The sequence below is a fragment of the Thalassophryne amazonica genome, chromosome 19 (assembly GCF_902500255.1).
Source record: "Thalassophryne amazonica chromosome 19, fThaAma1.1, whole genome shotgun sequence".
Taxonomy (NCBI): domain Eukaryota; kingdom Metazoa; phylum Chordata; class Actinopteri; order Batrachoidiformes; family Batrachoididae; genus Thalassophryne; species Thalassophryne amazonica.
The window spans coordinates 27,423,030-27,561,306 of NC_047121.1; the positions used below are offsets into that span (position 1 = coordinate 27,423,030).

The 138,277-nt window shown below is 43.2% G+C and overlaps 1 protein-coding gene across 2 annotated transcripts; it reads right to left on the reverse strand.

Moving 5' to 3' along the window:
* Nucleotides 1-4,306: 4,306 nt before the first annotated feature.
* ism2a (isthmin 2a) lies at nt 4,307-108,611 on the reverse strand. 2 transcript variants are annotated; one of them, XM_034159641.1, is made up of 6 exons: nt 108,244-108,611; nt 76,600-76,848; nt 50,897-51,194; nt 27,712-27,846; nt 9,899-9,967; nt 4,307-5,715 (listed from the first exon to the last, which is right to left on the reverse strand). In XM_034159641.1, exons 1-6 carry the CDS (start codon nt 108,346-108,348, stop codon nt 5,198-5,200), a joined length of 1,374 nt encoding a protein of 457 aa, XP_034015532.1. In that variant the 5' UTR covers nt 108,349-108,611; the 3' UTR covers nt 4,307-5,197. The 2 variants fall into 2 exon arrangements, with proteins under 2 accessions (XP_034015532.1, XP_034015533.1); XM_034159642.1 differs by lacking the exon at nt 27,712-27,846.
* Between the last annotated feature and the right edge of the window lie 29,666 nt (nt 108,612-138,277).

Genomic DNA, 138,277 nt, shown 5'->3' on the forward strand with positions numbered 1-138,277 from the left:
TGTTGTTTCCTACAGAGTGATCATCTGGTAGGCCTGCTGGGGGCAGTTCTTCGCCTCTAATTCTTCTTCAGGCTCGTCCACGTGCTTGTCTACGAGTTCTGTCTCAACCACCAGTCCTTGAGCTCCACCTGCTCCTCTTACAGGCAGATTCTGATCAACTCACTTTGGGCATTAAATATCTGTCAAAAGGCTTCAAAATCAGTAAATCTTGCTATTGTAGGTCTATTAGCCTCAATTCACTGTGCGATATTACAATATAGTTATGAGAAGTGGAAAAAACATCAAAGCCTATAAAGTTAAAAAGCATACATATCTTTTTTGTGGTCATAAATGACCCCACATGGCTTTCCGTTATCCTTGCAACACCAATGGGCCAATTCCTATTAAAGAAAAAAAAAACTATGAAAAGGTGTAAGAGAAGCAGGTTGACAAATTCAGGGTTGAAAACATTTTTAAAGACGTAATAATGGCACATAGAAATATATGGCTGGGGTCATATATAACCCCACTTGAAGGTTAATCCAGTCTGAAAGTATCTGTATTGACGCCTCTCGCGCGTTATCCTGTTCTCGCTGCGGAGGATGAGATTTTGTTGTCAGTGTAAACAAGACCCTGCAGTGGGTATGTAATCAAGCGTTTCTGCAGCACGGCTTTGCTTTGAACCTTGAACCAATGAAGCAGTGCTTCGATCTTTGATCTGCTGCTTCGTTGGTTCTTTGTTTTATTTCACTTTATCTTCATTTTTCCCCGCTAAAACCCTAAAGAGCATATGTCTGTGAGTAACATTTACCTTTTATATGTTAAACTGGCCTGTTATGGTCTTCTGAAACAGTTGATACATGTATTTTATAAACTTAAAAAACGGGACCGATGCTAACGCGTTAGCATGTCTATGGCATTTTCAATGTTAAACTTAGCATTAAGCTGAGCCATTATCAAGCCTCTCACTATCAAGCCGCAAAGGATTCTGGGCTACTCTAAAACCGTCAATAGTGATGTGCCAACTACAAACCTTTTACCACCAGCTTTCAAGTTTACACATGATACATATTTGATGAAACCTTCAAAACGTAACGGAGGTTAGGTTCACAACATGAACAAATTAAATTTCATTCAAAATCTTAGATTTGCAAAGCTGTACATTTTACGTTTGCCATAAAATATCAACAATAAATTTGCACCAAAAACATACACAACTGGATTTCAGTAACTGGCAATGGAGTCCGCCCTAAGGTCTATAGTTCTTCAAAACTAAGGCATCAGTGTCTCTCTGTAACTCAGTCATGTACTTTATTTCTCTACAGTTAAATGAAATAAGACCTGTTCATTACATAAAATGTACAATAACAGAACACATAAAAGAATATTTCCTTTATTGATCATTGCTGCAGTCAGTGAGATTGGACATTACAGTCTGCATTGGTTTCACAGACACACAGTCCAGTTACGTCTTCTAAGTGAGCATCTTATTGATGGGTAATTGATTTTACACACACATCTGATAAACTCAACAACAGCCTGAGGTACAGCTAGAAAAAGATTCCTGTGTTTGTCCCTGAAAAACATATAATTAATATAATTAAGTTTGCAGTTTACTTAGATTCCAAAATACACCTAATTATCTTATGGCAGCCATTCTGAAACCTCACAATGGCAGCCCTGTATTAATATCTCCAAATGTAAACACTAATGCATATTCAGATGCTCTACTTTACAGCAATGTATCTACAGTGCATCCGGAAAGTATTCACAGCGCTTCACTTGCCCACATTTTTTAAGTTACAGCCTCATTCCAAAATGTATGATATTCATTTTTTCCCTTCAAATGTCTACACACAATACCCCATAATGACAACATGAAAAAAGTTTTTATTTTATTTATTTATTAGATTTTTGCTCATTTATTACATTTATTAAAAACAAAAAAATAAGAAATCACACGTACATAAGTATTCACAGCCTTTGCCGTGAAGCTCAGAATTGAGCTCAGGTTCCTCCTGTTTCCACTGATCATCATTGACATATTTCTATGGCTTAATTGAAGTCCACCTGGTGTAAATTCAGATGATTGGACATGATTTGGAAAAGTACACACCTGCCTACATATAAGGTTCCACAGTGGACAATCAGAGCACAAACCAAGCATGAAGTCAAAGGAATTGTCTGTAGAGCTCCGAGACAGGATTGTCTCGAGGCACAAATCTAGGGAAGGGTACAGAAACATTTCTGCTGCTTTGAAGATCCCAGTGAGCACAGTGGCCTCAATCATCTGTAAATGGAAGAAGTTCGGATCCACCAGGACTCTTCCTAGAGCTGGCCACCCGTCTAAACTGAGCAATCGGGGAAGAAGTGCCTTAGTCAGGGAGGTGACCAGGAACACGTTGGTCAGTCTGTCAGAGCTCCATCATTCCTTAGTGGAGACAGGACAACCTTCCAGAAGGACAACCATCTGAGACAGAAGCCACTCCTTAGTAACAGGCACATGACAGCCCACCTGGAGTTTAACAAAAGGCATCTGAAGGACTCTCAGATTATGAGAAACAAAAGTCTAAGGTCTGATGAGACAAAGATTGAACTCTTTGGTGTGAATGCCAGGTCCCTTGTTTGTAGGAAACCAGGCACCATCCCTAGAGTGAAGCACGGTGGTGGCAGCATCACCACCTGTTCTAGAGCGCTCTTCACCTCAGACTGGGCGATGGTTCGTCTTTCAGCAGGACAATGATCCTTAGCACACAGCCAAAATATCAAAGGAGTGGCATCAGGACAACCCTGTGAATGCTGTTGAGGCTACAAACTCAAAGCTATTATGTTCAAACTGCTTTTTTAACAATCCTGTGAATCACTAAACTAGTATTTAGTTGTATAACCACAGTTTTTCATGAGTTCTTCACATCTGCGAGGCATTAATTTTGTTGGTTTGGAACCAAGATTTTGCTTGTTTACTTAGTGTGCTTGGGGTCATTGTCTTGTTGAAACACCTATTTCAAGGGCATGTCCTCTTCAGCATAAGGCAACATGACCTCTTCAAGTATTTTGACATATCCAAACTGATCCATGATACCTGGTATGCGATATATAGGCCCAACACCATAGTAGGAGAAACATGCCCATATCATGATGCTTGCACCACCATGCTTCACTGTCTTCACTGTGAACTGTGGCTTGAATTCAGAGTTTGGGGGTCGTCTCACAAACTGTCTGCGGCCCTTGGACCCAAAAAGAACAATTTTACTCTCATCAGTCCACAAAATATTCCTCCATTTCTCTTTAGGCCAGTTGATGTGTTCTTTGGCAAATTGTAACCTCTTCTGCATGTCTTTTATTTAACAGAGGGACCATGCGGGGGATTCTTGCAAATAAATTAGATTCACACAGGCGTCTTCTAACTGTCACAGCACTTACAGGTAACTCCAGACTGTCTTTGATCATCCTGAAGCTGATCAATTGGTGAGCCTTTGCCCTTCTGGTTATTCTTCTATCCATTTTGATGGTTGTTTTCCGTTTTCTTCCACGCGTCTCTGTTTTTTTTTTTTTTTTGTCCATTTTAAAGCATTGGAGATCATTGTAGATGAACAGCCTATAATTTTTGCACCTGCATATACGTTTTCCCCTCTCCAATCAACTTCTTAATCAAACTTTGCTGTTCTTCTGAACAATGTCTTGAACGTGCCATTTTCCTCAGGCTTTCAAAGAGAAAAGCATGTTCAACAGGTGCTGGCTTCATCCTTAAATAGGGGACACCTGATTCACACCTGTTTGTTCCACAAAATTGACAAACTCACTGACTGAATGCCACACTACTATTATTGTGAGCACCCCCTTTTCTACTTTTTTTTTTACTAATAGCGCAATTTCATAGCCTTAAGAGTGTGCATATCGTGAATGCTTGGTCATGTTGGATTTGTGCGAATCTATTGAATCTACTGGTACCTTGTTTCTCATGTAACAATAAGAAATATACTCAAAACCTGGATGAATCTTTTTAGTCACATAGCACTACTATTATTCTGAACACTACTGTAGGTGCACCAAGTGTGTGGCATCATATTCAAGAAGACTTGAGGCTGTAATTGCTACCAAAGGTGCATCAACAATGTACTGCGTAAATGGTGTGAATACTTATGTACATGCAATTCCATAGTTTTTTTATTTTTTAGTAAAAGTGCAATAATAATAATAATTATAAAAAAATCATGCTGTCATTATGGGGGTGTTGTGAGTAGAACTTTGAGGGGAAAAAAATAATTTACTCCATTTTGGAATAAGGCTGTAACATAACAAAATGTTGAAAAAGTGAAGCTCTGTCTGGATGCACTGTATGTCATAATCTAACAAAATGCTTGAAAATTCATTGTGAAAGTAACTGTGGGAAGTCACTTTCACACCTAAGTAATCACATTTTGAGGCAAAACTGTTGTTGACTAAAAGTCAATAGGTGAGGGGTTGGGCAGCCCCTTCGTGTCATTTCATGACAGGCGTGAAAACGCTAAACCTAACCGTTTCCCCACACTTTACAAAATGATGCGAAGCAGCTACCTAACTTATCACATAGTGATGGAAAGGGGCACAGAACAAACGCAAATATGTGAGAATGTGTGGATTGAGGGGGCAAAACAGGCTGATGTGGCAGCAGGCACTGTGTCGAAAATACCCAAAAGAAAGAAAACTCTTTGTTGGACTGGCATCATTATGGTGAACATGAATAACTGGAAAAGATTTGAATTTATTCCAACACTGAATTTGATTAGGGGCCATGAGTGCAATAAATAAGCTCCTCCTCTAAACACAGACACACACACACAACTCAGCACATGCATTCATTAGCAGCAACATACAGGAACAGGATGATCTAAGCGGTCCAAACAGAACATCATGAAGATTCTGCAAATTCCAACCCTTTGTGTTTCATACCTTTTTACACCAGTGTCATTTCATTTAGTTGGTTTGCACGTACAGTTCATACATGAATGTAAGATAGCGGTCCACGTCTTCCATTCATAGTTGCATTTTTTTAAAAGTTGTTTCAATCATGTCTTTTAATTCATTAATTTTGTTTACCAATGGACAAAACCATACAAAAAAAAAAAAGTTCTCCTGGAACTGTAGAGCTGAATTTCCGAAAATATGGCTGACAGCAGAAATTAAGATTTCAACTGGCTTTCTGTCATCGTCCATCAAATCTGGACTTGGAAAAGCTTCAGTACTCCTTCGCCTCTTTAAGTTCCATCTGAAACACTTGCTCGGGGGGGTTATCTGCACAGACCAACCCGTTGTTTGGCGGCCTCACCGAGTGAAACCGACTCCAGTCTCCCTTGCACAGAATCCAAGGCAGCACATCCACCTTGTAGTGCAGCTCGGGCGAGAACTCAGTACTGATCAAATTTGGTGCCGCTGCACCTTTCCCCCGCGTTATCAGTCTCATCTGTTCATCGTAGCAGCAGTGCTGCGCCGCTAAAGTCGTGCTGTCATACGACAGCATGGAGCGAATGCAGAATCGTGCTGAAGGCTTGTAGATGTCCAGGCGCTCTTTGGGTCCGCTGGCGTCCCTCCAGCGGTAGGTTTTGCAAAGCCTGGGGTCCCGGATGTTGACAGCACTGTAAACTGCCTCCGAGGGGTAGGAGCAGGGGCAGCTGGGGAGCTCGGTGAGCACTTGATGGAGGTATTTCTGCAGGAAGTCGTTCTTGCAGCTCAGCCACTTCTCACAGCTGTCTACGTCTGGATGTAAGGATGGAAAATTGAAAGAGGAAAACATCGTCACAAATTGTCCATTTCAAGCCTTAAAAACCTTCTATTAGATTCTTTAAATGAGTGATACACAGTTGACTTTCTTTGGAAATTGGCAGAGATAATGTAAAGGTAAACCATCTCACGTTTTAAACTCAAGATGATTTTGTAGGCTTTTCAAATTGTGGCCTAAAGTTAAGGTCCCTGCGTACTTTGTCACCTTGCACAAGACTTCACCCTCATATGATCTTAAGTCCCGGTCACACGGCACTAACGAAGGACCACAAAGCCCAAACGAAACAAGAAAACTGGATTTACGTTGACTTTTGGAGACAACGCTTAACCGTCGTCCAGCTTCGTTCCTGCAGCTGGCGCTTCATCAGAATTTTCAAACTGTTGAAAAATGTGAACGAATTCCGATGACAGCCTCAATTCATCTGTATTCTGTTTTGCTTTCTGTCTTGCCAGTTCCTTATCGTTTACGCTGTTTCCGTGACATCAGCGTTCCGTTTGACTGTCGTCCAACCTCCCAAGTCTGATGTCTTGCATGAACATTGATGATATCTGAGATATCTGATATGTTAAGTTCTGCTCAGACGAGCTGAACGTAACATCCTTGTATTAAAACAATAGTGTTGTTGTGAGGACAAACAACATCTCTTGCCTGTTGTCAAGACAACCAAATCCCACCCCTGCAAGCAGTGCAGACAGGACAGGACTGGCAGCGCTCGGTCTCATACCCGCTGTTGGTCACGTCATTGTGAATGTTTCGTTTTGATTTTGTTTACAGTGCTGAGGTCATTTTTTCCTTCGCTAGTTTCGGTTTTGTTTCATTCCTTTTTGCGCTCTTGATTCGCAGGCTTTTTTTCGATGATGGAAAAGGTGCAGGATCATTCCTCCACCTTTTCTCGATGATTTGTGACTTTTTGACTTTTTAATCCTTCGTTGACACTTCACCGTGTGCCGTGTGACCGGGTCGTTAGTCCCACTGTTACGTTATACAATGTCAGAAAGAACCTAAAAATGCAGGCAGCAACCAAACAGTAGGTAAGCTGAATGACATGATTTAATGTTCAAACACATGAAATAAGTCCTGCAAACACAGTGAGATCCACAGGGTGCAAAATGGGAGTCCAACAAAATCCAATCTAACATGCAGGGAAAAATACAGAGGAACAAATGATAAAATCACAATAGGCAAAGATAAACACACCACTAATAATCCAATTACAGGGAAGAACCAACAAGAAAGAAACAGCAACTAAACAGAAAGCAGGGCAGGTTTAAATATCCAACGGAAATAATGACAAATGAGCGGCAGGTGTGCGAATAAGGGGAGACCAGGTCGAAACACACCTGCTATACTTGACAAACAAAAGGTGACTCAAGAGAAACCCGGGGGTGTGTGTAGAACCAAAAACATAATGAGAACAATAATCAAACTACAAAGGGAACCGCAAAATAAGACACGGACAGGGGACAGATCACAAGAACAATGAACCTACAGACCACAGACACGGACAGGGGACAGACCACAAAGACAATGAACCGACAGACACGGACAGGGGACAGACCACAAGGACAATGAACCGACAGACCACAGACACGGACAGGGGACAGACCACAAAGACAATGAACCGACAGACACGGACAGGGGACAGACCACAAAGACAATGAACCGACAGACACGGACAGGGGACAGACCACAAGGACAATGAACCGACAGACCACAAAGACAATGAACCGACAGACACGGACAGGGGACAGACCACAAGGACAAACAAGGATGACTGACTTAGACAAGGGACAGAACACAGAGAATACTAACACAGACGGAACACCATGACTAACAACACCAGGACACCAACAAATGACAGACCACAGACACAGACAGGAGATGGAGCACAACACCTACACTAAATCTGTGGGTTAAGATGTTCTCATCTTTATGATGCTTTTTGAAAATGACACCCAGATCTGACAGACATGTTTCTTTCAAACCCCTGCTTTTGTAGGTGATGTGGAAAACATCACATACTAACAAACAATAAGTAATGGCTGCTAAAGGCCATCATACAACTAATGACCACTCACTACCAACGCCATCACTTTCAAAATGGTGCATGTTAATGATCAACATTCAAGCAGGATTAATTACCAACACAAATATCCGATATATAAAATGGCTGGTGTGTGCTACAGTCGTCCTCAGTGGCGCACGGCGCTTCGTGTCTCTGGCATGCACAGAAGCCAGCCTTTGATTCCTAGTGACCTCCTATTTGTATCTGAGAGAGGCTGATGCCCCCCAGCTGCCCCCCCCCCACCACTGAGCCCATGCAAAAGCCCACATGCACACACACACACATGCACTGCAAAAGAATAAAATGATTCATTAGTTTTTGTTGATTGTCAAATTAACACATATATAACTTTAGTTTTTTCTTCCTTATAGTACTGGCCAGTACTGCCAGTAGATGGCAGTACTAGCCAGTTGCTGCAGTCTAAACAGCACAGAGAATCCACATGACGACAACTGTAAATGAATATTATACAACCAAAATGTACATTTTTATGCTTTTCATCACGTTAATAAGAGGCTGCAGCAACTCTCTGGCGCGCAAAGGATTATGCCTGTTGATGACTTGAGTGATATGCTGGCGAGTCATTGTGGTATAAAGAGAAATTGTCTTTATTTTTACTCCTCCTCCTCCATCACTAGGTCTCTTTTGCTGAGAGAAAGCTAATCTGACACAGAAGCGCTGGCTCGTTGTTGTGTCAGTAGCTGCTAGTGTACTGAAATCAATACTGAAAGTTATCGGTTTAGCTTTTATCTGTAACTTCCGCTATATTTTTTAGGGGTTTGTCGGTTTTGCTTTATAAAAGATAACTTTTCAGTTAGTGGATTAACTGTTATCGAAGCTAACTTTTTGGTTAGCTGAGCACACCACTGTGTAATATGCACGTTCAGTTTTGATAACCTTACAGCAGACAAAACCCTGTGACAAGCCTATGAACTTTGGGGAACCCGTGGGGGGATTTTTTTTCTTAAGCTCCACATGAATGAAAAGAAGGCATGGCAGTATGTGGGTAGTGACAGTTACACAGCTTGAAATGCAGATAGATTTAACTCCGTAAATGGAGCATAAACGAATGTCGACACTTAATGTAATCCCAACACCATAAACCAGCCTTCAGTGATATATACGACTTCTAAAACGGGTTACAAAAACCCCTTAACCCCTAGAGCCTATTTCACCAAAATCACATACACATACATGATGATTTATTTCTCAGCTTGTACAAGGTCAAAAATGCAAAAGTTTGGATCAAGTAAAAGACGGGTCCTAGGGGATGTTGTGGATGCAAAAAAATTGAAAGTAAATAAGTAAATGAGGTTTTTTCCCAAAAAATGAATTCCGATTTATGTCTTTATTTCCTTGGTGTTTCAGCTGTGGTTAGTTGATATGTGAATGAAGAGGATACTTTTGTAGAGGAGACTTCACTTGACATTTTGATGTATAAGAAGTGTATGTTGGTGTCAGCATTTGTTAGTTATGAGTGTTCAAATGTTCCAACACAGGGAAAGTCCCCAAATTTGGGGACTCTAGGGTTTAAGAGGTTTCTAACTTAGATGAAAAGCACCTGCCTGAAATGTTTTTCATCTTCAAACATAAAAGAATGATGCAGAGAGATACTTATAAAGAAAAAAAAAGAATTTGGCACACAACATGTTTTTGGCTGTGGACAAATTCAGGCGGATTCTCTTTATTTACCTTCTGTAATGGATGTGGGTTTGTGAGAAGTGGGAGAAATGTCTGACACTATATCATGTTCTCCTTTCCTGGTGTACTATTTGTTATGTTTGCAGGGCGAAAAGAACTACTGCGTTCACCGGCTGGTGTGTCGCGGCAGGAGAGCAATAAAATGAAAAGTAAAAAAGTGATTCAAACATTTCTGGGAGGCAGCATCAGTGTTTCATCGTGTCTTTGACAGCTTCAGTGGAGCAGTTCTCAGCATGCCGGGAAGGCGCACTTCTAAATCTCTAAACCAGGTCCACACAGCACCGGTGACTGAATCTGTACCCGGCCGCACACATGGACTCGCACCCTGATAGAGTGTGACCTGTGGACTGCTGACATGTGGCTGTGAGTGTCCACACTGTCTGTCTACATACCCGTGTCCAGGCTGTCACTGCTGTTGGTCGTCTGAATGGGGAGAAGCTCTGTCACTGCATTCACACCATCTAGAAACAAACAGAGAAAGAAAGGCACAAATTCATAAAAAAGCATATGCACAGAAAATTCTCTAGTGTTAATTATACAGACATCATTTTAAAATTAACACTGCTACTGAGGACACATTTCATGTTAAAGATACAATTTCCCATCACTGCAACCCAACTGATATAGATTTTCTTGGGACAGATACCAATATGAAGGAGCCAAAAATTTACGATATCAATATATCTGCCGATATATGCAAAAAAAAATGGCAATGATCCCAAACATTTCTTTATCAAAAAATGTACATGTAAGTTTTTATATAACACCTGAATAAATCCTTGTCATCTGATTGGTGGTTTGTAAGTCATATGATATACAGTAGATTATTCATACCAATTGCCATTGTGTTCCCTTTAAGATGTAATTTTGGTTGTATGTTAGTGTGCAATTTGGTTTGGTGCGCTCACACTAGCGGCGACGGCACTTAGCTTAAAAACAAACAGCGGCCCAACACAGTGCCCAGACTCCCTGGGTAACACAAGACAGGAAGGCTCAATGCTCTGAGGGGGCTGAGGAGCAAATTGGGGGGTCCTGAGAAAGCAGTGTTTGCCGAAGGCATTCGCGCAGAACGGGTTGGCTCCGCCGCAACTCGGAACTTGTCAGGAGGCCACTGGAGCACAGCAGGCTCCGTCAGATGACACCTGGGTAAAACGGGGCCTCTTGGTCTCGCTATCGCACTTTGACCAACACTGTAGGACCGGGAAGGGCTTAAGTCCTTTTTCATTTGTTTGCAAATTATTAAAATATCAAATGACAAGGATCTATTTTAGGAGTTATATAAAACAAATCATGAATGTGTTTTCATTCGGTGATAGATGGAATGTTGCATTCAACTTGGCTGTCCCTCGTTGAATGGAACATTCCATCTTTCACCTCATGAAATATTTGTACCATTGCACTCAAAAGCATTCATTATTTGTATAATATTGTGTTTGTAAGAGTACCACAAACAAAGGGCACTGAGGGCAGAAAAGGAGACAAAGAGGTATTTATTGGAGGAATCTGCAAGCAGGTGATAATATCTGTGGTCTAGTGGAAGAAAGGATTTATCCCTCCCATAAAACGAAATGATAAAGGTCCAGATTGCAGTGGCATTATACTATTCTCTAAGCCAAGCAAGGTACTTGCAAGAAGAAGAAGCAAGTAGTTTGCAGGTCCTGAGGACCATCAGGGCGGTATGAGCGTACAAATAAGGATCTACAGCTCCCCCTGAGCAAGATACCAGTCCATTCTAGGTTATTTCACCAGCTAAGGACCGTACCAAAGATACTGGAGCTATAGAAAGTCACCCTCTCTTGCCAAAAGTGAGGTGCAGCACCACCATTTGCCAAGCAAACTGGACACTACTTAGTAAGAGCAGAGCCAGAATCTTCAAGGTATGGTAGGGGATCTTTCTGAAGTATTTTGTGGTATATTACTTAAAACCCTTTTAAAACCTGATAGCAACCAATTAATTTAAGGCTTTGACATCAAAATGCAAAAATAAACATCAGCTGTAGAAGCCAAAGGGCTGTAAAAAGCTCAACCAATCAAGACAAATCATTGACCAATTGGATTGTCTGTCAAACTCTCTTCTTGCCCTGCGTGTGCCAGACAGTTTCATGCACTCTTTGTACTTGTCCACATCATAGCTCTGTTCAAGCAAGCCAGTAGTTACTCTTGTAGAGGATCCCATAGAAGTATGGCATACTGGAACCACTGCATCTGGTCTCTATGACCCTTGTCACAAATCCTGTTCATGGAGTGTCTCCAGTTTGGTGACCTCAGAATTACATCTGTTTTTGTTGTGTGGGCCACCAGAAGAGGAGGTACTGCTTGCCCACCACCAGAGGGCGCCCTGCCTGAAGTGTGGGTTTCAGGCACGAGAGGGCGCTGCCACCTCACAGGAACAGCCGAGGTGACAGCTGTCACTCATCAACTATGACAGCTGTCACCAATCATCTGCACTTCACCCCGGATAAAAGCAGGATGACACCTCCACCACGTCGCCGAGATATCGTTCTTCTACGGAGGTAACACTCTCAGCCTGAATATTCCGATATTGATTCCAGTAGATACATTGTTGCAGCTGTCTCCCCGGAGGACCGGCGTGGGCTGCGACTGCTTCGCTCTGCTTTCCGCCAGATAAGTGAATAGACAGACGCTGCACGAGTGTGTGTTAGAGGTGGAGGTGGAATTCCCACCGTTGTTGTTACTGGGTGTACACACACCCACACTTGACTGTTTTTGCTCTTCGCCAGCAGTACCGGATCCGACACGCGGAGACGGTGGCCACCTGAGGGACTCGGGACCTGGCGGCTCCAGTATCCTTCGGGTTCGGTGGCGGAGGAAATCGTGTGGTTCCGGTTCTTCTCTAGACGGACGTCTCCTATCGTCGAGCCTGCCCACACGACACCTTTATCCATTGACTTTGTATTTATTCTATAATCTGCTGTGTGTGGTTGTGGCATTCACAACAGTAAAGTGTTCAATTTAACTCCTTCTATTGTCCGTTCATTTACGCCCCCTGTTGTGGGTCTGTGTCACTACACTTTCACAACAGGATATCTCGGCCAACGTCATGGACTCCGAGGGGCGTCACCCAGCGATTGAACGGCCAATGGGAGAGCAGGGTGCACAGGCGTCTGCAGGAGGCGTGATTGGTGAGTTGCAGCACATCCTCACCGCCTTTACGGCTCGGTTGGATCAGATGACCGAGCAAAACATCCTCCTGAACCGCAGGGTGGAGGCTCTCTCTGCACAGGTGGCAGCGAGCGCTCAGGGCGCTGCTGCAGCTCCTCCTCCTGCCGACCCTGTGCAAGATATAAATGTTCCAGTGGTCGTTCAACAACCCCTCCCACCATCCCCTGAAGCATACATAAGCCCCCCAGAGCCGTACGGAGGTTGTGTGGAGATGTGCGCGGACTTTCTTATGCAGTGTTCGCTCGTCTTTGCACAACGTCCCGTCATGTACGCGTCTGATGCTAGTAAAGTAGCTTATGTGATTAATCTGCTTCGAGGAGAGGCACGCGCTTGGGCTACGGTGCTTTGGGAGCAAAATTCACGGCTCCTTCATACGTACACTGGGTTTGTGAGGGAGTTTAAAACCGTGTTTGATCACCCTAACAGGGGAGAGACCGCTTCAAATGTGCTGCTGTCAATGAGACAGGGACGCCGGAGCGCAGCCGCTTATGCAGTCGACTTCCGCACTGCGACTGCGAGGTCCGGCTGGAATAACGCTGCGCTCCGCGCCGCCTTCGTAAACGGACTGTCGTCGGTCCTGAAGGAGCACCTGGTGGCCAAGGACGAACCGCGGGAATTAGATGGGCTTATCGACCTTGTTATACGGTTAGACAATCGGTTGGAGGAACGCCGTTGGGAACGAGACGAGGGGAGTGGCCGGGCATGCACCGTCCCTCTTCCTTCCGGGTCCGAAAAAGGTCTGCCCTTCCCACGCTCCATGGCCTCTACGCCCCGTGTGGCTACAGCTCCCCCTGCTGACGAAGCTATGGACACGAGCAGGGCCACATTCAGACCACCGAATAGACAGAGGAGGCTTCCCCGCGGGGCGTGTTTTGTTTGCGGCTCAACTGAGCACCAATTGAGAACGGTTAAACACCAACGCCCGCCCCTAGAAACTGGGCTTAGGGTGGGCCAAGAAATTCACATGGGACACACACATATTTCCACACGGCTCCCAGTTACAATCCTTAGCGAGGATTTAACCCTTCAGGCCCCAGCACTGGTAGACACAGGGTCAGAAGGGAATCTGCTAGACAGCAGATGGGCCAGGGAGGTAGGGCTCCCTCTGGTGGCGCTTCCTTCGCCATTGCAGGTGCAAGCAATAGATGGCACCCTACTCCCTTTAATCACACACAGGACACTACCAGTAACTCTGGCGGTGTCAGGGAATCATCGGGAGGAGATAGAGTTTTTTGTGACTCCCTCTACCTCCCGTGTGATTCTGGGGTTCCCATGGATGCTAAAACACAATCCCCGGATTGATTGGTCGTCCGGGGTGGTGGTACAGTGGAGCGAGACCTGCCATCGGGTGTGTTTAGGATCCTCGGTCCCTCCCGGTTCCCAGGCTAAGGAGCAGGTCAAAGTCCCTCCCAATCTGTCGGCGGTGCCGGTTGAGTACCACGATCTTGCTGACGTTTTCAGCAAGGATCGGGCACTCACCCTTCCCCCGCACCGTCCGTACGATTGCGCCATCGATTTGATTCCAGGTGTGGAGTTCCCGTCCAGCAGGCTGTATAACCTCTCACGACCTGAGCGCGAATCGATGGAGACCTACATCCGGGACTCCTTAGCTGCTGGGCTGATCCGGAACTCCACCTCCCCAATGGGAGCAGGTTTCTTTTTTGTGGGCAAGAAAGATGGCGGTCTTCGTCCATGCATTGATTATCGGGGGCTGAACGAGATCACGGTTCGCAACCGATACCCGTTGCCTTTGTTGGATTCGGTGTTCACCCCCCCTGCATGGAGCCAAAATATTCACAAAGCTGGATCTTAGGAATGCATATCACCTAGTTCGGGTCCGGAAGGGAGACGAGTGGAAGACGGCATTCAACACCCTGTTAGGTCATTTTGAGTACCTGGTCATGCCGTTCGGCCTCACTAACGCCCCCGCAACGTTCCAAGCTTTGGTAAATGACGTCTTGCGGGACTTCCTGCACCGATTCGTCTTCATGTATCTGGACGATATACTCATTTTTTATCCGGACCCTGAGACTCATGTACGGCATGTACGTCAGGTCCTGCAGCGGTTGTTGGAGAACCAGCTGTTTGTGAAGGGTGAGAAGTGTGAGTTTCATCGCACCTCTTTGTCCTTCCTGGGATTTATCATCTCCTCCAACTCCGTCGCCCCGGATCCGGCCAAGGTCGCGGCGGTGAGAGACTGGCCCCAACCTACGAGCCGTAGGAAGCTGCAACAGTTCCTCAGCTTCGCAAATTTTTACAGGAGGTTCATTAAGGGGTATAGTCAGGTAGTTAGCCCCCTGACAGCCCTGACCTCACCAAAAGTTCCCTTCACCTGGTCGGATCGGTGCGATGCCACGTTCAGGGAGTTGAAACAGCGCTTCTCGACTGCACCCATCTTGGTGCAGCCCGATCCCAGTCGCCAGTTTGTGGTTGAAGTGGACGCCTCTGACTCAGGGATAGGAGCCGTGCTATCCCAGAGCGGAGAGACCGATAAGGTTCTTCACCTGTGTGCCTATTTCTCCCGCAGGTTGACCCCAGCAGAACGGAACTATGATGTGGGCAATCGAGAACTCCTAGCGGTGAAAGAGGCTCTTGAGGAGTGGAGACACCTGTTGGAGGGAGCGTCAGTGCCATTCACGGTTTTTACTGACCACCAGAACCTGGAGTATATCAGGACCGCCAGGCGGCTGAACCCCAGGCAAGCCCGCTGGTCACTGTTCTTCGGCCGTTTTGACTTCCGGATTACCTTCCGCCCCGGGACCAAGAACCAGAGGTCGGATGCCTCGTCCCGGGTGCATGAACATGAAGTCAAAACCGAGCTGTCGGATCCACCGGAACCCATCGTACCGGAGTCCACTATTGTGGCCACCCTTACCTGGGACGTGGAGAAGACCATCCGGGAGGCCCTGGCACGGAGCCCGGATCCCGGAACAGGGCCAAAGAACAGACTATACGTCCCATCAGAGGCCAGGGCTGCCGTCCTGGACTTCTGTCACGGGTCCAAGCTCTCCTGCCACCCAGGGGTGCGTAGGACCGTGGCAGTGGTCCGGCAGCACTTCTGGTGGGCGTCCCTGGAGGCTGACGTCCGGGCATACATCCAGGCCTGCACCACCTGCGCCAGGGGCAAGGCGGACCACCAAAAGGCACAGGGACTCCTTCAGCCGCTTCCTGTGCCTCATCGCCCCTGGTCCCACATTGGTCTGGATTTCGTCACGGGCCTCCCGCCGTCCCGGGGGCACACCACCATCCTCACGATAGTGGACCGGTTCTCCAAGGCGGCCCACTTCGTGGCCCTCCCGAAGCTCCCGTCGGCCCAGGAGACAGCGGATCTCCTGGTCCACCATGTCGTACGTCTGCATGGGATACCAACAGACATCGTCTCAGATCGTGGTCCCCAGTTTTCCTTGCAGGTTTGGAGAAGTTTCTGCCGGGAGCTGGGGGCCACCGTGAGCCTCTCGTCTGGGTATCACCCTCAGACCAACGGACAGGCTGAACGGGCTAACCAAGAGCTGGAGCAGGCCCTGCGATGTACCACATCTGCACACCCGACGGCTTGGAGTGAACACCTGGCCTGGATCGAGTATGCGCATAACAGCCAAGTGTCCTCTGCCACCGGCCTCTCCCTGTTCGAGGTGTGTCTGGGGTACCAGCCCCCTTTGTTTCCTGTGGTGGAGGGAGAGGTCGGTGTACCCTCGGTCCAGGCCCACCTGCGGAGATGCCGTCGGGTGTGGCGCACCGCCCGTTCAGCCTTGTTGAGGGTCCGGACGAGGGCAAAGACCCATGCAGAGCGTCGACGATCCCCGGCCCCCGCATATCGGTCCGGGCAGGAGGTGTGGCTATCCACAAGGGACATCATCCTCCAGGTGGATTCCCCCAAACTGAAGGACCGGTACATAGGGCCCTACAAGATCCTCAAGGTCCTCAGTCCCGCCGCAGTGAGGCTCCAACTCCCGGCCTCACTGCGGATCCATCCAGTATTCCACGTTTCAAGATTGAAACCACATCACACCTCACCCCTCTGTACACCCGGTCCGGCGCCGCCTCCTGCCCGTATCATCGACGGGGAGCCAGCTTGGACAGTGCGCCGGCTCCTGGACGTCCGTCGATTGGGCCGGGGTTTCCAATATTTGGTGGACTGGGAGGGGTATGGACCCGAAGAACGCTCCTGGGTGAAGAGGAGCTTCATCCTGGACCCGGCCCTCCTGGCCGATTTTTACCGTCGCCACCCGGACAAGCCTGGTCGGGCGCCAGGAGGCGCCCGTTGGGGGGGGGGGGTCCTGTTGTGTGGGCCGCCAGAAGAGGAGGTACTGCTGGCCCACCACCAGAGGGCGCCCTGCCTGAAGTGTGGGTTTCAGGCACGAGAGGGCGCTGCCACCTCACAGGAACAGCCGAGGTGACAGCTGTCACTCATCAACTATGACAGCTGTCACCAATCATCTGCACTTCACCCCGGATAAAAGCAGGATGACACCTCCACCACGTCACCGAGATATCGTTCTTCTACGGAGGTAACACCCTCAGCCTGAATATTCCGATATTGATTCCAGTAGATACATTGTTGCAGCTGTCTCCCCGGAGGACCGGCGTGGGCTGCGACTGCTTCGCTCTGCTTTCCGCCAGATAAGTGAATAGACAGACGCTGCACGAGTGTGTGTTAGAGGTGGAGGTGGAATTCCCACCGTTGTTGTTACTGGGTGTACACACACCCACACTTGACTGTTTCGCCAGCAGTACCGGATCCGACACGCGGAGACGGTGGCCACCTGAGGGACTCGGGACCTGGCGGCTCCAGTATCCTTCGGGTTCGGTGGCGGAGGAAATCGTGTGGTTCCGGTTCTTCTCTAGACGGACGTCTCCTATCGTCGAGCCTGCCCACACAACACCTTTATCCATTGACTTTGTATTTATTCTATAATCTGCTGTGTGTGGTTGTGGTATTCACAACAGTAAAGTGTTCAATTTAACTCCTTCTATTGTCCGTTCATTTACGCCCCCTGTTGTGGGTCCGTGTCACTACACTTTCACAACAGTTTTTTGCTGATGATATGTTTCTGTTGGCTTTAGACAATGAGATGTGCACTGGCAGGTTTGATGCCAAATATGAAATGACTGGGATGAGGATCAGCACCTCCAAAACGTTGATGTCCTCTGTTGAAAATGGGTCGACTGTCCCTTCTGGGTCAGGCAAGAGTTATTACCCCAAGTATCTCAGGGTCTCTTGCTCACAAGTGGGAGTAGGTTGGAGCATGAGATTGACAGACTCATTGGGGCTGGAACTGATGTTCTGCAGTTACTCCACCTGACCATCGTGTTGAAGAAAGGACTGAGCCAGAAGGTGAGACTCTCGATTTATTAGTCGATTTGTGATCCTGTCCTCACATGTGGTCATGAACTTTGAGTAATGACTGAAAGAACAAGGCTGCAAATACATGCAGCAAAAATGAGATTCCTCCGCTGGGTATCTGGGCTTAAGCCCAGGTTACACATAAACCGTTTTGTCGGCGGGTAGTACGTAGACCGAAGTTTGCGGTAGTTCCGGCTGTTTTTGCGGTGGAAAGGGGCGGAGCATTTCGCCGGCATTTTGAGTGCCATACTAGCCGCAAATATGCGGATGAAACGCTGCTAAATCCGCCGAATAAAGCTGAGTTTTGACGCCGTAGCATCCGGCACACGTCAGGCAACGGGGGTTAATACCCAGTTCTATCCATTACAATTGCAGGTTAAGACGCGCGTGAGAACGGCGGTGTTCTGCTGCCGCTGATAATGCCCTGTGTACCGCTGGATTTAGCCAGGCAAATCCTGCGTTACTCCAGGAACTTTTGCATCTAGGCACCGCCCCCAGAGTATAATAGGCTGAAGCAGCTGTCAGTGCAGGGGGAGGGAGCTCATCTCTCAGCCTTTTCTTCTCCTTCCTTTTCCCCTCCTCAACGTGTTGCTCCGTCTCCACCACAGGGCTACCCTCTGCTTCTGAACCAGACCTCTTGGTAAGTCCTTGAGGCTGCCAATTTTATTTTAGGAGGCATACTGGAGCTTCTCTGCAAAAATATCTGGAACTGGCCATGAGTGAGAGACCTGCATGCAGCGCACTAGCGTTTTTATACTGACCGCCGCCTATCGGTGGCGTTTAGAACAGCGTACTGTCCGCTAGCACTGCCGTTTTGTTTGCCTCTGTCGCCGGTTAAAACGCCTTTGAGGACGCCGATGTGGGCTCTATCGCCGTTTTACACGCCGTTGGTTAGGGATACAACGCCGGCAATTGGTGGTGGAAACTGCGGCACTACAGGAAGGGGCGGGATGACACGGCAATTGAAAAGTATCAAACGCCGTTGTTCGCCTTGTCTCCGTCATCAGGCCACTTCTCCGGGAGCGCTCCCGGAATTATTCGACATGTTGAATAATTTTTTCGACGATTCCCGGTGAAGCTGGAACCAAACCACGCCCCCGTGCGCCGGTGTTAACTATGGCGTTTGATCCCTAAAACGGCCCGGAGGGGGCAAAACCTCTGCCGGGACGCTTCCGGGAGAGTTTACCGTCTATGTGTAAACGGGGCTTTACACTCAGGGACAGGGTGAGAAGCTCAACTATCCAGGAGAGACTTGGAGTAAAGCCGCTGCTTCTTCACCTTGAAAGGAGCCAGCTGAGTGGGGTGGGGCATCTGGTAAGGATGCCCCCTGGTCATCTTCCTCGGGAGGTCTTCCAGGCATGTCCAACTGGGAGGAGGCAAGGGGAAGACCCAGGACATGCTGGAGGGTTTCTATCTCCCAGCTGGCTTGGAAACACCTCAGGATCTCACACAGCAATTGGGCGAACCAGGCTGCTGTCGGGGTGCCATTTTTTTTATGACACGTGGGGCGGCACGAGCACTTAAAAAAAAATTTCTATTAATCATATCATTGTGTGGGAAATTGGCAAATTTGCATCCCCTGCAGCTGCAGCCCCTCAAGCTTGCTGAGAAGGTGCACAGAAGCAGTGTGAGAACACGAAAGGGAAGGGGCGCGTGGGGGCAGAGTCCCTTATACAGAGAGTAGTGACATGATAAGCCAAAAAAAAGAAAAGGCCACGTGACTCATGGTGCATTCTTGAGGCGTTCGCTGTTAAGCTATGTGCATATATATCCAGTTTAGTTATTTATTTATTCACTGAAAATGCCAGTTTGTTGTGTATTCGGATGCAAAAATAGACATAAGGGCTTCAAGATGTACAGATTACCTTCAGATCCCAACAGAAGAAACATTTGGGAAAATAAAGTCAGCTATGTGGGAGGGAAGCCAACTTCATCTGCAAAGCTTTGAGAGGAAGGTAAATTTAACTGATAAAACATGTTGAAAACAGAAAAGGCTTTCTGGATACTGTGTGCATCAACCAATAATAGCCTGTATGTGTGAATGTATTTACTATCCTATGCATGTGCATGTGTGTCTTAATGTCTTATGTTTGTATGTATGAGGTTATTGCCTCTGAAAACACATTAAATTTACTTTTTAAATAAAAAACAAAAGTGTATTTTTAAAGCCCCTCCTATCTCATTAATCAAAGCAGTTAAATCATTTTAAGTTACAATCCCTACTTTGTTACATGCAGTATGTTCAAATTCTCTCCAGGCATCATGACGTAACCCAAATTATATGTATTCACAATCATCAATCTTCTCACTTCTTATATGCTGCTCAGTTTTTCAAATAAACTAATATCCCTTTACAAGCAATCTGAAATTGGAGTTTATACTCATAGACCTACCTCTCCATACAATTTCAATAAACAAACCAAAACAAAAAACATCATTCAAAACCACTATTGATAAAGACAGATAATTCCAAATAGGATTTAGTTCCAAGAAATGATTGCAGTATTTCAAAAAAATATTTATAATCTGACGGTCGTCCATGTTTCAAATACAACCCCAATTCCAATGAAGTTGGGACGCTGTGTAAAATGTAAATAAAAACAGAATACAATGATTTGAAAATCCTTTTCACCCAATATTCAACTGAATACACCACAAAGACAAGATATTTAATGTTCAAACTGATAGACTTTGTTGTTTTTGTGCAAATATTTGCTCATTTTGAAATGGATGCCTGCGACACATTTCAAAAAAGTTGGGACAGAGCAACAAAATACAGGAAAAGTTGAATGCTCAAAGAACACCTAATTGGAAACAAGTGAGTGTCATGTTTGGATATAAAAGGAGCATCACCAAAGGTCTCACCCATTCACAAGCAAAGATGGGGCGAGGATCACCACTTTGTGAACAACTGCATGAAAAAATAGTCCAACAGTTTAAGAACAATGTTTCTCAACGTTCAATTGCAAGGACTTTAGGGATTCCATCATCTACAGTCCATAATATAATCAGAAGATTCAGAGAATCTGGAGAACTTTCTACACGTAAGCGGCAAGGCCGAAAACCTACATTGAATGCCTGTGACCTTTGATCACGGGCATTGGTCTGATGACCTTTGAACACTTCAGAAAAACATTGTCAGTTAGCACAGTTCGTCGATACACCTACAAGTGCAAGTTAAAACTCTACTATGCAAAGCCAAAGCCATACATTAACAAGATTCAGAAATGCTGCTGCCTTCTCTGGGCCTGAGCTCATTTGAAATGAACAGATGCAAAGTGGAAAAGTGTGCTGTGGTCTGATGAGTCCACATTTCAAATTGTTTTTGGAAATCATGGACGTAGTGTCCTCTGGACAAAAGAGGAAAAAGACCATCCAGGTTGTTACCACTGCAAAGTTCAAAAGCCAGCATCTGTGATGGTATGGGGGTGTGTTAGTGCCCATGGCATGGGCAACTTACTTATCTGTGATAGCACCATCAATGCCTTTGAAAGGTACATCCAGGTTTTGGAGCAACACATGCTGCCATCCAAGCAACGTCTTTTTCAGGGACGTCCCTGCTTATTTCAGCAAGACAATGCCAAGGCACATTCTGCACGTGTTACAACAGCGTGGCTTCGTAGTAAAAGAGTGCAGGTACTAGACTGGCCTGACTGCAGTCCAGAGCTGTCGCCCATTGAAAATGTGTGGCGCATTATGAAGCACAAAATACGATAACAGAGACCCCGGACCATTGAACAACTGAAGTCGTACATCAAGCAAGAACGGGAAAGAATTCCACCTACAAAGTTTCAACAATTGGTGTCCTCAGTTCCCAAATGCTTATTGAGTGCTGTCAGAAGGAAAGGTGATGTAACACAGTGGTAACCATACCACTGTCCCAGCTTTTTTGAAATGTGTTACATGCATCCATTTCAAAATGAGCAAATATTTGCACAAAAACAATAAAGTTTATCAGTTTGAACATTAAATATCTTGCATTTGTGGTGTATTCAATTGAATATAGGTTGAAGAGGATTTGTAAATCGTATTCTACACAATGTCCCAACTTCATTGGAATTGGGGTTGTAAATAATTACTTCCACACTGTGGAAATTAAATTAATTTAATTTGGTGTTTCTAGCAGTAATTTCCATCCTCAAATATTAGCGTATGTCTATTTTACAAATTATATGAAGTTTTCAATACTTTAGCACAGTGACTGAAGTGCAAAGTTTTCAGCTGTGGATGGAATTCAATTTATTTAATTTCAATTTATTTCATTTATACAGCGCCAAATCACAACAAAGCTGCCTCACGGTGCTTTACACAAGTAAGGTCTAACCTTATCAACCCCCCACAGTAAGCACACAGCTGACAGTGGTAAGAAAAAACTCCCTCTGATTATGTAGAGGAAGAAACCTCAAGCAGACCAGACTCAGAGGGGAGACCCTCTGCTTAGGCCATTCTAACAGTTACAAGGTTTTTCAAAGTTTTTACAAAGCTGAAGAAACAGGAAACAGAAGTACGGAAACTATCCCTGACGTGGTTGTAAGCGTCAGATGGAATCATCTTGGACTCTAATCTGTCCTTCAAAAAAACATGTTAAAAAAGTTGTCAACACTGTAAAATTTGACCTTCAAAACTTTAAACAAATCAGGCTTTGTATTTTGACTGATGTCGCTAGATCGTACCTTCATTGTATGATCCTGTCTCATATTGAATGACCATGCACAACATGGTCATCTGCTGGTATGACAGTACTAAAACCTTTAGCGCAAGTTTATAAAAAAGCCATCAAAGTGTTTGCTAAAAAGCCATATTCCACTCATTACTGTGAAATTCTGGAGAAATACCATCTTTTACGTTTTAACAACTTTATAATGTTTAAACATGCTTGTCTCATCTATAAAACTCTCCATGGCCTAGCCCCACCTCCTCTGGAGGAATTTATTAGACACAGAGATCCTAACCTCAGGACTCGGTCTGCTTCTAGAGGGGACTGTAAGGTGCCCCTCAGACGAACTGCCACAGGACAAAACACCATCTCTGTGAAGGGTTGTACAAACTGGAACAGCCTTCCAACAAGGATACGAGACAGTCCCACCCTAATTGCTTTTAAAAATGAGCTTAAAAATGGCTTAAAAACAATCAAACCTGTCAACAAGGGTGAGATGTATTGTACATAATCTCATGTTTTGTTTTAATTTATTTATTGTAATTGTTTGTTGTGTGTCTGAGGTCTACAGATGGAAAGTAACTTTTAGCTAAATCTGGCATATTTACACAAGGCATGAAAATGTACAAAGTGTTCATTAATGTGCATTGTCCTCATCAAATAAACAATAAATAAATAAATAAACACATTCATTGGTGACATGCTGACCTTAGGTGTTTCTTTTATTTTTATCAAAGGATCAACATTAAAAAAGCACTATGTGGCACTATGACGAGTGCTAAATTACATGGCCGTTCTAAACATTTGCTTGTTGGGTTGGTGAACGTTGTGCAGTATATTAGTGCATATAACAGCGAGTGGTACCATGATGTGGACAGCAGCGTGTAAATGAGGATTTTGCGTGTGATAATGACCGTAAGCAAAAAATGAAATTCAACCAGCCATGCGTAGCTATGCACAACAGAACACAAACACACATACTTTGGGAGGTGCCCAGTGTTTGGTCCAAATTCAGCACCGCTCACATTAAACTGTTGGTTTAAATTACTGATACTTTGGCTTCCTTGGGAAAGGTGATGATCAGAGCCAGAGCTGTCTTCTTTTTATAAAACACAAAATCCTAAAACCCTGCTAAATCAGCTCAGTAAGGCAGTGATTACCCTTCTCAGAGAGAATATAGTCAGAAAAGGCAGGTTAACGCCAGTAACTAAATACACTCTCTGAAGAGAACCCTGTACATTTCACAGAAGTTTAGTGAATGACTGATGCTTTTTATAGCTGATTTAAGATCAAACTCTGGCCATAACCTGCACCAGATCAGATCAAATTTACAGAACAAGTTATCACAGTGATTTGATGGACCATAGTAGGGGTTGACCGAAACAGATTTTTAAGGGCCGATACTGATTATCAACAAGGTTTCGAGGCTGATACCAATATTTGAGGCTGATATTTGCCTGCAGAAAAAGTGTCAAAAAGGTGTCAAAATTGAGTATAACACTTTTAATACAAATCTTTCTTTAAATGTTTTGCAACATATGCTTAATTAGCCTTTCAACATGACCTTCTCACATAAAGTGCAAGAAGCTACAAATGATATTATTATGAAGTTGAACAAATTAACAATTAAATAAACACAGTTAGCGCAGCTCCAGTCTGCACACTGCTAGGCTGACAACCGGCCCTGAATTGGGCCAGATACTGGTCTCTCTCTCTCCTCACCTGTGATTGGTTCATGGCCGAGACACTGACATCAGCCTCACTTTGATGTGGCGTGAGCACTGCTCTCCTATTGGTCGTTTAGGAGTGGGAATTCCCACTCTAAAATGGAGGCCGGTATCTGGACCAATTCAGGGCCGGTTGTCGGGCTAGCACATTGCTACCTTTTCCTATGCCAGTCTGTGGGACAGCAGCCTTCATCACTGACAGGCTGAAATCGTGACATCTAACAAATCAAATACTGCTGTGGGAGGGACTTTGCTCTAAACCAGAAAGCAGGTATTCATATCTGTAAAAAGTAGTATGGGCTAATAGCCCCTCAGTGCTTGAAGTCAGGGCCCACTGGCTCAAAATAATGAGCAGAATAAATGAAAGTAATTCAAGATTTGCAATGTTTTGTAATCTACTGCAAAAGACACAACGTGAGGCTATTTAGCATATGATGCATATTTCATATTTCTGTGATATTTCATGTCATTTTATGTTATGTGTAGGTCATAAATAAGGTTTAAAAAGTTAAAAACACATTAATATTTGACAGGCATAGCATTTGTTCTCTTATTCAAAAATGGCAAACAGTAACTTTAATCCAGTGAGGCAGGGAGTTGTGCCATCTTGACAGTTTTTTTTTCAACATTTTTGAGTGTGATTGCATTGCTTTTTCTTTTTTTTAACAATAAAACCCCTTTCATAATTGTCTTATCTGAACAAGAGCTGAACCTGGACTGATTTCATTGTACAGGATAAAACCTTGATGAAAAACGTTCTGAATAGTTTTTCACACTTTGCTCTTTCACTAAGTGAGGCTGTGCACTGAAGATGATCGTTTAAGATCGTTAAGACAAGATAAGGTAAGATAAGATAAGTTAAATTTTATTGATCCCACAGCGGGGAAAATCACTTGCTACAGCAGCAAGAATTGTATAGTAATAAAGAAAAAGATATATATATATACAACCTGTTGTGTGGGCCGCCAGAAGAGGAGGTACTGCTGGCCCACCACCAGAGGGCGCCCTGCCTGAAGTGCGGGTTTCAGGCACGAGAGGGCGCTGCCGCCTCACAGGAACAGCCGAGGTGACAGCTGTCACTCATCAACTATGACAGCTGTCACCGATCATCTGCACTTCACCCCGGATAAAAGCAGGATGACACCTCCACCACGTCGCCGAGATATCGTTCTTCTACGGAGGTAACACTCTCAGCCTGAATATTCCGATATTGATTCCAGTAGATACATTGTTGCAGCTGTCTCCCCGGAGGACCGGCGTGGGCTGTGACTGCTTCGCTCTGCTTTCCGCCAGATAAGTGAATAGACAGACGCTGCACGAGTGTGTGTTAGAGGTGGAGGTGGAATTCCCACCATTGTTGTTACTGGGTGTACACACACCCACACTTGACTGTTTTTGCTCTTCGCCAGCACTACCAGATCCGACACGCGGAGACGGTGGCCACCTGAGGGACTCGGGACCTGGCGGCTCCAGTATCCTTCGGGTTCGGTGGCGGAGGAAATCGTGTGGTTCCGGTTCTTCTCTAGACGGACATCTCCTATCGTCGAGCCTGCCCACACGACACCTTTATCCATTGACTTTGTATTTATTCTATAATCTGCTGTGTGTGGTTGTGGTATTCACAACAGTAAAGTGTTCAAATTTAACTCCTTCTATTGTCCGTTCATTTACGCCCCCTGTTGTGGGTCCGTGTGACTACACTTTCACAACACAACCCCTGGCAAAAATTATGGAATCACCGGCCTCGGAGGATGTTCATTCAGTTGTTTAATTTTGTGGAAAAAAAGCAGATCACAGACATGACACAAAACTAAAGTCATTTCAAATGGCAACTTTCTGCCTTTAAGAAACACTATAAGAAATCAAGAAAAAAAGATTGTTTCAACTGTCCTTTGTTTCAACTGACATCTCTCGTGTTGGAGCCATGATTCATGTCAGTCCACTTGGTGCAACAGCTCTCCAAGGTGTGATCACTCCTTTTTAGATGCAGACTAATGAGCAGATCTCATATGATGCAGGCGTTAGTTTTGGGAATGAAAATTTACAGGGTGATTCCATAATTTCTTCCTCAGAATTGAGTGATTCCATATTTTTTTCCTCTGCTTGGTCTAAAAAAGTAACCGTTACTGACTGCCACAATCTTTTTTTCTTGATTTCTTATAGTGTTTCTTAAAGCCAGAAAGTTGCCATTTGAAATGACTTTAGTTTTGTGTCATGTGTGTGATCTGCTTTTTTTCTACAAAATTAAACAACTGAATGAACATCCTCCGAGGCCGGTGATTCCATAATTTTTGCCAGGGGTTGTATATATATATATATATATATATATATATGCTCTGTGTAGCGGGATCTGGTTAGTACTTGGATAGGAGACCTCTTTGGAACACCACCGGCTCTGTGTGTTTCTCCGGGTAAAACTGGAGTTGCGTCAGGAAGGGCATTCGGCGTAAAACTTGTGCCAATTACCAATGCGAATCTGGCTGTATCCGCTGTGGCGACCCCGAACAAAACCGGGAGCAGCCAAATGAACAACAACAACATATATAATGTGTATATATACATACATTAAAGAAAGGTGACTAAAGTATATTGTGATGTTTACTGGTGGATGCAGAAATACTGATGTGAACAGATTATGTGAAAAATAGAATACGTATATTCTGTAATAGAATATGTATGCATACATACACACAGTGAGGGAAATAAGTATTTGATCCACTGTCGATTTTGCACGTTTTCCCACTTACAAAGAATGGAGAGGTCTGTAATTTTTATCACTTCAACTGTGAGACACAGAATCTAAAAAAAAAAAAAAAATCAGAAAATCTGCATTGTATGATTTCTAAATAATTAATTTGCTTTTTATTGCATTAAAAATGTACTTTGCATACTTGCACGCAGCTGTGCACAGTCTCTGGCACGCCAGATTGTGTGCCACTGCAGGGATAAAATATGTGCAAGTGTCAAAGTGGCTAAAGAAAGGCTTTCCATTCATCTGTTTTGAGCCCACCTAATGGCACCACAAAGACATGTCTGTTGTGTATTAAAGGCTTTTGGCCTCTGTTATTTTATTTTATTTTTTTGCCATTGGAGGTATTTGGAGTTGGCTCCTGTGAAGGTTTTTGTGAATAATTAGTGCTTCCATTTTTAAACACATAGGTGTCTTATTTGAAAGTTCAAGAAATAAAAACTTTTAATGTTGCCATTGCTGTTAAAATACTGTAACGTCAAAGTGCCCACCTGGTACTGAAGGCAGATTGCACCATTGTGACACATTACGATAATGCTGCTTACCGTCGCAGCTTTCCATGTCACATGTGCGTGACTCAGTTGCTGTGCATGCGTAGCCGCAGGAACGGGTTCGTTTCTGGGTGCCGTTGCCACAGGTGACGCTGCATGGAGCCCAGTCGCTCCACTCCTCCTCATATTCTAAGAAACAGGAGGTGAAAAGATGGATGAAGGGGAGACGCCACAGAAGGAGGAGTAGCAGAACTACAGAATAATATATGAAGGCCGAACTTTGAAGTTAATCTCATGAATTCCTCACCCAGCTGGTGCATTTGTGTTACGCAATTAAGGCGCGACTGCAAAGAGGCGGGTAACTGTAGCGTGGGACCTCGGAGACCCCACTCCTCTGCTTTAAAAACAGTTAGCAGGAAGGGAGAGGAGGAGGGAGTACATCAAAGAAGGAGGAGAATGAGGAGAGGAAAGAAGCGAGCAGCAGGGAAAGTCTCGCAGTGAGCGCCATGGCGGCTGCATGCTGGAAAAGCTCATCGCACAGATCTCAGAGCGGTTAAGTTAAATTTGGCAAATTAAGTTTTGCCATTTAGGACAAATTTGAAAGTATGAGCCAAACTAAACTCTAATAATAAAATAATAAATGCCCATCATAAAAGAACACTGGAACAATGCACAAAAGTCAAATTAAAGAGCTGATTAAATAAAAAAAAATCAAACAGGCTCATGTTTTTATTGTAGTGTGGGCCAGCAATCTGTGTACATTTGATTATTACATTTGTCCAGACAGCATTAAACAACATCCAACATGTTGTCAAATGTGTCATGGTTCTGCCCCATCACGGCTCATGTTTTGGTTATGTCCCCTTTCTTTGATCCACTCACTGTCTGCACCGACCTTTGTTTAGCTGTTGTTTTGCTTTAGTCACTGTTTTTAATTTTCTGTTTCTCATACGTTTTCCATGTGTTGAGTTCCGTTCTAGTTTCTGTTTCAGCCTTTATTGTCTTGATGTTCGCTTTTCAGTTTTTTCCTTTGTTCTTTTTGTATAGATGTTTTATTTGACTTTTGGTCTTGCTATCCATGTTTTGGTTATATCCCCTTTCTTTGATCCACTGTCTGCCCCGATCTTTGTTTAGCTGTTGTTTTACTTTAATCACTCACTGATTTTATTTTCTGTTTCTCATACGTTTTCCATGTGTTGAGTTCCATTCTAGTTTCTGTTTCAGCCTTTATTGTCTTGATGTTCGCTTTTCAGTTTTTTCCTTTGTTCTTTTCATATACGAGGGCTGTCTGTAAAGTATAGGTCCTTTTTATTTTTTTCAAAAACTATATGGATTTCATTCATATGTTTTTACGTCAGACATGCTTGCACCCTCGTGCGCATGCGTGAGTTTTTCCATGCCTGTCGGTTACGTCATTCGCCTGTGAGCACTCCTTGTGGGAGGAGTCGTCCAACCCCTCGTCGGAATTCCTTTGTCTGAGAAGTTGCTGAGAGACTGGCGCTTTGTTTGATCAAAATTTTTTCTAAACCTGTGAGACACATCGAAGTGGACATGGTTCGAAAAATTAAGCTGGTTTTCAGTGAAAATTTTAACAGCTGATGAGAGATTTTGAGGTGATTCTGTCGCTTTAAGGACTTTTCACGGTGCGAGACGTCGCGCTGCGCTCTCAGGCAGCGTCATCAGCCTGTTTCAAGCTTAAAACCTCCACATTTCAGGCTCTATTGATCCAGGACGAAGTTTCAGAAGAAGTCGGTTTCAGCATTTTATCCGGATATTCCACTGTTAAAGGAGATTTTTTAATGAAAGACGTGCGGACGGGTCCGCGCGTCGGGACGCAGCCGACGCGGTGCGGCGGCACAGGAAAAACACCTCCGTGTTGATAACCATTTGTAAAATCCAGGCGGCGTTTGATGGCTTTCAGTGGAGTGAGTATATGAGAACTTGTTTATCAGCTGGAGATGTTCCAACTTGTCCTCAAGGCTTCCAACAGAGGTGTTTTTCCTGTGGCGGAGCGTCGCGGCGGCTGCGAGCCGACGCTGCAATCCGCCTGCACGTCTTTCATTAAAAAAATCTCCTTTAACAGTGGAATATCCGGATAAAATGCTGAAACCGACTTCTTCTGAAACTTCTCTGTTCTCTCACGACGTCCTGGATCAATAGAGCCTGAAATGTGGAGGTTTTAAGCTTGAAACAGGCTGATGACGCTGCCTGAGAGCGCAGCGCGACGTCTCGCACCATGAAAAGTCCTTAAAGCGACAGAATCACCTCAAAATCTCTCATCAGCTGTTAAAATTTTCACTGAAGACCAGCTTAATTTTTCGAACCATGTCCACTTCGATGTGTCTCACAGGTTTAGAAAAATTTTGATCAAACGAAGCGCCAGTCTCTCAGCAACTTCTCAGACAAAGGAATTCCGACGAGGGGCTGGACGACTCCTCCCACAAGGAGTGCTCACAGGCGAATGACGTCACCTACAGGCGTGGAAAAACTCACGCATGCGCACGAGGGTTCAAGCATGTCTGACGTAAAAACATATGAATGAAATCCATATAGTTTTAGAAAAAAATAAAAAGGACCTATACTTTACGGACAGCCCTCGTAGATGTTTTATTTGACTTTTGGTCTTGCTATCCATGTTTTTGGTATGTTTCATTTATTGTTGGTTTTAGGTAACGTCGCCGTCACACCCGTTTTGTCACTGTACGCTCTTGTCCCTCACCAGTCTTTCCTCATCTCTGTTTCATTCATCCACACCCCCGTTTTTGTTAGTGTCATTTTCACACCCCATTTGTCGAACTGCACTCTCTTACACCAGTCTACCCTCATCTGTTTCATTTGACCATGCCCCCTTCCTGAAGGCTCTCCACACCTGTGTCTCATTTCCCTTGATCACTACCTTTCTTATTTAAGCCTTGTGTGTTTTGTCAGTCTTTGCCAGTTCATTGATTCTTTAATCCTCATTCCATCCTTTTTGTCATTGCTCTGTTTTGCCTTGCTGTGTTTTGATCATGTTCCGTTTTTTGACCATACTCTTGCCTCAGCCCATGAGCCTTGTCTCTCTGTGTATTGAACTGTGCTTGGTTATTGACCACGCCTCTGCTTGACACTTGTCTGTACCTCCGCCTCTCCGACTGTCAAACTGTGTACCAAACTCCATTCCCAGATAAAGCATTTTATTACTCCTACGCCATTGTCTGTGAGTTTTGCATATGCGTCCATCTACCTTCTGTGCCATACCTCCTCGAAACATGACATAATGCGTGTTTATTTGTCCATCTTGGTTTAATGCGTGTTTATTTGTCCATCTTGGTTTTTTTGGAATGTAACAGTGCTTAAGGTACACACCACAAGCTGGGTGCTTCCTGCATAAATCCACTATTCACTTCTCCGTGTCACTTTGGGACAAAATTCCATGTGCATCTGACTTTTTTTTTTGTCCAAACAGCTTCAACTGGTAAAAGGTGGTACAAATTTTTGGTTGAGCTAATAGGATTAATAAATGGAATAGTTTTCACTGTGTTGAATGCTTGGTTTGCAAAGTACATGTCAAACAATGTCGACATCCATTGGATTGTACGGCATGTGACATATGTTACCCTGTAATGTGACAACTGAGCATGACACATGGTGCAAACTATTCCTTTTTAAAACCCTATTAACTCAACCAATAAATACATCACATTTTACAAATATTAGAGCAACTTTAACTTTTGACCCCTGTACAAACTGAAACTGACCTTTGTCACCATTCTTGCTGTTTTTACCCCATAACTCCATAACATTCAGTCATAGATAGTCCAAACTATACCTTTTTGGAATCTTTGTGATCAGACACATAATGTGATATAGCTTTCAATATGATTGGAGAATTTTAAAATTTTGACCCCTGTGTAATTCTTCATTGATCCCTACCTGGCCGCCATATTGGATTTTCAGGTGGCACGCACTTTTTTCTCAAACACTGATTTATGAAGAACATTCATTCCAAATCTGATGCTTGTATCACCAAGTCAACAATTCTGGCCAAAAATCAAACTTATCTTCTCCATTACAGGAGAAGATGTTCAAAAAGTGAGACCACATACAAAAAAAAAACAGGTGACTCATACTCTGGTGCTACTTATAGTCATGCCATAGGTATTAAAGGCACTGCGCTGCGGTGGTTTGAATCATATTTGTCTAATAGATTACAATTTGTTCATGTAAATGGGGAATCTTCTTCACAGACTAAAGTTAATTATGGAGTTCCACAAGGTTCTGTGCTAGGACCAATTTTATTCACTTTAGACATGCTTCCCTTAGGCAGTATTATTAGACGGTATTGCTTAAATTTTCATTGTTACGCAGATGATACCCAGCTTTATCTATCCATGAAGCCAGAGGACACACACCAATTAGCTAAACTGCAGGATTGTCTTACAGACATAAAGACATGGATGACCTCTAATTTCATGCTTTTAAACTCAGATAAAACTGAAGTTATTGTACTTGGCCCCACAAATCTTAGAAACATGGTGTCTAACCAGATCCTTACTCTGGATGGCATTACCCTGACCTCTAGTAATACTGTGAGAAATCTTGGAGTCATTTTTGATCAGGATATGTCATTCAAAGCGCATATTAAACAAATATGTAGGACTGCTTTTTTGCATTTACGCAATATCTCTAAAATCAGAAAGGTCTTGTCTCAGAGTGATGCTGAAAAACTAATTCATGCATTTATTTCCTCTAGGCTGGACTACTGTAATTCATTATTATCAGGTTGTCCTAAAAGTTCCCTAAAAAGCCTTCAGTTAATTCAAAATGCTGCAGCTAGAGTACTGACGGGGACTAGAAGGAGAGAGCATATCTCACCCATATTGGCCTCTCTTCATTGGCTTCCTGTTAATTCTAGAATAGAATTTAAAATTCTTCTTCTTACTTATAAGGTTTTGAATAATCAGGTCCCATCTTATCTTAGGGACCTCGTAGTACCATATCACCCCAATAGAGCGCTTCGCTCTCAGACTGCAGGCTTACTTGTAGTTCCTAGGGTTTGTAAGAGTAGAATGGGAGGCAGAGCCTTCAGCTTTCAGGCTCCTCTCCTGTGGAACCAGCTCCCAATTCAGATCAGGGAGACAGACACCCTCTCTACTTTTAAGATTAGGCTTAAAACTTTCCTTTTTGCTAAAGCTTATAGTTAGGGCTGGATCAGGTGACCCTGAACCATCCCTTAGTTATGCTGCTACAGACTTAGACTGCTGGGGGGTTCCCATGATGCACTGAGTGTTTCTTTCTCTTTTTGCTCTGTATGCACCACTCTGCATTTAATCATTAGTGATCGATCTCTGCTCCCCTCCACAGCATGTCTTTTTCCTGGTTCTCTCCCTCAGCCCCAACCAGTCCCAGCAGAAGACTGCCCCTCCCTGAGCCTGGTTCTGCTGGAGGTTTCTTCCTGTTAAAAGGGAGTTTTTCCTTCCCACTGTAGCCAAGTGCTTGCTCACAGGGGGTCGTTTTGACCGATGGGGTTTTACATAATTATTGTATGGCCTTGCCTTACAATATAAAGCGCCTTGGGGCAACTGTTTGTTGTGATTTGGCGCTATATAAAAAAATTGATTGATTGATTGATTTTGTTGCTTCTTCATAATGCAGTTTTTTTGACAGATGTGACTTGTATTCAACAGAAATGTATTTTGCTCCCCACAATATGATATGTTATTTCTGAGGACCCTTCGAATTTATTCTGATTTAAATATCTCAAAACCAATTAAAGTTGCTTTTATCTTGTGACAAAGAGGTAATGCAGATTAAATAGATTTTAAACTGATGCCCACCAAGGAGATACTGGTCTACCATGTTTAAAGCCATTTGAAGTGAGTAGATTTGAGAATATGGTTTGGAATTGTCGAGGGGGGTGTATGTATGTGTGTGTGTGTGTGTTGGGTCTTTCTGTTCAACTTTTCTCATGTCTTTTGGGGTCAACCTTTCTGATGGACTTTCTCCTGACAGTCCAGTCCTGCTTCTTGTCCTTCAACTCATCCTTTACTCTGTCTATCCTCCTCCCCTTGTGTAATTCTCTTCCCCTGCACTTCATTCTCATCGCTCTGACAGATATAGTCATCATCTCATCTCGTCACACATCCTATTTCCTGTACTTTCTTAGATATCTGTCCGACTTTTGTGGTTCATCTGAAGCTCTCATTTTTTTTCTCCAGCCTTGCAATGCCACACATCCATCTCAGCATCCTGCACTCCCTTCACTGTTCGTGTCTCAGCCTCCTACATCATTGTTGGTGTTACCTGCCTCAGAAACTTCACGTTTATCCCTTGCCTTTATTCTTCAGTCAATTTTGTGATTCCTCTCAGTTCTTGGATTATTTTTACACATAAGATCTTCAGCCAGTTCTGATCCTGCACTTTTAAAATGATTCTCTATGTTCACGCTGTCTCTGTGTAAGTAGGTAACAGAGAGAACGTGAGTGCCCTGGAACACTTTGATGGACTTTTTTAAAAAACATTTCTGCCAGACGTCAAAAAGAATAAACAGATTAGCCGGCAATGAAAACAACCGTGATTTATTGCCGTAGGTGTTGGGAACATGGCATGCATCAATGAGATCAGTGATTTTTTTTTTTTTTAACCTCTTCTGACCTGATCGCTGGGCTGCAGAAGCACATGCCAACAGATTTACTGCAGCCTCAAAGATGTGGAACGGTTCCACTCAGTCCTGCTTGCACACAGAAGTTAATGATGCACTGCAACTAAACTAATATTGCATACTTTTCTGGAAAGTCATAACGGTCTTAACAATCAGGCAGGAAGCACGGCCAGCTGGCGTTTGTGCATGAGAAAACAGTGAGGCACACGGTGAGCACATGGAACTGTGTATGTGCCATCACAGTGGCCCACTGTAAGACGAAGGAGAATACAAACACAGACTAACAACAGTGACTTTATTCCTCTTCTGTCGCTGTAACACATTCCTCCATCATACACACATTTAGCCACATATTAAAAAAAATATTTGCACATTTAAATTCTTTCAGGGATGAAATCTTTGGCTTCTCAGACTAAAAGGTCATATATTTTCATTCCTCAGGTGGTTAAATTCACGTGGTAGTTTTGAATGAGAACATGTGGCACTGAAATAATCAAACGATACCACAACTGGAAAGCACACATCTTAATGTCCTTTTAATTTATCTACTATACTGTGACCAGATAAGAATAATCACTTTTACAACTCCAGATCAAAAAAGTTGAGACAGTATGTAAAATGCAAAAAACAACAACAACAACAACAACAAAAAACCCTGAAGTAATTCTTACATTTACTTTGACGTCTGTTTCATTGCAGACAGTATGAACCAACATTATTTCCTGTTTTGTGTGGTTAACTTCATTTCATCCATTCCTGCATTTAAGGTCTGCAACACATTCCAAAACAGTTTGGATGGGACAATTTAGGGTGAGCAATATTGTTGAAAGAAATAAATACAAAATTCTGACATTATTTCAAACAGGTGACGTCAACAGGTGATTGTGATTCGGTACAAAAGCACCATCCACAAAAGGCTGAGTGTTTGAGGAGCAAAGATGGGCAGAGGATCTCGAGTTTGTCAACAAATGCATGAGAAAATTATTGAAATGCCTAAAGTCAGTGTTCCACAAAGACAGACTGGAAGGGATGTGTATATTTCTCCCTCTACACTGCGTAATATCACTACATGACTCAAGGAATCTGGAGGAATTCCAGTGCATAAAGACTAATGGCACAAGCGTAAGCTTGATGGCACCGCATTAAGAACAATCATTCATCAATGGCTGATATATAGTGCATCCGGAAAGTATTCACAGTGCTTCACTTTTTCCACATTTGTTATTTTACAGCTTTATTCCAAATAAATATTGGAGTAAATACATTATTTTCCCTCAAAATTCTACTCACAACACCCCATAATGACAACATGAAAAAGGTATTTTAAATTTTTGCAAATTTGTTTTAAAAAAGTAAGAAATCACATGTACATAAGAAGAAGAAACTTTATTGTCATTGTATAAGTAAAACAGTGGTCCCTCATTTATCGCGGGAGTTACGTTCTATGCAATAAGCGAAATCTGCGAAGTAGTCAGCACTATTTTTTGCAATTATTATAGATGTTTTAAGGCTGTAAAACCCCTCACTACACACTTTATACACTTTTCTCAAACAGGCATTAACATTTTCTCACTTTTCTCTCCCGTGTAAACACTCTTTTTTCTTCTGGGCGAGAAGGTTATAAACAGACACACGCAGAACACAATGCGCGTGCTCTCCCTTTGCTCACTGCCTCCAGGGGTATGGATGCGGGACCCGCAAAGAATCCAAGTCCTCTCTCGGTGGCCACGGAGCTCTGCGGCTGCGGTCAACATTCGCATCAAAACAGCGAAGGTAATCTCTGGACCTGTTGCCAGATTTGGCGCAGTTCCGCACAGCAGACGGGGGGGCAGTGTAAGTGGCCCGCTGCCACGTTTACTGAGCCCGCAGACTCAGTAAGCGCATCGGAGGCAGTGAGAGCAATCACGGTGATGCTGACTGGTGCCGCGAATGGCCCGCCTGATAAGGACGCAGAACACAATGTGCTGTTAAAAAAAAGCATGCAAAATTGCACCAAAAAAATCTGCGAAACTGCGAGGCTGCGAAAGGTGAACCGCGTTATAGCGAGGGACCACTGTACAACAAAATTTCATTTGGTAGCATCAGTTTTTAACAGCTACAATGCCACAGGTATATAGAAGAAAAGAGGGAAAGAAAAAAAATAAATTTAAAAGGTAACATAAGAATATGTTATATATAAACAGTCTGTATTAAACTACTGCAAAAAAAAGTTCTGTACAATAGTCCATTTATTGGACTGGTAGGTAGTAGTAGGTGTGTGTACATGTGTGTGTTGGGGGGTCCTAGTTCCTGCAGCAGTCTCTTCACAGCCATGGGAAAAGAAGCTGTGTTTGAGTCTGCTGGTACAGGCTTGCATGACCCTGAGCCTGACAGAGGGAAGGCTGGTGAAAAGAGTGTCCTGGGTAGGTGAGGTCGTCCTGGATCTTGTCACCTGTCGGAGGAGACAGCTCGGGTAGATCTTCTCTATATGTGGGAGTGGAAAGCCAATGATCCACTGTGCAGTCTTGATGACCCACTGCAGTTGTTTCTTCTTGGATGCAGTCCAGCTGGCATTACCACCTGCTGGGCCTTTTTAATAATCTGGGTGGTTCTCATCCCTTCTTCCACATTGATGCACAGACCTGAGTGCTGTGTGGTCCTCGACTTCCGGTATTCACGCCCTTTGCTCAGTACTTTGTTGATGCAGCAATTACAGCCTCAGGTCTTCTTGAATATGATGCCACACACTTGGTGCACCTATCTTTGGGCAGTTTTGTCCATTCCTCTTTGTAGCACCTCTCAAGCTCCATCAGGTTGGATGGGGAGGGTTGGTGCACAGCCATTTTCAGATCTCTCCAGAGATGTTCAACCGGATTCAGGTCTGGGCTCTGGCTGGGCCACTCAAGGACATTCACAGAGTTGTCCTGAAGCCACTCCTTTGATACCTGAGCTGTGTGCTTAGAGTCATTGTCCTGCTGAAAGATGAACAGTCGCCCCAGTCTGTGGTCAAGAGCACTCTGGAGCAGGTTATCATCCAGGATGTCTCTGTACATTGCTGCATTCATCTTTCCATCAATCCTGTCTAGTGTCCCAGTTCCTGCTGCTACAAAACATCCCCACAGCATGATGCTGCCACCATCATGCTTTAATGTACGGATGGTGCCTGGTTTCCTCCAAACACGATGCCTGACATTCACACCCAAGAGTTCAATCTTTGTCTCATCAGACCAGAGAATTTTGTTTCTCATGGTCTGAGAGTCCTTCAGATGCCTTTTGGCAAACTCCAGGTGGGCTGTCAGTGATAAGATTCACTCGACACTATTCTCCAGGCCTTAAATCCAGGAACAGATGTATATTAACAAATAAAATGAAGATGGCCACATAAAACAGGAAATATCTTGGGTTCATACTGTCAATGAAATAAAAGAAAATGTAAGAATCACTTCTTTTTTTAAAGTTACCTTTTGATACTGTCCCAGCTTTTTTGGATTTGTGGTTGTACAAACAAACCACTAGCAATTTGTGATTAACAGCAAGGCTTCATAAACATCTTGCTGGATGCGTCTGTTTTTATTTTATGTTGCAGATATTGTTGATGTTCAAAGATGCTGACTTGGCCCAAAATAGGAGGTTCACTGGTTGTCACATATTTCTATCACAACCTGTAATGAATATTTTGGAGATAATTTTTTTTCCCAATTTGCTGGCTTTGGATATCAATGTTTCTCTGTTCTGCTGATCCCGATATCCTGATTTGACACCTCAAACACTTATGGGTGGGTCATGAAGCTTTATTTTGTTTTGTTTTTTTTTTGGGGGGGGGGGGGGGGGAAGCATCATTTATGCCAAATCACAAAGTAAAGCAAAAACGTAAAGCACTTTTCCACATTTTGTTAGGTTACACCCTTATTCCAAAATGGATTAAATTCATTTTTTTTCCTCAAAATTCTTCTTTTCTTGTTCCTCAGAGGGACCAAGCTGGAAAGTTAAACACAATAAAATAAAAATGGACTGCATTTCTGTACCACTTTTACATCTACAGCATATGCTCAAAACAATTTATAATGATAGCTCACATTCACCCATTCAGACTCAGACACATGTCAGCATGGGTGACAAGCTGCTCAGCAGGCCACAACTTGAGGATGAACGACCCTGCCCAAGAGCCCTTATTCTGAAAGGGATTTGAACTGAAGATCCAGTGGCGTCAAGCCCACCTCAACCTCTAGACCATCACTTCCTCTGAAGGAGGAATGGAAATGTGCTGAAAAAGTGAATAAAATGTACTGAGAAGGTGGAGAGAGTATCTGAGAAGCTGATGAATGACGGAATTGAGAGGGAGAGGAGGCTGGATGATGACAAACAAACTTAGGATGTGCAACAGATTAGTAAGGATGAAGTGAGGACATCTATGAAAAGGATGAAGAGTGGAAAGGCAGTTGGTCCAGATGACATACCAGTTGAGGTATGGAAATGTTTAGGAGAGATGGCAGAGGACGTTTTAACCAGATTGTGTAATAAAGTGAGAAAGTGAGAGGATGCCTAAGGAGCACACAAGAAGTGTACTGATCTGATTTTTAAGAAAAAGGGTTTTGTTCAGAGCTACAGAGGCTAAACTGTGAAGTTATGGGAAAGTAGTGGAAACTACGCTGAGAGAAGAGGTGATCTAAGGGTATCTGCAAGAGTTACAGGGAAAGTTTCCAAAACAGCAGTGAAACCAGCTCTGTTGTGTGGCTTTGAGGTGGTGGTAACAAAAACACAGGAGGCAGAACTGGAGATAGCAGTGCTGAAGATGCTGAGATTTTCTTTGGGAGTGAGAAGGATGGAGGAGATTAGGAATGAATATATCAGAGGGACAGTACAAGTAGGATGGTTTGGAGACAAAGTCAGAGAGACAAGATTTAGAGGGTCTGTACAAGTACAGAGGAGGGAACCGGGGTATATAGGGAGAAGGATGCTGAGGATAGAGACATAAACAGGAGATGAAGAGAGAGGACAAAGAGGAGGTTTATGGCTGTGCTGAGGGAGGACATGCAGGTGGTTGGTGTGACAGAGAAAGATGCAGAAGACAGGATGAGATGGAAACAAATGATCTGCTGTGGCGACTCCTAACAGTGCAAGTGAAGCAGACAGTTCTGTGTGTTCTCAGACAGAAATGATGCTGCTGTCAATAAAACATGTTTCCCCACACGTCACTAAATGACACAAAGCTGGTACCGAACTCATGAGTTTGGTACACGAAGAAGCACTGAACAAGCATAAATATGTGATAAGTTGTAAGTGAGTATATGTAGCAAAAGCACAGTCGGATGGCACAGATGGCTATCTCCTGTTAGGTATTCTTGTTAATAATCAAAAGTGTCTTTTATATGTGTGTGTGTGTGTGTGTGTGTGTGTGTGTGTGTGTGTGTGTGTGTGTGTGTGTGTGTGTGTGTGTGTGTGTGTGTGTGTGTGTGTGTGTGTGTGTGTGTGTGTGTGTGTGTGTGTGTGTGTGTGTGTGTGTGTGTGTGTGTCTTTAACCGTATACCAATATATCTAAGGTGTGAACACAATCAAACATGTTTCTTGTGGGTCAATGATAGAAAAATCACAATACTATCAGATTATTGTCTGAAGAAACTACCACTGTTTGTTTTGTCTGCAAAATGAGGAGGGAGCAGTAAGGTGTGTGTGTGTGGTGTTTGACATGTTTATGTAGTGGACCTCGAAGGAACTGAACTGACCATAAATCATGTCTTGCTGGTCACAGGCTGTGTGTGTGTGTGTGTGTGTGTGTGTGTGTGTGTGTGTGTGTGTGTGTGTGTGTGTGTGTGTGTGTGTGTGTGTGTGTGTGTGTGTGTGTGTGTGTGTGTGTGTGTGTGTGTGTGTGTGTGTGTGTACATCCGGCCCACTCAGACAGGCAAGTCAACAGACAAAAAAAGAAGTTTGCAGACAGTCCGCATGCTGTGAACGATGTGACCCCGACGCTCTCCACTGCGTACACACACTGCAGTGATAACAGCATCCAAACAACCGCCTCCTGTACAAGCTGAAAGCTTTCACCCAGAAACATTATCGCTAGCTGTTGTCATGGTGGGGGGGGGGGGGGGGGGGGGGGGGGGGAGTGGCTCGGGATGGCTGGCTCCAAACTCTGAATCATTTTCAAGATTTTCTTTTGTAAGCAGTAGACAAGTAAAATTATAGGTGTTTAAAGTTACCTCTCCTCACTGTACAAGGTATAAAATAGTCTCCCACTGTTTGATTATAATGTCACTTTAGAGCGGTGCATTAGTTTTAGACCTGACCAGCCACATGGGAACCAAATCTACTTAGCCATGCCTACTCGCGCATATTTCATTGTGTATTCAGAATTTGTAGGTAGATTCTAGCATATTTTGCTGACCAGCAAAAACGCTGTAGCTCTAGCTGTAGTAGAGTCTGACTAGATTAAATTGTAGAATCAGAAGCAGCTTGAACAGTTATTATGTGAATCAAACATTGACTGTTTTGGGATATCTTAAACTTGGTTAAAACAAACTTCAGCAGATGCACTGGTGACAATGCCAGGCTATAAAGTGTTTAGGAAAGATAGGGAGAAAGGTAAGGGTGGGGGCGTGTTGCTTTACATTAAAGATACAATGAAATGTAAACAGCTGTATTTTCCTACTAACATTTCTTTTGATTGTGTTCGTGTTGAAGTAGCTTTATCTAATGAAATGTCCTTCCTGCTGATTTGCTTATATGGACAGCCTAGAGCGAAAGGGAAGTTTTATGACCAGTTAAAAAAGGTTTGCTCAAATCATATGACCAAATTAAACACTCACAGAAATATTTAACTCTAACTTTAAGATTTATGTAATTTTATTACATGACAAATTCCCTTTTACTTTTTTAGATCATTTTAATACAAACCTACCAAATAAACCTTACATGATGCACATTCATTATTGTAATAAATCTTATTTATTTGAAATGCATAATCCTCAGCTTTATGTATTTAGTATTAATAAAATATAATTACTCTAAATCAATAATAATGACAGTATTTATTTAAAATACATAAAGTATATTGTTTGAACTGCATAATAATTATGTTACCTATGCCATTTATCTTGTATAGGTAACATAATTATTATTAGAAAATATGCCTAATCTGAGTAATGCTAAATCCTATCTATTGATAAGAAATAAAATTATGAACAATAAAAATATCAGGTTTAAATTTGAAGAAGTCAGTATAAACAAGGTAAAGGAATATTTGAAATCTGTAAAGACAAGCCCCCGGGTGTTGACGGTCTTGACAGTAGGCTTCTCAGACTAGCAGCCGATTGTATTGCTCCTGTTCTTGCTCATATAATAAACCTCAGTTTTGCTTACAATACATGTCAGCATGCGTGGAAAAAGGCTAAAATTATTCCACTACTGAAAAATAAGAAAATTCCGTTCTCGACTTTAAACAGGAAAAATCATGCCGTCTATTGTATATGAGCAAATCAGTAACTATTTTTTATCTAATAATTTAATCACTGACTTCCAGCATGCATATATAAACAGTCACTCCACCGCCATGGCATTGACTCAGATGTCTGATGATTGGCTCAGAGAGGTTGTTAAGAAGAATATAGTTGGCACTGTATTTCTTGATTTCTCTGCTGCTTTTGATATCACTGACCATGAATTGTTATTGGAAAGACTTGCTGGTTATGGTTTTGAGCTATCAGCTCTGACTTGGTTTTATAGGACTCAAGACAGTGCTTTTTAATGGCAGCTTCTCTGGCACCAGGAGTGTAGTATGTGGAGTGCCACAAGGCAGTTGCCTCGGTCCACTACTATTTACAATTTTCATGAATGACTTACCATATAGCTTTGATAAAGTTAGTATAGTAATGTATGCTGATGATGTAACCATTTATACATCAGCACGCTCACACAATGACTTGGGAGTGGTTTTAAATATGAATTGCACAAGGTAGCTGACTGGGTAACATCCAATAAGTTAGTGTTAAATACAGTAAAGACTAACTGCATGATTATTGGTTCTAATCGTGTTATTATGAAAAATCTCATATTAAAAATTAAAATTAATAATATGAGAATAAATCAAGTAGATGAGACTAAGCTGCTGGGTGTAATGGTAGACTCAAAATTATAATGGAAAAAACTTATAAATAATATTTCTGTAAAGATGGGCAGAGGTTTATTGATTATGAGAAGACATGCAAGGTTTTTAAGTTGTACAACTTTGAATTATCCTATTAAAGCATTATTGTTAGTATACTTGGATTATTACCCAACAGTTTGGTCAAATGCCTCTGGGGAAATGATAAATGAATTACAGATTATTCAAAATAAGGCTGCTCGTATAGCACTCAACTGCAGTTATAGGACAAATACTATTACAATGCATAAAAATTTAAAATGGATGTTAGTGAAAGATAGACTTTTATATTCACCGATCATTTTTACTAAAAAGATTATTGTCACCAAGTTACCGTGTATTTTGTTTAGGAATTTCTCTTTCTGCTCAGAAAATCATGCATATATAACCAGACATGCTGTGGTGGGAAACTTTATGCTACCTGTAGCCAGGGCTAATGCCATAAAAAACACTGTCATATTTAGGGGTATGAAGAATGGAATTCATTACCAGAACGCATCAAACTCATTTCACATGAATGTTCTTTTAAGGTATTCCTAAAATGATATTTGTGGACATAATAAGCAATCTGGGTTTGGCTTTTGATCATTTATAGAAGGGTTTTTTGTGTATGTGAACTGACGAGATGTGATGATTGATTTGACTGGAACTTGATTGTTTTATTGTTTTGTTTTTCCTTTTTTATTATTTCTCATTTTATATATTTTTGAATGCTTTTTTTAATTTCTATATATTGTTTGTTGACTTACGTATGAGGACCCCAGGAAGAATAGCTGCAGCTCAGGTGCATCTAATGGGGATCCAAATAAGTAAACATAAACATAAACTTTCTACACGTAATCGGCAAGGACAAAAAACAACATTGAATGCCCGTGACCTTCGATCCCTCAGGTGGCACTCCATTAAAAAACAACATCATTGTGTAAAGCATCTTACCGCATGGGCTCGGGAACACTTCAGGAAACCATTGTCTGTTAATATAGTTCATCACTACATCTACAAGTGCAAGTTAAAACTCTACCATGCAAAGCAAAAGTCATCCAGAAACACAGCTGCCTTCTCTGGGCCCGAGCTCATTTGAAATGGATAGATGCAAAGTGGAAACGTGTGCTGTGGTCTGATGAGTCCACATTTCAAATTGTTTTTGGAAATCATGGACGTCGTGTCCTCTGGACAAAAGAGGAAAAAGACAGTCCAGATTGTTACCAGCACAACGTTCAACACATGTTGTCATCATGCAATGTCTTTTTCAGGGACGTCCCTGCTTATTTCAGCAAGACAATGCCAAGCCACATTCTGCACGTGTTACAACAGCGTGGCTTCATAGTAAAAGAGTGCGGGTAGACTGGCCTGCCTGCAGTCCAGACCTGTCACCCATTGAAAATCATTGTATTCTGTTTATAGTTACATTTTTCACAATGTCCCAATTTCATTGGAATTGGGGTTGTATATCGGTGGCAGAGGTAGCTAAAATTTTGTCTGGTCTTAAAAACTCAACCTGGTCTCACGGCAAGCTGTGATTCAGCAGCACGAAATATACATTAATCTATTGTGTGGTGGTATTGTGGCAAAAAGCGCCTCATTTTTGTCACAACAGCACAAATTCATTCTAACTCATTCCGTGATGGCTGCACGAAATTAAAAGTAAAGTGGGGATCAGGGTGGTTAAGGTTAGGGTGGGGGGAAGGAGTAGGGTTAGGAATAGTGAGTTAAAAAAAACCCTCTCACAAAAATTTGACTCATTTTGTGATGGTAGCACGAAAAAAAAAACGAGACTGGTCTGTAAAAACTCCAAAGCCAGGGATGTGCATGGACTTGATACCAGCTTTTTAAAAATGCATGGTGAGGCACTGGCTCAACCTGTTACTCTCTTGGTCAATCAATCAATCAATCAATCAATCAATCAAAAAGCAGTTCCATCTTCCTGGAAGGAGGCCATTATAACACCAGTTTTCAAGTCAGGATGTAAAACCCAAATTAGAAATTATCGACCAATGAGCATATTACCAAAAGTGTCTAAAGTTATGGAGAAGTGGGTAGCGAATCAATTAATGAAGCATCTACGTAGATAACGGACCCACTCCACTACATAGAATGCAATTTGGTTTCCGTCCAAGTCACTCCACTGAGACTGCGAGCTGTTTTTTTCATTGAAAAAATTTAATTATTACTTGACAAAAAACCCTGTGTCAGCGCTGTGTTTTTAGATCTCAAGAAAGCCTTCAGCACAGTTAATCATCACATTCTTTTTAATAAACATAAACATTTTAACTTTTCTGCAGATTCATTAGCATGGTTTCATTCATACTTGTCAAATTGTTCACAGTGTGTTGCAATAAACAGAGTATGATCCCAGTGCCTCAGCAGTGATGTAGGAGTACCAGAGGGTTCTGTGCTTGGGCAGTTGTTATTCTCCTTATACATCAATGACCTGCCAGATATATGCCCTGAGCTTAATATATTGATGTATGCAGATGATGATGTGCTGTTCACCCAGGGTGTGGATGCTAGGGCAATTGCTGCTGATCTCACCAATGGCTTGAACAAGGTGCATGACTGGCTTAAACAGAACTGTCGTATGCTCAATCCAAAAAAGACAGTATGCATGTTGTTCAGCAAAAGAAAAATGTAAAAAAGATATCAACGCAAAGTAGATAATTTGCTTTTTTGGATGGTGAAGAGTTGGAGTTGGTAACCCAGTTCAAACATCTTGGGGTTGTTTTTTTGGGGGGGGATTCCAACCTCACTTTCAAAAAACACATTAAAAAGGTCTCAAACACAATAAAATTTAATTTACAAAATTATAAACAAATTAGACCATTCACAACTGCGGCGGCAAAGTCCTACCTCCACTGTATGATATTTTCTCATACTGAATACTGCTTCACTACATGGTCCTTCACAAGTGTCACTGCACAAAAGCCAATCAAACAGCTGTACAAAAAAGCTATTAACATACTTGATTGAAAGCCTCAGTCTTATCACACTTGTGCACTATTTGAGAAATATAATTTTTTTTAATTTTGAAACATTTTAAAAACTTCAAAAATAATTGTCTGGTGTGCCGGGCACTGAATGGGCTTGCCCCACCATGTCTTAATGAATTTATTAAAAAAAGTAATAGTGAGACTAGTACTCGGTCCACAGTTTGGGGGGATTGTTTGGTACAGTTTTGACAGTCCACATCTGCACAAATTGTGCTTTCTCTCAAGGGTTGTTCCAGTTGGAACGCCCTACCAATTATAGTTAGAGAAAGCAACACATATGTTTTATTTAAGAGGGGACTTAAAGAATGGCTCCTTGGTCAGCAAAACTGTGAATACATAAAGAAGAGGGTACAGAGGAGTGTGTAAAATATATATTTTTTTTTTTGTTTATGATCAGCACTTTAACATTTAGGCACTTTAGCAATAGTGTTGATTTTGTGTTATCTCGTTTGTATTGTCATGTTAATTTCTTTATTGTAGTGTTTGTCTCATAATGTGTTATGTTGTATTTTATTGTATTCCTTTGTATGTGCCATGTATGTTTTGTGTTGGTGGTATTTTTACCCCATGGGACTGCGGATGGAAAATAGCCTTGAGCTAAATCCGGCATATTTACAGTCCTTGTTTTCTGTTCATTAATATGCATTGTCCTATTCAAATGAATAAATAAATGAAAGAGCAGAGATAAAGACACCACTAATCATGCACAAAAGCAACTTCCAAAGCAAAGTTTTAAACCACGTTTGCAAAATCTGAACAAAGAGCCATAATATCGTATAAGGCGCCGAAGAGATGTGCAGACTGCAGCTTTTAGTTCAATGCTTGATACAAGAAATATGTTTTCATATCTTAACATGATGTGATCGACATAACAAAAGCTTCAGATTTAGTGCCCCAAATGACCCAAAATCCGTTGTAAAACTCCATGCAAGAAAAATCGTGTTGACCAGTGTTAATTATTTGCTTCCTGCTTTTTTTGTTATTACAGTTGCAACTTTTCTTTGTTCCAGTAATTTTACAGCCAAAAAATAAACAAACAACATAGGAAAAAAGTGCCTAAAAACTACTGCAACTTGCATTCTAACTTTTTAAAAAGCTGCCACAAATAAAACTGGCGAAATCCTGGAGGGATTGAAAAAAGCAAAACAAAACTGCTATTTATATTTATTTGGTGTATAAAGTTAACCAAACTGTCCTTGTATAATCTTCTAATATGGAGACAAACAACATGATAGCAAAGTTGAAGCTTCGGGTGGTGGGAGGTTTTCACACACTCTTCACAGTGCGCATCTGGGTGTTTGATTTTGTCAGAAAATGTTGGAAAATGATAAAAGCTGCATATGGACCAATTTTTCATTAACGTCCAGATATACTGTATCTAAGGGTCCCTTCACACATAGTGCGAATTTGGTCGAACTGCCCATGAAGTGCGCATGAAGCAGGAATCATATGCAAAACGTGTAAATTCGTAGCTGCCTCTAACGCCTCGTACACCTGTTGCTACAACTATTTGCGCACACCAGCGGCCGAAAGACAGAGTGTGCGCTGTGAGAGCCCATCGAATCCTCTTGTGGCAGGTGTCAGCCAAATTCCAGGTGGCATGCATGAATATCTAACACCGTTCACATGGCACTTAGAAAATCTGTGGCCATTCGCACTGTTAACATGACAACAGTCAGCAGACGATCACTGTCGAGCTGGATGTGAAATTTGAAGTGAAGTGCCCCACGAGAGTGGCTTTGCAAACAGACACATGAACGTTGGTGTGTACGCTAAACTGACAGGGGGTGTGGCCGCCGACAGGAGCAGCTGTGGAGATCTGTGGTTCTGGATGTCCCAGCTGGAGAACACATGCTGTGTTTGGACGGACATGAACTAACAAGTGCCCACTGTGATGCGCGTGTGTCTGCTTGCTGTCCTCACGTGGACACACATACAAACATATTGCTGTTGCAATGGGCTACAGTGAGCGTACACATGGCATGCACATTGACAGGCTACCCCAGGTGATCTGGACCACTGGATCATTACACGCAGCGGTGTGTCCAGCCGGCCCTGCCGCTGGACACACCGACAGCAGATGTAGACATAATAAGAGTGCCTTGCTTCTTATTCATGTCATTTCATGACTGTACGTCTGTGACCATGGGTCAGGAGAACAGATGGTTCATACTTGTATTGTCCCCTTGATAAGAGAGAGATTCAATAAAATGCAGTGTTTTTATATGGTGTGTGGTTTTATTTTTATTTTTTTAAATACGTCAGTGTCCTTCTTGATATCAGGCATTTTCCCGCACCTTTCACAGGATATACGATGCTAACTGGTAAAGTTTATGATTGGCAATCAGACCTTTTGGAAAGTGCAGGTTCGAATTCCGTGGGTGGCAAGAATTCTAAATGAATTCTCAATTCTAATCTTTATGGCTCCACGACATGTGGACATGAATATTATCTCATTCAAAGTTGTAACCATCCAAAAAGGAATCACTAAAAGCTACGCTGTTGTGTAGCAAGAATATGTGCTCCTGAAGAAGCTACAAGTCTGCATGATATCAACCTCATTTTAACAAATATATGTTTTAATCATCCCTGTGACAGGCTGGCATCCTTTCCAGGGCGTATCCCACCCAGGGATGGGTATCAAAAACTGGTTCCTGTTAAGAATCGATAAGAAATTTGTTGGGTATTTTCTCCTCCAAACATTTTTAAACCTTTAACAAGACAAACAGAGTCAAGAAACACCAGTGAGACAGAAAGTCAAATATTACGCGCGGAGTGCGGCCAGGCTGTACACCAAGGCTACACTAAAGTCTGGCCTGCTTTTCCGCTCTTTTTATTAAGAGACGCCCTCATCACATAAACAAGAAACTTGTCCTAAGGGTGGGGGTGATGACGCAAGACAAGTTTCTTCCCATAACATAAACGCATACGTCAAGTGCAGCTGTAAGGAAGAACACTTCAGGTCAGCACATCTCGTTCGTCTGTTGCAGTTATCAGCTGTTTTGCATCTGCCTGGAACACTAAGCATCACAATCAGTCAAAATTCAACCTTCAGTTCTTTTACTCCCAGTCGTTAGCGGCTACGAAAACAAAGTTATGTTATAACAATAAGTACATCCAGTCCTTCATTCCCAGTTCAGATTGACCCCAGAGTGCTAAAACAAAATTGAATTCTCAGGATTGCATTAAGACAGGTGCAAAACAGCACAACACCGTTCTCATGAGAAAGAAGACAAAGCTACAAATGTTTAACAGTGATAACATATATATATATATATATATATAAAATCCTTAACAAAATTATTCGATCCACCGACATCAATTGCCTTTTTGCCTAAAGATTCCCTTATCGGTTCACATTATGCTGGAGAAGCCATTGTTTTTAGGATGTGTATCAGGAAAATCATATCTTGTTGATTAAAGACCCGCTGTTTCTGAGAAGCTGCAAAGCAAAGCAGTGGGTCGTAGTGCAAGGTGCAAAGCAGCGAAGTGCTTTGAAGCGCGTTTTACTGCTGCAGTGAAGCAATGGGTCCACAATATCTTCATTAAACCCCCTGCACCCCCCCTTCAAAGCCATTTAACGATGCCAATCGTGAGTTACCTTTGTGCTGATTAAAGTCTCTAACTGAGGCTCTTGTCTTGTCGCAAGCAAGAAACGAAAATCATCCTCCGTTCCGTTCCTCTGTTTTGTGGGACTAACTTCGCGGCTCTCTACCGAGTCAAGTTTTAAAGATAGATTTATTGCCATTTTAAAACAAATGATACCTCTTTCCAAATGTTGTAATACAACCAAAAAACTACAACTGACTAAAACTGTTTTTTGTCCCCCCCCCTCCAAATTGAGACGTCTCCCTTTCTTTATGAATTTGCAGCGCAGCCGGCGGCAAGACCACAGCTTAGAGGCTGTGGACTTAAATTTGTCTCATTAATACCTGAATGGAAATGCTTTTGACAAAAACTACAGATGTACAGATTTTATTTTTGTTTGTCCAGAGATCTAGAATCCAGTGATGATGTACAGATTTATTTATTTTTTTATATTTATGTCCAGAAATGGATACAGTCGCTAATTTCATATTTATTTACTTTAAGACTCCATAAAATGTTGTTAACATAGAAAACCTGTAAAGCCTATTTTTAGTACACAGAAAATTCACAGGAGGTATCAATAAGGGAATCGATAAGGAATCAGATCGATAAGCAGAATCAATAATGGCATCGATATCGATTAAAATTTTATCGATACCCATCCCTAATCCCACCTCACGACCTATGACTGCTGGGATAGGCTCCAGCCCCCCCGTGACCCTTAATTGGAGTAAGTGGTTTAAGATGAGTGTGAGTGATGGTTTATTCACAATGACACATAAAAGAACTACACTACCCACAATCCTAAATTAAAATGGTGCCGTCTCTGATTGCTGGATGCTGCTATTCGGTTGTTAAGCGCTGATGTAACGCATCATGTGTTAAATTTGTTTCCGGGTCCAAAGACCTCCAAGTTTACAACTAAAGTTACATCTGTTTGATTCTTTTAAGGATTTACAGTTTAAGTTTAGATTGTGTTTACATTGTGCGCAAACCTCCGTCCCTCCCTTCTCCGCCTCCGTTAACTGCATTTGTCTGGTTTTTTGGTCAGAACACTTAATAAAACTTTTTTTTTCTTTTACTTTACATATTTTATTATGTGCAGGTAAAATATACATGTCTGTTTGTTAATAAAAAAAATTGTTTATTAAAATAAACAGAACGTTAAAGTGCAAACTTCACTTTCTCCCAAACAACATGAACAGGAAGCGATCGCAGCAACTCCCATTGAAAATAACGGAGAAACAACCTGAGCGCCATTTTTACATTTTTACATAAAACAAACGCAGTAACAAAATTTGATGCAGCAAAGCTCCAAATCATTCAGACATTTATTCACAATAAAAATCCGACGAGAGGGGTGGACCACTGCTCACACAAAGCCTGCTCACAGGCGAATGACGCAACCGACAGGCGTGAAAAAACTCACGCATGCGCACGAAGGTTCAAGCTTGGCTGATGCAATAACACGTGATTCAAATCCATATGGTTTTTGCAAAAAATAAAAAGGTCCGATACTTTTTGGACAGACCTTGTAAATTCAGGTAGAGAACAAGAGCTTCATTATTTAATGTAGGTAGTCAACGAAACCACTTTACCAGCAGCTTATTTTCGAGAAGGACCAAAAGCACGTGTCACTCATTGCTCCCCAGCACATCTGTTCAAGATGCCAGTTGAGAGCTCAGCTGCAATCGGGAAGCGAACCCAGATCGCTAACATTCCAGTCCAGCATGAAAACCATTACACAACCATCTCCCTTATTCTGCATTTCTGCTTTTCTTGGCTTTATGTGCATTTGGCAGGTTAAAAGTTCAGTGTTTTAAGAAACATAGCAAGAATATACCAATTTTTTTTTTAAATGATATGTGCCACAGTAAATTGTATGATGAACCATTTTAACATGCTTACCATAGCTGTCTTTGGCTTCCCATTCCTTGTTCCAGCGACCACTCCAGTCTCCTCCCACTCCACTGAGCACATGCTCCTCCAGGTCATAGTTGTAGTCAACACGCTCCTCTGGACTGGCTCGACCCAACCCATTCTCCGGTTGTCCCGGGTATTCCCAGAACAGTGGCCAGAACAGTTTCTTGTGACTGCTGGCCCACTCTGAGGAAGACACCGACCAGTCGTTACGCTGTCCCTCTTTAGCCAAGTCCATTTCCACCTCAGTCTCAGTCTGCGCATTGTCCACCACCTCAATGGTCACCTGAAAGATGCACATAACAGAGAAGATATGATTTATGTTTTATTTCATTTATATAGCATCAAATCACAACAAAGTTTCCTCAAGGCGCTTCATACAAGTAAGGTCTAACCTTACCAACCCCCAGCGCAAACACACAGGCGACAGTGGTAAGGAAAAACTCCCTCTGAGGAAGAAACCTCAAGCAGACCAGACTCAAAGGGGTGACCCTCTGCTTGGTCCATGCTAAGACACAAATTAGAAAACAATTCACAAAACAAACATACAGGAAATGTTGCCGGTGCACGGGACAGGAGGGTTACAGAAACAAACACCACACCCATCTCTGGATGGAGCCACACCTCAAACAGAGAGAAACAAAACAGAATCAGGCATCAGAAAGACAACAAATACAATATAATTTGTCAGCATTAAGCAACAAGAAGAAGGGGGTAAACTGAGTGATGGTAATGCGATAACCCAACCAAATCTGAAAATTAAGGACATGTACCAAGAGATAGGGCCACAACAGGTGCATGTTCTTTAATGTAAGTACACAATGTTATGTGATGTACATACATACATATAGGGGCAAAACCTTCCCTAGTTAGTGTGTAGTACAAAACAATGCAAGGCGACCTTGGTAACAAGAGCTTTAATACATTTGAATGAACAAATATAAGTACATGCAACTAGTACATCTTGTTACATCATGTAACAGTAATGTGTAAATACACATTTGTAACAAGAATGTGTTCTGACTATATGTACCAACAATTGCTTAGTACACATTTGTAACAATACTCTTTTATTACATTATGTACCTACAAAACACTAGTACATATTATTCCATTATGGATGTACAACTGAGTACAAGTAATTACAGATTATTACATAGACTAATACATTGTACTAAGTGTGGTAGGTACTATGTATTAAAGGTACTGTAAAATAAAGTGTTACAAAGCTGGTGGAGAACGGAAAAAATGGTGAATGTTCTTTACAGTGCAATAACTGACTACTGAAGAAAACATCGATGAGGCGAGATAGGCACAAGATGATGACCTGAAAGGCCCAAAAGACAAAGAAGAAGAGAATGTCTCCACTGTGGACAAAGTTGTGGAGAAAATACAGAACCTGAAGAGTAAAGTTGTGGATTTGCCACATTATCACAGAAGCTGGATAGAGCAACTTCATAGACTGCTGGAGAACAGAGAGGATGTCCTCCAGAAGGGAAATGGTAACATGTTGCAGTTCTGGGTTGCAAAGAAAGTTCCCAGAGATGCTGGATTTGGTAGCTTGGCTCGGTGGAGGATGTGTGTGTTCAACTGGAAACTGGTGCAACACTCACAGTTCCACATTTGGAAAATCTCCTGAGAACTGAGAGCATCAAAACCAACTTTTGGCCATGGATCCAGCAGGAGAAGAAGGAATGAAAGGTCTCTGACTTTGTTGAGAGATGTAATCAACATGGAGAAAATTTATTAAAAGGGACATTATCATCAGGGTCAGGTGGATATAAACCTATTAACCATGGAAACCTTGGGGAATCTATGTGCAAGCATTCTGGGGTGTGCCATGAATCATATGAATGCAGTGTGTGCACACAATTAAAATGAAATTGTCATTTCAGCACTAGAAATACATTCACGAGTGCACAAATTAGCCATAATTGGATGCTTAAATTAATCAGGAAGGAGTTTCATAAAGAAGGCCATATTTATAACATAAAGTAGATATCAATACCTACAAAATGGAATCAGTTTGAAGAGTTTTATTTACTGGCCACATGAGCTTTTCTTCAAATAAAATTCAACCACAAAATGTTTTTTCACATTTCAGAGGTTTCTCCCACAATAACTGTTTACCACAGATATGCCAAATTTACATATTTCATAGCCAGTATAGCTGACATTAAGGAGCCAAGAAATGGAAAGGGTTCTTTGAGTGTAATGGTATGCTTCAGTGTCGCAAACATGGCTGCTCGCAACAGTCAATGTAATATTTTCCATAGTTTGAGCATACCTAAACTTCACAGTTTAGTGTCAATGTCTGTTGTTTGAATATAGTCCAAGTCTGGGTGTCCATGATAACTGCCACAGAATATTTCAGGCCTCTAAGTCCATTATTTGCTGAGATATTCTACCTTGAACATGGCTACAGAAATGACAGCCATAATTTGTGCCTAAAAAATGGCAGACCCCATGCACACTAAATTGGCTATATCTCAGAAACTACTTGGCCTACAGGCCTCAAACGTCAGATTTGTTGTTCTGAATAGTCTGGGAATATTTGATTAAAATGTGAAGAAAATCTGAGACAAAGTGCATGAGGCCCTCATTGAATTGATATGGACTGACCCATCAGCAAACAAAACATTTGAGGACTTCATGGTAACCAACAGAAAACCTTACACAGTTAAAAATGTTTTGTATTCTTCGGTATGAAATGAAACAACAATTACCCTTAAATAAGCCCTTATAGAGGCCACCATTACTCCTCCAGCAGACACTTCATTCTTAGGATCTCAAGGGCGGCTGTGACATTGTCTCAGCTGACTGTCCATTGATTGTTCATGTAAGAAAGGACAAAAACCTGCTTACTGATTCTCAATTGTAAAATGCTACATTTCATTGTGAATGGGTTAGTTTTGGGAATCTGAGCTGTTCTTCTCGCTTTAGTGCTCGGCAGCTTATTCCAGTTAATGCACCTGACAGTTTGGAAATAGCATAAAATATCATCTTTCATGTCATATCGTGACGGACGCAATGTCCGACACCAATAACTAATATAATTCTATAATTGGGCAGCGCGGTCTCGTTTGAGGGCGGGCACTAAAGGGGTAAAATATGACGTAATTTCTCTACTTCCGGGGACAGAAACACGGCACTTTCTCTGAGTTTTTTTGGCAAATTACACGCAAACAAAGTGAAAATGCAAAGAAAAAGTGATGACACAGTGAAAAGTGGACATGTGTTGCAGTTTGTTTATGACCCGGAGCTCAAATGTGCCGCGGCGGTTGTGCATGCGAGAGAACACAGCTACTCTGGTTACCTATGTAGGTTAACACTTACTGACACGACCGCTTCTATTTGCCTCATCTTCCCTTCTCCTATGGAAACTGAAAAAAAAAAACCTGCACTTTCGCGACTGCTTCGGTGATTGCAGTCGAAAACAAAACATTGAATATCTCTATTCAGGATGTCCTGACTATCCACAGTACAAAGACACATATATTGATGGTGAGAGGAAACTACACACCGGGAGCAACTAGGGGATTAAGGGCCTTCCCCAAAGGCCCTTAGTGATTTTCCAGTCAGGCAGGGATTTGAACCGAGGATCTTCTGATCTCAAGCCCAACACCTTAACCACTAGACCATCACCTCCCTTAAGTATTAGTCACATGGAGGAAAAAAGATATATAAGTCACACTGATCTATGAGTCACACTTATTCTTGAAATGTGGTGCTATGGTGACGGTAATTTCACCAGCGGTCTATATTGTTGATGTAACCGATGTGAACACACGAGGGAAGATGTTATGTTGTTGTTGAGTGAAATGTGAAAATACAGAAAAACAAAGAAAACATGAAATAGAGTTGTTTTCATGTTTGTTTGATTTTTTAAAGCTGAAAATGGGAAAATAATCCATTACAAAATTTTTGAAAAAAAAAACTAATTTCTTCATTTTCCACATTGTATGTAATAGTTGACCAACACATCAGTTCGCTGGCTGTAGCAAATAAGTCACGTTGGAGCAGTTCTAAATAAATGAAATGTACATTTGAATTAAAAAAAGGATTTCTTCTTCCAAATGTAATTAATCCTTCAAATGTTGGAAGAAGCTCTCAGTGATGTCACTACTTGCAGGTATGTTCAGACTGATAAATATCCGGCTTCTTTTTTTTAAAGATGAAATCGAGAGGTTGCATGAAAGAATCTCATTGTGCAGCAAAGAAACAGACAGAAATCTGATGAGATGAACTGATAAGCATCTGTCTGACACAGACTCACATATTGTGTGTACACACGTCGGGACAAACCCCAGACTGTTTATGTTGCCAACTGAAATTGTTTATAAGAACAAGTCTGTAGCTAAGGTTCAAAAAGCTTTTAGTGACGCCACCGGAGACCTACACTCAACAAGCAGGTACACTGGGCTTAGAGATGTGAAGAAGTGGTTAGGATAGGTCAGAGGTCAACGACAAATTGCCCACGCTAACACATTTGTGTAAGCATAGGCTTAATGCAGTCAGCCAGTCAGTGAGTCGGTAGGTGTAGCCACAAAACTACCATCGATATTCCATAAATACTACTGAAGATTCAGCTCTCTAATTTTAGGTTGTGATAGATGCAGCCGAGGATCAGTGAACCTCTTTTTTGAACCATGTTATTCTTTTCTATAGTAGTTTTATAGTAAATTGGCACAGTGGGACATGTCTAGACTTGTTTAAAACTGAACGTTTGTCTCTATGCAATTTAGAAAGGCTTGTTGCTCATCGCTATGTCCTGGTGGCCAATCAGGTAACTGTTACTTGTAGAAAAATGGACAATTTAAGGGATATCTGTGTCCTTTCACTGCGGTACTTATATCTTGTACGCTTTATGGTTGCAAATACAAACTAATCGTTTTTTTAATAATAGAGAGAAGTGGGGTACTATTAGCTAAACTTAGCTGCTAACATTAGCTTATCGAGCCAGCTGCAGCATCGTCTGTCATAGCTAAGAACATAGCTGGTTCTGTTTGTTAATTTAACGTTAATAGACAATTTTTTACATTTTTTATTATATGTATTGGTTGTTACGATCGTTATTGTAGTGTGTAGCAACACTACTGTGCTTAATACTCTAGTTATCAGCTTTATTTAGCTTTTTTGGTTAGCAAGGTGTGCTAGGCTAGTTATAGGCTAAATTACGGTAGCTCTTCTGGCTATAGTTAGCCAACTTTTACATGATGTAGATTTTTAATGGTTCTTCAGTTTAAACGGTTCTTTAATAGATATCAATAGATAGTATCTAAGTTTGGGGTTTCCATTAGAGAGCATGTCAAGTACAGAATCTGTCATTCTTTAACTACCCATAACTTAGCTAACAGGGTGAACTTTAGATAGGACTCTAATACATATTATATCATAGCTTTTGTTTCTATAATAACATAACCAGATTTATATCGTAGCCTACTAGCCATAACTTTGATTACAAGTTTACGGACTAGGTACATGTATATTTCAATCTTTTTCTGTAGGAACATTTAAGTTTCAGGTACTAACTCCTATAATATTATGTAGTTATATTTCTTGTATATGTTGTTTACTGCCCTGTTTGTGTAAATGTCACTTACATATTGGATGTCCTGTTGTGAAAGTGTGGGAACACGGACCCACAACAGGGGGCGCAAATGAACGGACAATGGAGGAGTCGAATAACACTGCTTTTACTGTTGTGAAACAGGCACAACAAATACAACCGATTACAATATTGAAATGGTGTCCAATTACAACGGTGTCGTGTGGGCAGGCTCGACGATAGGAGACGTCTGTCCAAGTCGAACCGGAACCAACCCGATTTCCTCTGCCACCGAACCCCGGGAATACTGGAGCCGCCAAGTCCCGAATTCCCAGGTGGCCACTGCCTCCGCTCGTCGGATCCGGTACTGCTGGCAAGAAACAGAAACAGTCAGGTGTGGATGCGGCTGCACCCAGCAACACCGAGGGTGGAGAGTCCACCTCCACCTCTCGTCAACAACAATGTAGGAAGGTGAGTACTTATCCGAATGTTGTCTAGTAGTCAGCTGTCCTACAGATAATCAAACGAGAATACAATTAAAGTCACACGTGTGTGCAGGCTGAGATGGTTACCTCTTTGGTAAGGCGATATCTCGGCAAATGAGGTGGAGATGCCGTCCTGTTGATATACCTCCTTGTTAATTGGGATCAGCTGTCTCCAGTGATGGGTGGCAGCTGTCATCCTGGCTGCTCCTGTAAGGCGGCAGCGCCCTCCGGTGCCTGGAGCCCGCACTCCAGGCAGGGCGCCCTCTAGTGGCGGTGGGCCAGCAGTACCTCCTCTTCAGCGGCCCACACAACAGGACCCCCCCCTCAACGGGCGCCTCCTGGCGCACGACCGGGCTTGTCAGGGTGGCGACGGTAGAAGTCGGCCAGGAGGGCCGGGTCCAGGATGAAGCCCTTCTTCACCCAGGAGCGTTCTTCGGGGCCGTACCCCTCCCAGTCCACCAGATACTGAAAACCCCGGCCCATCCGTCGGACGTCGAGGAGCCGGCGCACGGTCCAAGCCGGCTCTCCGTCGATGATCCGGGCAGGAGGTGGCGCCGGACCCGGAGTGCAGAGGGGTGAGGTGTGATGAGGCTTAATCCTAGAGACATGGAACACTGGGTGAATCCGCAGTGAGGCCGGAAGCTGGAGCCTCACTGCGGCGGAATTGATGACCTTAAGTATCTTATACGGACCGATGTATCGTTCTTGCAGTTTTGGGGAGTCCACTTGTAGGGGAATGTCCTTGGTGGACAACTACACTTCCTGCCCGGGACGATACGTGGGGGCCGGGGCCCGCCGCCGGTCTGCATGGTTCTTCGCCCTCGTCCGGGCCCTTAACAAAGCAGAACGGGCGGCACGCCACACCCGACGGCACTTCCGTAGGTGGGCCTGGACCGAGGGCACACCGACCTCCCCCTCAACCACCGGAAACAACGGGGTTGATACCCCAAGCACACCTCGAAAGGGGAGAGGCCGGTGGCTGACGACACTTGACTGTTGTGGGCGTACTCGATCCAGGCCAGGTGGGTACTCCAGGCCGTCGGGTGCGCGGCTGTCACGCAGCGTAGGGTCTGCTCCATCTCCTGGTTGGCCCGTTCTGCTTGTCCGTTGGTCTGGGGGTGATACCCGGACGAGAGACTGACCGTGGCCCCCAGTTCCCGGCAAAAGCTCCTCCAAACATGCGAGGAGAACTGGGGACCGCGATCGGAGACGATGTCTGATGGTATCCCATGCAGACGGACGACGTGGTGGACTAGGAGGTCCGCTGTCTCCTGGGCCGTTGGTAGCTTCGGGAGGGCCACGAAGTGGGCCGCCTTGGAGAATCGGTCCACTATCGTGAGGATTACGGTGTTTCCCTGGGACGGCGGGAGGCCCGTGACAAAATCCAGGCCGATGTGAGACCAGGGGCGATGAGGCACGGGCAGCGGCTGTAGCAAACCCGATGTCTTGCGGTGGTCGGCCTTGCCCCTGGCGCAGGTGGTACAGGCCTGGATGTAACCCCGGACGTCGGCCTCCAGGGACGCCCACCAGAAGCACTGCCGGACGACTGCCACGGTTCTTCGCACCCCAGGATGACAGGAGAGCTTAGAACCGTGACAGAAGTCCAGGACCGCAGCCCTAGCCTCTGGTGGGACGTAGAGTCTGTTCTTCGGTCCGGTTCCGGGGTCCGGGTCTCGTGTCAGGGCCTCCCGGACGGTCTTCTCCACGTCCCAGGTAAGGGCGGCCACAATAGCGAACTCCGGGATGATGGGATCCGGGGGATCCGATGACTCCGTTTTGACCTCATCTTCATGTACCCGGGACAAGGCATCCGATCTTTGATTTTTGGTCCCGGGACGGTAGGTGATCCGGAAGTCAAAACGGCCGAAGAACAGTGACCAGCGGGCTTGCCTGGGATTCAGCCGCTTGGCGGTCCTGATATACTCCAGGTTCCGGTGGTCAGTGAAAACCGTGAACGGCACTGACGTTCCCTCCAACAGATGTCTCCACTCCTCAAGAGCCTCTTTCACAGCAAGGAGCTCTCGATTGCCGACGTCATAGTTCCGTTCGGCTGGGGTCAACCTGCGGGAAAAATAGGCACACGGGTGAAGGACCTTATCGGTCTTCCCGCTCTGGGATAGCACGGCTCCTATCCCTGAGTCCGAGGCGTCCACTTCAACCACTAACTGGCGACTAGGATCGGGCTGCACCAGAACAGGTGCAGACGAGAAGCGCCGTTTCAACTCCTTGAACGCGGCATCGCAACGATCCGACCAGGTGAAGGGGACTTTTGGAGAGGTCAGGGCTGTCAGGGGGCTAACTACCTGACTGTAGCCCTTAATGAACCTCCTGTAGAAATTGGCAAAGCCTAGGAACTGTTGCAACTTCCTACGGCTTGTGGGTTGGGGCCAGTCTCTCACCACCGCGACCTTGGCCGGATCAGGAGCGACGGAGTTGGAGGAGATAATGAACCCCAAGAAGGACAAAGACGTGCGGTGGAACTCACACTTCTCGCCCTTCACAAACAGCCGGTTCTCCAACAACCGCTGCAGGACCTGACGTACATGCAGGACATGGGTCTCAGGATCCGGAGAAAAGATGAGAATATCGTCCAGATATACGAAGACGAACCGGTGCAGGAAATCCCGCAAGACATCGTTAACCAACGCTTGGAAAGTCGCGGGAGCGTTTGTGAGACCGAACGGCATGACCAGGTACTCAAAGTGCCCCAAGGGGGTGTTAAATGCTGTCTTCCACTCGTCTCTCTTCCGGATCCGAACCAGGTGATACGCATTTCTAAGATCGAGCTTAGTGAATATTTGGGCTCCATGCAGGGGCGTGAACACTGAATCCAACAGGGGCAACGGGTATCGATTGCGAACCGTGATCTCGTTCAGCCCCCTATAATCAATGCATGGACGAAGACCGCCGTCTTTTTTACCCACAAAAAAGAAACCTGCACCCATCGGGGAGGTGGAATCCCGGATCAACCCGGCAGCTAACGAGTCCTGGATGTAGGTCTCCATTGATTCGCGCTCAGGCCGTGAGAGGTTGTACAGCCTGCTGGACGGGATCTCACTGCCCGGAACCAAATCAATGGCACAATCATAAGGACGGTGGGGAGGAAGAGTGAGCGCCAGATCCTTGCTGAACACGTCGACAAGGTCATGGTACTCCACCGGCACCGCCCCCAGATTGGGCGGGACTCTGACCTCCTCCTTAGCTCGGGAGCCGGGAGGAACCGAGGAACCTAGACACACCCGATGGCAGGTCTCGCTCCACTGAACCACTACCCCGGACGGCCAATCAATCCGGGGATTGTGCTTCAACATCCAGGGAAATCCTAAAACCACACGGGAGGTGGCCTGAGTCACAAAAAACTCGATCACCTCCCGGTGATTCCCTGACACCACCAGTGCTGGGGCCTTCAGGGTTGAGTCCTCATACAGGATCGTGACTGGGAGTCGTGTAGCAATGTGGGTGTGTCCCACGTGAATGTCTCGACCCACCCCTAGCCCAGTCTCTAGGAGCGGGCGTTTGGAGTTTGACCGCTCGGGGCAGTCTCTTACGTGGTGCTCTGTCGAGCCACAAACAAAACAAGCTCCGTGGGCCTGCCTCCTCTGTGCATCTGGTGCCCTAAATGTTGCCCTACTCGTGTCTTTAGCTTCGTCAGCAGGGGGAGCCGTGGCCCCACGGAGCGCAGGGGCCGTGGAGCGTGGGGAAGGCGGAGCGCGGTCGGATCCGGAAGGGAGAGGGACGGCGCGTGCCCGGCCACGCCCTTCGTCTCGTTCCCGCCGACGTTCTTCTAACCGGTTGTCCAACCGTATGACAAGATCGATGAGCCCGTCTAAATCCCGCGGTTCGTCCTTAGCCACCAGGTGCTCCTTGAGAACCAACGACAGTCCGTTTACAAAGGCGGCGCGGAGGGCAGTGCTATTCCAGCCGGACCTCGCAGCCGCGATGCGGAAGTCGACTGCATAGGCAGCTGCGAGCCGACGCCCCTGTCTCATCAACAGTAGCACGGTTGAAGCGGTTTCTCCTCTATTGGGGTGATCGAACACGGTTCTGAACTCCCTCACAAACCCATCATATGTCTGAAGGAGCCGTGACTTTTGCTCCCAGAGCGCTGTAGCCCAAGCGCGTGCCTCGCCGCGAAGCAGGTTTATTACATAAGCTACCTTGCTAGCATCGGTCGCGTACATGACTGGATGCTGTGTGAAGACGAGCGAACACTGCATAAGAAAATCCGCGCACGTCTCCACACAGCCTCCGTACGGCTCTGGGGGGCTTATGTATGCTTCCGGGGAAGGTGGGAGGGGTCGTTGAACGACCAGTGGAACGTCAATGTTACGCACAGGGTCTACGGGAGGGAGAGCCGCAGCGGCGCCCGGAGGGCGCGCTTCCACCTGCGCGGCGAGAGCCTCCACCCTGCGGTTCAGGAGGACGTTCTGCTCGGTCATCAAATCTAACCGAGTCGTGAAAGCGGAGAGGATCCGCTGCAACTCACCGATTACCCCTCCTGCGGACGCCTGCGCATCCTGTTCTTCCATTGGCCGTTCAACAGCCGGTTGACGCCCCTCTGGATCCATGACGCTGGCCGAGATATCCTGTTGTGAAAGTGTGGGAACACGGACCCACAACAGGGGGCGCAAATGAACGGACAATGGAGGAGTCGAATAACACTGCTTTTACTGTTGTGAAACAGGCACAACAAATACAACCGATTACAATATTGAAATGGAGTCCAATTACAACGGTGTCGTGTGGGCAGGCTCGACGATAGGAGATGTCTGTCCAGTCGAACCGGAACCAACCCGATTTCCTCTGCCACCGAACCCCGGGAATACTGGAGCCGCCAAGTCCCGAATTCCCAGGTGGCCACTGCCTCCGCTCGTCGGATCCGGTACTGCTGGCAAGAAACAGAAACAGTTAGGTGTGGATGCGGCTGCACCCAGCAACACGGAGGGTGGAGAGTCCACCTCCACCTCTCGTCAACAACAATGTAGGAAGGTGAGTACTTATCCAAATGTTGTCTAGTAGTCAGCTGTCCTACAGATAATCAAACGAGAATACAATTAAAGTCACACGTGTGTGCAGGCTGAGATGGTTACCTCTTTGGTAAGGCGATATCTCGGCAAATGAGGTGGAGATGCCGTCCTGTTGATATACCTCCTTGTTAATTGGGATCAGCTGTCTCCAGTGATGGGTGGCAGCTGTCATCCTGGCTGCTCCTGTAAGGCGGCAGCGCCCTCCGGTGCCTGGAGCCCGCACTCCAGGCAGGGCGCCCTCTAGTGGCGGTGGGCCAGCAGTACCTCCTCTTCAGCGGCCCACACAACATGTCCTTATTCTTGAGCTGCTTGGGTGAGTAGGGAGAGTTCCCTTGGGATAAAAAAAAGCTTTTAAACCTACCATCCCTGGTTCACAAGACCAGGCACCTAGGTGTCTGTATCCCTTCTTCTTTTTTCCCCATTCTCTTTCATATATATATATCTATATATATATATATATATATATATATATATATATATATATATATATATATATATATATATATATATATATATATATATATATACACACATATATACATATACATACATATATATACATACATATACATATTTAGGAGTACCTTAGTACAGTTCCACCTTAGATTTGGAATGTAGATATACCTTACTGAATTTTCATATACATTTACATGCCTGATAGTATGAAATGTCAGTGTTCCAACTTTGTGTTCATTGAACATTTGAGTTTTTTCTAATTATTTTATTTTTATTTATTGTTTCATAAGATATCTGAAGAGTTTATTTCCAAAATGTGATAAATGCCAAATTCAAACATTTAAAAAACTGAGCGTGTGTGGAACAGGTGATCAAAGCAGTGTGCGAGTATGTGGCTGAAATGTGTGTGTATATGTGTTCATAAACACTGTACCAGCCATTCCGCGTACACACGTGGGGCGCACATGTCCAGCTGGATTCCTAACTGCTGCTGATTTGTGCTGGTGGTGAGCCAACTTCCCACATGTGCGCAACTTTCAGACGGAGATAGCGGACCTTCCCTTTTTTTTAAGTCTTTTTTGGTGTCATTTGACTTGATACGCATCTTAACACAACTGCAGTTGGATTATCGGTGTGGGATGGCGCTTCACATGGGATTTAATTAAACCAGAGGTGGATAATGCTTTTGTCATCTGATCAACAGCACACAGTGCAGCGGGGTGAAAGGGACCAGCTGTCTGCGCTGTGCAACTCGGGTTATCGGAGGCGAGTTACATGTTTATTTATGTCATCATGTGCTAGGCAAACATTTACACATCATACCTGCTGCAGACTTGGGAGCTGAACGTGTAAATAATATGTGCGTAACGTGTAATAATATGTGCATTATAGCGGTGACATCCCAGTTCACCTGCGTTGCTGGGCATCACACCGAGCCTCTGACGTGTGCACAGTGCCATATACATGTTATTACATGACCAACATTTCCTTCGCCCTCCCTGGCCGGGGTCCAGTGGAGGTGGGCAAACGTGTAACAACATGTCGGAAGGCTTTGCTGTGACCGATCAATCCCAGAGCTCAATCAACCACGATCAGATTGTTTCAAATGCTGTTTTGATGCCGTCAGAATATGTAAATTGCAGTCAGATCATCGTCAGATTACACCTGGATCACTGTTGGATTGGTGTCTCGTCTCAACGGCGCACGGATAATTATGAACATGTGCGTCACACTCGGGGCCATCGGACGATTTTGACAAACTGTGTCGACTTCCTCAGAACGTTTTGGAAATTAAATCTGACACCTTTCGGATGTGCGCCAATTCATAAGTCTGATGCCAGACTGCGTGATTCCAGCTATGTGTGACGGGGTATAACATATCCTTTAGACCCAAAGTTCTCAGAGTGTGCTACGGCTCCCTCAGGAGGTACGATGAGTCAACCAAACAAACTCATTTTTTATAGTACAATTAAGTCAGCTGCTTTATTCCAAATAATGTTAAAGCTAACTCAACAACTTTTCATTAAATCAATACAAACATAAGGATCACATATTCATAATGAAGAATTTAACGGCTTTACGGCTTTGACACTTAAACAAAACTGACCTGACACCGCTCTCTGCTTAAAGCGAAGCGAAATGAAGCGATGCTTCATATGAGTCAGAATCGGCTCGGCAAACGAAGTGAAATGAAGCGATAAGAATAAGAAAGAACTTTATTAATCCCGAACAAAGCAAAATGAAGCAATGCTTCATAAGAGTCGGGCTCTGCTAATACACGCTTGAGATATCGAGCTGTAAATCAGTTTCTGCTATAACAGACAAGCGTGACGGAGAACAATTGTAAATTGATGAAAATCTCTCAGGCGTAGGCTTATTATGTTACATGTAACAGTTCTGTCATTGTTAATACATGTAGGTGCACGTCAATTAATTATTGTCAACCTTTTACAACACGCTTCGTTTATTCAATTTCCACAATAAGGATTTAAATTATTTCCAGATATCGTCTTCCAAAGCAACGGTGTGTTACGTGGACAAAACTTTCTGTCAGGATGTGATGATGAATCCATTTGAAGGGATGCAACAGTCAGAATAAGACTTTTTTTTACTCTGTGTGCTGCTTCACATGATGCAAACGTAATGCCAACTGCCGCACATCAGCATTCTGCTCACGACAAATATAAATCATATTAATGACCCACCAAGACAAAAAAAAGTATGTTAAATTACATTCTTAACAACATTAACATCATTAATTATGAGCAGCTGAGGTTACAGAGGCAGGCCTATGACATTATTTCACAAACGTTCTGTGTGTTTAGTGTCTTTGTACTGACGTGACAAATGCTACCCAACCTGAGTATCATTTCGAAATATCTGTCCAAACCCAAACCGTCGGGCTCCGATCAGGTATCCACACTCTAATTTGCAGTAGAATTATTATTTGCAGTATATCATTGCTGCATTCCAGATCATGTGATATGTCACAAAATCCTAGTGGAAAATATCTACTTCTTACTTGAGCTTTTTTGTTTCTTGGTGGGGGGTACTTTTGAGTGATAAATTGCACTGGTGTACTTCAATGGTTGGAGGTTAGCAGGTCTAGAAATTGAAGGATGCTCTCCTCATAAGCCCACTTCTCTATCCTCTAATCTAGACCATCACCTCCGACAAAAAGTTTTTTTACAGTAATCACAGGTGTATCTTTAAACAATTCCTTGTAGTAGCCCTTTTAAATATCTGCGATACAGTGCATACTGTAAGCATAGGGCTTGCGATTTTGACTTTTGACTTTTAAAATTATATTTCCTAAACACAATTTCCTAATTTTATCTGCTCACATCGGATAAAATGTCCCATCCGATCGCAATGCGTTTCCATTGAAAAACCCTTCGCATGTGGGACCGGAGTAATTTCCATGATTAAAAGCCTGGCCGTTTATTTTTTTCCACACCGGTGGAAAAAAAACAGGTGCACATCTGATTTAACAGATCAGACACAGCAAAAGGCTGTGATTTGACACTTTTCTGCTTTCACTCTTTCCTCTCATATTTTTATAGTTTTTGCAGTGTGCATGAAGGAGAAAAATGAAGGCGACGATCATCGACTTCCAGAGGTCATGGCCTGAGCACCCTCCCGTCAGCATCAGCACCCGCATAGTGGAGATAGTGGAGAACATCAAGTTCCTCAGAGTGGACCTGACCTGGGACTAGAACACTTTAGGGATCAGGACATGAGCACAACAGAAACTGCACTTTCTGAGGAAGCTGTAAGGAACCTCTCTCCCTACTAGCATCCTCGGGACCTTTTACAGAGCTGTCGTCGAGAGCATTCTGACATACTGTATCTGAACATGATTCTCCAGTTGCAGTATGTCAGACAAAAAAGCCCTGCAGCCCTGGATAGTTATGGGAGCTGAGAGGGTCATCTGAGTTACCCTCTGCCCAGGAACTCTTCTTGAGCCGCTGCAGGAGAAGGGCACTGACCATTGTTAAGGACCCCTCACACCCTCTCCACAACCACTCTGAATTGCTGCCATCAGGCAAATGCTTCAGTAGCATCAACAAGCTGCTACTTGGACACTTAACAGACAATTCCATTTTCATTTCATTTCATTTTCAGTCTGACGTCTCAGGGATATGTGTGTGTGCCTGTATGAGTATGTGAGGGGTTGGGGTGGCGTGAGTGGGGAGATTGGTGTTAGGATGTGTGTTTTATAAATGTGTGTTTCATTGTAAAAAATTTCTTTGGATCCCCTACGAGAACACCATTTCATTGTGCCTGCGTTATTAACTGTATGTACAGCTAAATGACAATAAAGGTTTAGATTTTTTTTGGTCAGGCTTTAAATTAATTAATTACATAAATCATCTTAACTTGTAAATTCATGTACATTTGATAGTTTCAATATTTTTATACATATTTTGATAGTACCTGTACTGGATGTGTTGCTGTATGTGGGAAACTGATTAAAAAAAAGTTGAAAAATAAAGTTCATTCAGTAGTTCAGCACAATTGGCCCCAAATGGCACCATGTTCTCAGTTGACCACTACTCTCTGAATAAAGGGAAGCTAGCACACAGGACTACAGTGCAAGTTAACACTCTACCATGCAAAGCGAAAGCCATACATCAACAACATCCAGAAACGCCGCCGCACTTCTCTGGGCCCGAGCTCATTTGAAATGGACAGATGCAAAGTGGAAAGTGTGCTGTGGTCTGATGAGTCCACCATTTCAAATTGTTTTGGAAATCATGGATGTCGTGTCCTCTGGACAAAAGAGGAAAAAGACCATCCAGACTGTTACCAGTGCAAAGTTCAAAAGCCAGCATCTGTGATAGTATGGGGGTGTGTTACTGCCCATGGCATGGGCAACTTACACATCTGTGATGGCACCATCAATGCTGAAAGGCACATAGAAGTTTTGGAGCAACGCATGTTGTCATCCAAGCAACATCTTTTTCGGGGACGACCCTGCTTATTTCAGCAAGACAATGCCAAGCCACATTCTGCATCTGTTACAACAGCATGGCTTCGTAGTAAAAGAGTGCAGGTACTAGACTGCCCTTCCTGCAGTCCAGACCTGTCGCCCACTGAAAATGTGTGATGAATTATGAAGCGCAAAATATGACAACGGAGACCCCGGACTGTTGAACAACTGAAGTCGTACATCAAGCAAGAATGGGAAAGAATTCCACCTACAAAGCTTCAACAATTATTGTCGTCAGTTCCCAAACGCTTATTGAGTGTTGTTAGAAGGAAAGGTGATGTAACACAGTGGTAAATATACCACTGTCCCAGTTATTTTGAAACGTGTTGCAGGCATCCATTTCAAAATGAGCAAATATTTACACAAAAACGATAAAGTTTATCAGTTTGAACATTAAATATCTTGTCTTTGTGGTGTATTCAGTTGAATATAAGTTGAAGAGGATTTGAAAATCATTGTATTCTGTTTTTATTTACATTTTTCACAACATCCCAACTTCACTGGAATTGGGGTTCAACTAGTAGGTGTCTAGTAGCTTACCACCACCAACGTGTGAATGTGTGAGTGAATGAATAATGCAACTTGTAAAGCATTTTTGGTGTCTTGAAAAGCGCTCTATGAATTCAAGTCATTAATATTATTATTATGATTAGATAATAATGAGTAGTACCTCATATGGAAAGACAAGCAAAACTTGCATGGCCATGCAACACACAGAGTTCTTGAGATAGAGTCTATATTCTCTGTACCGGTATCATATATATATATATATATATAACTGTGGGAAGGTAAAAATTTGTGGATGGAACTAGCGTTGGTGGAGGTTTGCGCTCTACGAGCAGTACTGTAGTTATTATATTTTTTTAAGTTATTAATATTTTATTATTTATTTTATTTTATTTTGCCATTGTTGGGAACAAGGGGGGGAATTTCCACAGTCAATTCACATGGATGATGGCAGGATAATAAGAGCCGAACACTTTATGTGCAAACATGTCATTCATCTTACAGCTGAGAGCGGCCACTTCAGTGAGATACCAACTGCGACACTGTTGCTCGTTTGTGTGTTTGGTCTCTAATTCGCATCTCCCAACTGCTTCTCCATGAGACAGGACCCTTACTCTTCAAACTTGCTGATCACACACAAAATTATTTGCCCAGGACAACACTACTGAGTCAAAAAATGTTGAATTTAGCACATGTTTTCCCATTGACCATGTTTACACGTGTATTCCCTTTGAAATAACAAAGGAATGAAATCAGATTATTAAATCACAACAAACAGTGCCCCAAGGCGCTCCATATTGTAAGGCAAGGCCATACAATAATTATGAAAAACCCCAACGGTCAAAACGACCCCCTATGAGCAAGCACTTGGCCACAGTGGGAAGGAAAAACTCCCTTTTAACAGGAAGAAACCTCCAGCAGAACCAGGCTCAGGGAGGGGCAGTCTTCTGCTGAGACTGGTGGGGCTGAGGGAAAAAACCAGGAAAAAGACATGCCGTGAAGGGGGCAGAGATCAATCACTAATGATTTAAATGCAGAGTGATGCATACGGAGCAAAAAGAGAAAGAAACAGTGCATCATGGAACCCCCCCACAATCTACGTCTAAAGCAGCATAACCAAGGGATGGTCCAGGGTCACCCGATCCAGCCCTAACTATAAGCCTTAGCGAAAAGGAAAGTTTTAAGCCTAATCTTAAAAGTAGAGAGGGTATCTGTCTCCCTGATCTGACTTGGGAGCTGGTTCCACAGGAGAGGAGCCTGAAAGCTGAAGGCTCTGCCTCCCATTCTACTCTTACAAACCCTAGGAACTACAAGTAAGCCCGCAGTCTGAGAGCGAATGCGCTCTAATGGGGTAATATGTACTACGAGGTCCCTAAGATAAGATGGGACCTGATTATTCAAAACCTTATAAGTAAGAAGAAGAATTTTAAATTCTATTCTAGAATTAACAGGAAGCCAATGAAGAGAGGCCAACACGGGTGAGATATGCTCTCTCCTGCTAGTCCCCGTCAGTACTCTAGCTGCAGCATTCTGAACCAACTGAAGGCTTTTTAGGGAACTTTTAGGACAACCTGATAATAATGAATTACAATAGTCCAGCCTAGAGGAAATAAATGCATGAATTAGTTTTTCAGCATCACTCTGAGACAAGACCTTTCTGATTTAGAGATATTGCGTAAATGCAAAAGGCAGTCCTACCTATTTGTTTAATATGCGCTTTGAATGACATATCCTGATCAAAAATGACTCCAAGATTCTCACAGTATTACTAGAGATCAGGGAAATGCCATCCAGAGTAACGATCTGGTTAGACACCATGCTTCTAAGATTTGTGGGGCCAAGTACAATAACTTCAGTTTTATCTGAGTTTAAAAGCAGGAAATTAGAGGTCATCCATGTCTTTATGTCTGTAAGACAATCCTGCAGTTTAGCTAATTGGTGTGTATCCTGTTATATGGCTGGGGGGGCCTGGCTGCCGGTTTGTTTGTCTTTTTGTTTTCCTCCCAGGTGGCGTGCATTTGGGACTGAGTGGCTGTGTTGCTGAGGCTGTCAGGACCTCACCCTGATCACCTGCGACTCGTCAGGACTCACAGCTGAGGTGCATCTGGATGGATTGGAGCATGTTGGCATTTAAGACTGGAGTGCACAGTGTGTATTTGCCAGAGACTCGACCTTGTGACCAGACGGGTGAGATCGTCGTCTTGGGAGCCATCTCATCAGCAGCGGACGCTGAGATGTCCAGGTTTGATGCACGGTCTGTGAAAGAGGAGGGGGTGAGGTCTCACGCTCGTCAGCACACTTCCTGAGGTACGTTGGATTTGTGACTAACAGTTATACAGTCAGTAAATGTGGTGTCCCTCACACCTTATTGTATTGAGCTGTATGTTAGTCATGTATCAGCTTCCACTGCGGTGGAGTTTTGTGAACGGGATGTTCCATGCCTGCAGGTTGGGAAGCTGATCAGTAATCAAGCCAGGAAGTGTTTGCTGTTTGTAAACCTTTAAGTGTTCTGTGTGTAGAGTGTGGACTCACATAATGGTTCCTTCTTTCACAGACTCGGTTGTTGCGGCCACCTGGGGGGTGTCGGCGGGGTCCTTGGGTCCGAAACAGCTTCTGGCTCCGGACCGTTAGCGCTGCTGGGAGCGCACCACGCCAGGCCGCACCTTTCTGTTATTACATTTTCACTGTTATGTATTAAATTCAGTTAGCCTTTGTACCGTGCTCTGCTTATTTCATACTGGGTCCTTCAAACGCTGGTCGGTTCTCCGAGCTGCGTCCGACACATAACAGTAGTCTCTGGCCAAACATCACGGAGCCAGCGGTAGCAGAGACGGTAACGCGCCGGGAAGGCGGCAGCAGACGTCAGTGGTTATCCGGATCAGTTGCGGGGCTCTCCGCCCGGAAGGTGCGTGTTTGAAACCCATTGCTGGATACTAATTTGTGCTCTCTTGCAGCCGTGTTCCTGTGTTGTGCCTTATCCGTGGGTCGTGGTGGAGTGTGACTGGCGACGGCTTCGCGTCACACTCCGACCGGATAAGAGGTGTAAACGGGAGCTGCAAGAGTGCGTTTGTAATGGGTTCACGCGCACGGCGGAGCTCTGTTAGCACGGGTCGCTGGGCTTCCTGTGTTACAGTCATAGCCCCGTTTCCCCGGAGAAAGGTAACTACTGCGTCTGTTGTATCAGCTCCGGCGTTATTTAGTTGAGCACATTTTGGTTGTGTGTTGCACTCAGCTGCGCACACAAAAGCAGCTCGTTTGTTTTTTTCTGTCGCCCAAGGGGTTTTTTCATTTTTAGCACTCTGGTTCCCCCTTGTGGTGACTGAATCACGTTACCGTCAAGCTCTTGAGTAGGAACAGGTGTGTTCCATTTGGTTGAGCTTGACGGTATAACTCACTGATTCGTTTTGTGTTAGTTCATTTTGTGTGGGTGTTTTTTGAGTTGGTTTTTGTGTGGGCTTTTCTTTTTTGTTGTCCACTATTTGTCTGGGGGTGTGACCCTGTAGCCTTTGCAAAAAACAAAAAAAACACAAAGAGAACAGGGACCCAAACAACTGTGTGTTGGTCTGTTTTTTTTTTTGTTTTTTTTTTCCTTTGTTTCTTTTTGTTTCACATCCCCAGGGTTGGATGGTACGGTCCCCTGGGGGGTGATGGGGTGTCTTTGGGTTGTTTTTTCTCTTTGTTTTTTGTTATGCCCTCTCTTCTCCTCTGACTCCAGCCGGGTGTGCCGTAGTGTCGGCATTGCTGGAGGGGTGCAGTTAGGTTGTGCTGGGCATTTCCCAGGTGGCCTCTGCACCCGGGAGGGGAGGGGGGGGGGGGTTTGGGGTTTTTTTTTGTTTTCCCTCCCCCAGTTTCCGCCCTCAGGGTTTGACTGTGGTGTCCTCTGGGGGGGAACGGGCGTTGGGTCCATCTAGCCGTGGACGGCCGGGGCTGGGTCCATTAGTCATGCGGGGAGGCGTCTCCTGGGGTTGACGAGTGGTCCTCTGGGGGGCGCTGGTGGTCCCCGTGGGTGACGTTGGATCCCAGAGGGACCTCGGCCGTGGTTATTACTCCTGGAGCTGGCGGGTGGCCCTCTGGGGGGTGTTGGTCCCTACGTGTCGTTTGGGGGGGAGGAGGGGGGGGGTATTTGGCATTTGTTTGTGAGCTTAAATTTGGATTGTTTTTCTTTTCTCCCCTTCCCTGGGGTTTGATGGAACGGTCCTCTGGGGGGGGGGGGTGTTTTAGTGTTTTTGTTTGTGGGCTTGGGTTGGGTTGTTTTTCCTTTCTCCCCTTCCCTGGGGTTTGATGGGACGGTCCCCTGGGGCGGGGGGGATGTTTTGGTTGTTTTGTTTTCTGACTAATCACACATGTTTGGTTAAAGGCTGACCGCACAGGTGTAGGAACTCCTGGCCACACCTGTGCTGAGACTGTCAAACAAGGGCAAAGATGCAGCCAGTTCAACCAGTCTGTTGGAGGACGAACGCAGACGCGGTTTCCAGCCATGGTCCCTAGAGGGGGGTGTTTCTCCTGGGCCAGGTGTGTGTGGTCGCCGGGAGGCTTCCCGTGAGGGTGGGGTACTGTATATGGCTGGGGGGGCCTGGCTGCCGGTTGTTTGTCTTTTTGTTTCCTCCCAGGTGGCGTGCATTGGGACTGAGTGGCTGTGTTGCTGAGGCTGTCAGGACCTCACCCTGATCACCTGCGACTCGTCAGGACTCACAGCTGAGGTGCATCTGGATGGATTGGAGCATGTTGGCATTTAAGACTGGAGTGCACAGTGTGTATTTGCCAGAGACTCGACCTTGTGACCAGACGGGTGAGATCGTCGTCTTGGGAGCCATCTCATCAGCAGCGGACGCTGAGAATGTCCAGGTTTGATGCACGGTCTGTGAAAGAGGAGGGGTGAGGTCTCACGCTCGTCAGCACACTTCCTGAGGTACGTTGGATTTTGTGACTAACAGTTATACAGTCAGTAAATGTGGTGTCCCTCACACCTTATTGTATTGAGCTGTATGTTAGTCATGTATCAGCTTCCACTGCGGTGGAGTTTTGTGAACGGGATGTTCCATGCCTGCAGGTTGGGAAGCTGATCAGTAATCAAGCCAGGAAGTGTTTGCTGTTTGTACACCTTTAAGTGTTCTGTGTGTAGAGTGTGGACTCACATAATGGTTCCTTCTTTCACAGACTCGGTTGTTGCGGCCACCTGGGGGGTGTCGGCGGGGTCCTTGGGTCCGAAACAGCTTCTGGCTCCGGACCGTTAGCGCTGCTGGGAGCGCACCACGCCAGGCCGCACCTTTCTGTTATTACATTTTCACTGTTATGTATTAATTCAGTTAGCCTTTGTACCGTGCTCTGCTTATTTCATACTGGGTCCTTCAACGCTGGTCGGTTCTCCGAGCTGCGTCCGACACATAACATACCTCTGGCTTCATGGATAGATAAAGCTGGGTATCATCTGCGTAACAATGAAAATTTAAGCAATACCGTCTAATATACTGCCTAAGGGAAGCATGTATAAAGTGAATAAATTGTCCTAGCACAGAACCTTGGTGAACTCCATAATTAACTCTTAGTCTGTGAAGAAGATTCCCCATTTTACATGAACAAACTGTAACTCTATTAGACAAATATGATTCAAACCATCGCAGCGCAGTGCCTTTAATACCTATGACATGCTCTAATCTCTGTAATAAAATTTTATGGTCAACAGTATCAAAAGCAGCACTGAGGTCCAACAGAACAAGCACAGAGATAAGTCCACTGTCCGAAGCCATAAGAGTTTCTGTACTATGATGAATTCTAAAACCTGACTGAAACTCTTCAATAGACCATTCCTCTGCAGGTGATCAGGAAGGTTGGAGATTGGCCTATAATTAGCTAAGATAGCTGGGTCAAGTGATGGCTTCTTTTAAGCAATGGTTTAATTACTGCCACCTTAAAGGCTGTGGTACATAACCAACTAACAAAGATAGATTGATCATATTTAAGATTGAAGCATTAAATAATGGTAGGACTTCCTTGAGCAGCCTGGCAGGAATGGGGTCTAATAAACATGTTGATGGTTTTGGATAAAGTAACTAATGAAAATAACTCAGACAGAACAATCGGAGAGAAAGAGTCTAACCAAATACCGGCATCACTGAAAGCAGCCAAGATAACGATACATCTTTGGGATGGTTATGAGTAATTTTTTCTCTAATAGTCAAAATTTTGTTAGCAAAGAAAGTCATGAAGTCATTACTAGTTAAGTTAATGGAATACTCAGCTCAATAGAGCTCTGACTCTTTGTCAGCCTGGCTACAGTGCTGAAAAGAAACCTGGGGTTATTCTTATTTTCTTCAATTAGTGATGAGTAGAAAGATGTCCTAGCTTTACAGAGGGCTTTTTTATAGAGCAACAAACTCTTTTTCCAGGCTAAGTGAAGATCTTCTAAATTAGTGAGACGCCCTTTCCTCTCCAACTTACGGGTTATCTGCTTTAAGCTACGGAGTTTGTGCGTTATACCACGGAGTCAGACACTTCTGATTTAAAGCTCTCTTTTTCAGAGGAGCTACAGCATCAAAGTTGTCTTCAAAGAGGATGTAAAACTATTGACGGACGATACTCTAACTCCCTTACAGAGTTTAGGTAGCTACTCTGCTCTGTGTTGGTATATGACATTAGAGAACATAAAGAAGGAATCATATCCTTAAACCTAGTTACAGCGCTTTCTGAAAGACTTCTAGTGTAATGAAACTTATTCCCCCCTGCAGGGTAGTCCATCAGGGTAAATGTAAATGTTATTAAAAATGATCAGACAGAAGGCGTTTCAGGAATACTGTTAAGTCTTCTATTTCCATACCATAAGTCAGAACAAGATCTAAGATATGATTAAAGTGGTGGGTGGACTCATTTACTTTTGAGCAAAGCCGATAGAGTCTAATAATAGATTAAATGCAGTGTTGAGGCTGTCCTTCTCAGCATCTGTGTGGATTGTTAAAATCGCCCACTATAATTATCTTATCTGAGCTAAGCCACTAAGTCAGACAAAAGGTCTGAAAATTCACAGAGAAACTCACAGTAACGACCAGGTGGACTGATAGATAATAACAAATAAAACTGGTTTTTTGGGACTTCCAATTTGGAATGGACAAGACTAAGAGACAAGCTTTCAAATGAATTAAAGCTCTGTCTAGGTTTTGATTAATTAATAAGCTGGAATGGAAGATTGCTGCTAATCCTCCGCCACGGCCCGTGCTACGAGCATTCTGACAGTTAGAGTGACTCGGGGGTGTTGACTCATTTAAACTAACATATTCATCCTGCTGTAACCAGGTTTTTGTTAGGCAGAATAAATCAATACGTTGATCAATTATTATATCATTTACCAACAGGGACTTAGAAGTTATATGGATTTAGTTTTCATATTACATTTTGGGGGGGGGGACCCGCATGAAAAAATAACTGCAAAAAAGACCTTTTGACCTTTCACATTTGGCTGTTGTACAATTTCAATTTCCACATTTCCCTGCTTCATTTTTATTTATTTTTGCAAACCCTGTGAGGAGATTCAAGCACCCCGCTGTTCCAAACGTCCTGCACATGGTAACTCTATACTCTGCCCTTACTCAAACCAGCTGTACATAAGGACAGGGCGTATGGCGAGAGATAGATGATGAAAAGGAGAGGAACTGAGGTGAATGTGTGGAAGAGGACTCGGACACCCCCACCCAACCCGGCTCCCTGCGATCGCCCACTTAATGCGGAACACCTGCTTGTCAGCGATGATATGAACCCTCCGTGCTAAAAGAAAGTGAGCTGAGCCTATATATGATGGAAACCAACACTGTTATTTTTATGTGCGCTGGACACTAGAGACATGTGGTGGCTAAGGAGACAGTGCAAAAACTAAAGGCCAAAGGTCACAAATCTGGGTGATAAAGTATCAAGAAACAAGTAGCGTGAGAAACCCAACACTTTACACCTAGACAGGGTTGCAAATAAGTGGTGCCTGCGATATGCATGTGGGCTCTCAAACCAAATATGTGAGTGAGTTTACTACTTTACGCTCGTTAGCATGCCCAGAACCTATACAGCTACAGTGACCTTACTTCTCGGCGGTCGGGTGTAGTACATATAGTCTGCTTTTTCACACTGTGTACTTCATCTACGTGTCTATTTGTCTGACTTTTGTTGGAAAATGTTCGATGTGGATATCACAATTTTCAGTTTTATGGGTTCAGGGAACTGTTTTAATTTAATTTAACCTTTATTGAACCAGGTTAGTCCCACTGAGTTCAAGACCTGGACAATTATAAATTTTCCAATTCACCGAACCTGCATGTGGGAGGAAACCGGAGCACCTGGAGGAAACCCACACAAACACAGGGAAAACATGCAAACTCCACATAGAAATGACTAGGTCAGAAGCAAACCTGTGACCTTTTCGCTGCAGAGCAACAGTGCTAACCACTAAGCCATCATGCCTCCCTGTTATTAATTATTATTATCATTATTATTTTAATACTTTCAGACAGAAATAACTACAGTTCTAATGCAAAAAGGCAAACTCCACAAAGAAAGGCCACAGGTGGGAATCGATCCCATGATCTTCTTGCTGTGAGGCAACATTGCTAACCGCTAAGTCACCGTGTTTCCCGATGTACAACTATTGTTACAAGTACAATGGGAAGAATATTTTCATTTGCTGAAAGATGGGACACAGTGATATTTCTCCCGGTTCGTATTGTAGATACTGCCCCTTATAATGAACAAAATCAATATATTCCTCAGTTTGAATTTACTGAAAGTCACGTTGAAAACCGGGCCCAGGTCCCCAGAAACAGAACCCACAGACAGACTCCATTTTCTGAAAAAGACATCGAACATGGCCAACACAATACCTTTATAGAAGACAATGTGGGCGGTACAGTGGATGGGGACAAAGTGGGGAGAGGGTCTGAGACACGCTTTGTCCCCTGTTTACAATAGAGTACTCAGGTCAAAGCAGTTTCAGTCTTTTGTTCATGGTAGTGGTCGTAGCTCCCCTAGTATTAATGTTGGCCATGAAAATAGCAACTGCATGGGTTGAAAACAGTGGGTAGTTTAGCAATCACACCATTGCCCAGTCGTCACTCAGTCAACGAATCGGTTAGTTGATCATGTATTTAACCACACTTATGCATGTAACAACAGCCAACTGTTACAGTCAAATGAATGTTGACCTGGATGTTGGGGTTCTGGGAGCCCATGTCTGCATTGGCCAGCTCTGGGAAATTCCTCAGGTCAAAGATAAAGGTCTCAGGATCCTCCTCCGGTTCAGGTGGGGGGAGGACACCCATGCTTCGGTGCTGGGACCAGCGGTGCCTGGACCTGGTGGAAAACGGGCCAGAGGGCAACGTCTGCAGAAGGTTCTCCTTCTGGAGGTCTTGGAGACTCTGAGGGTCACCTCTCGGTCTACGGCCTGCTGTCACCTGAGAGGAGGAAAGAGAGTGAAAGTTAGAGCTTCAATTGGTGTGAAATTTTCATGAGTAATTAATCTGGTAATTATGCTCACCAATTAACCATTCAGAAACTATTGATTGTGCATTAATCAAAGACTTGATGGACTCGGTTCTAATCAAATGTCTGTGAGCAACACACTGAACCTTGAATGTGCTGAATTAAAGGGCATATTGGTCCCAATGTCAACCCCACAGGAATAGTAAGAAACACGACCACAATTTCTCAAAGTGATGCCTTCAAATGATTTGTTCTATCTGTTAATCCTTCAAATCCCAACATTTAAAACAGATGCATACTTTCAAAAAAGTGCCCCAGCAACAGCCAACAGCACTGCTTATTTTTCCAACCCAGTCTCACGGACTGTCGTGATTCAACAGCACGAAATATACATTAATCTATTGGTTCGTCATATTGTCACAAAAAGTGCAAAATGTTCGTCATGGCAGCACAAATTCATTCTAATTCATTCCGTGATGGCTGCACGTAATTAAAAGGGTTAGGGGAAGGAGTAGGGTTAGGTTATGCTTAAGGTTAGGGTTGGGGGTAGGAGTAGGGTTAGTAATAGTGAATTAAAAAAAAACCCCGTCATGAAAATTTGAATCATTTCGTGATGGGAAGACAAAAAAAAACATGTGAGACTAGGCTGCTTTTTCCTAAGTTCTGTCTAATGGAGACATAAAATTACCATCAGTACAGAGAATAACAAAAGAAGCCTGAATTGTCAGCACACAAGGCAGAGATATAACTGGAAAATATCACTCTTTCACACACACGCACACACACCATATTGGAGAACAAATTTTATGAGATTATCGACTGTAATTGTTTAGCTTTATACATGTTATTGTATATTAGTACGTTTCCCCCATCATCATCAGTCACGCACAACCACTTACTCCAATTAAGGGTCACGAGGGGCAGAAGCCTATCCCAGCAGTCATGGGGCATGAGGCGGGGTACACCCTAAACAGGACGCTAATCTGTCGCAGGGCCACATATAAGTAAACAAGCACATTCACACCCGCATGCACACCTACGGACAATTTTTAAAGTTTCCAGTCCACCTAATCTGCATGTCTTTGGACAGGAGAGGAAGCCGGAGGGAACCCACGCAAACATGGGGAGAACATGCAAACTCCACACAGATAGGCCACAGGTGGGAATCAATCCCATGACCTGCTTGCTGTGAAGCAACAGTGCTAAGGGCCCTGTCCCACTGGGGAGAGGATTAATTGCACATGAATTGAGTACACAAATTATGGGCGTTCTGCAACAAAATGGCCAAAAATTACAAATGTCCCAGTATGAATTATGGATATATTAATAATATATAGTGAATATATGATGAACAATCACGGTTATATAATGCATGTAGTGAGGAAACTGATCCAACACATTGAGATTATCACGGCAGTATTACGGGTGTATTATGAATGCATCGCACACGTGTTGCGCGTGCACAGCATCTGCATTGCGGTCATAAAATAAGCGCACTTGCTCCTTTCGGCAACACTATTCACACCAACAATACAGCCTCTGGAGCATTTGCTGGACTTGGACAAGTTGATCACAGAGTTGTTCATGTTGTCATGACAGGGTTAACTGTTCATGAGCTTGGGGAGCGGGAGGGGGGAAGCCGCTCAGGGTGTGAGATGGTGTTTTTTTTGTTTTTTTTGAGAGTGTCACAGAAAACAGACTTCAGCGTGAGTTATGGCTAAACAGCAACTCTTCCTTTTGTTGGTGTTAAATAAAAGTCCTGGATTGCAGCAGCTGCGTCTTTGTGGATTTACACAGCCAGACCAGCACTGACTGGCAGGTATGTCGCTTTCTGCCACATATAGTACTTTGGGTTTACGTGACGTGTTTGTTATGCATTCACAGATTGTCCGCAAATCAGCTGCAAAGCAGATGTAATAAAAACGCTTTATTGGTGGCCAATTTGTATGCATTCGCTACAACATATTTTAGTTCGTGATGTGGACATGATGGGCACGATATATATCTGTTTTACACACTGTCCCAGTCCGCTGCCAAGCCACAAATCCCCGTCAGTTGCGGATATCAGCGGTTAACAGCAGATATACAGCGCATAGAGTGAGTATGTATTGTGTATGAATTGAGTATATATGGAGTATGTAAGGCGGATGTCATCTGCATCCAGATTTTTGAGCTACTCAAAAATCCTGGCTGCGGACATGCGTGCCTCTGCGGATGATCACGGGCGTGTTCGGATGACGGCCGACTCATATAGGCATGTTACACGGATATTGCGGAGTTTGTGCAGAAATTCTTTGGTTATGCAAACCGATTGTTTCAGCAGCTGTCTGAGTGGCTGGTCTCAGACGATCTTGGAGGTGAACATGCTGGATGTGGAGGTCCTGGGCTGGTGTGGTTACACGTGGTCTGCGGTTGTGAGGCTGGCTGGATGTACTGCCAAATTCTCTGAAACGCCTTTGGAGACGGCTTATAGTAGAGAAATGAACATTCAATACACGAGCAACAGCTCTGGTTGACATTCCTGCTGTCAGCATGCCAATTGCACGCTCCCTCAAATCTTGCGACATCTGTGGCATTGTGCTGTGTGATAAAACTGCACCTTACAGAGTGGCATTTTATTGTGGGCAGTCTAAGGCACACCTGTGCACTAATCATGGTGTCTAATCAGCATCTTGATATGGCACACCTGTGAGGTGGGATGGATTATCTCAGCAAAGGAGAAGTGCTCACTATCACAGATTTAGACTGGTTTGTGAACAATATTGAGGGAAATAGTGATATTGTGTATGTGGAAAAAGTTTTAGATCTTTGAGTTCATCTCATACAAAATGGGAGCAAAACCAAAAGTGTTGCGTTTATATTTTTGTTGAGTGTAAATATAACACATAAAGGTTTGTTTGTTTGTTGAAAGCTGTAATTCCAAAGAATAACCCACAAAATGTTCCCCCCATCCACCCACCCCCACAACGTCTATGATTCACCTCATGTAGAGCCTTTTACGATGGTACACTAAAGGGACGGAGCAGAATGTTGAAGATGAATGAACTCAAACTGTACAGCTTTAAGGGAACAGCTCAGTCATTTGGGAAATGCACAAATGAAAGTCGAGAACATGATTTCTGTGACGGTGTTTTCCTCACTGAGACTGACAGTGAGGTGCTCTGCGTCCCTGCCTGATGCATGGAGCACAGTGCACGATGCACAAAGGGGGCCTCGCTTCAGCCCGTGCACGATGCACGGAGGGGGCCTCGCTTCAGCCCATGCACAATGCACGGAGGGGGTCTCGCTTCAGCCCGTGCACGATGCACGGAGGGGGCCTCGCTTCAGCCCGTGCACGATGCACGGAGAGAATCAGAATCAGAATCAGAATCAGAGGAAGTTTATTGCCATTGCCAGTGAACAGGATTCACAGACTAGGAATTTGCTTCGGTACAATGGTGCAACATTAAGAAGAGATAAAATGCTAAGATAAAATAAAATATAACATATGTGTCAAAATAAGATAAAATCTAAGATAAAAAAAAAGAAATATGAAATATGAAAGGCTGTGTGCAACAGAAAAACAGAAACAGAAAAAACAGTGCAGTGGGAGGAGTGCAATTAAAAACCAAAGTACACTGTCTAAAGTGACCCGTGATAAGATGATAAAGTGACAGAGTTAAGCTTAAGGTGACTGAGTTATGAGGAGTTCATGAGTCTAACGGCAGAGGGGAAGAAACTGTTCTTATGGCGGGAGGTTCTGGTCCGGATGGACCGTAGCCTCCTGCCCGAGGGGAGTGGTTTGAACAGACCGTGTGCAGGGTGAGATGGGTCAGCTGTGATCCGACCTGCTCGGCCCAGAGTCCTGGAGACGTGCAGGTCGTGGAGAGATGGAAGGCTACAGCCGATCACCTTCTCAGCAGAGGCCACAATGCGCTGCAGTCTGTGTCTGTCCCTGGCTGTGGCCCCGGCGTACCACACCGTGATGGAGGAGCAGAGGATGGACTCGATGATGGCCGTGTAGAACTGCACCATCAGCTGTACAGACAGCTTGGCCTTCTTCAGCTGCCGCAGGAAGTACATCCTCTGCTGGGCCTTCTTGATGAGGGAGCTGATGGTTGACTCCCACTTGAGGTCCTGGGTGATGGTGGTGCCGAGGAAGCGGTGACAGACCACAGTGGTGATGGGGCTGTTGGTGAGGGCGAGGGAGGGCGGGGGGGCTGTGGCTTTCCTGAAGTCCACGATCATCTCCACTGTTTTCTGGGCGTTGAGCTCCAAGTTGTTGCTGCTGCACCAGGTCACCAGTCAGTCCACCTCCCTCCTGTAGGCAGACTCATCACCATCCGAAATGAGTCCGATGAGGGTGGTGTCGTCCGCAAACTTGATGAGCTTTACAGAGTCGTGGCTGGAGGTGCAGCAGTTAGTGTACAGGGAGAAGAGCAGAGGGGAAAGGACACAGCCCTGTGGAGATCCTGTGCTGAGAACCCGAGTGTTCGAGACATTTTTTCCCAGCCTCACACGCTGACTCCGGTCAGGGACCCGCTTCAGCCCGTGCACGATGCACAGAGAGGAGGTCGCTTCAGCCCGTGCACGATGCACAGAGGGGAGGTCGCTTCAGCTCGTGCACGATGCACAGAGGGGAGGTCGCTTTAGCCCGTGCACGATGCACAAGTGTGATGTTCTATTAAAGTAAACATCGCCAACAAACAAATAAATACTATTCACCTTATTCAGGAAGTCAGGGTGGGCAGCTCTATTTTGTTAAGCAACTTCCGGTTTGCCACTGGGTCTGATCATTGGCTACGTGGGAAACAGTACACTAGAAGTGTCCCAAACATGAGCAGCATTAAATGCCTTGTTCTTGGGTGCCACAACAACTGGAAGAAGAGGAAACTATGACTTTCAGAACGATGTTTTGAACATGGAAAGTAGAGATCTGAGTGCTGTGGACGAGCATTTAACTTGTTCCCTCCTCCATCGAAAGACGAGGATCTCCGGTGCTGGCTAAAGGCGCTGAATTTGAAAAATCCACCCAAACGTCCCTATGTCTGTTCTTTTTATTTTGTGGAGAAAAAACCCACACCACTGCATCCTGGAAATGGTTGGGCTACAACGCTCCATTGAAGAAGCTACGGCGGATGCTAAAGAGACAAACGGGTAAGCTGTGTTTGTAGTGTTAGTTGCCATGTAATTTACTCATTTTCTGGCATTTGATACAACCAAGCACTGCATGAAATAACACCATACATATATTAACGTTACGTAATCTTGGTATTACGGTGGTACTACTTGTCGGGTAGTATTTTAACTTGATTCAAGGAGATATTGATAGGCTTCTGTGCTTTTATAGTTCCGCATAGCCAAACCATCCACACAAAGTAGCTAACAATATTGGCATCGAGGGCCACTTTTTCATGTCATCTTCTCACTCTGTTATGACCCGTGGGCCAAAACGGAAATGCCTCTGTTGTAAAAGTGGGCGGGGCTGAATAAGGTGAACAGAAGAGACAATGGAATTAGAGTTCATGTAAAAACGTGTGGGGGCGTGGCATCAGGAAGTCAGTCAGCTTAGTGAGGGATAATGGGATCATTCAACTGTCCAGGTGCATGCCCGTCCTTCATGATGTCATCTGTAAGACGTCAGAGTGAACTGACTGTGTGGACCTTGGAAACCCCAAATCAAATACTTTACCAGCAATAACATGAGCTGATATACAGTAGCTACGTCTTGTTCATTTTGTGGAAAACCAAATGGGTCTCCACCTTTAAATGTTGTGTTGAAGACTGCAGAGAATTCACTCATCAACATTTTTCCTTCCGCCAAAGATGTAATAAAATTATCACTGTTTATTTATTTATTTATTTGTCTGTCTTTTAGCAAGAATACGTCAAAACCATTTCATGGATTTTGATGACATTTTCACCAGAGATACATATTATGAGCCTTTCACACTGAATACTTCAGGCCAATCCGTCAACGCCTCCCAATCCGTCAGATGCATTTTCAACGCGTCTGACGTCATGTGTCGGATGCATTTTCAACACGTCAGACGTGTTGAAAACGCATCCAACGCATGACGTCAGACGTGTCGCTTCGGAAGCGGCAAGGGGGCGGAGATTGCGGCTACGTCACACTCTGGCTGTTTCCACAACCTGAAAAAAGTTCAGCGATGACCATCTTGAATTTGAGTCGCCTGAACCACGAAAAAGCTTTAAAAACAGCAGTAGAACGATTATCCCATCACCCTGCTGGGAGAAGCTTTTTTCAGCTACTTTTCGGAGTGACGCCGACCGAGGGAGGACTGACGACTTGGTGGGATATCGATTGAACCGCGACAGCAGGCCGACTCGCACGGAGAAGCCGGCCTTCAGGCATCATCACTGGGCAGAGCGAGGCAGGCAGCCGGGGTGATGGAGCAAATCCACTCAGTCCAAAATCTCCCACTTTTCGGATATATGCGAAGTCCCAGTTTGCCCAACGGAGGTTAGTTCTGCAGCTTTATCGAGGTGAGAATAATGTAAAAATAAAACGTGATGTTTGCTGAACTGCTGTGAAGGTTTAATGATTAGCTAATGTTAGCGTAGCCTTTTAGCACAGTTGATCTGAGTGAACACTTTAATTTGTAAATGGTTCAGTCTTTTATTTTTACCAAATAAAGCTACAGCTTTTTTCAGACACCACAAAAGCTCAACTTTAAATAACTTTTTTTCCATCATTTTTTCCCGTTTTTTCTTTTTTCTTTTTTATATATAAACTGTTTAGTGTTTCTTTATATTTAAAAAAAATTTGTATTTGTCCCTATCAGGAACATTTGCTGTGCAGACAACCAAACTTCCATTGATGAGCTGAACACCACGAAGTCCAGTCGAAAGAAAACATCTCTGCTCTTCAGCAACACCACCAGAGTTCAAAGCTGCAGAAGAGACCTTCATCTGGTCCTGAGAATTCAGCATAACATCACCTGCTTCTAAATAAAAGGCTCTTTCAACAGCAACTATTTAATTATTTTTTAAAAAGCTGTTTCATTTTATATTATTATATTATATCATTTTATATATATAAAGATATTTGCACAAGTAGAAGCTCTCCACTTATTGCACTCAAATTCATATTTTAGAAATTACTCTGTCTTGATAACAACATTAAAGGCAATTACATATTTTGGAGAAATTACAAGTGGAAATGACCATTAAAAAATTCATCATGAGGTTTATGTCACAGAAATCCTACTTTACAATCACACTGCAGTCATTGTTAAATTATTTCCTGTTGCATTTATAATAAACATTTGTACTTATTTACAGTGTCTGTTTTTCTGGTTGAAATGAGATATAAATAATCAACCAGACTTAAAAAAATGTACACGTTTCCATGTTATTTTGTCTAAAAATAAATGTCCGAGGTTCCTTATGTTAAACAAGAAATTATCTAATCTGAAATAACAAGTGGTTTTAATTTACAGATGAAAGGTTTCTAAAGAACCATTTATTGATTTATTTAGCTATTTTAATTACAAGTGTTCTAAACTTTTTTTAACAGTAATCAGAAATTCTGAAGTAACAAACAACAATAAAAAACATTTCGAAGGATTTTTCTTCAGAAAACTGCTCCATAAATGAGCAGTCCTGTGACACATATGTTTTATACAGATCAGTGGTTTCTACACCAATCCATTTTGTACAGATCAGTGGTTTCTGCCACTAGTCTTCCGTGTTTTGGCCCGACACATGACAAGCGGCAATGCGCACTCCCGTCAGAAGCATCGGTTTAGGTCGGCTTTTGACGCGACGCATCTGACGCATCTAAAAAGCAACGCGTCTCATTGAAAATAATGCTTTTCAGACCGATTTTTGACACATTTGACGCATGTGACGTATTCAGTGTGAAAGGCCCATTAGGCCACGGAAGAGTCCATTAAATTTGGGACGTGATCCAGATCCGGTGTTGCAGACCGAACAGTCTACCCCTAAAAATAGGTCCCCATTTTGCATCTGCACATGCGTCATTTTGGACCCCAGCAGCACGTCTGAGACGTCATCTCTTCACCCAAAGCAATCAAATGGATTAATGGGATTATTAATCATCAGATGATAAAGGTAAAACCTCTTAAATCATTCTAAAGTCAGTTTTACACAGAAACAAGGCGAAATTCCATGATGCTTTGAAATGTTTGACGCGCAGTGAATGCATCAGCTAGCAGGCCATTTAGCTGCGGTGCTCTGATCACTTCCGCTGCTTTGTATGATGAAACAATGCTGAATTATGTGGAAATGATTGTTGTGCAAAAGCTTCAGATATCTGTCACTGAGATAGGTGATGACTGGAGTGCAGTCTGAAGCAGAAACGAGGTGATAATCCATGAACTGCATCGGGGGAGATTGATTTTTAGGGGGACCGAAGACTTCACTTTTTATAGGCTTTGAAGGATTACGTCAAAACTACATCACATATTCTCACAAAATTTCCAGGCCATGGAAGACTCCACTGAATTTTGGAGGTGATCCAGGTCTAGATCCGGATTCTGGATGAAGATTTCTCTTTATATAAGCTTTGAAGGATTACATCAAATCTACTTCACGGATTCTCACCAAATTTGTACCACAGATTGTTATTAGGGCATGGATGACTCCACTGAATTTTGGAGGTGATCCAGATTGGTGGATGTCAGAAATCTCTGATTGTTCTTGTTTCATTCATGTTGTTGCTATTACAGATGTTTTTTTTTCTTCACTATTTGGGCATTGCACAGTGCTGGAGTTGGCACAGGCTTGGCCTCCCTGATGGTGAGCGCTTGTGCTATGAGGTAAGAAAACACACAGAACAATTACATCTGAATGACTGCATTCAACAACCACATGTTCACTGATGTTTGAAGAGATTTATGAGCTCTCTGGTGAAAGCGCTGTCATCTTGAAAATGCTTAATGTCAGGCTGGAATCACGCTAACGGTTAAGAATCAAATCGCCATCATTTAATCAAATGAGTCTGTTTGACGAAACAGAGTAAAGGAAGAAGTAATTTTGTCGTCTGCATGTGAGTTAACAGCCATCAGTTGTTTTTTTTTTAACTGCACAGTTTGCACACTTTGCCGTGGCTGATCTGATGTGGAACCCGAGCGGCGTTCACTGTGCTGCACATCAGCATGTTTCCCCGGGCATTTAAGCGCTGTGTGGTAAATGACCGTGTCACATTTCTGACAGCTGATTGGACACTTCCCCTCTCGCTGACCTCTCATGCACTGCCGCATCACGAGCAGAGCCAAGATCTCCCGGAGAAAAACGACACTTAACAATCTGCATGGAAACATTTATTTAAATCATTCACAGAAACTGCAAAGCAATTTTGCTCGTGGAAGACAGTCGGACCTTGAAATATTCTTCGACTCACTTCAGCCACGCTGTGTGACTCACAACTTACCGCCTGCACAGACTTTTTAAGTGCACTCAGTATCCGGGCCAAGTATTTGTGCTAACTTAGTTTAAAAAGTTGAACCTAAGTGATAAAATTAGTGCTGTCGGTAATTAAGAAATTAATGTAATTACGTCCGCCAAGGACGTACTCGTCTGTTAGCAGGATTATGCCAACGAAGAATCCAATAAATGTTGGAGATGATCCAGATTTGGAACCAGATTCTGCATCAAGTTTCACGTTTCAAGTTTATATAGATTTTGAAGGATTCCGTCAAAACTGCTTCACAGATTCTCACCGAACTTGCACCACAGATAGATTTTAAGGCATGGAAGACTCCACTGAATTCTGGAGATGAGCCGCATCTGGATTGACAGACATCGGAAATCTCTGATTGCTCTTGTTAATTAAATACATGTATAATTGCTTTTTAAATATCACCCCCAAACTGTAAAACATATATTCAGGCTCTCAGAAGCACAAAAATAATAAAACAGAAATATTTAAATGTATAAAAATTAACTTTGCATTCTATGAACTTCACAAGAATGAGTTTATGAATTCATGAAAATGGGTTGGCACTACAGAATGTATTTTGAAATTTTTTTAACGCAAAATCTCTGCTATAGTTTACACGCAAACCCTGCCCACATTTGACACACAACAAAGATAGTTATTAAAGCAAGTTACTTTGCTAAGAAAAGTATTTAACAGGTATTTAACCAACATGTGTTGCTGAGCAGCTGGAAACATAAACAAGGCTTTTTATTCCTCACATCAGAGAACAATATAAAGCTAATCCATGTGCTCTGGATGTGCTGACAGTGTTGTTTTTCATTGGTGATATTTAAAAAATACTTCTGCTTTGGTGCTGTTGTTTAAAACTAGGGAGGGTGTTATTTCAAAAAATGTGAAAATCTATAAATGTTTGCATGGAATATGGAAATATACATGGAATAAACCATAGCAGGATAAATTTTGGGTCATTTGGTTCCAAAAACCCATATGGACGGAGCGTTTGAAAATTTCAAGTAACGCGTGTGTCGTATATGTGCTGTTGATGTAGAAAACCACACTGTTGCTTATAATTAGTTCATTGTGGCCATGTCATTCTTTACATGTGATGATTATACTCAACTGATGTTCCTGAAATAAAAACTACATAGATTTTGTTTGTTACAATTGATCGTAACATATGTACTGAAATTATTTTTTTTTGTCACACCAGATAGGCTTATTGTTACTATAGAAGCTGAATATAAACTTGGGGTCAAGCAAAATTTGGAGCCAAACTGCAAGTCTCTAGGTGCAGCGGTTCTCAAGATATGACATTTTTATCGATATTTTTGGTGATTTTTGAACCCGATATCGTCACTGGCTATGGGTTATTGGAACCAAATGACCCAAAATTTATACTGCTATGGTTTATTCTGTGTATATTTCCATATTCCATGCAAACATTTATAGATTTCCAAATTTCTTGAAATAACACCCCTCCCTATTAAAACATGCAAAAACAGAGTCCAAAGGCACGGCAATCTAACCCAGTTATTGTTCCTCCCCCCCAAAAAATATTTACAGACCAAGTCTATGATATAAAAAAAAGAATCAAAATGCAATTAATGTTTTAAAAAAAGAATGGTATATGGACAGCCATACATAAAATATTTACAAAAACTGTAACCCAAAACAAGAACACAACCAACAACTACATTCTAGCTCTCTGAGTACTCACTAAACAGAGACATAACAGAAAATGAGGTTGTGATTTAAATAATACATCACATTTGATTAAACTATGCAGGGTGACTGAAACGTTTTCGGTCCGACCAAGAAGAAACCACAACTGAATTTATATAATTCTTTATTTTTTAACATAATCCCATGTAACTCCACACACTATTTCCAGTGTGGCTGCAGTGCCTTCATACCGTTCTCATAAAAGGTCTTATAATGGAGCTCAAGGAAGTCATCCACTGCAGATATGACATCATTATCAGTGTTATAATGAGTTCCAGCAAGATGCCTTTTCATATTTGGAAACAGACAGAAGTGCAAAACGGCCAAATCAGAGGAATAAGGTCAATCAATCAATCAATTTTATTTATATAGCGCCAAATCACAACAAACAGTTGCCCCAAGGCACTTTATATTGTAAGGCAAGGCCATACAATAATTACGTAAAACCCCAACGGTCAAAACGACCCCCTGTGAGCAAGCACTTGGCTACAGTGGGAAGGAAAAACTCCCTTTTAACAGTAAGAAACCTCCAGCAGAACCAGGCTCAGGGAGGGGCAATCTTCTGCTGGGACTGGTTGGGGCTGAGGGAGAGAACCAGGAAAAAGACATGCTGTGGAGGGGAGCAGAGATCAATCACTAATGATTAAATGCAGAGTGGTGCATACAGAGCAAAAAGAGAAAGAAACACTCAGTGCATCATGGGAACCCCCCAGCAGTCTAAGTCTATAGCAGCATAGCTAAGGGATGGTTCAGGGTCACCTGATCCAGCCCTAACTATAAACTTTAGCAAAAAGGAAAGTTTTAAGCCTAATCTTAAAAGTAGAGAGGGTGTCTGTCTCCCTGATCCGAATTGGGAGCTGGTTCCACAGGAGAGGAGCCTGAAAGCTGAAGGCTCTGCCTCCCATTCTACTCTTACAAACCTTAGGAACTACAAGTAAGCCTGCAGTCTGAGAGCGAAGCGCTCTATTGGGGTGATATGGTACTACGAGGTCCCTAAGATAAGATGGGACCTGATTATTCAAAACCTTATAAGTAAGAAGAAGAATTTTAAATTCTATTCTAGAATTAACAGGAAGCCAATGAAGAGAGGCCAATATGGGTGAGATATGCTCTCTCCTTCTAGTCCCCGTTAGTACTCTAGCTGCAGCATTTTGAATTAACTGAAGGCTTTTCAGGGAACCTTTAGGACAACCTGATAATAATGAATTACAATAGTCCAGCCGAGAGGAAATAAATGCATGAATTAGTTTTTCAGCATCACTCTGAGACAAGACCTTTCTAATTTTAGAGATATTGCGTAAATGCAAAAAAGCAGTCCTACATATTTGTTTAATATGCGCTTTGAATGACATATCCTGATCAAAAATGACTCCAAGATTTCTCACAGTATTACTAGAGGTCAGGGTAATGCCATCCAGAGTAAGGATCTGGTTAGACACCATGTTTCTAAGATTTGTGGGGCCAAGTACAATAACTTCAGTTTTATCTGAGTTTAAAAGCAGGAAATTAGAGGTCATCCATGTCTTTATGTCTGTAAGACAATCCTGCAGTTTAGCTAAGGTGAGTGCAGAACAAGTTCAAAGCCACATTCATGAATGGCAGCCATTGTGATGACCAACGTCTGGACCAGAGCATTGTCCTGGTCAAACAGAACACCTTGTCAGAGCATTCCACGCTGCTTCTGCTTTATTTTCTCCTGTAGTTGTCATAATGTCAGGATTTGGGTTTTGTTTGCTATTTTCTTTGTTTTGGTTTGTTGGTGCTGTTACTTTCTGTTATGTTTAGTCTCTTGCTGGAGTTTTTCCTGCTTGGGTCTGTCTGTCGCTTTCTCTCTTGTCTGTCTCTGCTGACTCTTGATGGTGGGTGTTTCCCTCTCTCTGGCCACACCCTCTTTCTGGAGTGTTCCACACACACCTGCTCTCAATCTGCACCTCATCACCTGGGTGTTTATAAGCTCCTTAGTTTGCCTCACTCCTTCTTCAGATTGATGCGCCTTGTGCCTTCTCTCCAGCTCTGTTTTGTGTATTCTCAACCTGCCTGCCTCACGTGTGTTACGATTACCTGCCTGTATCCTCGACCACGCCTTCTGATATTGTTACTCTTTGTTACTCTTATTGGACTGCCTTGCTGTGTACCGGACACTGTTTACTGTTTCAGTAAACTGCTTTTACTTACAGAGCTTGTTGTCTGAGTGCTGCATTTGCGTCCAGCCAAACCTGTCACCCAGACCTGATAGATAAAAGGGAAGCAAAATAGGTCCCATTGATGGTCTGTCCCATCTGGAGATAGTCCACCATTATGATGCCCTCAGCATCCCAGAAAACAGGGGCCATGACCTTTCCAACAAATGAGACAGCTTTGGCTTTCTTCAGTGGGGGAAGCCACACTTCCATTGCTTTAATTGTTTGGACTGCAATTCTATGTGATAGATCCAGGTCTCATCCATGGTCATGAATCGCCTTATGAAGTTATCCGGATGTGCCTCAAAAAGCCGATTATTCTCCCTGGACAACTGGATCCTTGTGCATTTCTGATTGGCCATGAGGGTTCTTGAGATTCATCGTGCTATAGGTTTTGTCATTCCCAGTTCTTCCATCAGAATCAAATGTACATCTGTGTCCTGGGAAATGCCTATAGTAGTGGCTATGTGACACTCACATACTCTTCTGTCGGTGAGGTCCATATCATGGATCTTCTAGATCATATCCATTGAGGTGGCAGTTCTGGATCTTCCTGATCATGTTCCATCTTCTATGCTTGTTCTGCCCCTCGTGAATTCAGATGACCAGCGTTTAACTACAGCATAAGATTGCGCATCTTCCCCTAATGTCATTACCATGTCCTCATGAATCTCCTTCGGAGACATTCCCTTTTTCCTGAGACACAGAATCACAGCACACTCACAAGCTTTGTCCATTTTGCCAATCTGACACACCCCTACTGAAATATTGTATCTGCAACAGTGCACCCAGTGAGGTAAAACTTCACACATTCCCCAGAGAAATGTTGGTTTCTCAGAATGCAAAAGATGGAGAACCACACCCTACATTTTCTGTGTCAGACTCAAAACTTTTCAATCACTCCCCATATTTGCTCAAACTCTGTAGAGCTGAATGACAGTTCTTAACTATGACTAACATTTTTCTTTTTTGAGGTGCATGAAAAATTAAATTGACAAGAAAACAGCTGTACATGTCGTCTTGTATTTTTTTTAAATGGCTGACACTTCAATTTAAGAGTTCATTTAGGCTGTGCACGATGCAGATGTAACTCTATAGAATTTGTGTCATCATGCCCTCTTCTGTTAACACAAATTTTTAACAGCTCGTGTTTCTTTAGTAACAAGCAGCACCTGAAAGAATCCAGTGTCTCCACACGACCGTCACCTAAACCACACGTTGTAACACTCAGCTCACAAAGCACTGCTTCATCTTCACATCTGCCCGGCTTCAGGACACGTGACAGCCGTCCAACCCGCAATCAAGCAAATAAATTCAACCTGAACTGGCTGAAAAATCCAGCACCTTCTGCAAAACATGGTGTGAATTCAGTATGAGGGAGTGACTGTATCTCTTTCTTCATGTCCCCTGTTTATTTTCACTGAGTGCCTCCTCAGAACTACATTCAGTATCTCCTTGTTCATGCTCCTGTTCCAGAGACTGGATAAATAAAGTAGCTGTTTCTGTGTAAGGGCCCTGCAGAGGATTAATTGCGCATGAATTGAGTACACAAATTATGGGCGTTCGTTGTCGTCCGCAACAAAAATGGCCAAAAATGACAAATGTCCCAGTAAGAATTACGGATATATTAATAATATATAGCGAATATATGATGAACAATCACAGTCGTATAATGCATGTAGTGAGGAAACGGATCCGACGTATTGCTATTATCACGGCAGTACTACGGGTGTATTATGAATGCATCGCACACGTAGTGCGCATGCACGGCATCTGCATTGCGGTCATAAAAGAAGCGCACTCGGGCCGTCGGCATCACTATTCACACCAGCAATACAGCCTCTGGAGCATTTGCTGGACTTGGACAAGTTGATTGGAGTAAACAAGCAGTGAACAGGGCGAGTGGTGACGTCAGCGGATCGCATCAGAGCGCAGCTCGTCTGAACGATTATAACAAGAAGTTACATCTGTTATAAACATGGGAATAAACACTGTAACAGCTGCAGACAAGAAGGAAAAAACACGCAACTATTTTATCAAGCCTTGACAATGTAAACCAGTCAAATAATTACCTTTTTAGATGGCTCAAAATGCTTTCTGCAGCTTGTTAGCCGTTTGCACATGCGAACGGCCCAGCTGCAGCTTCTTCTGTGATTCAGGAGGTGATTAGAGCCGTTTTCAACAGCCAATTTGCAGAATAAAGTGATTAATCCGCCACGAAATAATTATTTTATATACGCAGCATCCAGCGCAGAGCACGTGGCAGCTGGTAGAACAAAGAACGGCGTCCAGCTGTGAACACAGCGCATCTGATTTGCAAATCAGATGCAAAGCAGACGTAATAAAAACGCTTTATTCGTGGCCAGTCTGTATGCAGTTGCTACAACTTATTTTAGTTTATGATATGGACATGATGGGCACGCAAAATATCCGTTTTGCACACTGTCCCAGTCCGCTGCCAAGCCGCAAATCCCTGTCAGTTGCGGATATCAGCAGATGACACTGAATATACAGCGCATAGATTAAGTATGTATTGTGTATGTACGGAGTATGTAAGGCGGATGTCATCCGCAGCCAAAATTTTGTGCAGCTCAAAAATCCTGGTAACGGAAAAACAGCAGAAACAGCAGATCATTGCGGACATGTGCGGGTGTCGGCCGACTCATACAAGCATGTTTCACGCATATTGCGGATGTTAAGCGAATATGAGCCAATTTTGTGTGCAAGCCATATGCAAATCCTCCTAAACGCCAGTGGGGCAGGGCCCTAAGGCAGAGAGAAGAAACAATCACAACGGAGACAATGTTATTTTAAAAATCAATTATTGAAAGTTGTGAATCAATCATGAAGCATTTAGGATAACACCTGTGATTCTGATGCTAATGGATTTTTTTCCAACACCCCTAGTGGGCGTCTTTTGAACAAAAGGCCAATCTATTAATATGAAGTCATGTTACATGAACTTATATGAGAATGTTATAAGCATTTGCTCAGAGTTAACTAATACATCAGTAAATGGTGCCATACCTGTGTTTAATGCAGTCCTTCTCAAATAGTGAGACGCGATGCCAGGGGGCGCGCGTGTTACCGCGGGGAATATGCTTTTTTTCCCCTATGCTAGAATAAAATGTAATTGCACATCCATTACAGTAGGTGGCAGTGGTGCTCTCATTGGCATCACTGTGACTGCGGTGGGAGACGAGGAAAGACTGCTGTGTCTTAAAATGTTGGCAGCGGTCAGCATGAAGCCAAATAAATTAAAGGTGTCACTTAAAGACGTTACACCCCAATCACGCCGATAAGCCGCTTGAGTTTTTTCCAGCGAAAACGTGCCGAATATTGCCAGCTATCATCCCACTTTGTGAAGACTGCTTCAGTAAACCAGCGAGCACCGTTAGCATCATATATGGCGGTGTACCAGATTGCTCAGTGCAAAAAAAAAAACCCCATGCCATACCAGAGGAGCTGAGCAGCAGCAGACATGGTCTCTGTCAGGCTGGATGACGCAAGTGCTGCAAAAATAAAAACTATCACAAAAAAAAAAAAATCAGCACAAATTGTTTTATTAATTTTTGTTTTATCTGTTAAAGTTTTTTTTATATATTGCGCTCCTGAGTAGGTGTTCTGATCAATTCAAAATGATTATTTATTGATTTTGTTTCATTTCATTTTTCAGTATCAAATGGCAGTCGGTCAAAACGTGTTTATAGTTTAACCCTCTGGGGCCGACGCCGTCGTATACAATGGCTAAGACCAAGCTTTACTAAATTATAAATAACTTTTTAATGATATGAGATAGAACCTTACTTTTTTTTTTTTTTTGCTGAAAAGTTAACTCCGCGGACTTTCGAGCCAGCCATCGGCCATCTTTGTACTCCTCATAGAAGCTGTGTGATGACGTGCGCAATGTGAGTGTCCAATCGGAATTGGTTCACCGTCACATGGTTTTCCAAAATCCAATCGTAGGGCAGATTTACCTCACGTGAAAAGCCAAAGATTGTTTTCAGGAGTGATGTGTTACTAGTTGGCCCATTTGAATAGCCCCTGGGTGCTCTAATGAGTACATACTATTAGTACATACTCAGTGCGCCCTGCGCCATTACGCACAGCGATCAGTGAAAGCAGGAGCAGACAGAGAGACTCTGATGACAATCTCACATGCTCAAACAAAGTGTGTAACTATCAGGATTGCTCCACTAGTTTGCATGTGAATGTTACTGGATAAGTCTGTTGCTTTCTCTGCGTAAAACACTGTTTACCATATCAAATTAACAAAACGCATAGACCATTTTGTATATAATGTTCAAAATGTGCATTTGTGTTTATTGTTTGAACCTTTTTGTTGTACAGTCTTTCACACGAGACCTCAAATTACCTTTATAAATTGTCAAAACAGTTGTTTATTATAGTTTGCTGTGTGTTTTGAATAAATGTGTGTGGAAAATTAATTTTCGCTTTATTTTTTCCTTGCCTATTTTTGATTGTAAACCTTTATTACACTTATAAAACACAACAAAAACATGTATATTCTGAAAGCACAGGTTGTCCTGAAAAAAGGAGACATAAAACTTGATTGCGGGACGCAGGGAGAGCTGTTAAGAGCAATAATAAAACATTTATGCCAGGCGAGTGAACTGTCCAAAAAATGCCCTCAGACCCCAGAGGGTTAAATCAGGATTTTCTTTTTTAAATTTCAAGCAAAGTAATGCACTATAATTTTTTTCTGTTACAGACTAAAAACAATGTTAATAAAGTTATTCTTTGTTGTAAGTTGATCTAAATTTCTTTCTTTTTTGTTTTCTTTTATGTTAATAAGGATACAATATTATGCAGAGGTCAACTTATAACAATTTTATGGACAAATTATATTATTTATAGTCGCGGCGGAGAGAAATGTTTTCTTCTTCCGGGGGGGCGTAACAGAAAATATTTGAGAAGCACTGGTTTAATATAAGAAGTATATTTATTTCTCTACACCCACAGTGTACTTCATTACAAAGTGCATGCAGGACTCAAACAGACTCCTTGTCAACCTGCTCAAATGGAGCTTCAAACAAATGGCTGGCTGGGTATCAGACTGTTAGCAGGGAATATGGGTTTACACAGTTAGAGAAGAGCTCAAAGAACCACTGTGAATGCTTGTGTTTATCTAGAAATCTACTTTGCGCATCACTGGATGAGTTGCTAGATTACAGTTATATGAACATGCCTCACTTTGTGCTTGGTTCTTTATTCTGATTTGATTCTTTCTGTGTTGTCACACATTTAACTGTTGGCTGGGCGATTGCTTTGAATGAGATTGTATTTAATTTAATCTTTATTTAACCAGTACTAGGGGAGCTATAACCACTACCTTTGCACCCCCCCCCCCCCCCCCCCCCCCCCCAGGACTAAATCAAACCAACTTTTTTAGGTTCCTTAGATGACCCCAAAACACAATCAGGATGTTCCTCAAAATAAAAACTGGCCTCAAGCCAGTTATCCAAGATGGCGCCCAAGATGGCCGCAAAAATAGGGTTTTTCACTAAAACACCTTTAAACAACATATAAACAATTTAAATATCACAGAGATGGTGGCCATTTTGGATGCCATTTCGAATCTTAAACCCATGAATGAATTTAGTTTAGGCACAAATGAGTTTGCTGTGCCCTGCAATGGTCTTTCCATTGAATCTCTGTGATATTTAAGTTGTGCTCTTGATTGAAGTAAACCAGTATGGAACATGTCAATCTGTGTCTCACTTCTACATAATCCAGTGCATCACCGCAGAGACCAAATCTGTTCTTAAAGGTTGTCGAATTTGTAAACATCAAATGCTGCAACTGCCTCTTGCTGCCAGCAGGGGGGAGTATGTGAGTCATGGTGCATGAGAGCAGGAAGTGACTACACTCTGGAAACAAGAACATACATATTTCACAACCCAAGTCCCCTTGATTAGTTTACAAATGTGAAGTGTCGCCATGGATACATTAGGGTGACACGTTTCAAAATGTCACGTCACCTTGGGCTTTGGCAAATTCAGATGTCCATTTTTCATTATAAATGACCTGCATTTCTATAACGCGTTTCCATGTGATGCAGCCTCTCAAAGTGCTTTATAATGCACATCAGCCTCCGATCTCACAACCATAAACTTTCCCTGTCACTTTTGCAGAACCTGTACTATTACTAACCACTTCTACCACTCTTCTCCACCCACTCCACCCTACATGCACTCTGTTCTTTACCTCACTACCACACTCTCCATTACATTGAATAGTTGACCCCAAATACTTAAACTCATCTACAGTACCTTCACCACCTCTACTACTCTTCCACTGGGCTCCCTCTCATTCACAGACATGTACTCAGTTGTGCTGCTCCAGACTTTCATTCCCCTTCTCTCCAGAGCATATCTCCACCTCTCCAGACTCATCTCAACATGCTCACTACTCTCACAACAGATCATAATGTGATCTGCAAACATCATAATCCATGGCATTTCCTGTCCTTGTCCTTGTACATATCTGGCACCACCCTCACACACTTCTTTGCCACTTTCTACCTCTTCATATAATACCACAACTCTTCTCTTGGCACTTGCTTTCTGTGAATCCATAAACACAAAATGCAACTCCTTCAGGACATCCCTATATTTCTAAATCAGGAATCTCAAAACAAATACCCTCTTCCTCAGCATGAAACCATAATGCCGCTCACAGATCTTCAACTCTGTGCAGCTTAGCTCCCATTACTCTTACCCAGGCCATGCTGTGGCTGATCAATAACCTGTCTTGCAACCAGTGAATTATTTTTCACTGGCTTTGCCCATCTGTTTGGATCAATCCCAAACTTAATGAAATCTCTTCCAGAAAATAGTTGAATGTTTTATCACGTTTAAAGAAAATTGGCTGTAGTGACCTGAACTATCACGTATTTAAAAAATGCTTCACATTTCCTGGCTCCACCCTTTTTTAACTATATTCCCAAAATGTTATGGTTTCTATTACACACTCAACAAGGCTCCATGGTGGTTTTGGTTCTTCCCAAGACCCAGTTCAGATCTGCACTGGAATTTGGCACAAGTTTTACTCTGGATGCCCTTGATGACACAACTCCAGTTACACATGGAGAAATACACGCAGCCTCTGGTCTGATCAGGTGCACAGAAAGCAGGATGGCTGGACTCAGTGAGGCTCCATGTAGGGTCCATTAATCATCATGCTCATCAGTGTTCAAAGCATTGTCTTTGTCTGGGGATTTGATATAGACAGGACATACCCTGACAAAGAGAAAGCGCTGAAACCTTGGTGAACTTGATGATTAAAGGAACCTACTTGGAGCCTGATTGACTGTGTGGTACTTTTTTCCACTTTTACCTGTTTATATTTTGTCAGTACCAGCACCTCATTATAGACTTTGGTGTGCCTTTGCCTTCCATTTTTCAATTATGCTATTCCACAAACACGGATATTAATAACAATTTAGGCAAATCCAATGTGCTTTCATTATGGCTTTTACACACACACACACACACACACGCACGCACACACTCCATCTTCCATGGAGGAGCTGTTTTTTTTTTTTTGGAAGTGATTTGATGGGGGATAATCGGTTCATTATTATTATTTCTTGATCATATTGGTGATCAGCTGACAGAACTCCCATTAAAAACTCCCTTTAAATACCCTGCTGTCCAGCATCAGTTAAAGTTATCCATCAGAGACTTTAATAGACGGCATCAGACATCAAAATCTGATCACAACTAGACAGATATTAGGCCTATTCGAACAGGATTCATTTGCATTATTTGAACTGGGGGGGAAAAAAACACTGAGGAACTGGTAATAATTACTTTACCCCACCTCCAAATATAAAATTAATCCCATCTGAACAAGGCTTTAGATTCCTATTAACATAATAAAAGTCGGACATCCCCCCATCCACTTCCTGCCTCAGAATATATGTTGCCCTGCAGACATCAGTTCGTTTGCTTTTTGTTTGTTTTTTCATGAAATGCTCCATCACAAATTGTGCAACTGTTACTGTTGAAAGTCCTTAATAAAACCTGTTTCACACCAGACAACCATGCAACCATACACATTTGTACTTTCTGAATTTTTATCACAAATATCTGAGATAATATGGTTTACTGTGTGATTAAATATATGAATGTTTTATCTGAGTGCACCAATTATATAATGCCTAAATAGATCGTTGTCATTTGATTGGTGGTTTGTATGTCAACTGATATGGATTATTCATAACATTTGCCATTATGTTCCGCGCAATTTTGGTCGTATTTAGCGTACAGATTTGGTTCTTTTAAGCTAGCGGCGACGGCACTTAGCTTAAAAATAAACATGGCAGTGTTTGCTTTCCACGGCGTCAGGTACGGACGACATCATCAGGATTGTTTTTGAATTATCTGACTGTTTTTGCAAGTTGACTGAGAACAATTTTGGATTGGAACCTCTTGACATCAAAGGACCAGTGACGCACACCAAAATGCAAGTCCCCTTTCTAAAATATCAAGTGACAAGGATCTATTTTAGCTGTTGTATAAAACAAATAATGAATGTTTTTCACTCGTGCAATGGAAAGAATATTTCATTCTTACCATTGTACTTGTAAACATTCGTTATTTGTATATTAGGAAGAAGCAATAGCTTGGTGATGCTATTGTCATTGTAACTCCGCAGTTCCTGAGACAATCTGCTGGCCATAATTTTGCACCCAAGCCAACTTTTTTGAAAAACGCTGGCCAGTCCACAAAAAAATGGGTTATCCAATTTGCATTAGTTTGTTTTTCACTTTCAAAATAGTGTGGAAGGGGTCTATATACATGCTATGGTCAAAAAAGTAAACTGCTGGATATAGTCATTAATACAAAGAAAATACAAGAAAAAAATAATGATTTTTTTTTTTTTTCAGAAGATGATGGTAAAATGTCAGAGTGCTTCTGCTAACTTTGAACTTAAATACTTTGCAGTTTGACACTGAAGGCTGTTGAATGTTGTAATTTTCTTTGTAAAAATTTTGCAGGAGCTTCTGCTGGCTACAGCGTGTGGTTACAGACAGAACACAGTTCAATGCTGGAACATTCTCTGGAATTGTTAAAAATTAAACCGCCTCGTTAAAAAGCTTTGTACACAGCGACAACACTGTCATCGCACATCAACACTTATTAAGCTTAGAATTATAAAGGTCACTGCTGGTTGAATGTACTCCTGACATGTTGAACATCACATTTACATGCAAGTCAGTCTTTTGTGCAAATATCAGTATGTGCGGTAGTCAAAATGAAACATCAGGAACAAATTTTTAAGGTTTTGTTTCAAATGTCAAACACTTAAAGAGAATCTCTATAAGAAATTCTGCACATACCATTTCAAAGGCTGGACAGGGGTGTAGATACATATTTTACATATTTTCTGGACTCTAAGTTTTAATTGTCTGGGAGGTCCTGCAACTTATATTCAGAAGTGACTTATATATGAAAAAATACTGCATTGTCATCTATGACCACGAGATGGCACAGTATATACACGTGACAAGCTGCTCCTGCATCCTCAATTAGGGACTTTGATGAACAATCAGGAGCTAAATGTGGCGGTAATGCACCCTTAAGCTGAGTATCTGTCTCCAGAGAACAAGAAAATTTAATAAACCATGCTCTCAAACTGAAAAAAACCATGCTATGGAATAAAACTTTCAATGAAGCAGCATCCAGTGAACTCAGACTGGACCTTTTTATAGTTTTATAGCAGCGGATATGCAATTGTACAGTTGTTGAGAATATGAGTTTTAAACGTTGAAAGTTGTTGTTGTTCCCCCTCTCTAGTTTAATTAAAACACAAACAGTTTAATGTTGTGTTTCTCTTTTTTCCATAATGAAAAAGCACCAAACCATGTACTGATTTTTGTGTACTGGTAGACCCGCGATGAAAATCCTTGTCTGTCCCGTTCCACCGTGAAGATGTAACTACTGATGCAATGGACAAAAGGGGCTGTGTGCACAGTTCAGTTTGTATTTATTAATGGTTCATGTAAAAAAAAAAGTCCAAGATATATTGTTCAGATATCCATGCCTTAACTTGTTTCAAGAAAACTGGCTGTAAAAGTGTTTTTTTTTTTTAAATCTTATTTACTTTTATATGTTGCAGGGGTGGTGGCCAAGTGGTTAGTGCACTTGGTTTTGGTGCAGCACGATCCCGGTTCAAATCCCACCCCTGCCACATGTCTCCATGTAATGTGGAGTTGTGTCAGGAAGGTCATCTGGTGTAAAACTTGTGCCAATTCAACATGCAGATCCATCTCGGATTCGCTGTGGTGACCCTGAGTGCAAACAAGGGAGCAGCGGAAGGGACTTACTTTTTTACTTTTATATGTCCAGTTACTTATTGGCTCTATAGAGGTTCCTGCCGTGGCTTGTATACACTAGTAAATCCATCAGATTAGAAACAAACCAAAAGATAACCGATATCTCTGCATTCGTGGCAAGAGATGTGAAAGCATGCATTTGATACTGTGAATGGTTTAAGAAAAAAATCTGCATGACAGGTTTATGCACAAGACGAAGATCTGTTCTGCAGTAATTATAATGAGAACTACACACTTTACCCCCAACAACTTTGTCCATAAATATAATTGAGCATTGTTCTATCCCATTATTTTATATCAGCACAAATGTCAAAAATACAGTGGGGAAAATAAATATTTGACCCCTATCAGTTTTGCAGGTTTTCCCACCTACAAAGAATGGAGAGGTCTGTCATTTTTATCGTAGGTACACTTCAACTGTGAGAGACAGAACTTAAAAAATCCAGAATATCACACTGTATGATTTTTAAATAATTAATTTGCATTTTATTGCATAAAATAAGTATTTGACCCCCTAGAAAAACAGAGCTTAACAATTGGTACAGAAACATTTGTCTGCCATTACAGAGGTTAGATGTTTCCTGTAGTTCTTGACCAAGTTTTCACACACTGCAACAGGGATTTTGGTCCACTCCTCCATACAGATCTTCTCCAAATCTTTCAGGTTTGGAGTTTCAGCTCCCTCCAAAGATTTTCTATTGAGTTCAGGTCTGGAGACTGGCCAGGCCACTCCAGGACCTTGAAATGCTTCTTACGGACCTCCTCCTTAGTGGCTGTGTGTTTGGGGTCATTGTCATGCTGGAAGACCCAGTCATGACCCATCATCAATGCTCTTACTGAGGGAAGGAGGTTGTTTGCCAAAATCTCGCAATACAAGACCACATCCATCCTCCCTTCAATACACCGCAGTCGTCCTGTTCCCTTTGCAGAAGAGCACCCCCAGAGTATGATGTTTTCACCCCCATGCTTCACGGTTGGGATAGTTTTCTTGGGATTTTTCTCATCCTCTAAACATGGTAAGTGGAGTTGATTCCAAAAAGCTCTATTCTGGTCTCATCTGACCACATGACCTCCTCCCATGCCTCCTCTGGATCATCCAGATGGTCACTGGTGAACTTCAAACGGGCCTGGACATGTGCTGGCTTGAGCAGGGGGACCTTGCTGCCCTGCAGGATTTTAAACCATGACAGAATCATGTGTTACTAATGTAATCTTTGTGACTGTGGTCCCAGCTCTCTTCAGGTCATTGACCAGGTCCTCCTGTGTAGTTCTGAGCTTTCTCAGAATCACCCTTACCCCACAAAGTGAGATCTTGCATGGAATCCCAGACCGAGGGAGATTGACAGTCATCTTGTGTTTCTTCCACTTTCTAATAAATAATCATAACAGTTGCTGTCTTCTATCAAGCTGCTTACCTGTTGTCCTGTAGTCCATCCCAGCCTTGTGCAGGTCTACAGTTTTGTCCCTGGTGTCCTTAGACAGCTCTTTGGTCTTGGCTATGGTGGACAGGTTGGAATGTGATTGACTGAGTGTGTGAACAGGTGTCTTTTATACAGGTAACAAGTTCAAACAGGTGCAATTAATACAGGTAAAGAGTGCAGAATAAGAGGGCTTCTAAAAGAAAAATTAATAGGTCTGTGAGAGCCAGAATTTTTGCTGGTTGGTAGGGGGTCAAATACTTATTTCATGCAATAAAATGCAAATTAATTATTAAAAAAATCATAAAATGTGATTTTCTGGATTTTTTTTTTAGATTCTGTCTCTCACAGTTGAAGTATACCTACAATCAAAATTACAGACCTCTCCATTCTTTGTAGGTGGGAAAACCTGCAAAACTGACAGTGGATCAAATACTTATTTTCCCCACTGTAAATATTTCTCATTTTGTGAGCACATAATGCTCGTTCGTGGTTACACAAGCCACACAGCATCACCTTATTTTAGATTACAAAACAAATTTTAAAATGGACATCTCACATTGTTTTTTGGAACACATGAACAGAGATGTGAGGCATTTTCATTACTGTTGGTATAAATTCTATTTTTATACACTGGATTTTGCTACTGTGGATGACTTTTACTGGTTAAGTGTTTTGTTTTCATTCTTTTCTGCACACAAGTAAGGCATAAACTTACTTATTGAGTGTTGTTAGAAGGAAAGGTGATGTAACTCCGTGGTAAACATACCACTGTCCCAACTTTTTTGAAACGTGTTGCAGGCATCCATTTCAAAATGAGCAAATATTTGCATAAAACAATAAAGTCTATCAATCTGAACATTAAATATCTTGTCTTTGTGGTGTATTCAATTGAATATAGGTTGAAGAGGATTTGCAAATCATTGTATTCTGTTTTTATTTACATTTTATACAACGTCCCAACTTCACTGGAATTGGGGTTGTATATTGGAAGGCAAACTGGCACTGAGGCAAAGTGCTGCAGAGGCAAAATTGACACGCGGGCAAAGTGTTTAGGAACCATTACAATATGTTCATATTCTAATAACTAAAAGTTGTGATACCAAGCGAGCAGTGAGGCTTTGGAAATGAAACTGAAAAATGATCTCATTACAAATACACATTACTTCATCCGCAACGGTTCCTAAATTCCATCAAGCATGTGATAAGATTTATCACTACAGCAACCCCAGACATCACCAGCAGGTGGCAGACAAGTATATAGTGTATTCTAATCCAGTCACATTTCTTCTGCTAATCTGGTTGGTTAATCGTGTGAGATTTCAGGCCATAAAATATCTCGTTGATGGTTGCAAAATATTTGATCGTTTCATATTTGATGTATAACTCCGCGCCCTGACCGTGCGCAGGTGTTAATAATGGCACTGTCAGCAGAGAGCGACAGAAACTAGTGCATGTCAGGACGGGCGGCTGCCCGGCACCCAGCATGGCTGGACCCGTAATGCAAAATCCCAGACTAGGCTTTGGTGGAAGAGAAATCATGGTCTTTATTCCAGGCCTTGTTTCGGTACTCATGTGGTCAGTAAGCACAGCAGAAGTATCAACAGGATTAGGCAGAGAGGCAATCATAAATGAGCAGGGTTCAGAGACACGAGCAAACACCGACATCTGGGATGAGGCAAGAGGCATAGTCGAGGGGTACAGAGCTGGATTCGGAACACAGCAAAACAAAACTCAGAACTGTGAAAGGCGCTGGAAAATGTACTAAGATAACAATCTGGCAAAGGTGTGGTGACGGGGAGGAGATTAATAAGAAGGTGTTAACAAGGTGCACATGAGGAACAATCTGGAAAGGGATGTGACTACTGAACGAAGATTAAACACTGTGCAAGAAGGGGAGGAAGACAGTACACAAAGTGAAGTGATGTAGGATACAAAGATGCGTGAGCAGGTGCCAAGATTGAGAGTGAAAGAAAACACAGAGCGGACAGAGACAAAGTGAAAGACAAAGACATGAGGCAGGTGCAGAGATGTGAAGTGAGAACATAATTGGATGGGTGTGAGGGGAACAGGGAACTATGAACCAAGGTGATAAACCGATGACAGAAAAAATAATCAAAGACTAAATAATTAACAGAAAGCAAAACCCGATAAGTAAGCATAACTGGTGATAATAATGATAACAACAAAATAAACAAGTGATAACCTAATGAAAACTACATGAGAATAAATAGAGATAAATAGAAAAAATAAACTAAACAGAAACTAAGAAAACAAGGTGGTAAAACAAACCATAAGAAAAGCAGTGACAAAACCATAACAGAAAACAAAACCTGACATTAAAGCACAACAAATGTTACAAATAAGAGGAACTAGATAACCAAGTGATAAAATAATGAACAATAAATGAAAACACAACTGACTGAAGAAAACTAGAACAGAACTGAATGAAAGGCCAACGTAAAAAGAAACAACAAAACGGAGAATAAACCAGGATGAAAATAAACAACTAATAACTCAAAGCTGGGGCAGAAAGAGAACAGAAAGGGAAAAAATGGGCTCAATGCCCTGATAAGGCCAAAATCATGACAGTGCAGCGACGACGATGCTGAAATGGATGGATTTAATGGATTTAACTAAATTGATTGAAGGATTTACCATGGATTTAACTGTTTCTACGGTAAGCTTTGACGAGCCGACTACACCCTTTCACAACAATTCGCCGACTGAATTACTTACAGAAAAATAAACCATGCAAACAATGGACTTGGATTAGAATGGGAATAATTCTGTTGTGTCTGGTGATGATTTGTGGACGTTCATGTTGGCTAATATTGATCCTTGTTGCAAATAATCGTTTTACCTTTTAGTAAAACTCAAATTGTGACTGTAAAATCCATCATGAATGTTCACAAATCAACAGACATAATAGGGTTATTCCCTAATTACTAAGCAAAACAAAGCTGCTTTTTTGCATTGTAATTGGTTTATCCTCCTTATATGCCCTTTTGCTTTGGTGAGGTCCAAGGTGACATTGTTTATCCTCATTGAGGTACCGTAATATCAACCAACCTCAAGGGGACGGAATCATTTACATATTCAAATCAGTGCATTCTTCCAAAGCCTGGGAGTGTAGTGTACCATAAACACCACGGCAAATCAAACTCTCACTGTAACTCTGACTTTGTCCGGCTACCAGTGACACAATAAAACATAAAAGCAGGTGACTGCAGGATGGGCAGAGCGGGTTGTCCATTAACCGGGGCTACTTGGGTTTGATCCCTGATTATGCCTGAGTGTTGAGGTGTTTTTGAGTAAGATACTTAACGCCCACTCAGAGAAGGAAAGCACACAGATGAAGAGGCAGAGTAAAAGGTTGTTTGAGGTGTCACAAGCTGTATTTGCTCTTACTGAAGATAAAATAAGCAGCTTATCTAAGCGAGAAACAGCTGCACAAAGATGAGAAGAATGTCTTCAGAGAAGGAGGGAACACCAATGACTGAATGGCACACAAAAACACTAAAAGAAGCCCCCAGGTGGAGGAAGTGAGGGGTTTGAGATCAGAGTAAACAACGGAGACATCGCAAACATCCACTGAGATAGAGCTGCACGTCCTATGTGGATGTGCGGTTGCCTATAAACACGATCAATGGGGTACGGTCCGGATGGGCACCAGGCTATAGAAAAGCCAAATTCAAAAATATAGAAAAAACTAAATGTCAATATAATTAAAGTACTTCTATGTAATCTTGGAATATTTTATTAATGTGCATACTGCACGTCCAGGGAGGGACGTGACACACGCGTACACATGCAAGACACATGCACCACATGTCTGTGGCTTTTTGCAAAGCCACATTCGTGGAGCACTTAGACAAATTTCACATCCAGCTCGACAGTGATCATCTGCTGACTGTTGTCGCTTGCCAAACATTTTCTAAGTGCCAAGCGAGGGGTGTTAGATGTTCATGCGTGTCAGCTGGAATTTGGCCAACACCTGCTGCGAGAGGGTTTGGTGGGCTGACACAGTTTATGTTTGCATTCTTGGTGAAATTTATTGCTTACAGATTGTCTGAACATACTTGGCATCACCTTACATCTCCTTTCTGCATTTGCCACATGTGAATTTGTTACAATAAACACAACACTTAGTGGCATGGTTTTTCTTGCAGCAACACTTCACATGGCATAATGCCCTTTTCCCTGTGTCAGGTGTGGGTGGTTGTTGCTGAAGGTTTTCCTGATTCACCTCCGGATTCCACCTGTTATTCTTTGATTCTCACAGTATACAATATAAATATTCATCAGATGTGTGTGTTTATTTATAAAAACATGTTCTCACCTTTATGTTTACCATCAGCATTTAGAAATTTGTTCATATTAAATTCACAGATTCATTCATATAACACCAAACAGAATAGTCATCTTCACATTCCTTTCTATAAAACTAAACATGGTCTGTTTTCCATGAGATATTGTATCGTACAAATATGGAATGATAAAAGAAATGTAACAGAGCTCATCATCATTGCAAACTTTTAAAAGAAAACTGCCTTTACATTTAATTCATGAAGCTTAGTTTTGTTTTTTAAGTCGTAAATTTGTTAAATTTTTTTGGTCATTTTTTTATTTGTAGGCATGCATAACACTTCTGACTTTCTCAAAGTCAGAATGCAAGACTGAGCAGAAAGCTCAAACTGCCAGTCACTGGTACTGGCACATTCCGATCTAATAGTTGCACTTACATATGAAACATAAGAACAGGTACATAAGAAAAGGTGGCCTAATGAGTTGTAAATTACCCCAGCAGTGCCATTTGGCACCCTCCGGTCAGAATAGGGGGTGGGAGAAAAGGCTGCATTTGCGAGTCTTAAGAGCAGAAATGATGAGAGTGTTTCATTAAAAAAAACATGCAGTGCACACGTAGAGGTGGAGGTTAATGTCCGACTATATTATGTTGTCTGACTAATGTTTGATTTTTTTTTGTGCTCGTCAAAATCTGGAGTATGTGTCTGCTTCTGCCTCCTGACTAGAGGTGGGCGGATCGATCCTAATATTGATACCAATGCTGGTATTGATATTGAACGATCCTTGTGTAAATAGATCGATACTCAAGCTTTTTTCTCTCCCGCACGCACTGACTGCTGCACACGCAGATTCATCAAAGTCGACTCTCTATCTGTAAGATCAGTGCTGCGCTGTGTCACACAACACGGAGCAGCGCACCCTTGTATTATGGTTTGTCAGCCCTCTACCTCAGGAGATTTTAAGTTGTGTTGAGTGATATTTTTTAAGCAAAAATGTTGATTGTGATAATAAAGTATTTTGTTGTCACGTACGTTTGGCGAAATTCTATCGTAGGTCTTTTGGATCCTTTGGATCTATGAAGCTTAAATATGAAAAAGTATCGGTATCGATATCAGCGATACTGGGCCTGTATTTACTTGGTACCAGATCAATACCAAAATTCATGGTATCGCCCACCTCTACTCCACCTTTGACTGAAAGCTCTGACTGCACTGATGCAGACAGCAGCAGGAGTGTTTACGTCATACTGTTGTCTGGTGACCACCGGTAAGATCAAGATGCAGTAACGAGCGTGGGGCTGGATGATCGAGCTCACTGCAACCACGTCGAGGTCAATCCTACAAATATGCTTGACATCTGAACCGCTCTGCAATGTGTTAAGAAAAAAAAAACTACATCCTTAATGGTTTTCATTTACATATTTAGTTTCACAAAATACCAAAAATAAACCAATAAAATTTTTACATGGATTTTATCAATTCTACTTGGTGCAATATTGTACTATAAACAAGAACACTCAGATTTAACTGCATTGGTGACTGTGTTTTTGTTGTTAAAATTACATTCAGAATTATTGTACCCTTTTATTGATTTCTTCTTATTAGTAGTAGTAGTATATGCAAAATGTGTACAAGAAAAAAAAGTGTTTTTTTTCCCAACCAGTCAAACAAGCACCACGTTGTTGAAACAGGAGAATATACTTTGGTTTGAGGCCATGTGTCCTTCACTGCAGATGTCACTGCCTTCAAAATTGTATTTATTTTACAATCCTGTTAAAATGTCTCCATGAAAGTTACATATATGAGTGTCACAAAGTGATGAACCCTGTTTACAATGTTTGGGTTTTTTTACTAAATAGTTCACTCTCCTTTTTTTATCCAGACATGAGTGTCTTTGGCAGTCGTTTGACAGACTTTTGTCTCTTCACATTAGTTAAACGGCCCCTCGGGGTCACTGGGTCAGAAACCTACCTCGACAGGGGGCGCCAGAGAGCGCGTGGATGAGGTCGTCCTGGGGTTGGTGGGGAAGCCGCAGGCTGAGCCCACGGCAACGATCAGCAGCCACAGATGGGACATGGTGCTGGTTCGAAAGCGGGTTTAAAACGGATTGACAGGAGGCGCGTTCACACCATATCACACACGGTTAGAGTCCGCGCGCACATGCGCGCGCTGCACGGAGTCAGAAGGAACTGATGTAAAAAGTCAGTAAAAACTCTCACAGGGTCCTCGTCATGGCTCAGGTGCTGAATCCCCGGTGCTCCGGTCCGCATCACATCCTCAGGGTAATGCTGCTTCTTCTTCCACTAAAGCAGGTCTCCTCTGGACTCCTCTGGTCTCTGTCCAGCTCATGGTTTGGTTTAAACCAGAGGACACCCCCCACCACCACCCTTTACCCGATGACGTCACGGTGGGAGGGTAAAAATGACAGGACCCGCGATTGTACACTAACACACGCTATGTGTATATATGTGTGTGTGTGTGTGTGTATATATATATATATATATATATATATATATATATATATATATATATATATATATATATATGTGTGTGTGTGTGTGTGTGTGTGTTCACTGCGCTTCACTTTTTCCACATTGTATTATGTTGCAGCCTTTTTCCAAAATTCTACTCACAACACCCCATAATGACAACAAAAAGTTTTGTTGAAATTTTGCTATTAAAAATAAAATTACTCATTTGTTTAACTATTTCAAAATGTATTAATACGGTGCATCCAGAAAGTATTCACAGCGCTTCACTTTTTCCATATTTTGTTATGTTGCATGCTTATTCCAAAATGATTTAAATTAATTTTGTTCTCAAAATTCTACTTACAACACCCCATAATGACATGAAAAAGTTTTTTTTTTAATTTTTGCAAATTTATTACAAATAAAAAACTAATAAATCACGTGTGCATAAGTATTCACATCCTTTGCTCAATACTTGTTGATGCACCTTTTAATTACAATTACAGCCTCAAGTTTTCTTGAATATGATGCCACAAGTTTGGTGCACCTCTCTTTGGGCAGTTTTGCCCATTCCTCTTTGCAGCACCTTTCAAACTCCATCAGGTTGGATGGGGAGTGTCGGTGCACAGCCATTTTCAGATCTCTCCAGAGATGTTCAAACAGATTCAGGTCTGGGCTCTGGCTGGGCCACTCAAGGACAAAAAATAAATAAATTAATTAATTAATTTGCTACATTATGGAATAAGGCTGTAACATAAACAGTAGAAAAAGTGAAAGGCTGTAAATACTTTCCAGATGCACTATATATATATATATATATATATATATATATATATATATATACATATATATATACACACACACACGAGGTCTGTCCAAAAGTATCGGACCTTTTTATTTTTTGCAAAAACCATATGGATTTGAATCAAGTGTGATTGCATCAGCCAAGCTTAAACCTTCGTGCGCATGCGTGAGTTTTTTCACGCCTGTCGGTTGCGTCATTCGCCTGTGAGCAGGCTTTGTGTGAGCAGTGGTCCACCCCTCTCGTCGGATTTTTATTGCAAATAAATGTCTGAACGATTTGGAGCTTTGCTGCATCAAATTTTTCACAAACTGTGAGAGACCTCCAGGTGGACACCATTCAGAAAATTCATATGGCTTTCAGCGACGATTTTATGGGGATTACACAGATTAAGGAGTGCTCCAGCCGGTTTAAAGACCGCCCACAGCGTCTGAGAGCGCGGCGCGCTCCAAGCGCCGATCGACAGGCTCAAACCCCGCTGAAACAACCAGATCATTTCCAACGTGAAGGCTTTGTTGATCCAGGACATCGTCTGACTTTCACAAAATGGCAGGAGACGTGGACATCAGCACTTTTTCTGCACATTCCACTTACAGGAGTTTTTTTCATGGAAAGAGAAGCGGAGCATTGCGCCACCATGCCGCTCATGGCGCGGGACAAAACCACCTCTGTGTTGGTCTCACAGGACGGCTGTCAGATGGCTTCCGGTTGCTTTTCAGTCGTGTGAGTATCCGAGAAATTATGCATGAGCTGGACATGCCCCAACATGTCCTGTGAGGCTTCATCACGGCGTTGCTTTGCGCCATGCGGCTCCGCCGCGACACACAGAGTTCCTCCGCACATCTGTCTCAATGTGCCGAAAAAGTGCTGATGTCCACGTCTTCCGCAATTCCTGTGCTAGTCAGACGACATACCGGATCAAGACAGCATCCAGCTTAGAAATGAATGGCACATTCCACTGTTACAGGAGTTTTTGTCATGGAAACAGGAGCGGAGGAATTCTGCGCGTCGCGGCGGAACCGCATGGTGCAAAGCAACGCCCTGATGAAGCCTCACAGGACATGTTGGGGCATGTCCAGCTCATGCACAATTTCTCGGATACTCACACGACTGAAAAGCAACCAGAAGCCGTCTGAAAGCCATCTGAAAGCCGTCCTGTGAGACCAACACGGAGGTGGTTTTGTCCCGTGCCATGAGCGGCACGGTGGCGCAATCCTCCGCTTCTCTTTCCATGAAAAAAACTCCTGTAACAGTAGAATGTGCCAAAAAAAAGTGCTGATGTCCACGTCTTCTGCCTTTTTTGTGAAAGACAGACGACGTCCCGGATCAACAAAGCCTTCACGTTGGAAATGATCTGATTGTTTCAGGGGGGTGTCAGCCTGTCGATCGGCGCTCGGAGCACGCCGCGCTCTCAGACGCTGTGGGCGGTCTTTAAACCGGCTGGAGCACTCCTTAATCTGTGTAATCCCCATAAAATCGTCACTGAAAGCCATATGAATTTTCCGAATGGTGTCCACCTGGAGGTCTCTCACAGTTTCTGGAAAAATTTGATGCAGCAAAGCTCCAAATCGTTCAGACATTTATTCGCAGTAAAAATCCGACGAGAGGGTGGACCACTGCTCACACAAAGCCTGCTAACAGGCGAATGACGCAACCGACAGGCGTGAAAAAACTCACGCATGCGCATGAAGGTTCAAGCTTGGCTGATGCAATCACACGTGATTCAAATACATATGGTTTTTGCAAAAAATAAAAAGGTCCGATACTTTTTGGACAGACCTCGTATATATATATATATATATATATATATATATATATATATATATATATATATATATATATATACACTCAACAAAAATATAAACGCAACACTTTTGGTTTTGCTCCCATTTTGTATGAGATGAACTCAAAGATCTAAAACTTTTTCCACATACACAATATCACCATTTCCCTCAAATATTGTTCACAAACCAGTCTAAATCTGTGATAGTGAGCACTTCTCCTTTGCTGAGATAATCCATCCCACCTCACAGGTGTGCCATATCAAGATGCTGATTAGACACCATGATTATTGCACAGGTGTGCCTTAGACTGCCCACAATAAAAGGCCACTCTGAAAGGTGCAGTTTTATCACACAGCACAATGCCACAGATGTCGCAAGATTTGAGGGAGCGTGCAGTTGGCATGCTGACAGCAGGAATGTCAACCAGAGCTGTTGCTCGTGTATTGAATGTTCATGTCTCTACCATAAGCCGTCTCCAAAGTCGTTTCAGAGAATTTGGCAGTACATCCAACCAGCCTCACAACCGCATACCACGTGTAACCACACCAGCCCAGGACCTCCACATCCAGCATGTTCACCTCCAAGATCGTCTGAGACCAGCCACTCGGACAGCTGCTGAAACAATCGGTTTGCATAACCAAAGAATTTCTGCACAAACTGTCAGAAACCGTCTCAAGGAAGCTCATCTGCATGCTCGTCGTCCTCATCGGGGTCTCGACCTGACTCCAGTTCCTCGTCGTAACCGACTTGAGTGGGCAAATGCTCACATTCGCTGGCGTTTGGCACGTTGGAGAGGTGTTCTCTTCACGGATGATGCGAAGGAGATGTGTTGCACTGCACGAGGCAAATGGTGGTCACACCAGATACTGACTGGTATCCCCCCCCCCAATAAAACAAAACTGCACCTTTCAGAGTGGCCTTTTATTGTGGGCAGTCTAAGGCACAACTGTGCACTAATCATGGTGTCTAATCAGCATCTTGGTATGGCACACCTGTGAGGTGGGATGGATTATCTCAGCAAAGGAGAAGTGCTCACTATCACAGATTTCGACTGGTTTGTGAACAATATTTGAGGGAAATGGTGATATTGTGTATGTGGAAAAAGTTTTAGATCTTTGAGTTCATCTCATACAAAATGGGAGCAAAACCAAAAGTGTTGCGTTTATATTTTTGTTGAGTATATATATACAACCCCTGGCAATAATTATGGAATCACCGGCCTCGGAGGATGTTCATTCAGTTGTTTAATTTTGTAGAAAAAAAGCAGATCACAGACATGACACAAAACTAAAGTCATTTCAAATGGCAACTTTCTGGCTTTAAGAAACACTACAAGAAATCAGGAAAAATAATTGTGGCAGTCAGTAACGGTTACTTTTTTAGACCAAGCAGAGGGAAAAAAATATGGACTCACTCAATTCTGAGGAATAAATTATGGAATCACCCTGTAAATTTTCAGCCCCAAAACTAACACCTGCATCAAATCAGATCTGCTCGTTAATCTGCATCTAAAAAGGAGTGATCACACCTTGGAGAGCTGTTGCACCAAGTGGACTGACATGAATCATGGCTCCAACATGAGAGATGTCAACTGAAACAAAGGAGAGGATTATCAAACTCTTAAAAGAGGGTAAATCATCACGCAATGTTGCAAAAGATGTTGGTTGTTCACAGTCAGCTGTGTCTAAACTCTGGACCAAATACAAACAACATGGGAAGGTTGTTAAAGGCAAACATACTGGTAGGCCAAGGAAGACATCAAAGCGTCAAGACAGAAAACTTAAAGCAATATGTCTCAAAAATCGAAAATGCACAACAAAACAAATGAGGAACGAATGGGAGGAAACTGGAGTCAACATCTGTGACCGAACTGTAAGAAACCGCCTAAAGGAAATGGGATTTACATACAGAAAAGCTAAATGAAAGCCATCATTAACACCTAAACAGAAAAAAACAAGGTTACAATGGGCTAAGGAAAAGCAATCATGGACTGTGGATGACTGGATGAAAGTCATATTCAGTGATGAATTTCGAATCTGCATTGGGCAAGGTGATGATGCTGGAACTTTTGTTTGGCACCGTTCCAATGAGATTTATAAAGATGACTGCCTGAAGAGAACATGTAAATTTCCACAGTCATTGATGATATGGGGCTGCATGTCAGGTAAAGGCACTGGGGAGATGGCTGTCATTACATCATCAATAAATGCACAAGTTTACATTGATATTTTGGACACTTTTCTTATCCCATCAATTGAAAGGATGTTTGGGGATGATGAAATAATTTTTCAAGATGATAATGCATCTTGCCATAGAGCAAAAACTGTGAAAACATTCCTTGCAAAAAAGACACATAGGGTCAATGTCATGGCCTGCAAATAGTCCAGATCTTAATCCAATTGAAAATCTTTGGTGGAAGTTGAAGAAAATGGTCCATGACAAGGCTCCAACCTGCAAAGCTGATCTGGCAACAGCAATCAGAGAAAGTTGGAGCCAGATTGATGAAGAGTACTGTTTGTCACTCATTAAGTCCATACCTCAGAGACTGCAAGCTGTTATAAAAGCCAGAGGTGGTGCAACAAAATACTAGTGCTGTGTTGGAGCGTTCTTTTGTTTTTCATGATTCCATAATTTTTTCCTCAGAATTGAGTGATTCCATATTTTTTTCCCTCTGCTTGGTCTAAAAAAGTAACCGTTACTGACTGCCACAATTTTTTTCCTGATTTCTTATAGTGTTTCTTAAAGCCAGAAAGTTTCCATTTGAAATGACTTTAGATTTGTGTCATGTATGTGATCTGCTTTTTTTCTACAAAATTAAACAAGTGATTCCATAATTTTTGCCAGGGGTTGTATATATATATATATATATATATATATATATATATATATATATATAAAATACAAATAATGGATGGTAAGGAGTCCAACATAGAGAAATATTGGATGAAGAGAAGTTATACTGGACGACGACTTGCCATCCATCAATTGTTATGTTCTCCACCCCCCTCCCAAATTAAGTAAACAACAAAGAGTCAAGTAAATTAGATCAGTTAATTTTGTTGTGAACAGCATATGATTGATTCTGATGCGAGGAATGCTTCTAAAATGTCAGTAGCGTGCTTGTCTACCTTCTTAGTGTAGTGTAGTTTCGTGTATCATCATCATATGTCCAGCATTGTGTTCTGTACCCACGCCCTCTTCTCAGGATGAAGCTCTTTTCACAAATAAGACATTATACAAGTATGACCTTAATTCTGCCAATTAAACACAGATGGTATTCTCACATTCTTCCCACAACTGCAACTACAAAAGGCTTTAAAAGGTTAAACTAGTCCTTAAATAAACATGGTGTACATACAAAATTCTCCATACGCACAAAGGTGAGAGGTCTGACATTTCTGACATCTGCCAAGGCTTGATGAGGACTCAAAATAACAGATATGTGATTCACATCGTGACCCGGACTTTACCTGGATCTGGATTCCACAACACAATGCAATAACTGCACACTGATCCAGAGCCGTCCAACTGATCAAGATGTTGCAATGTGATATTTAATTCACAAGCTGAAACAAAAGAGTGTCGTCCTGATCTTGGTTTTACATCATGATGTTGTACCCGTGAAGTAGTTTTGACGTAATCCTCAAAAGTCTACAAAGAGAAATCCAGATCCAAAAAAAGCACTAAAATGGCTTAGAGGGGATCTGAATCCAGATCCAAATTCTGGATCAGGATTCAGATCCCCTCTAAAATTTAATGGAGTTTTCCAAGGCCTAACACCAATGTGTGGTGAAAAAGTAGTTTTGATGAAATCATTTAAATTTGACAAAGTGAAGCGTTCAAATTGAAATCCTGATCCAGAATCCGGATCCAGATCACCTCCAAAATTCAGTGAAGTCTTCCAAGGCTTAATATCTATCTGTGGTGCAAACTTGGTGAGAATCCGTGAAGTAGTTTTGTAAATGTGGTTACATACACACAGATCGAAATACACATTTACAAATACTTTTGCATCACAGTTTTTTTTTTTAAACATATTTGTAAATCTGGTTACACACACACAAATTGAAATACACACACAGATTTTTTTTTTTTTTACACATTTGCAGATTGAACTACACTTTTGCAAATACTTTTGCTACAATAATGGCCCCATAAAGTTCTCGTAGAAGTTCAAGGGTCAGCACAAGGCTCTAACAAAACTGGGTCACATGAACATTTAACTTTGCGATGTCGAAACAAAATCAATAAGAAAACCTGTAATTGAAACCTCATTGTAGACAAAATAACTGGGTTCCAATTACAGATTTGTGCAAAGGTTAAGCAATATTTTCAGAATGTCGAAAAACCACTATTACAGTAGTGTTCAGAATAATAGTAGTGCTATGTGACTAAAAAGATTAATCCAGGTTTTGAGTATATTTCTTATTGTTACATGGGAAACAAGGTACCAGTAGATTCAGTAGATTCTCACAAATCCAACAAGACCAAGCATTCATGATATGCACACTCTTAAGGCTATGAAATTGGGCTATTAGTAAAAAAAAAAAAAAAAAAGTAGAAAAAGGGGTGTTCACAATAATAGTAGCATCTGCTGTTGATGCTACAAACTCAAAACTATTATGTTCAAACTGCTTTTTTAGCAATCCTGTGAATCACTAAACTAGTATTTAGTTGTATAACCACAGTTTTTCATGATTTCATCACATCTGCGAGGCATTAATTTCGTTGGTTTGGAACCAAGATTTTGCTCGTTTACTAGTGTGCTTGGGGTCACTGTCTTGTTGAAACACCCATTTCAAGGGCATGTCCTCTTCAACATAAGGCAACATGACCTCTTCAAGTATTCTGACATATCCAAACTGATCCATGATACCTGGTATGCGATATATAGGCCCAGCACCATAGTAGGAGAAACATGTCCATATCATGATGCTTGCACCACCATGCTTCACTGTCTTCACTGTGAACTGTGGCTTGAATTCAGAGTTTGGGGGTCGTCTCACAAACTGTCTGTGGCCCTTGGACCCAAAAAGAACAATTTTACGCTCATCAGTCCACAAAATATTCCTCCATTTCTCTTTAGGCCAGTTGATGTGTTCTTTGGCAAATTGTAACCTCTTCTGCACGTCTTTTATTTAACAGAGGGACTTTGCGGGGGATTCTTGCAAATAAATTAGCTTCACACAGGCGTCTTCTAACTGTCACAGCACTTACAGGTAACTCCAGACTGTCTTTGATCATCCTGGAGCTGATCAATGGGTGAGCCTTTGCCATTCTGGTTATTCTTCTATCCATTTTGATGGTTGTTTTCCATTTTCTTCCACGCGTCTCTGTTTTTGGTTTTTTTTTTGTCCATTTTAAAGCATTGGAGATCATTGTAGATGAACAGCCTATAATTTATTGACCCTGCGTATAAGTATTCCCCTCTCCAATCAACTTTTTAATCAAACTACGCTGTTCTTCTGAACAATGTCTTGAACGTGTCTTGAAGAGAAAAGCATGTTCAACAGGTGCTGGCTTCATCCTTAAATAGGGGACACCTGATTCACACTTGTTTGTTCCACAAAATTGACAAATTCACTGACTGAATGCCACACTAATATTATTGTGAACACCCCCTTTTCTACTTTTTTTTACTAATAGCCCAATTTCATAGCCTTAAGAGTGTGCATATCATGAATGCTTGGTCTTGTTGGATTTGTGAGAATCTACTGAATCTACTGGTACCTTGTTTCCCATGTAACAATAAGAAATATACTCAAAACCTGGATTAATCTTTTTAGTCGCACTGTACTGCTATTATTCTGAACACTACTGTATGAAATGACAGAATTTCCATTGAGCATTTCCATTCCAGCAAGGCTATCAAGAGAACTGTCATTCCTGTAGTAATGGTGATAGAATGGTAAGTTCCGTTAAATATTGGTATTTCATTGTTGTTGTTGTTCTTCAAATTGGGTAATTTTTTAGGGCAATGGAAACCCGCCTTACATGTACAGATGCAATTGCTGGTGTTGTGTGGGCCGCTGAAGAGGAGGTACTGCTGGCCCACCACCACCAGAGGGCGCCCTGCCTGGAGTGCGGGCTCCAGGCACCAGAGGGCGCTGCCGCCTCACAGGAGCAGCCAGGACGACAGCTGTCATCCATCACGGGAGACAGCTGATCCCAATCAAGACGGAGGTATATCAGCAGGACGGCATCTCCACCTCATTTGCCGAGATATCGCCATACCAAAGAGGTAACGTACTCAGCCACTTGTGTTATCTTTTTGAACATAATACATTGTTGCTTTTGCGCAGATAGTGAGTGGAACAGCAGGAGACCGTATTGGACCTTTTGATAAGTACACATATTCCTGCACTTCAGTGTTGCTTTGTTGACGAGAGGTGGAGGTGGACTCTCCACCCTCCGTGTTGCTGGGTGCAGCCGCACCCACACCTGACTGTTTCTGTTTCCTGCCAGCAGTACCGGATCCGGCGAGCGGAGGCAGTGGCCACCTGGGAATTCGGGACTTGGCGGCTCCAGTATCCCCGGGGTCCGGTGGTGGAGGAGATCGGGTTGGTTCCGGTTCGACTTGGACGGACGTCTCCTATCGTCGAGCCTGCCCACACGACACCTCCGGGCGCCGCTGCGGCTCTCCCTCCCGTAGATCCTGTGCGTGACGTTGACGTTCCACTGGTTGTTCAACGACCTCTCCCTCCTTCCCCGGAAGCATACATAAGCCCTCCAGAGCCGTACGGAGGCTGTGTGGAGACGTGCGCGGATTTTCTGATGCAGTGTTCGCTCGTCTTCGCACAGCGTCCCGTTATGTACGCGACCGATGCTAGTAAAGTAGCTTATGTCATAAATCTGCTTTGCAGTGAGGCACGCGCTTGGGCTACAGCGCTCTGGGAGCAGAAGTCACGGCTCCTTCTGACATACGATGGATTTGTAAGGGAGCTCAGAACCGTGTTCGATCACCCAAATAGAGGCGAAACCGCTTCAACCGTGCTGTTGTCAATGAGACAGGGGCGCCGGAGCGCAGCTGCCTATGCAGTCGACTTCCGCATCGCGGCTGCGAGATCCGGCTGGAATAGCGCTGCCCTCCGCCGCCTTTGTAAACGGACTGTCTTTGGTTCTTAAGGAGCACCTGGTGGCTAAGGACGAACCGCAGGACTTAGACGGGCTTATCGATCTTGTCATACGGTTGGACAACCGGTTAGAAGAACGTCGGCGGGAACGAGACGAAGGGCGTGGCCGGGCACGCGCCGTCCCTCTCCCTTCCGGTTCCGACCGCGCTCCGCCTTCCCCACGCTCCACGGCCCCTGCGCTCCGTGGGGCCACAGCTCCCCCTACTGACGAAGCTATGGACATGAGTAGGGCAACATTTAGGGCACCAGATGCACAGAGGAGACGGGCCCATGGAGCTTGTTTTGTTTGTGGTGCACTAGAGCACCATGTGAGAGACTGCCCCGAGCGGTTAAAACACCAACGCCCGCCCCTAGAGACTGGGCTAGGGGTGGGCCGAGACATTCACGTGGGACACACCCACATTGCTACACGACTCCCAGTTACGATCCTGTATGAGGATTTAACCCTGAAGGCCCCAGCACTGGTGGACACGGGCTCTGAGGGGAATCTGTTGGACAGCAGATGGGCCAGGGAGATAGGGCTCCCTCTGGTGGCGCTTACCTCGCCGGTGCAGGTTCGAGCACTAGATGGCTCCCTACTCCTTCCGATCACACATAAGACACCACCTGTAACGCTGGTGGTGTCAGGAAACCACCGGGAGGTGATCGAGTTTTTTGTGACTCAGGCCACGTCCCGTGTGGTTTTAGGTTTTCCCTGGATGTTGAAGCACAATCCCCGGATTGATTGGCAGTCCGGGGTAGTGGTTCAGTGGAGCGAGACCTGCCATCAGGTGTGTCTAGGTTCCTCGGTTCCTCCCGGCTCCCAAGCTAAGGAGGAGGTCAGAGTCCCGCCCAATCTGGGGACGGTGCCGGTGGAGTACCATGACCTTGTCGACGTGTTCAGCAAGGATCTGGCTCTCACTCTTCCCCCCCACCGTCCGTACGATTGTGCCATTGATTTGGTTCCGGGCAGTGGGTTCCCGTCCAGTAGGCTGTACAACCTCTCACGGCCTGAGCGTGAATCAATGGAGACCTACATCCGGGACTCGTTAGCTGCCGGGTTGATCCGGAATTCCACCTCCCCGATGGGCGCAGGTTTCTTTTTCGTGGGTAAAAAAGATGGCGGACTTCGTCCATGCATCGATTATAGGGGGCTGAACGAAATCACGGTTCGCAACCGATACCCGTTACCCCTGTTGGATTCGGTGTTCACGCCCCTGCATGGAGCCAAGATTTTTACCAAGCTTGATCTTAGAAACGCGTATCATCTGGTTCGGATCCGGAAGGGAGACGAGTGGAAAACGGCATTCAACACCCCCTTAGGTCACTTTGAGTACCTGGTCATGCCGTTCGGCCTCACAAACGCCCCCGCGACGTTCCAAGCCTTGGTTAATGACGTATTGCGGGACTTCCTGCACCGGTTCGTCTTCGTTTACCTAGACGATATACTCATCTTTTCTCCGGATCCTGAGACTCATGTCCGGCATGTACGTCAGGTCCTGCAGCGGTTGTTAGAGAACCGACTGTTTTTGAAGGGCGAGAAGTGTGAGTTCCACCGCACTTCTTTGTCCTTCCTGGGGTTCATCATCTCCTCCAACTCCGTCGCTCCTGATCCGGCCAAGGTTGCGGCGGTGAGAGACTGGCCCCAACCAACAAGCCGTAGGAAGTTGCAACAGTTCCTAGGCTTTGCTAATTTCTACAGGAGGTTCATTAAGGGCTACAGTCAGGTAGCTAGCCCCCTGACAGCCCTGACCTCACCAAAAGTCCCCTTCACCTGGTCGGATCGGTGCGATGCCGCGTTTAAGGAGTTGAAACGGCGCTTCTCGTCTGCACCCGTTCTGGTGCAGCCCGATCCTAGTCGCCAGTTAGTGGTTGAAGTGGATGCCTCGGACTCAGGGATAGGAGCCGTGCTGTCCCAGAGCGGGAAGACCGATAAGGTCCTTCACCCGTGTGCCTATTTTTCCCGCAGGTTGACCCCAGCCGAACGGAACTATGACGTCGGCAATCGAGAGCTCCTTGCGGTGAAAGAGGCTCTTGAGGAGTGGAGACATCTGTTGGAGGGAACGTCCGTGCCATTCACGGTCTTCACCGACCACCGGAACCTGGAGTATATCAGGACCGCCAAGCGGCTGAACCCCAGGCAAGCCCGCTGGTCACTGTTCTTCGGCCGTTTTGACTTCCGGATCACCTACCGTCCCGGGACCAAAAACCAAAGATCGGATGCTTTGTCCCGGGTACATGAAGATGAGGTCAAAACGGAGCCGTCGGATCCCCCGGAACCCATCATCCCGGAGTCCGCTATCGTGGCCGCCCTCACCTGGGACGTGGAGAAGACCGTCCGGGAGGCCCTGACATGAGACCCGGACCCCGGAACCGGACCGAAGAACAAACTCTATGTCCCACCAGAAGCCAGGGCTGCAGTCCTGGACTTCTGTCATGGTTCTAAGCTCTCCTGTCACCCTGGGGTGCGAAGAACCGTGGCAGTCGTCCGGCAGCACTTCTGGTGGGCGTCCCTGGAGGCCGACGTCCGGGGTTACATCCAGGCCTGTACCACCTGTGCCAGGGGCAAGGCGGATCATCGTAAGACACCGGGATTGCTACAGCCGCTGCCCGTGCCTCATCGCCCCTGGTCCCACATCGGCCTTGATTTTGTCACGGGTCTCCCGCCGTCCCAGGGGAACACCGTCATCCTCACGATAGTGGACCGATTCTCCAAGGCGGCCCACTTCGTGGCCCTCCCGAAGCTCCCAACGGCCCAGGAGACAGCGGACCTCCTAGTCCACCACGTCGTCCGTCTGCATGGGATACCATCAGACATCGTCTCCGATCGCGGTCCCCAGTTCTCCTCGCATGTTTGGAGGAGCTTTTGCCGGGAACTGGGGGCCACGGTCAGTCTCTCGTCCGGGTACCACCCCCAGACCAACGGACAAGCAGAACGGGCCAACCAGGAGATGGAGCAAACCCTACGCTGTGTGACAGCCGCGCACCCGACGGCCTGGAGTACCCACCTGGCCTGGATTGAGTACGCCCACAACAGTCAAGTGTCGTCCGCCACCGGCCTCTCCCCCTTTGAGGTGTGCTTAGGGTATCAACCCCCATTGGTTCCGGTGGTTGAGGGGGAGGTCGGTGTGCCCTCGGTCCAGGCCCACCTACGGAAGTGCCGTCGGGTGTGGCGTGCCGCCCGTTCTGCTTTGTTAAAGGCCCGGACGAGGGCGAAGAACCATGCAGACCGGCGGCGGGCCCTGGCTCCCACGTATCGTCCTGGGCAGGAGGTATGGTTGTCCACCAAGGACATTCCCCTTCAAGTGGACTCCCCGAAACTGCAAGAACGATACATCGGCCCCTACAAAATCCTCAAGGTCATCAATCCCGCCGCAGTGAGGCTCCAGCTTCCGGCCTCACTGCGGATTCACCCTGTATTTCACGTCTCCAGGATTAAACCCCATCACACCTCACCCCTCTGCACTCCGGGTCCGGCGCCGCCTCCTGCCCGGATCATCGACGGAGAGCCGGCCTGGACCGTACGCCAGCTCCTCGACGTTCGACGAATGGGCCGGGGCTTTCAGTATCTGGTGGACTGGGAAGGGTACGGCCCCGAAGAACGCTCCTGGGTGAAGAAGGGCTTCATCCTGGACCCGGCCCTCCTGGTTGACTTCTACCGTCGCCACCCTGACAAGCCCGGTCGTGCGCCAGGAGGCACCCGTTGAGGGGGGGGTCCTGTTGTGTGGGCCGCTGAAGAGGAGGTACTGCTGGCCCACCACCACCAGAGGGCGCCCTGCCTGGAGTGCGGGCTCCAGGCACCAGAGGGTGCTGCCGCCTCACAGGAGCAGCCAGGACGACAGCTGTCATCCATCACGGGAGACAGCTGATCCCAATCAAGACGGAGGTATATCAGCAGGACGGCATCTCCACCTCATTTGCCGAGATATCGCCATACCAAAGAGGTAACGTACTCAGCCACTTGTGTTGTCTTTTTGAACATAATACGTTGTTGCTTTTGCGCGGATAGTGAGTGGAACAGCAGGAGACCGTATTGGACCTTTTGATAAGTACACATATTCCTGCACTTCAGTGTTGCTTTGTTGACGAGAGGTGGAGGTGGACTCTCCACCCTCCGTGTTGCTGGGTGCAGCCGCACCCACACCTGACTGTTTCTGTTTCCTGCCAGCAGTACCGGATCCGGCGAGCGGAGGCAGTGGCCACCTGGGAATTCGGGACTTGGCGGCTCCAGTATCCCCGGGGTCCGGTGGTGGAGGAGATCGGGTTGGTTCCGGTTCGACTTGGACGGACGTCTCCTATCGTCGAGCCTGCCCACACGACACCTTTGAATTAGACTTAATCTTTCTATTGTTATCAGTTGTATTTGTTGTGCCTTTTTCACAACAGTAAAGACAGTGTTATTTGATTCCTCCATTGTCCGTTCATTCTCGCCCCCTGTTGTGGGTCCGTGTTCCTACACTTTCCCAACAGCTGGTTTCCTTTGGGTCCAGTAACAAGACTGGATCTACTCACGACCACACACAATCTTTGTGTGATGGTAGCTGGTTATTCAGAGCAAGCTTGCTGAGGATAAATCAATGACAATCAATTATAGGTCACTCATTCATCTTCAACCACTTCAACCGTATTTGATCTGCTATTGTAATAATTCAGGCTGAATTTCCTGATTTTTGACATGGGAAGGCAACTGAGGCCACAAATTGGAAGGGTCAAACTCACTGATGTGGAACATGTCTGCCTGCACTTTGGACAGTGGCGGCGCCAGGAAATCTTTGTTGGGGGGGCTGGGGTAAAAGTTGGAGGGGCTCCACAAAATGTCGTCGAAATTAACAATATATAGTAAATTGCTTTATAAATACCAAGGTCAATGTTTTAGTCACCCATGCTCCTCTAAAATGTGGAATCAATGCACACACACATCACTTAGAATGATTGCAAGTTCAGTAAACCTGCACACAGGTAGAAATAAAGATAAGTGAAGTTTTAAGAGTGGCCGTAATAAATATTTAGGAAACCTCAGTTTTTGGAATATGGAGTTAAATTTGTCTCATTAATACTTGCAAATGCACAGGGGGTGATTTACAAATATCCTTTGATTTGTACACGTGCTTTGTGATCCACAAACACAAATTTCTGATTTGTAACTTGTGTGTGGGTTTTTCCAAATAAATGTTTATTTGTAAAACTGAAAATTGTGTTTGTGAAGGGTGATTCAGCATTGGTGGATCACCGAACACACGCATTCATCACTTTGTTCAGTTACGCAATATTGAGACATTCACATTACAGTGGTCCCTCGTTTTTATCGCAGGAGTTATGTTCTAAAAATAACCTGCGATAAGCGAAATCCGCGACGTAGTCAGCGCTATTTTTGCAATTATTACAGATGTTTTAAGGCTGTAAAACCCCTCACTACACAGTTTATATACTTTTCTCAAACAGGCATTAACATTTTATCACGTTTCTCTCCTGTGTAAACACTCTTTTTTCTTCTGGGCGAGAAGATTATAAACAGACACACGCAGAACTCTCCCTTCACTCACAGCCTCCGGAGGTACGGATGCGGGACCCGCAAAGAATCCAAGTCCTCTCTTGGTGGCCACGGAGCTCTGCGGCTGCGGTCAACATCCACATCAAAACAGCGAGCGTAGTCTCTGGAGCTGTTGCCAGATTTGGCGCAGATCCACACAGCAGACAGGAGGGCGGTGTGAGTGGCCCGTTGCTGCGTTTACCGAGCCCGCAGACTCAATAAGCGCATTGGAGGCAGTGAGAGCAATCGCGGTGATGCCGACCAGTGCCGCGACTGGCCCGCCTGATAAGGACGCAGAACAGAATGCGCTGTTAAAAAAACAAAAGCATGCGAAATTGCACTAAAAACATCTGCGAAACTGCAAGGCCGCGAAAGGTGAACCGCGTTATAGTGAGGGACCACTGTATTGGCAGAATTATTGGGGGAGCTTAGGGGGGCATGGCTCATTATTGGGTGGGCTTAAGCCTCCCAAGCCCCCCCTTGGCCCCGCCACTGATTTTGGAAAAAAGTCTTTGAGGCCTGAGACCCCGTTATATTTTCTATTTGTCTAAGAAAAAAAAAAAATAGTGAGTTGAGCAAAGTTTCTGGGCCACGTAATTACAACATGATGAAAGCTTCACCGGACAACAAGGAAAGATGCGAAAATGGATAAGAACCTTAAAATCAGCGCAGGCTTTGTGCAAAGTGAAGCAATGCGGCACAGAGGAGGAGGAAGCAGGTGAGCAGCTCTCAGCGAACCTAAAGGCCTTGAAAAGAAGCACATTTGACATCTCTTTGATGTGTTGCCAAAAGCAAACCAAAGACTGAGGTCCGTCCGCACAGACACAAACCAGCAGAGGGAGCAGAGCCGCAACTCATTTCTACACATTTGTAGGATTTGGAGCACGTAGTCACTCTCGCTTGCACAAAGCCCAGATTTATTTTTCACCAACATCTTTTCATGTCTTTTCATTCTGCCAGCAAACAAACAAGCAAATCTCTTTGGTGATGATAAAAAAAAAATAACCGCAGCATTTGTGATTCATGCACTCAGCAGCCAGCTGCTTCTCAGCACGTGCACGCTCGCCAAGGCCAGGTCATATTTGGTTGGAGAACACAGTAGAACGTCAGCGTAGTATCTGACAGTACCTCGTATTATCTCCCGTTACTAATGACCAAAAACAACTGCAGTAGTTCCCACTGGCCTGGCCAGTGTGCATTTACACACACACACACACACACACACACACACACACACACACACACACACACACACACACACACACACACACACACACAAGCTGCTGCATGAACCCACTACAGACCAGACACAGATGTACAGTGTGTGTGTGTGTGTGTGTGTGTGTGTGTGTGTGTGTGTGTGTGGTGTGTGTGTGTGTGTGTGTGTGTGTGTGTGTGTTGGGTGGGGGGGAGTCAAAGAGTGAAAGAGCTTCCAGATGTTGACTGTTTGATTTTCAAATCAATGTTTCTCTTCCATTCCGTGTGTGTGTGTGTGTGTGTGTGTGTGTGTGTGTGTGTGTGTGTGTGTGTGTGTGTGTGTGTGTGTGTGTGTGTGTGTGTGTGTGTGTCATTGACACCTGGAGGTATTTAAGAAAAGCAGAATTAAGAATCCCAGCATGAGAGACAAACAACATTGACCTCTCAAAGCAAACAGCCTGCACCTTAATATCAAAGCTCCACATGCAACTTGATCAACCTGTCTGTCTTTATTTTATGTAGGACCCATAAAAAAAAAAAAAAAAAAAAAAAAAAAAAAAAAAAAAAAAAAAACAGTTTATCATCCCTGGCCACATGCTGAAATTGGGCCGCATCAATTTTTAAAACAAAAATTATTTTGGCAAATTTCATTGACGGCAGTACAGCTGGTGCAAGAACCAGCACACCCGCTAGCTGGCGAGTATACTTTGGCATGAAGAAGTTGTTTCTACATTTATGATAGGCTATATGTTGCACTAAAGTAGGTTAAGTAATGTTACAAAAGTGCGACAATAAAAAAAATATATATTTGTGAATTAACTTTTTCTGCCTCTTGGCCAGGGGACTTTCCTGGATCAACAAATGTTAAATAAAAATAAATAAATAAATAAAGGTGATTGATGGTGTATATATGTCAACAGAAACACGTCTTTTTTTTTTTTTTAAATTGAACAAAACTCGATATGGTTTGTTAGCTATTTGAAAGTATCTGTATTATAATAGCCACGTGGCCTTTGAGGGTTACGTGGGGCTGGAACCTATCCCAGCAGTCACAGGGAGTGAGGCAGGGTACACCCTGGACAGGGCGCCAGTCTGTCACAGGGCCGCATATAGACAAATGCATTCACACCTGCACACACACCTACGGACAATTTAAAGTGCAGTGTCATTACCTTTTGAGCGCCAAATCACAACTAAGTTGCCCCAACGTGTCCAGCATTAACCTTGACCTTTCCCAAGGGCCCTTCTTGATTTGCTGGTCATACAGGGATTTAAACCAAGGATCTTCTGGTTGTAGATGTCTTGGTGGCTTCCCTCACTGATGTCCTTCTTGCATAGCCACTCACTTTTGAGAACTGTCTACGCCAGACAGATTTACCATACAAGACCATACTGTTTAGATTTCTTAATAACTGATGTAAATGAAGTCCAAGGAACATTGTGTGGCCTGGAAATGTTCATATGTCCATTCCCTGACTGGTTGGAGAGGTGATAATTTGTATGAATAGTCTCCAAATTTATTTTAGTGAATTATTTATGGACTTTGAAAATGGAGACACTATTTATATAAAAGACTGTAATTCCTAAATAGTTAATGTGATATTTTTGTGACTGTACTGCAAAGCATCACCATAGCAACAAAGATGAATCCCATTGCTCCGAATAAGCTGTCGCTTTAATGTTAAATATTGGGAAAATAAAAGTGGGCCAAGGACAAACTCCTGACGGACACCATGCCAAACAGTGGTTGCATCCCAGTTATTGAAGACAAGACACTGGGACTGACCTGACACATATTAAGACCTCAGCCAGAGAAGCACTTTATCAGAGACACCAAAACCAGTTCTCCAGTCTGTCCAACAGAATACTGTGACCAACTGTATTAAAGGTAGCACTGCTGTATGAGTAACGGATCACTCACCACTTTACTGAATGAAGTTTCAGCAGAATTTGGAAAGATATTTCAAGATTAATGATGGTGAAAGTTTTTTGGGCTTCTACCTTTTTGCTGAGGGAAGCCACAGCGGATCTGATCTGGTTCTGCCTGTTGATTTGACAGGTTTTTACACTGGATGTCCTTCCAAACACAATTCCACAAGAAGGCACGCTGGTCTTTTTAAAAGGAGTGCGCAGTTCCCGATATTTGTTTTAAATAAGGAGGTATCAAAAATTGATGTTATTCTTTGGTTTGTTTAGTCTGTGTGAGGTTCTCTGCTTCTTGTGGTTGGATTAATAAAGCAGCTTTGTGATCTGTATAAGTGCAGAGAAAGCTGGAGTGTGCAGCAGCAGGGGTGCCAGCAGTGCGAGGCCAGCGTCAATATTTGGCCACATGTGCTACAGCGATGCATTTGTGTGTGACTGCAGGACTTCACCGTACAGATGATCCCTGTGGCCTGGAGGTAACGGCCCCCATACATGCCAGGTTTGAGGCAAACTCTGTGTGTTTGTGGAAGCCATCACTCTTCTTTAATGAGTGCTGAAATGAGAGAGAACAAAAACTATTACACTTCAGGTTATTTTCTTTCCTGGAAGAGTTGGGGTGAGGATTCACCCTCAGCACCGACCCCGCGTGTGCACGTTTCATCACGATGTGAGGAAAAAAAAAAGACTGTGTATACAGTCATACTGTCACATGATGACGATTAGCTGATGATTTTTCAGTTTGGAGAGTTATGAAGCTCATACATTATACGAGGTCTGTCAATAAAGTATCGTACCTTTTTATTTTTTTCAAAAACTATATGGATTTCATTCATATGTTTTTACGTCAGACATGCTTGAACCCTCGTGCACATGCGTGAGTTTTTCCACGCCTGTCAGTTACGCCATTCGCCTGTGAGCACGCCTTGGGAAGGAGTGGTCCCACCCCCTCGTCGGATTTTCATTGTCTGGAAATGGCGGAATGAAAAGAACTTTTTTCCATCAGAATTTTTTCAGAAGCTGTTACAGACTGGCACCTGGAAACCATTCAAAAAATGTATCTGGCTTTCAATGAAAATTTTACAGGCTTCACAGAGAATGACTGTTACTACAGCTTCAAGGACGCTCGGCGCGCCGCGCTCCAAGCTGCGACGACGCGGCACAAGCCACCGGACCGTTTCTAAACGGATGGCTCTGTGGATATGAGACCATCGTGTGCTCTTTCTCTGGTTATCACAAGAGCTGGACATCAGCCATTTTCCGGCAGATTTCACTTTTAACAAGAGATTTTGTCATGGAAAGCCGCCGATTCGCTTTGGAAGCGAGACAAAGGAACACCTCCGTTTCGGCGTGTCAGAGGACAAGTTTGGACATGCCCAGCTCTCCACAATTTCACTGATACTTACTGGACTTGGTAAGCATTGAAAGCCGAGATAGACATGTCCAAACTTGTCCTCTGGCACGCCAAAACGGAGGTGTTCCTTTGTCTCGCTTCCAAAGCGAATCGGGGGTCCTTAAAGAGAATTAAGGGGTCCTTAAAGCTGTAGTAACAGACCTTATTCTCTGTGAAGCCCGTAAAATTTTCACCGAAAGCCAGATAAATTTTTCGAATGGTTTCCAGGTGCTAGTCTCTAACAGCTTCTGAAAAAATTCTGATGGAAAAAAGTCCTTTTTATTCCGCCATTTCCAGACAATGGAAATCCCACGAGGGGGCGGGACCACTTCTTCCCAAGGAGTGCTCACAGGCGAATGACGTCACCGACAGGCGTGGAAAAACTCGCGCATGCGCACGAGGGTTCAAGCATGTTTGACGTAAAAACATATGAATGAAATCCATATAGTTTTTGAAAAAAATTAAAAGGACCGTTACTTTATTGACAGACCTCGTATTATCAGAGCTGGGTCAGATTACTGTGAAATGTTATACAAATAATGAATGTTAATGAGTTCAATGGAGTGAATATTCAGTTTGGTGAAAGATGGAATGTTCCATTGAAAGAATGTAAAAATATTCATTATTTGTGTTATATAACAGCTAAAATAGATCGTTGTCATTTGATATTATATAACGGCTGAGTGGATCCTTGTCATTTGATTGGTGGGTTGTATGTCAAGTGACATGGATTATTCATACTATTTGCCGTTGTGTTCCACTGACCGTGCAATAGTTCTTTTTTAGCGTGCGATTTTGATGCTGTATGAAATTTGCTATTGCACGCCTGACCACCGTGCGCACTCACACTACCGGGGGCAGCATTTAGCTATAGATAGCGGCGTTTGTTTTGCTGACAGATGACAATTTGAAGGTGCTAACTGAGGCTGCTAATTCTTCTAACACACATACACACATACAGTAGTGTTCAGAATAATAGTAGTGCCATGTGACTAAAAAGATTAATCCAGGTTTTGAGTATATTTCTTATTGTTACATGGGAAACAAGGTACCAGTAGGTTCAGTAGATTCTCACAAATCCAACAAGACCAAGCATTCATGATATGCACACTCTTAAGGCTATGAAATTGGGCTATTAGTAAAAAAAAAAAAAAAAGTAGAAAAGGGGGTGTTCACAATAATAGTAGCATCTGGTGTTGACACTACAAACTCAAAACTATTATGTTCAAACTCCTTTTTTAGCAATCCTGTGAATCACTAATCTAGTATTTAGTTGTATAACCACAGTTTTTCATGATTTCTTCACATCTGCGAGGCATTAATTTTGTTGGTTTGGAACCAAGATTCTGCTTGTTTACTAGTGTGCTTGGGGTCATTGTCTTGTTGAAACACCCATTTCAAGGGCATGTCCTCTTCAGCATAAGGCAACATGACCTCTTCAAGTATTTTGACATATCCAAACTGATCCATGATACCTGGTATGCGATATATAGGCCCAACACCATAGTAGGAGAAACATGCCCATATCATGATGCTTGCACCACCATGCTTCACTGTCTTCACTGTGAACTGTGGCTTGGGGGTCGTCTCACAAACTGTCTGCGGCCCTTGGACCCAAAAAGAACAGTTTTACTCTCATCAGTCCACAAAATATTCCTCCATTTGTCTTTAGGCCAGTTGATGTGTTCTTTGGCAAATTGTAATATCTTCTGCACGTCTTTTATTTAACAGAGGGACTTTGCGGGGGATTCTTGCAAATAAATTAAATTCACACAGGCGTCTTCTAACTGTCACAGCACTTACAGGTAACTCCAGACTGTCTTTGATCGTCCTGGAGCTGATCAATGGGTGAGCCTTTGCCATTCTGGTTATTCTTCTATCCATTTTGATGGTTGTTTTCCGTTTTCTTCCACACGTCTCTGGTTTTTTTTGTCCATTTTAAAGCATTGGAGATCATTGTAGATAAACAGCCTATAATTTTTTGCACCTGTGTATAAGTTTTCCCCTCTCCAATCAACTTTTTAATCAAACTACGCTGTTCTTCTGAACAATGTCTTGAACGTCCCATTTTCCTCAGGCTTTCAAAGAGAAAAGCATGTTCAACAGGTGCTGGCTTCATCCTTACATGGGCGACACCTGATTCACACTTGTTTGTTCCACAAAATTGACAAACTCACTGACTGAATGCCACACTACTATTATTGTGAACACCCCCTTTTCTACTTTTTTTTACTAATAGCCCAATTTCATAGCCTTAAGAGTGTGCATATCATGAATGCTTGGTCTTGTTGGATTTGTGAGAATCTACTGAATCTACTGGTACCTTGTTTCCCATGTAACAATAAGAAATATACTCAAAACCTGGATTAATCTTTTTAGTCACATAGTACTACTATTATTCTGAACACTACTGTACAAGCCATTTGGAGGCATGAAGAGCTGTTAGGATCAAATGCTGGACTAATTTCTGACATGATTTGTTGCTGTACTGAGGAACTACACAAAATCTTTTTTAATTCTTTTCAAAGTACACAAAGTCAGTGCACAGCATCACAGACAAACTGTTTTTCCAAGTTGACTGAGAACAATTTTGGACTCCAATTTAGACTTCATGTTGGACTGTTGACATTAAAACACCAGTGGAAAACCAAAATTACTAAAATATCAAATGACAAGAATCTGTTTAAGCCGTTATAAAAAACAAATAATGAATGTTTTTTCATTCTTTCAATGGAACAAATATCTAATTCTGTGAAAGCTGGAATGTACCGACTTCACCTCGTGGAATGGAACAGTCCATCTTTCACCTCATGAAATATTTCTACCATTGAACTCATAAACATTCATTATTTGTATATTAGATTAATTTATAAACAACAGAAAAGGGAATTACATTTGGGTGTGCATCACTGGTGCTTTTGACGTCAACAGTCCAACACAAACTTTAAATAGGTGTCCAAAAATAATCCTGATGATGTCGGCCGTGATGCCGTGCACTAACTTTGTGTACTTCCCAAAAAAAAAAACGACCTTGTGTACTTTCTCAAAAATCATCTCAGAAATTTGTCCAGCTTCATTCTAACAGCTCTTCAAGCCTCCAGACAGCTTACGGTATTGTGGAATTGTTTTTGTGTGTCGACAATTAGCTTGTTCAAATCATGCTCTGTCACCAAAACAAACTCCGCCATGTTTAGCTAAACACCATCCCCACTAGTGTGTGTGTGTGTGGGCGGGGTTCGCAGCGTGCAATGGTACAAAACGCATGGAACCAATCTGCACAGTAAATGGAACAAATTTGCACTAAATGCAGCGCAACACAAATGGGATGAATAATCCATGTCACGTGACATACAAAGCACCAATCAAATGACAAGGATCCACTCAGCTGTTATAGAAAATCAGTTACTCTGTATACAAATTATATGGGTATTTTTGGAATTATTAATGTGATCCATTGGATTACAAAAAATAGTACAGTAATATGAATTGTTTGTATTAATTTGAAATACATTACTGAAAATGGAAACAGACATTCTTTTTTCCTCTTTATAACAAATTGTAAATTAAATTGTACATTAAAACAAAAGTATCTCAAAACACATCTCTTTCAGTGATCTGAAAATGACATCTTTCTTTTCTCAAAGTAAACTCCATAAATTGCGATGTTAATGTTCTTGTGGTGCACATTTTTCAACTGAAAGAGGTGGTGATATTGCCGGGAATCAAAAGCTGTTTTTTCAGGTGGTGTGGGTGGAACGCTGCTGCTTGACTCTTCCATCTTGTGGAGATTTTCTTTGTCTACTTGCAATTATCACAATTACAGTCTTAATAAAAACAAGCCAGACTATTTGTCGTCAAGTGGCTATGAGCTGCTTCTATTTAACAGCACTGTTTTGTTTGTTTTTTTTGGAAAAGTTTTCTCAAAGCAACAGTTAAAACATGTATTAAAACAGTGTAACATTTTAATAATTAAAATGTAATCAAGTACTACTTGAGCATCTGGAGGAAAACTCTCCTGGATCTGCTGTAGGGCCCAGGAACACCCGGGGCCAGCCAAAAGACTCTGACTGCACATTTTTCCAATGTAATCTGGTTTGATTATAGTTACTTATTTTTATATCTGATTATGTAATCTCAATTAAATGTAATCTCATATCTACCTAACCCTGTATACTGTTTACACAAACTTTCTATGATGTACAAATCAATAGTGGTGTGGTCTCAAATTAAGTGTGCTTAATTTGAGAGGGTTTCTGGTTCAAGGCCCATGTTCCATTTCATATGGAGTTGTGTCAGGACTGGCATCTGGTGTAAAACCTGTGCCATATCTTCAGCCAAACAAAGGGATTTAGTTTTATTTTATTTTTTCTATAACACAAATGGAATAGTTTGATATCAAGCTGAATAAACCCCAAAATATGACTATATTCGTGAAAGAAATCAAGTCTGAGAATGTGCACTGGTGCTGTGCTTTGCAGCAGCCATAATATCACAGAATCACCTTGGGTCCTGGATGGCAACCACCCAGGCAGACAACCGGTCCATTCCCACCTCTACAAAGCAACCATCTATTTGCTGCACCCAGATGAAACGTGGGCATCCCCCTGTCCTTCTCCAGCTACTGGGGTCCTCAACATTCAGGTACCTGCATACTGGATTACAACAGAGAAACAGGCCACGTGGCCAAAAATGTCATAGCTGACGCTCCTTCACAATGCAAGTGATAGTCCTCATCCCAGTCTCAATAACAGCCGGTTTGATACAAAGTCATTCCAGGAGTACCCAAGGTCCTTAAAAGACACCTCGTACCAAAGACAACCCGTCTTTGCCTCACAACCATACAGCAAGACAAGGCATCACCAGGACCTCAAAGACTTGGACCTTCGTTCACATGCAAAGATATCGGCATTGCCAGGACAATCTGGTTCTTGGTTGCTACAGTAATGCTTAAAATGCCATGTAGTGTACCTTTAATATCATGATATAATAAATGCCACATGTCTACATCAGTAAAACATGAGAAGTCCACAAACATTAGTCACCCTGAAAATTAAGAGATTCTTCATAAAAAGAAAATTAAGCTTAGTAGAAGGGACACAGAATACAACACCCATGGCATAAATGAGACACAAATTAATTGTGTGATTCAATAGTGTCATAATATACAGGGTGGGCCAATAAAATGTTACCACTTTTTGATCGTACAGAAGGTTTTGAAATGGGAACTTATTCAAAAATTTTATTTACAGACTTGTAACAGAAGCCATTAAATTAACATTTGATACCAAAGGTTTCCCACTTTGTCTCTTGTTTTCCGCACAGTTCAGTAATTGATGACATGTTCAATCCACACTCTTCTTTGGATTACAGCTACAACATGCACATTGAAGTTTGTGATGACATTGACACACGTCTCAAGACGGATTCTCCGAATTTCCTGGCGGATGTTGGTCTTCAGGGCCTCAATGGTCTGTGTGTTGTTGTAGTATACTCTCAAACTGTACAAATTAAAAATTGGTAACCTTTTATTGGCCCACCCTGTAGAGGTCTGTGGCCTTCACCTCTGGACCACTTTGTACCCTGAATAACATACAGCCAACACTCAAGGCAATCACTTCCCTCAAAGTATTTAATTTGAAATAACATTTTTTTTTCTTGAGAAAAGAAAAGCACCAATTCACAACTTTGAAAAAATATCCATGTTGCAAACTTGTTTTTCTTTGTTGTCCAAGGTCCCAAAATCATGACAGCACAGCTGAATATGAAAGGCACTCGAATCATAAATATTGGTTTATTTTGCTTTTGAAGGACCCTGTGGGATGTTTTTATGTAATACAACGGCGCCCTCTTCTGGTGAGACGTCATTGCAACACAAAATGATTAAAACTTGAAACAAGGTGGTATAACCTGGGTCTATAAAACATTTTTTTCTTGATAGTTCATGCATTATTATTATTCATTAATTTCTTATACTGACTTATTCTACTTACGGGTTACAAGCAGAGAGAGACGGGGTGCACCATAAACAGGACATCCGTCACATATCGACAATGACATGCACACCTACGACCAATTTAAAGTTTCCAGTTCACCTAACATGCATGTCTTTGGAAGTGGGAGGAAGTCGGAGCACCCAAAGAGATCCCATGCAAACACAGGGAGAACATGCAAGTTCCACACAGAAAGGCCACAGGTGGGAATCAAACCCATGACCTTCTCGCTGTGAGACAACAGTGCTAACCATTAATCCACTGTGCTGCCACATTCAGAATTACATTGCACAGAAATAGTGATAAATTCAGAATACTCACTTGCCTAATAATTGTCCATGTAGCGTGTATTAACTAATTTTTACGTATGTGCCTAATTATGAAATTTAAAAGACGAGACGGTGAGAAACACCAGAACATGTCTCAACTGTGCAACAGACCTAGTGGTAAAGTGAACTGTAGACTTTATACTGGCTGTAGGTGTGAACGTGTTTGTCTCTGTGGCCCTGCGATGGACTGGCCAGTGTACGCTGCCTCTCACCCACTGAATGCTGGGACAGACTCCGGCTCCCCATGACTTCTAATTGGTATAAGCAGGTACCTGAAATTAATGCAGGGGTGGTGGCCAAGTGGTTAATGCACTTGGTTTCAGTTCAGAAGGTTCCAGGTTCAAATCCCACCCTGCCACATTTCTCCATGTAATGTGGAGTTGCATAAGGAAGGGCATCCGGCGTAAAACCTGTGCCAATTCAACATGCAGATCCACTTTGCTGTGGCGACCCCGGGTGCAAAACAAGGGAGCAGCTGAAGGGACTTACTTTTAGGTACCTGAAATGAATGAATTACACTTGTCAAAAAAACAAAATTCTTGCATGAACTTTGAGAACTGAAATAGGGTAATTTTGGGTGCTGAATCCGGATCTGAGCTCAGATTTCCTCTATCACATCACGTTTTTCTTTTTGCATTCTGCATGTTCTGTATTGATGGATTACACCAAAGTTGCTCATTCACTCACGAGTTTGATGCCACTAATCTTTTATCTAATCATTTATTTAACCTCTATTTAGATTAGTCCAATTGAGATCGAGACCTCTTTTACAAGGGAGACGGAGACAGTTATAAAGTTTCCAATTCACCTAACCTGCATGTCTTTAAATGTGGGAGGAAACTGGAGCACCAGGAGCAAGCCCACACAAACACGGGGAGAACATGCAAACTCCACACAGAAAGGCCACAGGTGGGAATCGAACCCATGACCTTCTCGCTGTGAGACAACAGTGCTAACCACAAATCACAAAAGCAGCTTCAAAAGCATAGTTTTTAAACCAGGTTTGTGAAATGTGAACAAAGAGCTGTAATATTGTATATGGTGTTGAAGAGGTGTGCGAGACTGCAGCTTTTGCTTCAGAAATTTTTTTCATATCTCAAAAATGTGATGTGATCAGCAAAAACTAACATCAGATTCTGACTCAATGCCCCCAAATTGCCAAAAATCTGTTGAAAAACTCCATGCAAGAAAAATCGTGTTGACCAGTGTTATTATTATGCTTTTCCAGAAGATTGGTCAGTAAGCACCACACTGGTGTCCTGTCCAGGGTGTATCCCACCTCATGCCTTATGACTGCTGGGATAGGCTCCAGCCCCCCATGACCCCTAATTGGAATAAGCACTTGAAGATGAGTGAGTAAGGTCAGCAAGTACTGGATAATGACAACTGTAGTTTGCTTGCGTACTCCAAACACCGAAGTTGACATAAAACAATGAAGATGTGTTTGTTGTGGAGACTTTCACGTTTAATTCAAAGGTTTTAATAAAAAATATAAAATGATCCATTTTGGAATTACAGACATTTTTATACACAATTCCTTCTATTTTCAGAGCCCCTAAGTCATTTAGTGCAGCAGATAACTGAATATTTCAGCAAAATATTTCAAATGGTGATACAAGCACCAAAATTGACTCAAATATTCCATGGGAATCCCTTTTGAAAAATCCCACACGCCACTTGAAATTCAAGATGGCTGCCAGTTTTCAGATGGCTGCCATTTTCCAGTATAGTAAAATTATATTTTACAATAGAATGCACAGAGTTGTCTGATTTGAATGATTCTGGAATCAAATCATACATTTTTGAATATGCAGAAACATAATTTTGGCCCTCTAGAATCACTCCGAAGTTTCCTTCTGCTAGATCTCATATTGTTAAATTAATTTACTGATGGACATCTCTAACATGCATGCATCGATCTGCTTTATTTTTTGGGTGTATGGGTATAGTTGTAGATGTAGTACTTTTGCTTTAGAAGTCAGCCACATCCCCTGTATGAGGGTGATTCTTAGACTACGGGCACTTATGTCCTTTGATCATATTGCATGAAAAACAGAAAAAAGAGGAAAGTTAACACTTTTATAGTTATCTTTACAATGAAAGTGTGTTAAGAAATTTGTTCTAGTAGTCTATGATGACTTTTTCACCTTTTTTCAGCATTCATTATATGCAAATATTGCCGTTTTGTGCTTGTCCCACACCCAGACTTTTGATCTTCAATGATAAAAATGAATGGTAAAGAAACGTTTTTTCTAATGTTTTAAAATATCTCTGAATAAAATATCAGTAAAACAATCAAAACATAATTGGGGTATTCAATGTCATACAACTGTTGATTTTTTTTTTTAAACAAAATGTAGTTATCCCACACTATTGCCGTAATTTCCACCACAACACTGTAATGTCCCTAAACAGTTTGTATGAAAGATTGTTTGGATAGTTTCTATGGAGATAAACAGTGACATCAGAGCACATGTATAAGGTCTCTTAGATAGTAAACCGACCCTTTTATTTTTTTAATTATATGGATTTGAATGACGTGCGATTACACCAATCATGCTTGAACCCTCGTGCGCATGCGTGAGTTTTTTTCACGCGTGTCCATGACGTCATTTCCCTGTGGGCAGGCCTTGAGTGAGATGTGGTTCAGCCCTCTCGGCTGAATTCCTTTGTTTCACGCGCTGCTCGAGACGGCGCTCGTTGCTTTATCAAATTTTTTCTGGACCTGTGAGGAATATCCGAGTGGGACACTATTCGAGGAATTAAGATGGTTTTCGGTGAAAGGTTTAACGGCTGATGAGAGATTATGGGGTGTTTCTGTCGGTGTAAGGACTTCCCACGGAGCGGGACGTCGCGCAGCGCTTCCAGGCGCCGTCGTCGGCCTGTTTCGACCTGAAAACATCCTAATTTAAGGCTTAATTCACCCAGGACGTCGTGAGAGAACAGAGAAGATTCAAAACAGGCCGGCATGAGGACTTTATGCGGACATTCCACTGTTTAAGGACATTTTGTAATGAAAGACGTGCGCGCAAATTCGCCGAGTCGTTTCCGTGATGACTCGGTGAATCTGTGTGCGCCGCGACAGTAAAAACACCTCCGTGTTGAAAACCATTTGTAAAATTCAGGCGGCTTTTGATGGCTTTCACAAGTTAGTAACTGAGAAAATTTTTAAACAGCTTGGGCATGTTCCAACTTGCCCGTTAAGGTTTCCAACGGAGGTGTTTTTCCCGACATGCGGACTCTGCCCGCACGTTCTTTCATTACAAAATGTCCGTTAACAAGGAATGTCCGAATAAACTCCTCATGCCGACTTCTTCTGAAAGTTCTCTGTTCTCTGAAATGTGGAAGTTTTCAACTTGAAACGGCAAGACGCTGCCGCCTCGAAGCGCAGATCACCGTCAGGCACCGTGGGCCGTCCTTACGGCGACACTACCAGACCAAATCTCTCATCAGCTATTAAAATTTTACCGAAAACCA

Excerpts from the sequence above, each read along its gene's own strand:
- ism2a (XM_034159641.1), bottom strand. The coding sequence starts at position 108,348 with ATGTCCCATCTGTGGCTGCTGATCGTTGCCGTGGGCTCAGCCTGCGGC. Across the intron at positions 76,849-108,243 it reads CTCTGGCGCCCCCTGTCGAG|GTGACAGCAGGCCGTAGACC; the intron begins GTAGGTTTCTGA and ends TCCTCCTCTCAG. Across the intron at positions 51,195-76,599 it reads CCCAGAACCCCAACATCCAG|GTGACCATTGAGGTGGTGGA; the intron begins GTCAACATTCAT and ends TGCATCTTTCAG.